General features: G+C 44.0%; 4 protein-coding genes across 18 annotated transcripts; 2 read left to right on the forward strand and 2 right to left on the reverse strand.

The window, feature by feature from the left end:
• Nucleotides 1–2,519: 2,519 nt before the first annotated feature.
• SMARCD3 (SWI/SNF related BAF chromatin remodeling complex subunit D3) lies at nucleotides 2,520–96,007 on the reverse strand. Of its 15 annotated transcripts, none has more exons than XM_082752485.1 (16): nucleotides 95,221–96,007; nucleotides 93,736–93,929; nucleotides 54,446–54,663; nucleotides 51,293–51,335; nucleotides 36,734–36,856; nucleotides 36,185–36,226; nucleotides 25,388–25,510; nucleotides 23,955–24,050; nucleotides 23,410–23,511; nucleotides 21,373–21,534; nucleotides 20,961–21,058; nucleotides 18,666–18,770; nucleotides 13,714–13,849; nucleotides 9,042–9,164; nucleotides 6,929–7,030; nucleotides 2,520–6,830 (listed from the first exon to the last, which is right to left on the reverse strand). In XM_082752485.1, exons 3-16 carry the CDS (start codon nucleotides 54,652–54,654, stop codon nucleotides 6,777–6,779), a joined length of 1,518 nt encoding a protein of 505 aa, XP_082608611.1. In that variant the 5' UTR covers nucleotides 54,655–54,663; nucleotides 93,736–93,929; nucleotides 95,221–96,007; the 3' UTR covers nucleotides 2,520–6,776. The 15 variants fall into 15 exon arrangements, with proteins under 15 accessions (XP_082608611.1, XP_082608610.1, XP_082608618.1 ...); XM_082752484.1 differs by having other exon boundaries at nucleotides 95,215–96,007; XM_082752492.1 differs by lacking the exons at nucleotides 93,736–93,929; nucleotides 95,221–96,007 and adding exons at nucleotides 65,708–65,862; nucleotides 66,325–66,974.
• Nucleotides 96,008–102,642: 6,635 nt separating this feature from the next.
• Nucleotides 102,643–106,798, reverse strand: CHPF2 (chondroitin polymerizing factor 2). Its single transcript, XM_082755134.1, has 4 exons — nucleotides 106,169–106,798; nucleotides 105,048–105,612; nucleotides 104,453–104,635; nucleotides 102,643–104,179 (listed from the first exon to the last, which is right to left on the reverse strand). Exons 1-4 carry the CDS (start codon nucleotides 106,441–106,443, stop codon nucleotides 102,917–102,919), a joined length of 2,286 nt encoding a protein of 761 aa, XP_082611260.1. The 5' UTR covers nucleotides 106,444–106,798; the 3' UTR covers nucleotides 102,643–102,916.
• Nucleotides 106,799–106,920: 122 nt separating this feature from the next.
• LOC309875573 (ATP-binding cassette sub-family F member 2) lies at nucleotides 106,921–117,196 on the forward strand. Its single transcript, XM_082755135.1, has 15 exons — nucleotides 106,921–107,076; nucleotides 107,321–107,494; nucleotides 109,464–109,676; nucleotides 110,454–110,636; nucleotides 110,953–111,124; nucleotides 111,278–111,373; nucleotides 112,539–112,641; nucleotides 112,729–112,824; nucleotides 112,922–113,041; nucleotides 113,511–113,600; nucleotides 113,814–113,924; nucleotides 114,151–114,213; nucleotides 114,667–114,795; nucleotides 115,631–115,834; nucleotides 116,596–117,196. The coding sequence occupies exons 2-15, from the start codon at nucleotides 107,341–107,343 to the stop codon at nucleotides 116,731–116,733; spliced, it is 1,872 nt and encodes a 623-aa protein (XP_082611261.1). The 5' UTR covers nucleotides 106,921–107,076; nucleotides 107,321–107,340; the 3' UTR covers nucleotides 116,734–117,196.
• Nucleotides 117,197–122,720: 5,524 nt separating this feature from the next.
• H2BK1 (H2B.K variant histone 1) lies at nucleotides 122,721–123,733 on the forward strand (the record flags this gene model as incomplete). The annotated part of the gene is made up of 2 exons (XM_082755136.1): nucleotides 122,721–122,843; nucleotides 123,497–123,733. The coding sequence occupies 2 exons, from the start codon at nucleotides 122,721–122,723 to the stop codon at nucleotides 123,731–123,733; spliced, it is 360 nt and encodes a 119-aa protein (XP_082611262.1).
• Between the last annotated feature and the right edge of the window lie 14,149 nt (nucleotides 123,734–137,882).

Consider the following 137,882-nt stretch of genomic DNA (forward strand, 5'->3'; position numbering starts at 1 on the left):
TTATTGTTGTTATTGTTGTTGTTGTTGTTGTTGTTGTTATTATTATTATTATTATTATTATCCCTTTCTTTCCTGTCCTAATAAACTGTCTTTATCTCAACCCACAGGTTTTCATTTCTTTCTAATTCTCTCCCCTATCCCAGACAGGGAGGGGGTAGGGTAAGTGAACAGCTGTGTGGTGCTTAGCAGCCGGTCAGGTTAAACCATAACATGTCTAAAGTCTAAGCACACTCTAAAGGGGAAAAGGAAAAAGGGGGAAAAAAGAGGGGGGGGGGGAAGTAATTGGGCAAGAAAAAAAAAAAGTAATTGGGCAAGAACAACTGAAGCATGAACACAGGGCAGGAGCAGCACAGTGTTTCACAGTCCATTTAAGTGATTGAAATGAAAGGTGATAAAGACAGTGTTCAGGTAGAATAGGTACAACATTTGGAAAGGGAACATACTACTTAAAACCTATAGAGCTATATGAAATGCACAGAAGATTGCCTGCAAATGGCACAGTACACATAAGACAGGAGGATAAAGACACAGCGGCTGTCAGGGAGCAGTAAGAGGTGGGTGACTGCTCCCTAGGACACACAGCCAGCAGCAGAGCATGGTAGCATGCCTGATAAGGCAGAGGCCTCCCTGACCGGGCCAGCCAAGCAGTACTAGAACAAGGCAAGCAAAACAAACCTGGAGCAGGTAGCCATCTTCAGCCAGGAGTCCAACTCATCAGACAAGCTCATGGCTGTAAGGCACATCTAAAGGCAAGCCTTGAAGTCAGTCTACCTGACAGGAGTAACATGCCCCTCAGCAAGGTGTTGTTACAGCCAAGCAGGAAACAGGCACAACTGCAATATAACCTGTACAGGAGCCAAATGACCAGGCCTACCTGAGCTTACACTGAGACCCTGGAAAAATGGGCAAAGTGTGTAAGTTTGACAGTGACTAGCATGCACCCAGCTGTGTTGGGAGAAGGAAGACTAAAATAAAGGGTAACAATCAGCCTCAAGTTTTAGAAGGCATGTAGTATGAATCACTGCTCATGAGGACAAAAATTTTGTGGATGTACATGAACCAGGTGTTAAAGCTTGCAAGCTGGTCAAGTGAATTTTGACAGCAAAGTACCTCAGCCTTAAGTAGTTATATTCAAGCTACCCAGCTTTTTCATGCCCTAAAATTTGGATACTTTGATTAGCTCTGCATTGACTATGTCTTATTTTTGAGTTGAACCCAATTTTTGTAACAGAATTACTCTAAGTTTATCTAACTTCTGCCTTCCAACTCCGCTTGCAAAGACCAACTATCATATGATCAGTCTAATCTCTTTTTGCATTTATCCACATTCTTCGCATTGTACTCAGTAGTGCTCAGTTTACTCTGAGAAAACTAAAAAAGTGTCAGGATACTAAACTGTAAATCTTCATTCCTTCTCTGAATCCTGGAAAAACAGCCTGCCTGTTGCTGCTCTAAAATGAAGGGGATAAAAATGCATAGGACTGTTGTTACTGTAAGATATGATTGCTGTTATTGCTACTTGCTTTTCCACAGAATCACAGAATCATCTAGGTTGGAAGACACCTCCAAGGTCACCAAGTCCAACTTCTGATCTAACACTAACAAGTCCTCCACTAAACTCCCTTTCCAGGAATTGCGTAAACACTTTTTTTCAAGTGCAAAATTAAATTTTGTCTCAGATACTGAAATTTCCTACATAAACTTCCAAACAGAACTTTCCCCACTCTAGTTGGAGTCTCTAGATAGACATTTATGAGTTTTTAACATCTGTTTGCTTTCTTCTCAAAAAAAGGTTACTACTTCTGCTTCCCATTTCACTCAGTTGCTAAAATAATTCTAGGCCTTCCTTTCCTTTTTTACATTCTCTCTTCTTTTTAGTCTTCACCCACCCCACTTCTTGATATTGTTCTCTCTTGACAGTCTATTGACCTAAGAAATTTTGACCCTTAAAACAAACAAATAAAAACTCTTCATTGAGCTGGTGAATTGCAGCTTGTTCATCCTGTCAAATCTTTCTAATATTACTGGTTGTTTGTATGGAACCTCTGTTGGAAGTCTGCTAGCTGTTTGCATAGCTTTCTCCAGCCTCCTCTCAGCATCCAAGCTCTAGCCCCAGCTGCAACTTCTTTATTGATTAAAACTAATAATAATGGTGCTAATTGTACACCGAATGACCAAGCAAGAAACCGGACCTCTCCAATGTTAAGGATTTCCCATCTTCATCACTTATTCATTATGGAAACAGCACCAGAAGATTAAACTTGGTGAGACAGCTCTCATTGTTGTCAAATCTACTTAAAACCTGTATGTGTATGCCCCTCCTTATGCATGTGCACATACATGTGGACAGAAATCCAGAAACTTGAGACCATTAGAGTCTTCATCAGGAGTAAGAAGAAACCAACTGTACCAAATTATCCCTCATATCAGTAGCAGAGCCCAGAGAGTAACATCTCATGTATCACTTCCACGCCATGGACTGGTGTAAATGTGTGTCATTAATTGGCCTTGGATTGATCTGTAGTTCCCAGGTCTCTAAGCAGTTTCACATAGAAAGTGAGATCTTCCTAATCCTTAGGTAAAATTTTCTGTAAAAGAAATGTGTGAAAAAAATCTTCCAGCATTACTTTTACACAAAAGAAATTAAGTTTTCTTTTTTAAGAGGCATAAGGTAAGGGCAAGAGGTACAAATAAACAAAGTATTTATTGTTAAAAGCTTTTCTACGACTCACTCAGCATCCAACAGTGAAGATAAGGTGACTACAGAGCAGAGGGAGTCTCTCCCCCACCTCTCCTTATGCATGTATTTGCTCACTCCCAAACCCACAGTTTTATCTTTTTAATGGAGTACTTTTCTTCAGTGAGATCAGAAAAGGTGTTTATCATACAGGATCTGGCAGAACAGATACAGCCTATTAAACAACAGAGCAGTTACAGAAAGGAGACCTCCTTATTCAGAAAGAAAGGAGCCTTTTTTTTTCCCCACTCATCTCTTTGCACTGCCATTAAAAGGGCTCTCAACACAAAGAGGTTAAAAAAGAAAAAAGGAAAAAAAAAAAAAGAAAGAAAAGAAATAAAAAGAAAGAAACCACCACCTGACTACATTTTAAGCAAAATTCGAAGCCCTAGGATATACACCAATAATTTCACTCAGCTTCATTAGAATAAATTCTAAACAGTGTGGTGTAAAAAAGCTGTCAGCTGAAACCATGCGTGCACTAGAACTGCCAGTGCTGATAAGTGAAATAGCTGAATCCCTACTGATAACAGTAGAAGAAGTTTTGGCAATGTGTCTCAGAACTTAAATGCAGAACATTTGGCTGTACCCTGAATGCCCATTTCCCAAGCTCTATACCAGTTGAGACTGACTCTTGCTCCTGCCCTCTATATGTATACATATACACATGCACACAAAATATACAAAATCACATAGACTGTGCTAGTTCCAACATTAATCTGCATGTTATCCTGTGCTTTGACTTAATGGCACTTCAGTGGCTCCCACCTTTCTCTTTCCTTTTACCACTGCTGTATTCTTCTCTCTATTCTGGCACTTTGGTTCCACAAACACTTGTTTTTCCTTTAACTGCCATGCCAATGCTTCAGCTCCAAGATATATTTCCCTTCTACTGGTACTCCAGGAATTGTTTTAACCTTGTCCTAGTTTTATGCTATATTTTCTAACAATCATCTATATTATCATCTATAAGTTTAACTACATCTATGCACATATATATTTTTTTTTTATTGCAGTATGCACAGATTTGTATCGTACCGTGGCAGAAACCAAAGACCACAAATAACAGTCTTGTCATCTTTAACACCCAAAAAAAGCCCACCATCCTGAAATTAAAATAAATTTATCATTCAAAATCTGCTGGAATTACATGCCTATTCAGTACTACCGACTTTCATTTCCACATGCCCAAGCTGCATTTGGTCCAGTTCCTCCCAGAATTGTCCAATTGTTTCTCCTCGAATATAATGTCTGTTTTTGCTAAAAGCAAGCTCCTGGCTACACTCCTGGAATGGAAGATAACATTTCTCTCTATGTCTCTTCAGTAAAAGGCTCAAACTGCTTCCGAGCATGGAATAAAAGAATCAAAATCTCAAACACCATTTTAATCAAAAGGAAGACACCTGACAGCTATTCCTAAGACTCTTCTTTGGTGACAAGTCTTTTTATGGGCAGGAAGAACATGTACAGTGAGATATATGAATTTTGGATTTGTATTTTCGAATTTTGGATTGCTATGTACAGTGGCCAAATCATGCACGAGCATGCGTGTGCACAAACATGCATGTGTGTATACACTTCAGCATAGCATTGGTGCTTAACATTGCTTCACCTTCCAGTGGTGCTACTTGGAATCCACTGGTCAGCAACACATTGTTTCATTACTTTGTTCTGAAAGAGGCTTGGAAACAGACCCATACAATTATTTTTAAAGAGAGATTCTAAAAGCAGATTGGGCTCCATTATTTTGCCAGCTGTGGCATATGACTGGATTTTTTCTGTACAAATATTTGCCATTCATATGGCAAAGTTCTCAAAAATAAAATTCGCTGGCAGACATCCTGCAGGCATCTATCCCACCCCATTCCTTTCTCATATCCTCGTTTATTTTTCTCAGCATTTATTACTCCTGGAGATCTGAATACATCCCCTGAATGTAGCTGCTCTGTTTACCACATACAGAAAAAGTTTTATACACTGGACAGCATGCACACAACTGACACAGCAGCATAACAAATACGGAAGCACAGTAGCAGATGATCCCCACTGTTTTCCCTCAGTGTTTGCTGGTAGTCCAATTAGCAGAGTCCTACAGCACATAAGATTTTAAGTTGTTAACTGTTTGGCAACCTCTCAGTCTCTACCAGTTTAAGACTGCAGGATTTCAGGTTTTAGTGTAAAAAGAGGTTATAACACACAAAAAAAAATCCAAGCCAAGCCATTCCCAGGAAAAGGCCTTGGGCAAAGAGGTACAGCTGTGCTTTTCCTTACACCAGTGGTTTTGCATGGTTGTACTGCCATCATATGACCAATCATATGTAAATTTTTCAAGACACCTCTGAACGCAGTGGACAGAGTAAAAGCTATGGCACTGGTAATGTGAAAGCAGAGGTATTAAATAAAGGGGTGGGAGGGAAGACTCTCTCTTCTGTGAATAGACAGAAGAAATTTTTCTTTCAAATATGAAAGAAATCAGCAAAGACAGCAGAAGAGAAAAGGACAATACCATAGCAAAATTAATTACTTAGAAGAGCTGCCTCCCTTCCTTAACACATGTGAACTTGACTCTCTTTCCAGGAAAGTGAAAGAAAGGAGATGAAGAGGAGAAGCCTAGAAAAGGATTTCGAGTGCTACATTATCAGGACACAGTTATACTTTGGCAGCTGCTTTTTAGACTAGAAATCATGCTGGGTCATTAATTACAAACCAATCTATGCACTACAAAAGGTGGAATGGGGGGAAGGATTTAATGAAGATGTCCCTGGTTCCAGCTAAATATGTTGTAATTCTGATAGTCTGAATTTGTCATATATTTGAAAACAAGGTGATTTCTAAGGGATAGTTCCTCTATGCTATTTAAGGCTTCAAAACTCAACAGCATCTTATACAACTAGCACATATCATGCACGGGGGAACTGAATAGGAAGAGGCAGTTTACCTATGATCAAAATGTGAGACTAATCCAGGAACTCTGTTGACATCTTGAAGTAAAGAGAAAACTGCCATGTTACATGAAGTTAAGCCTCTTGGATTCTAGATCAACTTAACAGTTACGGAAGTTTTTTTTTTTCAGTCCTGATCCCTAATGGCACACAAGGAGAGAAATGTTTAAGAAATCTCATATTTTACCTATAGACTTATTGTTAATATCCACTGTGTTCAAGGCAGGTATCAGCAAAGCACCATTAGGTTATTTGCATTTTCTAAGAATGCCTTTTTTCTTGCTTCAACTTCAGCTTTTCTAACCCCACTGATACTAAGAATGCCTAAGAGGCTCTCATGCTGGAGATAGTTTTCTTCCTCTTCGTACTGCACGTTGATCGTACCCATGAGACTGTCTAGTGATACATAATTCAGTCTACCTTTCACTGCAGGGGCAAGGGAAAGAGGGAGTATTAAAGTTTGCAGAAGAAATGTTCTGACTATATTTTTTCCTTCCAGAGAGGCTCTTCATTCTAGGATTGAAAATCATCCTAGTTTGTTATTTCACACGGTGCGATGGCTTCTTACACTGGTCCAGCTGAAGTGAAAACTCTGTTCAGGAATGCAAAGCATTCCACAGCTATCAGGACTATCTTGTCTTATTCCAGAGAAGTTACTATTTGAGAATCTTAGGTAACAGAATGAGAATTACCTTTATTTCTCTTAATCTGTAGTCTCCTACAACACCCAACTCAACCTCCCCCATCAATACCACCCATGATTCTATGCATAGCCCATAAGGATTTGCTGTGTAGTGTCTGAACTTTCCACTGGAACTCAATGATGCAAGTTGATGAATGAATCTTTAATCTTCTTTAACATTGACACCTGTATGGAGCACAGGAATCTTCTGCTGTCTATGGCCTGGAATGGTTTGAGACACCTCCCATGGGCAGTTTTTTCAAAGGTCACTCTAAAGCTGGTGTTCTGACTGGTTTGTTGATGGTACATTCCCATCCAGTCAGGAAGCAGGTCCATGTGTAACAGTGAGCTAAGTAACACTGAGAAGTCCACTCGTTCTGTGGTCATGATGCCAATGGGATCTTTTGAGCAATACTTATGTGTTGCGCACTCCCAGAGACTGTTCCAGTTCCTGCCGGCGCTGCTGAATCTGAAAGAAAAAGAGAAACTGTGCAGTTCAGCAGATTCTATTGTTCAGTGGTAGGATGACTCATTTATGAACTATCCACGTGGCTAATTCCTTCACACCTTGCAGTAGAAATATCTGCTCACAGCCTCTTGAGACCATGGCTCATGATAAAATTCAGCTCTGCGTTCTTCCTCTGGGTTTCCAACTACATCAGTCATCACCTGTGACAAAAATAAAAATACTTTTCACTATAGCTATTCTACCACATGGAGAAACATTTACATTTACGTGGAGTCAAAAATTAATGACACTACTGCATTAAAATTCTCAGGACTGATCTCTATGCCCAAGGCAAATGGGCAATGGCATGCATTGGACATAGCCTTGAAGAGGAAAGGGACCTGGGAGTGTTGATCAATGCTCAGCTGAACACGAGCTATCAGTGTGCTCAGGTGGCCAAGAAGGCCAATGACATCCTGGCCTGTATTAGAAATAGTGTAGCCAGCAGGAGCAGGGAAGTGATTGTCCTCCTGTACTCAGCTTTGGTGAGGCCGCACCTCAAGTACTGGGTTCAGTTTTGGGCCCCTCACTACAAGAAGGACATTGAGGCCCTGGAGTGTGTCCAGGGCAACAAAACTGGTGAGGGTTCTGGAGAATAAGTCTTATGAGGACCAGCTGAGGGAGCTGGGATTGTTTAGCCTGGGGAAGAGGAGGCTCAGGGGAGACCTCATTGCACTCTACAACTTCCTGAAGGGAGGTTGTGATGGGGAGGGGATTGGCCTCTTCTCTCAGATAACTAATGATAGGACTGGAGGAAATGGCCACAAGTTGTGCCTGGGGAGATTTAGATTAGGTATCAGGAAAAACTTTTTCTCTCAAAGAGTGGTCAGGTACTGGAACGGCCTGCCCAGGGAAGTGGTGGAGTCACCATCCCTCACAGTGTTCAAGAAGCGCCTGGACAAGGTGCTACAAGATATGATGTAGTAGCTTAGTGGGAAGTACTGGTGATAGGAGGACGGTTGGACTAGATGATTTTGTAGGTCCTTTCCAACCTTGTGTTTCTATGATTCTATGATTCTCTGATTCATGGTTACTGCCAAAACAAGGTGTCCACATCCAAACTGAACAGCTCCTAACATTTGCTTCTAGGCTGTGCTAAGGAGTCATTCAGGACTGGCCAGGCTAAATGCCACAGATCTCTAACATTTTAACAGCATTGACAGTTTAGTTCCAGGGTCCCAGGAAAAGTACCCTAGCACTGTATATTTTACTTGCAGATATATCCAAAGAACCTTGGCACAACTGTAAACAACAGGAAATTGTGAAGGTATTCATGTCAGACTGAAATGTAAAATTATTGGCATATTCTGCAGGGTAGTGTTTTACAATGTCAGTTCTGATGCCAGCAGGGCAGAGTATTACCAAAAAGGCCCTTTTGGAACTGGATGTCAGTCAGGGAGAGCATTGAACAGCTGTTCCATATATGCAACTAGAGAAGCACCACCACCACACTTCAGTTTGTAAGCTCTTCAAGCTACAGGTATATTTAAACATTCTTTTAGATGTCCATTCCCTTTCTGAATATAAATAATAACAACAATCATAATCTTAACAGTAAATCTTTGCAAGATTATTGATTAACAAACAAGACATTTATATTTGAAATATAATTATTACATAAAAATAGTTTACTGACTTCATTAACATAACGGGTTTTGATGCGTCTGATTTAAAGATACAAAGTGTGAAACTTTATGAGAAAAATATTCTTTTTGGCTGGCAAACAAATGAAATTCCTTACATTACATACCTTGGGTTTCTCAAAACTAAACTCAAAGGCATCTGATACTTATTCTGCTATTTCTTAAATAAGATTACATTTTGAAAACCAATAAAATACCCAAATAGTGTTATTTTGCTATAGGATCCTCCTGATTAGTTTTATATAGCTTTAATTTTACAGAGTACACCAACACATCTCTGCACTTTGGTCTTACTGTCTAACCACAAATTCACCTACAATCCCCATTATGCACTGCTAATCCACTAGAAGAGAAATACAGCCTAACCGGTCTTTCCCGCATACTTTCTGCTCTGGGACAGTAGTATTACACTCATCGTTTTTTCCACCAATTTTCCATCCTGGATATTTTAGTTATACATCTGTACACATTTAACTAATGTTCTTACATTCTGGTTTCACTTCTACATTCTTCTTCAACCTTAGCTCACCTTAAGATCCCTACTTTGGGATCGAAGAAGGTCTTGGATGTATCCTTTAGGATCTTTGGAGAAACTCAGCATGAAATCACGTTGTATTTTTAACTGATTTATGGATTCGATTGTCTCATGAATCTGAAGAAAATAATAAAGCAGATGTTCTTTAATTCCTCTCATGTTTCTGCAACCCTGAGGTCAGTCCTGTTAATGTCTTTGTAGTTCTCTGTAATATACAAAGGTGACAATTCTACACCAAAGACTCATCCCATGGAATTTTCTCTTCAGAGTGGGAGTTAACCCTAGTGTTGCAATTACATTTTGGTTTCACATGTATTTTTGCAACATAAGCACATACAGGATTCTTCTTCACTTCCTGCACTGAACTACTGGATGGCACGCTACATGCAATACTGAAGAGCTAAGTCATGTCACTGTATAATGCAATGATTTCCTGTATATAAGCAGTCTTTTTGGGAAGTCAGGGATTTTTCTGGAAAGGTGCTATATAATGTCTTTACGTATTGCCCAATGCAAGAAAGCAGTTACTCCCTTGGTTAGTCAACATTATACCTTCAATATCCTGTGGTGATGCCTAAACTTTGTTCTAGTGATCGCCCAATCAAATCCATGTTAAATAAACTTACATAACAGCCATGACTTCTAGAATTTTTCTTGTAAGAAAGACTATTAACGTCACCATGGCTACAAAAGGAGTGTGAATAATGAGAAACTGTGAGTATGGAAGGTTTATAGAAAATGAGTCATATCAAAAATATTATGAAAGAAATGGTCATTAACTAGCAGGGAAGAATATACACTACAAAGAGGAGTCAAGGTATGTTAATAAACCTGGAAAACAAAATCAATTGTGATCAATGGGAGGACAACTAATGAATCATTTGCACATACCCAAACAGAAAAGCAACCTCTTACTATCCTGTTTCTCTAAAATTCTGTTTTGAGATTGCAGACCCATCTTGTTAAATCTCCTGTCCACATCTATTTTGCCAAAACATCTACTGTGGCCAGACACAGAGGGAGGAAAATAATCCTCCCATGATCTGGCTATGCCACTAAGGGCATTGTAGGCAGAACTGTATGGTATGTTAACAGAAGAGAAGGCTCTCAACTTAAAACGTTCCTCATGTGGGAAAATGATGTAGCCAATGCTAGAGAGAAATCTCCTATTGGTGTGCACCAGTTTTCCACTAGATGACTTACCCAGAAGTGACTTCAGTAACTTCACTAATCACAGCTTGCACTCTGCTGCAGAAAATGCTCAATAAAAAGGTGATAAAGACATGGTAAATGGGGAGCTGGACTGGAAACATAATAATCCTTAGCATGCTGCATGAAAGCACATATAGGCTGGAAACTAACTGGCTGAGCAGCTGCTCTGCTGAAACCTTTTCCTTTGACCTTTTCCAAGAACCACAGAACAACAGATCTTGCAACGGTTACCAAAAATCTGCAGGACTGCTGGTATCCAAACTCTCTTTAAAACAGTATGAGGACAACAGTTTAACAAATTCGTGTTAGATGTAAACAAACAGAAACTTAGCATGACTCTGTATCACATGAATAATCTCTGGTCCATGATATCACACTTCCCTTGGTTTGTGGAACCACTTTTATTTATCCCTTGCCAGGGCAAATCAGCCATTTACACTTGTGCAAAAAACTGGCTAATGGTCCTCTTGCCTTGACATGAATCCCTAATGCAGCCTGCAGAGCTCACCACTGCTATAAGAGAGGTATGGTTATTTTAAGTGCACATAATCTTTGTTCAATAAACCAGGAAACAATTCTGCAAAACCGTTCCAAGTGATTTTTCTACTATTAATTTTCTACAGTTGCAGCTAGTCTAGTGAGCTGCTCTGCAGCAGTGCAATGCCCAGCACACTAAAAGAATATGAGATTCTCTTAGCTTTCCCTCATATCAATATAGCAAGACACTATGACCTCTCAATAAAATGTTATAGTCTAGGGACCTTCTAGGGACCTATAGTCTTGAAGGTACCTTCAAGATCATCTACTTCCAACCCCCCTTGCCATGGCAGGGGCACCTTCCACCAGACCAGGTTGCTCAAAGCCCCATCCAACCTGGCATTCATCACTTCCAGGGATGGGGCACCTAGGATGGATACAGACTTACCAATTTGCACTTCTGCAAAAAAAATTGCTCCTGTTATTCTTCCACAGCTAATCCTTCTTCATAACCCCAAGTCTTTTGAGTATCAAAACTTTCCCTCTACTTCTCTAACTCAGCATAGGCAACTTTGTTCTCATCTTCAATTTTTTAGCATCTCTGGTTCCCATATCCAAATAATGTCTGACTTTAATTTTTTCTTCTCATATTTTTTCTAAGATAGAGGTTTTCATATCATAAGATGCAGAAGTTAAAATTCCTGTAATACATTTTAATTACAATTACATTTTTCTCTTTGGTCTTGCTAACTGTAATCCCACCTTATTTATATCCAGAAGAAGGCTGCTGCTGCTTGCTATGCTTACCAAACACCTTCTTTACTTTCCTTAGTTGCTTCTGATTCTCAGCATAACAAAAAGAAAAAAAAAATCTGTGATGCCAGTCTTAATTGTCTACTTCTTATATTTTCAAAGCTGCATCTTTTTTTTTTTTTTTTTTTTTTTTTTTTTGTGCCAGATTAGAAGAAAGTAAGATCTGGATGTAAAATACTAGGTGGTGATTTGACTGTGTTAACTAAGGAACCTCATTAAAAAAAAAAAAAAAAAAGAGAGTAATGGGTCTCTTGTGCACTGAGGACAAACTTGACAAACTTGTGTGCTGAGGAAAAGGCTAGGTAGTCAAACTCTGCCCATTTATACAAATTTGAAGAGCAGGAATGATTATATAAAGGCATCTTGAACATAAAATGCGCTGCTAAACTGAAGTTAAAAAAGTTAAAAGCTGACGCTCCATCTTAAAATATATAGAATATCCACCTACGTGAGATAAATGATTCCTATTGTAATATTGAACTTCATGGAGCAATCCAACAACATCATCCACAAAGTCTGAACACCTGAGCATTTTTGGAGGGTTGCTGCCTATGTGTTATGGGACACATTATAGGATCTAGGGTAAGAGCATCTTGGGATTGCACTTGACATGGCACTTTTAGGGAATTAATCAAATGCGGGAAAAGGGATGGATCTACGTGATTCAGGGAGGCACAACTGTGGGAAAATAGATATATAAAGGGCTAAAAATCACTGGTTGTGTGCAAACGATTTGCTCATTGATATGCTTGTCCAGCCATCTCTATGCCTGACCAGAGCTATCTGTCCTACTGTGTTACCAGATTCCATTTTTAACTCTTTTCCTGAGTGAGGAACTCTATTTTTATGCATGGGGGGAGCTCTATGTGCCAGCAACTGCAGCAAGACCATGGTTTGGAGGCCCATGTGCCTCAGTGCTGGCACCTGCAGCAGTGCAGATGCGTGAATGTGTGAGCACTGGCAAAGAACAAGCTGAACTAGTCAGCAAGTAGGTAAGGTGGTCTGGGAGCCATGGTGGGGTATATGTCTGTAAGGATGAGACCACAGGAGAAGCTGGCAGTCAGACAGACCAAAGGAATCTCAGCCAGCCACTGCAGGGACCGTGGGGTCTGAGGGTTGCTAGGGACAAGACCCAGTGGTGTTTGTATGTGTGCACACATCGAAGGGTAAGACCACAGGGAAGTGGCAACTGGGGGACCAAGAGACTCCCAGCCAGCTGCGAATGTATGTGTGCGTATATGGGTATGTTTGTGCCTCTGTGTGGATGCGTATGCCTGTGTGGATGTGCCTGTGTCTGTATGAACACTGGGAGTGGGGCTGCAGCCTCTGGGGCTTGTATGGCCAAGTGCCAGCAACTGGGAGACTGGGATCCAGAGGCAGCTAGTGGGTAGACAAAGTGTCCGAGACCAGCTGCCAGAGGGACATACCCCCACTAGCGGCCCTCCACGGAGTTCAGCCAGAGAGAGGACCAGAATGAGATTATTGGTTATCTTTGTGTTCATGTGAGGTCTCTCTGTATCCTGACCGTGTTGATCTGTGTGGCTGGCCATGTATATATATATATACATATATATATATATATATACATATATATATATATGTGGCATATACACACGCATGGGTGCATGTGTGTGTGTGCATGCCTACTGGGAATACATGCTCAGCCTCGTTGCTGGTTGGATCTGGGATAATGGAGCTTTGGCAGCCTTGCCTCTCTCAGGCTGTAAGATCCAGCCTAATTCTCCTAACACATACCTTGGAAGACCATGCTTGATCCACATTGCCTGCTCTAACATGTTTTTAGTTGCAAACAAGACATGTTAGTTTTCCACAGAGCACACTAGATTTACTAACTAGTTCAGAAAGATCTGAAATCCTACAGCACCTAGAGTGGCACATAATTTATGTTGCCTGCCAGGGTACTCATTATGCTGCCTGCGAAACACTTGTAACATTTTTACAACTATATCAGGCCCTGGATTAAATCCTAAGAGCAAACCCCACCCACCCCACTGTATTTCCATTGCATGTGACTTATTCAACCCTTGAAAGCACATCTAAATGAGCAATCCCTTTCTCACATTAGTCCCTTTGATATACGGCACCAAACCCTCAGGAAGTTATAAAACGTGTATACATATGCCACGTGATACTGGGGCAGTACCTTGTTGTCCAATGCTGTAATCTCCTGTTGATTAGCTGTTGAGAGAAGAAAACTACTCATCTGTCCCTTCAATGGGTCTTCAACTTCTACATCTATGTCATAACAAGCCGTCTTCTTCTGATCATTAGGGTCAACACTATGGAGAGGATAATAGAAGATTGTGAAAACTGGCATAATGAGTCAGAGTAAATAGCCATCCAGACCAGAAAATACTCTTTCAAAAAAACTGTTGCAGATGCTGTGAGAAGACTTTAAGAACAGGGTACCTTTACACATATTATGTATACATGCGTCATATATATATCGGTGGTGGTGAACTGGCTGGTAGCTGGTGATGAACTGGTTAAACACTAGAGTTCAAAGTGTTGTAGTGATGTGTGGCTACATCTCTCTGGCAGACAGTCACTAGCAGTGTTTCCCAGGGCTCAGTTCTACAGCCAGTTCTGTTCAACATTTTTATCAATGATCTGGATGCAGGAGCTGAAGGCATCTTCAGCAAGTTTGGTGATGATACTAAACTGGGAGGTGCTGTTGACTCTCTAGGAACAAGAGGCCTTGCAGAGGGATCTAAACAGACTGAAACATTGGGCAATCAGCAATGAAATTGAGCAAGGGTAAAGGGTTCTGCACCTAGGACTGAGGAATCATAGAATCATAGAATCATCTAGGTTGGCAAGGACCTCCAAGATCATCTGGCCCAACCATCCCCCTACCACCTGTATCACCCACTAAACCATGTCCCTAAGCACCAGGTCCAACCTTTCCTTAAACACCCCCAGGGACGGTGACTCTGCCACCTCCCTGGTCAACCCGTTCCAATGCCTAACTGATCTTTCTGAGAAGAAATATCTCCTAATTTCCAACCGAAACCTCCCCAGTGCAACTTCAGCCCCTTCCCCCTTGTCCTATCACCAGGCACGTGGGAGAATAGACCAATACCCACCTCGCTACAGCCTGCTTTAAGGTACTGTCCTGGTTTCAGTTAGAACAGAGTTAATTTTTTTCCTAGTAGCTGGTAGAATGCTATGTTTTGGCTTAAGATGAGAAGAGTGCTGATAACACCCCGATGTTTTAATTGTTGCAGAGCAGTGCTTATACTAAGGACATCTCAGCTTCTTGCTCTGTCCTGCCAATGGGCAGGCTGGGGGTGCAGCAAGAGCTGGGAGGGGACAGACCCAGGACAGGTCACCCAAACTAGCCAAAGGGGTATTCCATACCATCTGACATCATGCTAAACAATATATAGGGGTGGCTAGCCGGGGGAGGGGGGCTGGACTGCTCGGGGTTAGGCTGGGCATCGGTCAGTGGGTGGTGAGCAATTGCATTGTGCATCACTTGTTTGTACACATTATTACTAGTAGTACTATTATCATTGTATTATTATTATTATTATTATTATTATTATTATTATCCTGTCTTATTAAACTGTCTTTATCTCAACTCATGGGCTTCACTTTCCATTTCTCTCCCCCGTCCCAGAGAGGGAGGGGGGAGGGTGATCGAACGGCTGTGTGGTGTTTAGCTGCCGGCTGGGTTAAACCAGGTACCTGTAGAGAGCAATAAGGTCGCCCCTGAGCTTCGTCTTCTCCAGGCTGAACAAGCCCAGCTCCCTCAGCCGCTCCTCGTAGGACTTGCTCTCCAGACCCCTCACCAGCTTCACTGCCCTTCTCTGGACATCCTTGAGCACCTCGATGTCCTTCTTGTAGCGAGGGGCCCAAAACTGAACACAGTACTCGAGGTGTGTCCTCACCAGAGCCGAGTACAGGGGAACAATCGCTTTCCTAGCCCTGCTGGCCACACTGCTTCTGATACAAGCCAGGATGCTGTTGGCCTTCTTGGCCATCTGAGCACACTGCTGGCTCATATTCAGCTGACTATCAACCAATACTCCCATGTCCTTCTCCTCTGCACAGCTTTCCAGCCACTCTGCCCCAAGCCTGTAGTGCTGGATGGGGTTCTTATGGCCGAAGTGCAGGACCTGGCACTTAGCCATGTTGAACCTCATCCTATTGGCCCTTACCCATCGATTCAACCTTTCCAGGTCCCTCTGCAGGGCATTCCTACCCTCTGGCAGATCAGTACTTCCCCCTAACTTGGCATTGTCTGCAACCTTACTGAGGGTGCACTCAATTCCCTCATCCAAATAATTAATTAAATATTAATATTAAAGAGAATGGGCCCCAACATTGACCCCTGGGGAACACCACTTGTGACTGGTCGCCAGCTGGATTTCACTCCATTCACCACCACTCTCTGGGCTTGGCCATCCAGCCAGTTTTTAACCCAGCAAAGCGTATACCTGCCTGAGCCATGGGCTGCCCGCTTCTCCAGGAGAATACTTTGGCAGACTGTGTCAAAGGCCTTGCTGAAGTCTAGGTAGACCACGTCAACAGCCTTTCCCTCATCCAGACAGGTCACCCGGTCATAGAAGGAGATGAGGCTGGTCAGGCAGGACTTGCCTCTCATGAGCCCATGTTGACTGGGCCTGAGCCCCAGGTTGTCTTGCACATGCTGTGTGATTACACTCAAGATGACCTGTTCCATCACCTTCCCTGGCACCAACATCAAGCTGACAGGCCTGCAGTCGCCCAGGTCTTCCTTACAACTCTTCTTATAGATGGACGTCATGTTAGCAGGTCTCCAATCATCATCCGGGACCTCTCCGGATGACCACGACTGCTGATAGATGATGGAAAGCAGCCCAGCAATCACACCCACAAACTCCCTCAGCACCCTTAGGTGGATCCCATCTGGCCCAATGGACTTGTGACAGTCCAGGTGGAGCTGCAGGTCTCTAACTATTTCCACCTGAACTTTGAGGGAGTTCTGCTCCTTGTCTCAAACTTCCAGGTTGGGAGGTGGAGTATCCTGTGGACTGGGGTTTAGGCTTTAACCCTGAGGACTGTGTTAGGCTTTAACTTGTTGGGTTTTAGGCTTAATTGCCATTTTCTCTTTAGCTTTAAGTTGAAATTTCTTAGCAAGAAAACTTTGTCAACCCAGTAGCTGATAAATCATACTTCAGTCATGGTCACTTGTAATATAAAAATGCTCCTTCAGAACATTATTTTTGAAATATCTCGGTTGTGTGCACCTGCTGCAGGTAGTAATAAAATAAAAAAAAAAAAGGACTCAGGATCTAATTGAACTTGTTAGATCTTGGGGAGAAGGAGGTCTTGCACGGATGGATTTACATTACAAGTGTTTCCAGCAGGTTGAGAGGAATAATCCTCTCCCTCTGTATTCAGCACTGGTGAGTCCACACCTGGAATCCTGTGCCCAGTTCTAGGCTCCTTAACACAAGAGAGACATGGACATACTGGACAGAGTGTAGAAAAGAGCCATGAGGATGATGAAGGGACTGGAGCAGCTCTGCTAAAAGAAAAGGCTGAGAGTGCTGGAACTGTTCGGTCTGGAGAAGAGAAAGCTCGGGGGGGGGGGGTTACCCTTGTAGATATAAATACCTGAAGACAGTATGCAAGGAGGACAGAACCAGGCTCTTTTCAATGGTCTGAAGTGGACAGAGATGAGTGGCAATATGCACAAACTTGAGTACAGAAGGTTCCCCCTGAACATCGGGAAGCACATCTTTACTGTGAGAAGTGACCAAGCACTGGCACAGACATTGTGGAATCTCCCTCTTTGGAGATCCTCAAAAGCTGCCTGGACATAGTCCTGGGCAACTTGCTCTAAGGAGCCCTGCATGAGCCAGGGAGGCGGTTGGACAAGATAACCTTCAGGTGTTAGAAGACATGGAAAAGGGCAAGGTGCTCAATGCTGTTTTTGCCTCCATTTGTCCTGGTAAGTTGTGTTCTCAGGCCTCCCTCGCCCCTGAGCCTAGGACGGAGTTGGGGGAGCAGGGCTATTGTGAAAAACCTTGACAAGTTGAATAAAGAGGACAGCAATTCAACATCATAAGGTTCAACACAGGCAAATACAAAGTTTTGCTCTGAACAATCCCATGCACTGGTACAGGTGGGCATCAACTGAGCAGAAATCAGCTCTGGAAAGAAAAGAACCTATTCCCTGCTATGCCACACTTGTGCATCTTGACTTCTGAGTGCAGGACCAGGAAGACACGACATATTGTAGTGAGCCCCTCACCAGGCCATGAGAATGGCTAGGGACTGGAGCACATGGAATCACAGAATAGTTTGGGCTTGAAAGGACCTTACAGATCATCTAATTCCAACCCCCCTGCCATGTGAAAGGACACATCCCGCTAGATCAGGTTGCTCAAGGCCCCATCCAACCTGACCTTGAACACTTCCAGGGATGGAGCATCCACAACTTCCCTGGGAAACTGTTCAACTCTTTGTCAGGGAGTGTAGTGATAGGACAAGGAATAACAGCTTTAAACTAAAAAGAGTTGGTTTTGATTAGCTCTAAGAAGGAAATTCTTTACTCAGATGATGGTGAGGCACTGGAACAGGTTGCCCAGGGAACTAGATGATCTTTAAGATCTTTTCTAACCCAAATTATTCTGTGATTCTATGACTTCTTAACCACTTCTTCCTCCAGGCCTTTGTCCCATGGTACTCTACCAAGCAGATCCCTGAAGAGGACAAAGTCTGCTCTCCCAAATTCCAGGGTAGCAAGTTTGCTGTGCTCCCTCCTTGCTTCATTCAGAATCCAAAACTGCACAATTTCATGATTGCTTCGGCTAAGGTGGCCTTTGAGTTTCACATTCCCCTCTAGACCCTCCTTGTTTGTGAGAATGAGATCCAGCATAGCACCTCTCCTTGTTGGCTTCTCTGTCACTTGGAGAAGGATGTCATCAGTGCATTCCAGGAACTTCCTGGATTGCCTAGGCCCTACTGTGCTGTCCCTCCAACAGATGTCAGGGGGGCTGAAGTCCTCCATGAGAACCAGGGCTTACGAACATGAGGCTTCTATCTGTTTATGTGCATTAGCATACAGACATTTAAGTTGGGCCCGTGATGAAGCTGACTTACTGGCTGGAGTGGTGGACTTCTTTTGTGCTGGTCTTCAGGTTCTCTTCTGCTGATTTGTGACCCTCCTCCAGACTCTGGGCATCTGTCACTGACACTGGCATCAAACTGGGAGGAGAGGGATGGATTGAGATTCCCCTCCCCTGGCAACTATAGTTTAAAGCCCTCTTCACCAGCTTGGCAAGCCTATGATCAAAGATGCTTTTTCCACTTCTCTGACAGGTGGATCCCCATCAGCCCCCAGCAGACCAGGTTTCTCAAATAGAGTCCCATGGTCTAGCTAGCTGAACCCCTGCCTGCGGCACCAGTCACGCAACTATCTGTTGATTTGCCAGATTCAACTGGCCTTTTTAATCCCCTCCCCTTTGACTGGCAGGACTGATGAAAAATCTACCTGTGCTCCTGAGTCCTTTACTACTGCTTCCAGGGCTTTGTAATACCTAATGCCTACACCAAGAGAAGCTGCAAGAGTTGCATTTGTCCAGCCTTGAGAAGAGACAGAGAAGAGGAGATCCTATTGCTGAGTGCAACTGCCCTATGTACAGTGAAGACAGAGCAAGGCTCTTCTTGGAGGTGCACAGCAACAGGCAACAGATACCCCTTGTAACATGGGATACTGACTCAATGTAAGATATATTTTTTTTTAATTTTTATATAAATCATGATGGTAATCAAAAGGGAGGAATCAAATACTAACTTGTTTGCAATATAAGAATATTGGAGACCTACGCTTTGCAGTATTCTTGTGCAATGTTAAGAGTGTGGGAGATGACTTGTTTCTTTGCAGAAATGGGAAATGTCATGTGTTTCTCTTTCTACCTCTGATTTCAAGTCTGTCAGCAACAATGAGGAGTAAAATTCAAGAAAAGCTCCAGCTCTAGATTGAGCTCAGGTAAGAATATTTTACTTCTATGAGTTTTAAATCTGGTGCACTCAGTATTGCAGAGATAAAAACACTACTATTTTCTACTGCATCCTCTTTCAGTCTATCTGCCATTTAAAGTATTTACCCATACTAACAGCTTTCTGTTTAACTCTATTTAATTTCCATTGCATTTTTGTTATTTTCTTTAACAAAAAGCATGGATGGTGTCTGAAGAGCAGGACTAAAATGCTGTTGGAAGGGGAGGAGCCTCAGATGACCACAAATGATACCTTCTACTCTACACTATTCTGTTCCTTTAGCAGTCTGAAAATTTACTTACTCCCATTACATTCAGTGCCAGATTTCTATTTGCTTTGCCTGAGACTGTAAAGACTCTATTGCAAAAGTATCACCTACTCTCAGCACATTAATACTTCCCCCTGTCCACAGCTTTATGTCACTATGTCACTGCAGAGTAATATTGCCAGGTGCTGCATGATGCACACAGTGTATCAGAGAAGCTACTACACACAAGGTCCTCTTCTTTAGCTTCTATCTAACAGACATGATCTTGCCCCCAGGACTTCTTTGCATTTTAAGCATGTTCAGGAATATTTGTTGTCAATATTCTGTATGAAATCAAATCCCTAAGCTCAGTTAATGATACTGTTTAAATACTCACAATCGGAGTTTTGACCAAGACCCCAAGGAAATTAGGAAAGACTGAAATATCCAAAAGCAAATTTGTGATCTCCAAGAGTCTCTTCCATCCTTCCAAGCTGTCAGTTAAAAATGGAATGTGCTGGAAGTGTCCTAAGATACCTGAAAATTGTGTATTAGCTACACCAGAAATATACCTTTTTTGACGAGGATGACAGGAAGCTCAGTATCTTGGTCATGATGACCTTCTCTGAATCTAGGCATTTTTTTAGCTTAACTCTCTTGAGGATCTCTGTCTAGCTGTCATTCTTAGAGTAGGACTAGCACCCAAAGAGCCGATCCAATCCCAACGAAGCATGCATGGAGTGGCCACTGTATTTGAAATGTTATACTGTTGTACTTTTTACATAATAACTCAGCAGTTAGAATGATTGCCCATGATGTACAATACCGTAATTCAATTCCTCTTTTTTTCCTCTGAGTGGATTTGAACTCTTTTTTAATCCCTTTAAGAAAGAAACCTGGCCCACTTTCCCAATGCCATTTTAGTATGGATAAAAGATGTAGGAAATACTGCATTTTCCTAGAGAATTGGTGCCACTCTACTGAAAATAATTCATAACTTTACAGACATAAAGAATTAACACACAGTCCAAAGCACTCACTTGGATGTTAGAAAACCTGGATTCTGGTCCCGGCAACCATAGCAGTTTCTCTGTTTTAGACAGTGTATGATTTGCATGTGACAGTGCTGAGCTGACTGATCAGCTTACCTGATGATATGGTTTATCACTATAGGGTCTGGTGGCAGCAGTAGGTTAGTGAGTCTCTGAGGAATTTCAGAAAACTTTAGCCGGGGACAGTCAAAGATCTGGAATATAATAAAAGCGTATTATCCTTGTCCAAAACCTAATTTGCAATTAAACAAGTAAATCAATTAGACCCTTTCTTATTGGAAAGGCTATGACTTTTTTAGGAGTGAGGAACCACCTTGATGTGTTTTTTGACAACACTGCACATGGAGGCATTTACTATATTTGTTACAGTGTCTGTTGAAAGCCATTCAGCACTGAAGAAACTGCAAATTATTAAGGGAAAACAAAATTCAGTAATTTCTGTCCATCCAAAATTTGCAGATGGATATTATTGATTGCCTCTGAATAGCTGTGTCCAAATAGGAGTTACCTGCTGGAAGTACTTGTCACAATTAATGTATTCCTTGTCATGGGAGTCTTGCAGCTTATTTGTTTTGATGTACTGCCAGAGAGCCTGGATGATGGCAGATCGGGTCTGTGTGTGTATCCCCAGCAAACGTGCTAATCGTGGGTCCAGTTTAAACTGTGGAGGCTGCAACAGGAAGAGAAGAAGAGACAGATGGCAATGGAGAAAAAAGTAGATGCATGCACTGATAGAGATTTTCAGCTTCAGTTCTTTAGGGACTTTGTTCCTCTGGTGAAATACCCCATTCAGTGGTAGGTTATAGAAATGTAAACTACCCGGATGTGTACCACGGTCATGCTCTGGAACAGCTATGTCTAGCATTTGAAAAAGAAAGACAAACATTGTTCATGTGCTATGCACAAAGACTACCTGAATCACATGCTTTAGATAACGAGGTGCTTGCAGAGTCAGAAAATAATTTTCCTGTTTACTGTTCATGCATAATCTGACTTTAGGAAGCAGGAGATGAAGAAGAATGGTCCTTCCTCTGAAATACTGGAGATTAACCAGATAGGGAGCATGAAGTCAGGATGATGCTTCTGCTGTTCCTAACAATTGATCAGCTGCCTCCTACCAACAAATTCCCTTGGTACTCTGTTTTCCCAGCATGTTCCCAACATTCTGCTGCAAAACAGAAAATTTACCTGACCACAACTACTCAACGGAATATATTTCTTCTCCTGACCTCTGTGTTACAATTCTTCAATTACTCTCTTTTACATCTCTAATTCCTTAGATACCTTAGAGTCTGGTGCTTCTTCAGGTGTACCCATGCTCATGTTTAATATTTGTCACATTCTTCAGCAAGGATTACCTTGTTGGGTGCCTGGACACCCAAAGCCAGATTTATAACAAGACAAGACTTCAGGATAAGAGAACATCTATTTAAAAGAATAAATTTATAGTAATGGTGAACATAACAAACTCTAATGATATTTTCCTAGCCATAAGGATTCTTACTGGCTCTATTGGTATCCCAGTTAGCTCACACACTCCCTAAGATAAGTAAAATTTCCTATAAACATTATATGTAGTGTCTTTATTCTGGATAGATGCCATTTGCATTGGGGAGGCGGAAGCGAATGGCGCACAATGAATTCTTAAAGTTATACAATAAAAAAGTATCTAAGACTGAACTGCCATTGAAAAGGGAGATCCTATCTCTTCGCAGCAGTGCATTTTTATCCTTTTCCTTAAGACAGTGACCTCTCCCTTCCCTTCCCTTCCCTTCCCACTCCCCTTTCCCTTTCCTTTTCTGTTTCCATTTCCTTTATTTCCCTTTTTGCAGAATATCCTTATTTATCCTCCTTTGCTTTTTGTTGTTTTTTGTTTGTTTCCCGTGACTGCAATCAGAAAACTGATTTGGAACTAAGCTTTGCTAACTCTGAAATGAATCAATTCCCTAACTTTTTTTGTTGTGTGTTCAGCCCACAAATATTACTAATACAATCAAACTAGTACTGACAAAAGAGGAAGAAGAAATGCCTGGACTTGAGTCTATCCCTTACAGGGCAATGTTTTCATACCAGATTATAGTGACAATGTAACCAAAGTTTAATAACCCCAGAAATCTGTGTGGTCTGCTCTGAAAAAAATGCTGCCACAGCTACACAGCTGGTTCAGGCATCGCTAGCAATAGCCACTCTTTTGAACCGCAATGTGTAGGACACCCCCCACACACACACACCTCATGTGCATCTTATCTGACTATGTTGTAAGAAGCCTGAGGAGGAAATGCATATACTTTCTGCAGGTGTTACTAATCACCATCATGCCAAGAATAATATTTTGCTAGACTACAGCAAAAACTTACTTTGTGTCCCCTTAATATTTTAAATCATCTGGCAGTTTGGTATCATTCTAACCTCTTTCAACCACGTGAAGTTTTGTTTCCAAATATATTATCTTTTGAGGTATGTAAGGGGATGAATTTGCTTTGTTTTGATGAATTTGTTCTATGCCCAATGGATGTATTCTCCATAGCAAAAGCAACACACTGACCTGGTAATCCAACATGAGGAGTAATGTGCACCGCACACTGACATCACCAGGTCTTTTCACCTGGAAGCCATCAGTCTCCTGAGTTGTGGGAGTTCTGTGCCACTGCCAAAGGAAATAAAATTAACATGGTCAGTTTTTTTTCACTGATATGGGAAACTGTATGTGAATCTTGCACAGCACTCCAAGCAAGAATAAGACAAGTAACAAGACTCCTTAAGATCTTGCAATTAAACAAACAAACAAAAAAACAAAACAAACAAACGAGCAAAATCTCCACCATTTCTTGCTCTGCTCTTACAGTACAGCCTGTTGTGATGCTAGTATGCTTTACTTGTCAGGACAAATGCGCACAAATGTTTTAATTACATATATTCTTCTTTTAAGAGATACCCTACATCACTACTACATCTGTAATTCTGAAACCTTTGAAAACACCTTAAATAAGTCAGTGAATGCAAGGTAACTTAAACAAGGCAGATAACAGGCACGTAGCTGTTCATCTGTTATATTACTGGGTTTGTTGCAAAGGTGCATTAACTTCTTACCTCCACAAGGTGGTTGTCAGGTCCATAAAGATCTTTGTCCAGTTCAATGACTAGACTCTTAAAAAATGATGAGAACTTCCGTTTCTGCTTGCTTAGCTGTATAATCAAAACAAAAGGAAATGTTTAAGACTGCATATATTACCCCATGTTCTGTGCTTCCTTTTCGAGCTTTCTCTTTCTCTTGAACTTTAAAACTCCCATATAGATCACAAGAGTGAACAATCTAATTGAGATTTCCCTCTGATAAATGCAGGGAAATATGCAAAAATCTAGAAGTGGTAGAACAGTATACACTGAAGGAAAGATTTCCCTGACCCTGACTGTCTTAATGTTATCATGAAGAACTGTCTTTTGATGTGAACAAGATCACTGTATGCCTTTTATTTTAACAGTTCGTATTTTTTTTTAATAAACGCTAAATTATTGTTCTGACTTATCAGATAGCAGTAAGTTTTTACAGATTAGTCATACCCTAAGTAAAAGTACTTCCTTTACATTTTGCCTTTTCATTTAATTAGCAGTATTCACCATTTACTATGCAGTTTATATTGTCTAAATTAAAAGCTGGGAGGTCTATGTCATATATTCTGACTTTCTGGAGAATACAGTCCACAGCATTTAAATGGATTTCGTACATAATGCAGAAGATATTTTGGAAGTACATACTTCTTTGATTTAAAATTTGCTGGTAACTGAAGATCCACAATAAAAATTGGCAAGTTTATCCAATAAAGTTTTTTTTTTTGTTGTTAAAATCTATGCTCTAATTACTAATCTGAATTTGTCTAACTTCAGTTTCCAGATGCTGCAGTTTGTTTACCCTCCATTTTCTAGCAAGATTCTGATCCTGATTCATGTATTGTTATCTCCAGAAAGATAGGCATGTCTTAAACATTTTTCTGTCTCCACACAAGTACAATCTCCATCTGTTTATCTTATCAAATACTTTTCTGTTAAAGTGAATAGGTGACACCTTTATTAGGAAAGTTCAGCCCTCCCAGAGGAAAGTGAAATCCATCACAGGGGTTTCTGATCACTTAGTTAATAAAACCTTTTTTCCATCCTTGCTCTGACCATCCATACATCCTCTTGCACTCACCATATGCAATGGCCTGCTCTAGACCTGACTTACCACTCCTATCGTGGCCTGAATCCTGCCATATCTTTCAAGCAGTATTCTCTCCAACTCATCGTACCTGTTCTGTCCTTAAGTCTGCTCTATTTCCTGCTGCCCTCCCCAACTCTCTCCAACATTCCCACTATGTTTTTGTATCCTTCACTCCTTCTGTTGGACATGGTGTCTTCCCAGCAAAAACAAGCCAATGCTGCCATTCGGAGATGTCTGAGTTAATGACCCCAGTAAAGTCCATCACAACCCTACAGGACAATCTCTAGATCCTTGCCAGCCCCACTGAAGCACAGGTAAGTCTTACATCATCCAGGAGCTTCCCCTCCACTCGAAGCTCCCATGATGCGATGCTGCCATCAGAGTCATCAGCGTCAGATTTTGCAGGATTAAATGTGTTGGAGATATAAAGTCTCAGTTTCCGCTTTTGCTGTTACACAAATAGAAAAAAGAAAAGTACATATCCAGATCAAGTCCAGGACTTGAGGCAGCCACGTGAAATATCACACTTTTAGTACAAAATCTGCATGTTGGACCAGGTTACATGAGAATTTAAGATTTGGTTATGCATAAGAAAATTCACTGAAGAGCTGAATCTGGTACTTCTTTTCAAAACCAATTGGTAATATAAACACACTAAGAATTTGCTGTAAGTGGAGAAAGGCAGGAGTTTGCAGGGCCAAGCCCTTGAGGGCTATATAACCTGTACTTCTGGTTTATATATTTGAGAAATCATTTTAAGAAAAGCACCACACAATGCCCTTTCTTTCTGGATACTAGCTAGATAAAATTCAGCTGCACACCTTTTGCTACATGAATGTCTTTCACAGCTGTATCAGTTCAGATTTGTAAATGGCATTCACAAATCCAGCTAATGCTTCGTATTACATGCTCCACACATCTCCGTCCATCTTCATTCCACCATCATGTAGAGCTTGGTATAGTCTTCCACACCCTCTTGCCCCCACATCGACACTGACACGTCCCTGCTTCCTAACCTTCCCTTTTAACTCTCTTTCACTCTAATCAAACAGATCGCAGCTCCAACATGCTGTGAGACCTGTGTGGAGGAAGGCACTGTGCTTCATCCCTAAGCTAGGTGCTCAAGTCTTTAAGAGAGAGAATCATGCCTACCTATTGTCATTTTTACAGGCTATCTAAGAGAGTTTCCCAGTCACTGTACTGTCTTATGGCTACCTTATTCTTCAGTGCCCTTCTCTCCCATGCACTATGTGGAAAACTTGGCCACGGATTGATGCATGGATTCCTGAAGAGATATCACCCAAATTCATTTGAGATTCTAATCTCAAATATCTGTCTATAATATAATAGCAAAAAGGCTGAAGTCATCAAATTAATGCAGTCAAAACAACCTTCACCTAACATAAAAAAGGAGCAGTCTTGTAAAGCTCTCATACATACACACACACACAGAGGTAGACACACACAAAGAGGTACGGGAGAGATGTAAGTCTATAGAACAGAAGATGCAAATTACATATACGAGGTCAGAGAACTGAAAACCTGATACAGCACAGCGGAATATGGGAGGAAGAGCTGTATGGCCCACGTGGAACAAGAAAATTACTACAAATCCAGAGACACAGTGACAGAAAGGTTTGATTAAAATGGAGGGTCAATAGTATGCAGCAAGATAGAATAGGATTTTCAGAAGTGCCAAGAATCTAGAAAATGACGGGTTGACACAGGTGAGAACAGGCAGGTAGGTTTAAAAAAATCCTGGAAATCCTTATTCTTTCTGCATCCCTTCCTACACGATTTCTGTTGCTGAAGTACTCTTTCACTATATATATATATATATATATATATATATATATATATATATTTTAACACCCCAGAATCTTTCTTTGCTGTGAAGGACTAGTGAAAGACTTCACATTTCTAAATTCACAATTCTTCATATTAACCTGCAAATTTTATGTTTGTCTTAAATTTTATCCCCACCTGGATTATTTGCAAAACTGTATCTATGTATATAAGCAGCTTTTTTTTTTTTTTTTTCTCCTTAATAGTTCCTTCTGGATGCTCTACAGATATTTCAGTTTTATATTACTGATTCTATTTCCTCTTCTTTTGATTTCCAATGCATTATGTCCACTACTGCTTTTACTCCGGCAACTCACCCACTCCTCATACCTCTCCATGTTCAGGTAGGAACTGTATCTGTTTCCTCAAAAGCCTGACGTCTCATCACTATGATCATTCTCTGCAATAACATTCTTGTTCACATCTGAGTATTTTAGATGTCTTCCTTTCTCCTGGCTTTCAGGTTCTAGGTTCCTTAGTTCACCAGAGTTAGCAACAATGCCTAATTCCACTATATAATACAAAAATCTCTCCTTCAATACTTTCCACTGTTACCATTTTTCTTTCAAGTCACGCACAAGTCAGGTGCAGCTTACATTTCAGGACTGGTCTCCTGCTGTGTTCCCTGCACTTTCCCTGCTCTGCCAAAGTCAGAGTCAGCTTATCATTAATTTCTCCTACATTTCTCTCTTCAATTTACGGTCTTTCTTTCTATGCAACAAGTTCTCTTTCTCAAGTTTAAAAACATAATCCTTTCCTCACTGTAACCCTGATAAGTCAGCCCACTTCTACACTGCCATCAGAAAGGAACTTAGAATAATTATGAATAAAAATCCTATGTAATGACTATCTTTAAAGTTGTAGTCACTACTGCCAACCAGTAAATCTGGTGGAAAGCCGAGCCTTTAGTCTCTACTAAGCAAAGATATTCCATCTGATAAGCGAAATGTGTAACCTGCACCCTGTGGGTTGTCTTCGAGTTTGATCAAAAAGATACTGCAAATTTGCAACACTATTAAGACAACGATTATCTCTTATATGCAACACAAAGAAATATCCTTGATCCTGACTCATAACAAACACCTAAGGAATCAAACAGCAACTGCACAGCTGCAATAGAACACCAACAGCAAAGGGGCTTTAAATTTAATTTAAAAATTTATTAGAACCTGAAATGGCATAAGGGATCATAAAGAAAGAAAACTCACATTTTTTGGTGTTTTTTTTTTTTCCTTCTTTTTTAATACTTTAAAAAATTAAAATAGTAATAGTAATAATATTTTTTTCATGGTTGCCCTTAGTCTAGCAACTCTCAGTAACTTGCTGGGTTGCAGAAAACTCTGCAGAGTCACTTCTGAGGAGACACAGAGAATTCTATCTTTTTATTCTCTAAGATCCAGCTGTGTTTCTGCTACTGCTTTCTGTCTCAAACATCTCCAAATTTCTGCTTGTGCTTCAGCCTTCTTCTATGTGGCAGTCCTTTACCCTGTTTGCCTCTCTGACTACCCAGCCCTGCAATCCATATGGAACAATCTCCCCCTCCCTGTGAGGGCTCTAGCAGGCCAAATTCACCTTAGGACATGGCAAACACCAGCCTTCCTCTATGCAGCTGTGCTACCACCCTTTAAAGAGAATTTACATAATGAACTGCAAACATGTGTCAGCGATGATAATTGTCACAATCAAAATCTCTAGACCTGACCTGCAGAATGCAGCCAGATCTGCCAAAGACATTCTGGTAAGCAGCCCCCCCAAAAAAAGTGAAAAAGGTATTTGGGCAATGAACATTGCTTGAACAGCCAAATACATTCTTCTCTGTGCAGCACTGTACTGACTTGGAAATGTGCCAGCCTCCACAACTACCTCTCTGAGGCTGCAGCCACCATGTTCACCTCCTGTTTGTTACTTTATAGGTTACTGCTCCATCTTTTCCTTCTTCTGGCATGTAAGGAAAATACATTAAGAAATCTCTAGCAAAACATCAGAATCATAGCCCTACAAAGATGTTATTTGGATCAGTAGGCTCCATTTCCTCTGTCACGACTTTCTCCTGACAATTCTGAGCCACTACTGTCTCACCTGATGAAGCAAGATCCTTTTATACTTTTATAAACACAGGTTTAGTATGAATCCTTCCTGAAGGGATCTACCCAATGAGCTAAGACTTCAGTGCTTACAGCAATAACGCTATCACAAGGATGTCCAGTCTTGGAAGAAAACTGAATTCAAGAAAGAAGAATATGAAGACAGCACAGGCTGGGGTTCTACAGATACTGTACAGATCATAATGTCTCCTACGTTGAAGACACACCCAGAATCACTGCGCTCAAATTCACTTCTTGACAGTACTCTGAGGTTCCACAATAATGTCAAGTGCAAATCCAGAAGGCTCTGAGAATGATATATTCTTCTATCTCCAGCTAAGCAACTCCATCTCATCCAGGCAAGAAATGATCCTATGTCAGTTAGGTACAATTGGTTATTTTGCAGTTTAAATACAGCAGTGCAATGTTCTTGGACGAGAAGCTACTTTCCTTCCTACAGAAGGAAATTCTGCAGAAATTCCAAGCAATGCATATTCTACCAAAGACTTAAAATCTATCCTTCCCTCTGTATGGAGGCTTCTCAGAGAACAGAAAAACAAAAAACAAACTGTGGCCTTGTTTTTTACACGTAGGACTCTCAGTACTTTGTAACAAAAACTAGAGGGAAAAGATACTGCTCTAGAGCAAGAAGGAAGCATCACATTTCATCTCTTCAAACACACTGAAGTTTTACCATCCACAAAGACAAAGCTAAATGAGAGGGGAACTTCATGTAGACTTGATTGATGTTATGAATCAAATCTTGACCAAAAATCAATAAATGCTTAATCTGCTTATTCTTTTAAGATACACATCTTTTAACATGCTTTTTTGACTTGTATTCAGCAAAATGACTTTAAATTGCAATCATATTAAAAAGAAAAAACAACTCCCCAAAGCATTGTATTTTACTTACAATTTCTCCTTGTGAATAAGAAAAGGAAAAAAGAGCCACCAGTGACAGAAGATTGGTCAGCCACGAACTGCTGCAAAGGTCTCACCTGTGACAGCAGCACAAATGGCAGGAGAGCTCATGTGGAATTAAACAGATCAAAACAAGAGGCTGACAGAAATGCTGGAGCAGGACTACAGCTTCTTCTCTGTCTTACCACAGTCATAAGCTGGCTATCTATTGTTGACTGAATTAAAGAAATCTGGCTGCCAAACCCCTGGGTAGTATTGTCTTGAGCTCTATGCACATCTTAAGGTTGAATTTCCATGTGCTTCAATACAGCATAAAAAAATCTGTATTTCTTTCTTTGCATATAGACTGGTGGTCTCACAAACTTTTTAGGAAGCAAAAAAACAAACAAACAAACAAAAAAAAACAGTGGAAGATAAAGTAGCATGGAGAGTTGAAGTCAGATGAGACAAAAAGAACAATGGCCACTAGTTACAAGTGTTCTTCAACAACAAAAACTCCAAAAGGGTAAAAAAATATTATTGAGGAATAAAATGGAGAATATTATGACCAGTAGCCTGCAAAAGCAATTATAGCGTCTTATTTTGCAGTTTTCTACTGTACTCGCTGAGGAAGAGATGCACAATGTGTATCCTGGCAGGTGATAAGAATGACCAGGTGTACAGAAAAACTCCTTCTGTACAGTGATTGGGAAGACTTAAATTTTTCACCTAAAAAAAGAATATTGAAGAACCTGAAAGATATATTCGAAATACAGGCTGATCTGAAGAAGAAGATTAGATGTTTGCATTTTCCTTATGCCACAACACAAAACAGCAGAACACAAATTATGCCAAAAGACAAATTCAAACCTGGCCGATGGAGGAATGTTTCATGATAGCTATACAAAGCCTAATGAACTGTAATTAAACTGTAGAACTAACTGTTACATGAACATAGATTTAAAACTTGCAGATTTTTAAGCCAGAAGACTTTGTCTAGTTCAATTTCTTGTGTAACAGACTCTCAACATCCATCGAACAGGACAGCTCTCTTTAAAGGACATCCAGTGTTGACTTAAAGACTTGATACAATGAAAAATCTATTATGTCTCTTATATCTTGCTCTAATGGTCATACATATACTCACTTCTCAGTCTCAACTGGTCTATTTTTGAACTAATGCATGTTGGACTGAAGACAAAGCTTTTTGGAAAAAGAAAAGGAAAAGGAAAAGAAAAAAAAAAAGAGAAGAAGGGGAAAAAGAGAAAAAAGGAAAAGAAAAAGAAAAAAGAGAAAAGGGGAAAAAAAGAGAAAATGAGAATGCGAGAGAGAGAGAAGGTGCTGGAGTGGCTATGTATGGACAGATCCCAGGAATATCCAGTCATACCAATATATACCAAATTTTTTAAAAGAGACATCAAACTTTTTTGTGTCTTAATATAAACTGATGTCTGATTACTGGAATTTAGGTGGAGCTGCTACCTACAGTTGCAGGGTTTCTGGCACCTTCCTTTGAAATATTTACCACTGGCACAGGTTGGCCAGAGAGGCTGTGGAGCCTCCTTCTTGGAGATATTCAAAAGCCATTTGTACATGGTTCTGGGCAACCTGCTCTAGGTGGTCCCATTTGAGCAGGGGAGGGAGCTGGACAAGATGACCTCCGGAGGGCCCTTCCAACCTCAACCACTCTGTGATTATGTGATTCTATAATTGGTCACTACTAGTAAGGAGCTTGGATCCACACCAGCCTTATAATTCCTGTTGTCACTGTAGCCGAGAGAAGAGGGGTGAGTAAGAAAGATTTAAGCATGTTCTCATCAAATACTTAAGTTAGCGTGTGATGGATTTAGAATGCACGCAGACTTTGCCTTTTTTTGAGAATGATAAGCTTTTTACCCTAGTGGCTTGATTCAGTCCTAATGAGTTGAAAGCAGGATAGTATGGTAAGGCTGTGGGCACAGTTTCTGAAAGCGTGTAACTACCCATCCAATAATTCAATCAGTAATTCAGTAACACATATTGGTGTGGTACCATTGGCAACACAGTCCTCTCAGTAACAACATGTAAGAATCACCAGATAAGACTAGGGAAGACAACTGTGAACTCTGAGGGCCAAATTTAGGAGTACCCAAAAGGAGGTGGGTTCACCCAAAACCCTCTGACTCCAAGGTGACCCTCAAAGATTGGGTGACTGAAGACCAACATACAAGTTAAGGCTAGGAATGGGAAGACAACCACAAGCCATAAGCCATCTCTTCCAATGTATGACCACCTACTAATCAAGAGTATAATCAAGAGGATCTGTTGCCAGACTTACCTTCTCACACTAGGGAAACTGTAAGCTCTTTGGCTTTTTTTTTAATTTGAAAATGTTATGGCTGATGAGTAAAGATGAAACTGCCATATATTCTGTTTCGCCTACAATGTATTTCTACTTTAAATGTCTTGTACAGATATTTCTCTTAAAGTGTTCTAACATACCTTATCAAAACCATTGTAGTACTTGATGGAGTACACCAACAGCCCTAGGGTCACTGAGCTGAGGGCAACAGTGAAGTGCAGGTGACGTGTCATAATCATGCAATGCCTTTCAGACAATCATGAAGATACAATTTAAAAAACAAGGTCTTTGTTACTCCTCCCTGACTTAGAGGAATTTTGCTCCTCTGAAAAGTACAAACTCTTTCTAAGTTCAAGCCTAACATTTATTCACAGTCACCTTTTCCCCATTTGTTCTTGTGTCAGCATTGTCCTTTAGCCTAAATGGCAATACTTTTCTCCCCCTCTACCAAAATCTTTCCCAGTCATTCCCCGTCCCTCACAACCTTCTTTGTGACACCCAGGTGACATTCAGGAAGTGTCTTCCTTTCCCTAAGTGATCCAGAAGCTTTCCTCCCCCCCCCCCCCCCCCCCCCAATCACTCTAGTGTGAACTGTTCTTTTTGAACGTTGATGTAATTTTGAACATTGATGATGATGTATTCCAGCTTCAGCAATCAGGTGGGATGTCATTAGGGTCTTCTGCAGTAACATCAGAACTTTTCTATTGATACTGGAAATTCTAACTAGTAACTTAAGATTTTTTTTTCCCAGTTAGTCACATCATATTATGTACAAGACTTTTATAATCAAAATAGGATTGGATGCTCTACATTTAGAACCCAACAGAAGGAAAACACGGGACTTTCTTAGAATGACTGAACTACAAAGCTCAGATATGAGATGCTGTGTACACAATGCATTCTGAGGAAAACAAAAACAAACAAGCAAACAAACAAAAACTCTCCTGAGAGGACAGAGGGATGTGCAGAAACCTTAGAATTTCAGAAAAAAATGCACATTCCCTTCTACCAGCAATCCGACAGCAATTCCTTAGTCATCTTAAAATCTGAAAATGAGGAAAGAATTTCAATCTACAAAACCAGGGAGATGTATTTAGACACTGTCTATATTCAGACACTTCTTTTTAGGTTCTTTTTGAACCTGAGAATGAAGAATCTCGGAGCACATCACTTAGTTTGAGGTACTGCAACTGCACACAGGTATGGTAAACTCAAACTCCCCCATCAGTTCACCATGAAAGAGTGATAGTCTCTGGTATGGGTCAGAAGTCAAACTATTGTCTGTGGCCTGTTTTGGAGTGGAAGCCTTGCTTTTGCAACTGACTAGTTATCCCTGGCTTAGACAATGGAGAGAAACAGGCACTTTTTAGGGCACAATTTTTCTATCTTATTTTAAATATCTACTTCAATATTTATAATTATATACTTCTATATCGATATATACTTCTACATGAGAGGAACTGTGCCTACACTGACTAAATCTGACTGTAAAGGAAGCCCAAAGTGATTAACTTGCATACAAATAAACGCAGTGTAGATGGCTGTACTTGACCCAGTAAATCCCACTCCTAATGTTCACCATGGCCCCAGCTGTCCATATTTTCACTAACTCATTCTTCTTTAATTATATCCACTCATTTTGAGTTAAACAATATGGCTTCTGCTTCCTTCAGGCCATGGAGCTTGCTGTATCTGTACAGCAATTCACACTGCAGTCCATAACTGAAGAAGTCCCATCTGCCTAACTCCCTCCTCCAACATCCTTTCTGGAATTCTGAACACATTAACAGGTAGCTCTTTCATAATGTCAGTGCAGGGACTCTTGCCACAAGTGGCATGAAGCAAATGCTGCTTTGTGGATGCGGAATTGGGAGTTGGACTCGATGATCCTCGTGGGTCCCTTCCAACTTGGGGTATTCTATGATTTAATGATTCTATTATTAGGAATTCTGAGACTCTTGTGATAGGTGTAGTCCGAGAACGTAATACAGACATAGGAAGAGTAGAGTACCTAAGAGGTAGAAAAAAGGTAAGACAGGAACTGGACTGGAAAATCGGGCAGCTAAGAGGGGCTGTTAGCAGTGGTAAAGTGAGCTAGCAGTGGCTTAAGGCCATCACCTCCCCTTAACCAACCTCAGAAAAAAAATAAGGTCTCCTCCTTACTTTGTGAGCAAACCCACAGCTGTCATCTATTTCAACAGTGCAGCTGTTCACACAAGATCAAAGAAAAACAGACAGGTACAGCATATTTTATGCACTGTCCTCAATCAAAAATGTTTGAATCATCTCCACCCCAAATTTCTACAGAATGAGTAATCTACCAACATAGAGGGGAAAAAAACAAAACAAAACAAAACAAAACAAAAAAATCCAGAGTGACACAGGCCATCTTTGGTTTCCAAAGACCCTTCCTAGCTACAACCCGATCACTGTGACCAATATAATTATTGCACTTACAACTGATAATTCTGAGTAGTCCTGCATATTTCCTATATATTATCACATATCTAACACAAGTTTAAATTTTTTCCATGGTTACAATCCCAGTTTGGGAACTTTTGTTCTAACAAAAATATTTCAAAATTGTGAGAGCTTTGATAAGGATGGAAGTGCAGATGTAAGTTTTATTGCTGTTACCAATGTTTGAACCATAATAAAATGAAAACACTCAACTTCAGAACACCTCAAATTTATCTAGGCTTAGCTCTATTTTGACAGATCTTGAATTTTTCAACTGCTACACTCAAAATCTAGACACAAATTTAAGAAACATCTGTTTGATTATTCTTTAGAAACAGATTCAGATGTAACCTAGATCAATAACTCATATTTAAAATGCATTTGCTGAGCTCTGGATAGAAACAGATTTTTTTGTATATGTTTTCTGTAGTGTTGTGCCTCCTATACTCTTCCCCATTATAGGCCCTGAAAATCTCCACTGTCTAGCTTACAGCTGGAGCCACATGCACTGTTCAATTCCATGGGTAAAGAGTTTGCCACTGAGTAAATATCTTCCTGCAAGTCTAAATTTTCTATTCCTTTTAAACATGGTCAGGTTCCATATTGTTTTAAAATAGTGGTGTTTTATGCACTTTAAGCTAACACAAGCTATTCCTGCTGAGAGTCCAATCTACTATACGGAACCATTTTGGACTACAAACTTGTGATTTAAACCATCCAAACTTCAGTTTCCTATTTGTAAAACATGCATGTTCATAGAACTTCATTTTTCTCTCTATATTTTTTTTGATTCATAAATTTCAATTGGAAAAACATTAGATGTAAAAGCCTTCCACATCTTATAAGATAACTGTACGTAGACGAACAGAATGGAATCTTAATTGGGCTAACAGCCACCACAGACAAGGATGACAGCTTTACTTCACAGGTATTCAACCATGAAATCCTTCATACTACAGGATTTACTATATGAATATGTGCATTCAACAGCAGTAAGAACTTAATTAAAACATATGAAAAGAAATTCTTCACCATGAGAGTGGCCAAACATTCAGGTTGCCTGAAGAAGCTGTTAGACCTCTGTCCTTAGATATAATCAAAACGCTGAACCCTGTTTGAGCAGGAGGTTGAACTAGATGACCAGAAGAAGGTAGGTTTAGATTAGATACAAGGAGAAAATTCTTCACTCGGAGGGTGGTGAGACATTGGAACAGGTTGCCCACAGAAGCTGTGGATGCTACATCCCCAGAAGTGTTTAAGGCCAGGCTGGATGGGGCTTTGAGCAACAAGGTCTAGTGGGAGGTGTCCCTGCCTAGGGCAGGGGGGTTGGAACTAGATGATCTTTAAGGTCCCTTCCAACCCAGACCATTATATCATTATGGGATTTCCACAGTTCCTTCTCCTAACCTTTTTTTTTTTTTTTTTTTTTTTTTTTTTTTTTTTTTTTTAACAATTCAGTGAAACAGCATGAGAATGCTGAGGAAAATACCTTTTCAGTAGGATACATGAACAGGGAAGTTCTGGACTCGATCTAAAAGAAATTGCAGAAAATTTAACCCATCCTTTTCTTATATGAATCATCCTTTTTTTTTTTATAGACTATGTAAATGTATACACTTTTGCAAGAACTTTAACAACTTTTCTGTAATTCTCCCCATTGTTTTGTTATTCCACAATTTTAGATTTTAACTGAATTCTAATAAGAAATTTAATATATCTCTTCAGCACACCCCTCTAAACCTTTATTTTCTCCTTTCTAAACATTCAAATACAAAATTCCTCCAGCAGTATTTACTTATCTAGAAGCTATTATTCCATTTATTAAAGGCTTTGAGAAGCTATAGCTGGTAATACCCACAGAATTTTCTCCATCATTTTTCCATACACTCTGCTCCCAGATGCTTATTCTTAGGAGCTTTGTGTGATCCATTTAAAAATGTCTCTGTTAACAGGACATTTACTGGAAAGATCATTCCACCATTTAAGACAAAGAGTAATTTTTTCCCCTAACTCAATCTAGAAATTTTTCATGACATACCTTCATTGGCCTCTTCAGCGCTTCCTGAATATCCACACGCTTCCGCATAATGGTCTGGTCTAGTTTGCGTTCAAAGGCCAACAGATCCATGTAGGCCTGGGACTCAGGAACCAGCTCCCGGATCTGAGAATGAAGCAAGGAATATCCAAGCACTGGAAGCAAGAATCTGCTACGTTCCTGAGCAGTAATACTGACACCTTCCCAGCTGTTAGACAGATGTGCTCAGAAGGCATTATCTCTAAGACGGTAGTACCCAACTAGTGGGACAGGTCTCAGTGGCATGGTAGAAGCATATGACTGAAAAGCTGGAGCATGGAATTAGAGCTAATGAACTTTGGAAGACCTCAAATGGATCCACAAGTCCTGAGCTACTGCTGATTTTTTTTCAAGTGAGGATTAGTTACAAAAAGCCTAGAAACCACTGCTGGAAATGTAAAGTACTTTAAATTTATCCTGTTTAAGCTAAAAAAGTGCTGTACCTCTCTAGATTAAAGATAAAGTTGTGGATGTTCATGTTCTTTGTGTTTCTTTAAACAAACAAAAAACCCCACAAGCGTTACCCATCATAAGCCCAAACTGCAATTTAGGAAGGCAACCTTTGTTACTGCATCATCTTGGCTGAGGTGGAGTTGACCTTCAAATTTAATTTTCAACATGACTAGCTATGCATTAACTTACAATCTTGCTAACGTTTATTAGTATTTAATATATTGGCTAAACCATACTACCTGTATTGATAAAACCCCATTTTACATTCCTTATTCCAGAAAAGTTAGCAGAGGAGGTGATAGGAAGTAGGTTAGGAGGAAGAAAGAGTCAGAAGTTTCTACTCAGTAGGAGACAGGCAGGGATGTACTGGAGAAAGCCCAGCAAAAAGTCACAAAGATGATGAAGGGACTGGAGTACCTCTCTTACAAGGAGAGGCTGAGAAAGCTGGGACTGTTCAGTCTGGAGAAGAGAAAGTTAAGGGAGATCACATCAGTGTCTGCAAATACCTGAAAAGAAGGTGCAAAGAGGACAGAACCATGCTTTTCTCAGTGGGGTGCCCATTGCCAGGACAAGAGGGAATGGGCACAAACTGGAATGCACAAAGTTCCCCCTGAACATCAGGAAGCACTTTTTTACAGTGAGATTGACCAAGCACTGGCCCAGGTTTCTCATAGAGTTTGTGGAGTCTTCCTCCTCAGCGATATTCAAAAGCTGTCTGGACATGGTCCTGGGGAACCTCCCCTAGGAGGCCTTGCTTGAAGCCAGGGAGGGGGCTGGATCAGATGACCTCCAGTGGTCCCTTCCTACTGCTACCATTCTGTGACTCTATGTAAATAGAAAGACCTAAAAAAGACCTGAGCTTAGAAATGGGCAAATATAACCGTACACAAAAAGGTTAGTTCTTAATTTGGAGTAACTCAGGAAAGCAAACCACAAAAAGGGAACTCTATGTTACGTATAAAAAACTCTACTTGACTGCCTTGTCTATTTTTATGATACTCCATCTTTCATTTGTATAATTAAAATATTTAACTGTTGCAATGGTATAAGAACAACTGCACCAAGTCATTCCAAGAATTCATCTGCCCTAATGTTGATGTTTTGAAAAGTTGAAAGTTGATGTTCTTTAGCACCTACAGTAGCCTCAGGCAGTGTTCCAGAACCTCTATACAGGCAGTGCATGAAATATTCTTTTTGCTCATTTTGAACCTGCCATTTGTTTGCCATCTTCTTGTAGAGCCGGAGCAGCACTGAGCAGGTATTCCCTGTGCACCTTCTCCATACTGCTCATACATTTTTCATGGGTTGACAGGTTCTGTCACCACTTCCTTTCCCAGGGTGAAGAGAAGCAATCACTGCCTAATATATTTAGACTGATCAAGACTACCAAATAAATGTCTCTTTCAACATTAATTATTTGTTTGTTTGATCTGAGATGCTAGAACACCTGTACTATTTGCAGCAAGACTGACACTTTGGAAAAACAAAAACTGTGAGCCAAATAAATGCTTTGTTTTTATTCCATGAAATTCTGTTCAGCTTTAGCTGAACCACTGTATTTTAACTGCTTGTATTCTTCCACAAACTCTTACTATCAACAGAATAATAAAAGAACACAAACATTTTTAGAAGAAAATCACAAAGAGCAAGCATTGCCATAGAAACATCAAGGAGTTGCCAGACAGCTTGCAGAATAGACAACTAGGAAATACTTCCTCTTCCTCCCCATAGTGAATACAAATCTCAGGATGCAAGAAAATACCCCCATGATTCTATCCCACAGAGAACAAAAGATTCCTCAGCTCCTTCAACACAGAGGAAATGAATCATGCTGTATGTACTGCTGTCACTTAAAAAGTCTGGACCCAGTTTCAGCCTTTTACTTCTGAGTCATGGCACAGTCAGTTCATGAACTCATATGCACACAATGAAGCAGGGAGCTGGCCCACACAGCCTTCAAGATCAAGCATATACTACTGCTGTGATACAACTTCTCCTATGATTCTTAAGGTACTGGACCCAGGACATGAAGAAATTTCTAGTAAGTTTGTAGAAACAGCAGTAATCATCAATAAATATTTCTATTCCACACTTTTACATCTCTTACCATGTGCAAGCAAAAGGGTATTTTTATACCCTTTAGAAATATATTCCTATTTCCTATTCTGTCTATAACCAAACTGGATGTTAAACATCATTTATGAAAGCATAAGCACTCTAAAATTAGCCAACAAAGTTAATATTGCTTATAATTCCCTGAACTGCAAATGGCTGTAGGTTGGGAAAGTATTTGGGAGAAGAATTATACATACTTGCCCATGTTTGTAGCCTCTTGTAGGTATGTGTTACAACCACAGTGAAGACAGGATACTGAACTAGAACAAAGTTCTAGTTCAGCTCAGTTTTGGCTGCTCTTACAGTCTTTTTGCTTTCTCAGCCTAGTATTCAAATAATTTTGGGGTAGCATGATAATGGTCCAATCCCATACTCTTTCCCAGTTTCCCATCAATAATTAGATGACTATTAAAGGCAAACTCCAACAGTAACACATCACAAATAATATTTTCTTTGTTTCTCCTAGATACTAGCTCAAAAAGTTGAAGATATTTTTGCACTCACTCCATCCAGTAGTATGTAATTCATTTTTCTGTTTTCTTGATAGGATCTGTGCAGCCTACGTGTTTCTTCTTGCATTGTTTCCCATAACTGAAAAGCTCATAGCTACATGCAAGTCTCCTCTTTTTTTTTTTTTTTTTTTTAAACAAAAGTTGTAAGTATAAATGTGTGAAGAGTATTTCAAGAGCTGAATTCTCCATTCTGGCCTTCATCTATTTTAAGAAGCAACAAAAATCACCTAGCAGCAGCATCTCATCATCTGAGGTCTTGAAGCATGTAAATTAAACCTTCTCTTAGAATTATATGGATAACTGAAGCAAATTCTTATTAACATTAGTAAGATAGGGTCTTTCTTGGGTTTGGAGTTCTTTTTTTCCTTCTGTGAAAATTCAGTGTAAAAATTTAAAAATTAGAAATAAGATAATGCTATTAATTTCCACACATTTATCCTTTATTACCATGGATTATTATTTATTACTATTTTTTTATTATTATTTTTTTACTGAAGGTGACAAAAGAATGCAAAAAGTTGAAGAATGGGGGCAGTGAGGTAGGGAGCAGTGAACATCATGATGGGGAAGGGCTTTCACACCTTCCTTGTAAAAGCAGCACAGTGTAGAGCCCCACCACGTTTACCTGCAAACAAAAGCACACAGCTTGTGAAACAAACAAACAAATGGAATTGGAAGTCAATAAACAACTGCAATGCTACAGTCTCTTGGATATGAGAAACATCATGGGATAGCTTTTACGACTGGCAGAGTATGACGTCTTGGAAGGTAAAGACAACAAGCACGCTAAGCAAAGACTTTATCTGAATGCTAAGAGTTGCATTGGAACAGCTGATACTGTGGAATGCATCTCCTACAGACCACCTGATCAAAGAGGAGACAAAGCCTTTTAGACATCTGGAGGAAGTCGCATTGTTATAGGCCTTCATGCTCATGTGGGACTAACCACCTTGAGATCCAGTTAGTTATCACTGGGCATGAACACTATAGGAGATTCCTGAGTTGGATTGATAACAATTTATTGACAGAGGTTATAAGCAAGCTGACTGCTGAACCTGTTACAAACAAGGAAGGAAGAACTGTTTGTGGATTTGAAGATTAAGCACAGCCCTGTCTACAGTAAAAATGAGATAGTGGAGTTTGGGATCCTTTGAGAAGGAAGCAAGATTAGGACTTCAGGAGAGCAGGTTTTAACATGTTCACGTATCTGTCTGGAAAGATTCCATAACATGATATCCTATGATCCCCAAAGGACATAGGGACTTAGGGAAGTCAACTGAACTTCAGTGACAATATTTTCAAAGCAAAGGGGAATGATCCAGACCAATGCACAGAGAGTTGAGCAAGCCTGGCAGGAGGCCAGTAAAATTAAGCACTGGATTCCTGACGGGCCTCAAGTGCAAAAAAGGACTGTATGGAGGTGGGAGTAGGGATGCCCTACCCAGCAGAAACAGAATGGTAGCACCCAAGCATAAAAGCAGGAAATTAGGAAAGCCAAAACTCAGCTGGAACTGAACCTAGCAAGGCATGTTTCAGGCAGCAAGAAAGCCTTCTGCAAGCGAGTCATCAGGAGAAGGAAGACTAAGGACGACCTGGGTCTGCTGCTCAAGTCAAAAGCTATGGAAAAGGGCGAGTGCTGTTTTTGTCTCCATTTCTCCTGGCAGGTTGTGCCCTCAGGCCTCCCTGGCCCCTGAGCCTGGGACAGAGCTGGGAGAGCAGGGCTATTGGGAGAGACCTTGACAAGTTGCAGAAAGAGGATGGCACTTCAACATCATGAAGTTCAACATAGGCAAATACAAAGTTCTGCTCCTGGGCTAGAATAACCCCCTGCACTGGTACAGGTGGGCGTCAATTGAGTAGAAAACAACTTTGCAGGAGAGGACCTGGGGGTCCTCATGGACGGTAAGCGGAGAATGAGTCTGAGGTAACCCGGCTTTGATAAAGGCTGACCACAAAATGGGCAGTATTAGCCTAAGAGATGCCATCAAGCCAAGGAAAGAGGCTTTGCCAAACTTGGAAAACTGCATCTGGACTTCTGCACACAGGACCAGAAAGACTTGTGATGTACTGGAGTGAGCCCCACAGCAGGCCACAAGGATGACTGGGGGCTGGAGCACATGCCTGCCAAGAGAAGCTGCAAGAGTTGCATTTGTCCAGCCTTGAGAAAAGGCAGGGAAGAGGACAGCCTATTGCTGAGTGCAACTGCCCTATGGGAAGGTGCAGAGAAGACAGAGCAAGGCTCTTCTTGGAGGTGCACAGCAACAGGATGAAAGGCAACAGATACACCTTGCAACATGGGAAACTGACTCAATAGAAGGAACCATGATGATACTAAAACACTGGAACAGGTTGCCAAAAGATTCCGTGGCATGTTCAGCCTTGGAGGTATTCAGAACTGACCAGACGTGTTCCTGAACAACGTCACTTGAACCTTTCTTTTCTGAGAAACAGTTGCTCTGCATGACCTCCAGAAGTTCGGCTGTTCCAAATTATTTTGTGATTACTAAGGTTTAAACAATTATCAATCCAAATCATGTTTTTGCTTGCTATTCAGTGAATCTTTTTTGTCTTTAAGGACTAGTCTGCATGACCTCCACTGGTCACTTCCAGCTTACATTTTTCTATATGTAACAGAGACTAAATCACAGTTAATTTTTACTTCATACTGCACAACTGTGAATGCATGTTTTATATAAAACATTTAATTTCAAGTAAAATGCACAGGTAATACGTATAGCACATATGCAGACAAGGCTTGCAGTTCCTCAGGAGAGTTCTGAAGGAATCACTAGAAAAAGATAAACTACCATTAATGTATTTAAGGATATCACTGAATCAAAAAACATGGAGGACATCAACAATGACAGAAAGTAAATGAGAATAGAGGATCCATACAGCAATAGGGACTCTCAATAAAGTTTGTTTACTGAAGCAATTTATCTTTTTATACAGCTAGATGTAGCAGCTATGAATCTGTACAAATCTGTACTATCTGTATAAATCTGAAAATTTATGTGATCCAATCTGCTCATTTTTTCTTGTATCAAGAGATTTGTCAATAACCCCATGCTGGAATTCTGAGGAAGGTTTTGACCAGAAACATGATTTTCTTGAATAGCCCTCCAGCAGGTTCTTGCCCACCGTACCTTGAATTCATGTTTAAGACAGAGCCTTGCTGGTTATGACAAAGTTTATAGAATGTGATTCATTGTAGGAGAGGTACTCTGTTCATCACCAAGAGATCCTTCTAGTCCTATGTTTTATTTATGAGCAGATATATCAGAATCCTGATATAGACAAACAGCTCTTGAAAGTAAAAGTTCAGAAATAATTAAGAAGTCTTTGTGGGCAGGCAAAGCAAACACTTAAGTTCATGAGTGTACTGGAAAGGGCAGTTACACCTCTGGTTGAATAAAGTGGGACTTAATTAAAAACTATGTTTTGGTGGCCTTAAAATCTTTCAAAATCAAGATAGGAATAATATGGACTGGAGTGCCAATTTTAATAAAGCTTTAGAAAAACTGTGAGAATACAGTAACAAGCCAAGATAATTCATCATAGAGGGGTGAAAATGACTTTCAATAACTTAATAAGGAATTGAGTAAGGCACCTTATGAAGCACTGTGCATGGAACTGTGGATGAAGAGGATAGGGTGTTTAGTGCAAGAGTTACACAGTACATAGCACCTAGCCAAAGAGGTCAGGATGAGGAACTGAGCTGAGAAGTATCAGCCTACAGCTGTTACCGGAGTTCATTAAAGACTGATCACAGGGCCAACTGTCTTAGTACCAACCTTGCAAAGAAAAAGAAGAAAAATCCCCAAAAGTGAGCTAATGGAATATGCTAATAACAGACTTTGGATGTGCTGCCAGTTTAGGTAACTAACTGTAATGTAACATACATAAGGAATGTAATAGAGAGAAAGAATTGAGTAGTGTGAACTGTGAGAGCATGTTCTTCAAAACCAAACCAGAACCACTGTGACAAACTGAGGAATGAAATCTAAAAAGTCATAGCTTCAAGTACATCTTTTAGGGTACACGTACACTTCCTCCCACCAGTGCTATGGCAGACTTCCCCTCTTCCATCCCTATGGGTAGATGGACACGAACACTGACACACAGACTCACAGACACAAAATTTTCTGTCCATCCATCCCCACCCCTTCCCAAGAATCATATTCCCTTCTGACTAGGATGCAGATCACCAGAGTGAAATCTCACCACTGATCCTCGGCACAAAGTCCCCATTGCACTGTAAAACACATTAGTGTCATAAAAACTTCCCCAGAAAGTTATGACTTTCATTGGCTGCCTTTCCTACTAAATAAATAATGTCAAAAATTATTTTCTCAGGGCTTCCAAGGCTTGGAGAAGAAGTGTTGAGTTGCATGGTTATGTGTTTTATACTGCAGATGCAGGCTGTATATATATATATATATATACTTTCTAGCCATGCTCTAAGATATTATTTGGTAAGCCAGGAGAATGCGAGTCATGTGACAATTCTGATTTTCAAGTTTCAAAAGAATTGAAAGTTTTCTTTCATCTCAGAAACAAAAATGATTTTAAGCTAAAGATGTGCTATTCCAAAAAATGAATTTAAGCTGAACATTGATTAATTAAGATTTTAAATCTGAAAAGTTTCTAAGCATCAAAGTGTTGAGATTCTGGATTAGACTACTGGGAAGCAGGGATAACACATAGAATCATTTTTCAAGACAGTGTAGTCAGACAAAGCAGAGGTGAAGCTGCCCAGTAATGAAAGTGCAGCAGAGTGTAATCTAATCCAGCATTCCTTAGCACAGAGGTGGAATCCCCAGTCTACACTTCCCAACTCCCAAAAAATAGTGTTCTAATTCATAAAACTTTTTTTCCTCTGCTTTTGCTTTGCCATTTCCTTAACTCTTACTTCTTTTCCTTACTTACCCCCAGCTCCATCATAATCATCATCATCCTAATATGCAATCATGTTGGGGCATGATGCATTTGTAAATTCATTTAGAATATTACCTTTAGTCTGGCTATCTCATTATCAAAAATACAAAACAAAACATTAGCTAAAGAAAAAGAATTTGACAAGATAAAATATTTAGTTGTTTATAATCACAGAATTACAGGAATAAAACCAAAAAGATGAATAGTATTTTGATTTAAAGTAAAGAAGAACCATGGAATCAGGACAGATATGCCTGTTATGAGCAGCTAAAACATACATGTAAGCTTTAAAGAGATTTACTCTGATTCCCCTACAACATTTTGAGCAGAATATCATGAACATTTCCCAGTTATGAAATAAAGAGTCATGGGCATCTAAATCCAGGCTAAACTTTCTCAAGCACACCAAAGAAACAACTCTGCTCTAGTCTGCCAGGCTAAAGAGAAAGATACACATTATGTCAAGACTGATCTACTGTGTCCATTCCAAGCTCATTACTGCTGTGGCTGGAGGAGTACTTGAAAGCACCATATGAATTTCAAATTTAGCCTTCTAAGTATCAACAGATTGAGCTGTGTCACTTTGCAATAAAATTTTGTCCCACCCATTCTTTGAAGATGTCAAAATGGATAAAGGAAAAAAAAAGATATTTTAGGCTTAAAAGTGTTGCTTAGAGGGACCATCACAACAACATTTTAAGGAATTCAGTGAGACAAAGATAAAAAACAATTAATGGCCATGGGTACCCTGAAGAAATAGGAAGAAAAAAAAAAAAGGCAGTAAGACAGTGATTCAGTTTTCATCGTGGCCAAATGATATATGAAACCTTACATCTTTCAACATCTTTGACTTGGTATTTTTCTTTAAATGATTCAGGAAAGCATAAAAGAGAGATGTAAATGCACTAACATTTTACGTTAATAATGACCTGAAAAGACTGCAACACACTTGCAGAAAAAGCTGTTTCTGAGTTTGCTGACTGGGCTGCAGAAATGTTACAGTACTGAACAAATACAATGAAGTGCACAATAAAGCAAGCAGTTATTTATCTATACCGGGGGATGCTAATGAGACCACAGCTTCTGATGGAAGTGACCAAAACTCACTGTGGGTAAATTAATCAAGTCATGATCAAGGCATGATGAGCAGCAATAAGCAGACAAATAAAATGACAGATATAAAGAAGAGGAATGGTTCTGGAGCTTTTATAACTTAATGTAATGAACAGAATCTACAAGTGAAATTCAACGGCAACACTGGAAACAGAGAACAGAGCACTATGGATCTATACCATGGTGATCTGGGAGAAGACAACACAAATTATTAAATGTATTTGAACAGTCAAAATATTAGAAGCAAAATAAGTCAAAATATTAGAAACAAAGAATGTAAGACATGGGGACACAACAGCCCAGATCACCATTGTAGCCACTATTCATGATGTTCCTGTCAGCCCATTTCTCCAGCCTGTCCAGCTTCCTGTGCATGGCAGCCTGCCTTCAAGTGTACCAACTGCTGCCCCCGCCCCATCATCTGCAAATACTGTGAGCAAGCATATCAACTGCTTCCTCCAGGTCACTGATAAAGATGCTAAACAGAACAGCTGCCAGGACATATCGCTGCAGTACTCAGCTTGTCACTGCCTTCCTTGTAGTGTGACCCATTAGCCACTACCCTCTAAGTCCAATCATCCAACCATATGTTTACCTGTCTGGTTGTCCACCCATCTAGATCAAAATGTAACAACTTGGATATATGAATATTGTGGCAGCCAATGTTGAAAACTTTTCAAAAGCCAAGGTAAATGATATGCATTACTATCTCTTGCTCAAAGATTCAGTCATTTTAATAGAAGATGCAATCAGGTTTGTCAAGCATGATTTACCCTTGGTAAATCGATGTTCACTGCTCCCAGTTAGCACCTTCTCCTTCACATGCCCCAAAACGTGTTTCAAATAGGACTTGCTCAACAATTTTCCCAGGGACCAAGGTGAGACTGATTAGCCAGCAGTTCCCTGGGTTGTTCTTTCAGTCTTCTATGAAGATGGGTGCAAAAACTGCCCTTCTCTAGTCATGAAGGACCTATCCTGATTTCCACAACACTTCAAAGGTGATAGACAATAACCTTGCAAGGACATTGGACAGTTCCTTTAGCACTGTGGATGCAGCCTGTTGATGGGCTTGTACGGGTTGAGTTATCTCATATAATCCCTGGCTCAATCCCTGTCTATTACTGGTCATTACTTTTGAACATGTTAACTGATCACAGAGGTATGGGAGACATTTTAAGTGCGGGCTGAGACAAAGAAGGATCTGAGTAACTCAGCCTTATCTGTGTCATTCATCTCTATATCACCTACCCCATACAGCACCAGGCCCACATTTTCCTTGGTCAGCTTTTTATTACTAATGTGCCAGTGAAAGCTCTTGTTGTCCTTGATGTTGCCTGCAAGTCTCAACTACAGCTGAGCTTTGACTTTTCTGATACCAATCCCTACTTGCCCAGGCAATGTTTCCAAATTCCTCCTTTAGCCTGTCCCTGCTTCCACTTCCTGTATACTGCCTTTTGATACTGGGTGCTGCACTCCAAGTTCCCTGCTTATCAATCTGGGCTCCTCATAAATCTACACATTTTCTTGCATATCTGGATGCTCTTGGGCATGAAGGAGGCTGCCCTTAAAGACCTTCCAGATTCCCTGAGCTACTTTGCTCTTCAGAGTTGCCTCCCATGGGATCACACCTACCGGTTCCCTGAATAATGCAAGCTCTGCTTGTCTGAAATACAGGGTCTACACTTTACTTGTTCTCTTTCTCATTCCCTTCAGGATTTTGAACTTCATTATTTCACAGTTGCTAAAGCTAAGGCTGCCACTGATTATCACATTCCTCACCATTTTTTCCTTATGAATGAATAGCAGCAGATTCACAGTAACACTTCTGGTTGACACAGATAGAGAAAAAGGTGGACAACAGACATGCAGTGAATAAACAACAACAGGACAGCTATTATGGTATGAGAGTTCAGCAGAGGACTCCTATATGGTGGTCAGTGAACAGCAGCAGGAGTTGACTGATTATCTTTATAAAGGTGAAGAAGAGAGGATGAAAATTGAAGGATGAGTGTACGAAAACCCATCAACACAAACAGACAAGAAGTCCTCAGAGGGAAGCACTGAGAAAGTGTAGCCAATAGTACGACGCAAGCATCCCACCAAAGGAGACATAGCTTGCTGTCTGAAAGTTGTGCTCCACTCAGCAAGCTTAATGGGTGAAAGCAAAGACATGAATAGCTGTGGAGTCAGAAGAATTTTTAGTAGAGCTTCTTGCATTATAAAGTAGGCATGGAAGCTGAAGAAACAGAACAGTCAATCACAGTCACAGAGCCTGGAAAACACGCAATGACTCAGAACTAAGAGAAAGACATACATTGGCCAGCAGTAATGAGGAAGAATGCCCTGGAGAAAGAAAAGGGGCAATCTGGTATGCGGTCATGTTTCTCTAAAGGCAGATGTGGCTTGAGGTAGAAACCGAGACACAAGATTAGAAGTATGTTAACAAAACTTAATAATGACAAACTTGGTGGTATTGTCAATACAAGGCAGAGGATAGTACAAAGAGTATAAGGAAGCTGAGAACTGTATAATAGAAATGGGATGAACAATAACATTACAAAGCACAAGATTATGTTCCTTAGAGTCTATTATTTAAGAAGAGATTGGACTGTGAACTTAGGCACATGGTCTGAACTTTTGGGTAGACCTGTGCGGTGTCAAGAGTTGGACTTGATGATCCTTAAGGGTCCCTTCCAACTCAGGATATTCTATGATTCTATACCAACAATTCCTACTCTAATATGGGAAATTGCCAGTTACAAAGAAAAGAAGTAGAAATATTTCTGAGTACTAGTCAGTCATAGAATGACTGCATGCTATATCAATGCAGGAAGGCCGTAATAAAGAAAATCTGATCGTAATGGGGTATCACTACCTCTTTCCAGTAGACACAAAAATGCATTAATTTTATTCAAGTATCGGTGATACTGGTAATCTAGAATACTATATATAGTTGTGGTCTCCTGAGAGGTAAAATTAAAGAAGTTCAAAAGGTGTGAAATTAGCGTGGAATAGATACAACGAAGGACTGTGATGATTAGAATCATAGGGAGGCACTCTTACTTGGAAAACTAAAACCACTTGCTTTGCTGAGCCTAACCAAAAAAAAGTGTGGGAGCTGCCAAATCTAAAATATTTCAGAGGTAAGGAAGCTAGCTAGTCTTGAGACAGCAACTGTGTGACATGGCTTCTATGGCAGGTGAATCAAACTGGATGTGCCAGGAGGTCCCCTGGGGTTCGATAATCCTATCTTCCTATACACAATAGTTTGCTAGACTGAACTGTTCTTGTACAATTATATCTATGCAAAACAAAGTCCTTGTCAAATAGCTAAACTGTAGAATATGTGCAACCCTTCCCAGCTAGAAACATGCTGCAAAATGAAGCACAAGCTTGATCAGAGTCTGGAAGTCCAGTAGCAGTGCATCTGTGCAATTTCCTGACTAGCATAGTAGCCAACACTGAGAACTCACCTCATTTTCCATCTTCTATTACGTAAGCTGGTTCTCAAGAGTAAAATGTGTTTAATATCAACACCTCTTTCCATCACAGTTACCAGAAGGCAAGAGACTGCAAAAAGCTGGAAACAGATGCCCAATGGCTGGAAAATACTCTAGAACTAGCTTTGGAAAGCTAGAAGTTTTACCCTGTGTTTTGCTTGCTTTCAATACCCACCAGTGCAAATCTTCCACTTGACAGGACACTAATGTACACAGCATCTTCCCATCTCATGACTGGTGGGAGTTAGGAGGTTCTGATACACAGACAGCAGCCTAATGGAGTACCTTAATTCAGACACAAAATCATATCATTGATACCACCACTTCAACTGCACTCATAAAACTCTATTGCAGACAGGACTCTAGCAATTTGTGTTGTCTAATCATTGCATCAGTTAAAATTATTGGCTGACAGCAACAAAGATACTGAAAGGCAGGAAGACTTGGTAACAGCGTGGTTCTGAAAGGTGCTAGTATCTGTGTATAGCTTTTTGACATATCAGAATGCATGCTCTACCTATTAAAAATTATCATGGATTTGCTAAAGAGGCATAAGTCTTCTGTTGCCAAATAATTTTGGTTACCTCTGTTCTATCTGAGACCTTTTCATCTTATAAAGGCACCAGGACAGAAAAAAAAAAAAAAGCCTTCAAATGGACACACATTTAAAATGATAGTTTCACCATACAGGATATATAATTGTCTCTGAAAACAATTTGTGAGACAGAATGGCAGCTACATGTCTTGTTTAAGAAAGTACAGACTACAAGCAAAGCAGGAATGAAACTTTCAACACAAACAGCATGGAGACTGCAAGTAGTTCAAAGGTCTGAATTTCATGGTAGCTTAGTTCTTTCAAGACAGCAGCATGAAAAAACAAATGGGTAACCTACTAAAGACTGTGCTTTCAGGGGGTGGCAGGAGTTACAACACGAGAAGTGATAATTTGGTATCACGAGTATCAAAGTGGGTTCACCTTCAGTTGGTTGTAACTAGGTACCTTTGGAATGTCACAGAAGAGAATCTGAAGGTTGCCATCAAGTTCGGGTTTACACTAGTAGCTGAAAGGTAGATTTGAAGAGGAAGTGGAGATCCACATAACTGTGAAAGGAATTCTGAGCCCAGAAAGAGCACCAGAAGCCAAAGAAACTGGGACTACAGTGTGATGAGTGTGTGTGTTTAGAAGACTAAAGAACCTTGCTTTTTGGGAGCATGTATGTTTTAGGGGAACTGTACTACAGAGAGTACAGGAACAGAAAAGTCTGGGAATAATGAAAGAGAAGGAGAGTAGAGAGAAATGCTGATGTTTGAGAAGGAAGTAGAACATTTAAACATTGAGGATCAAGCATAGACACCCACTAAAACCTAGACATACCTGCAAGGATAAGAGTTATTATCTGTCTGAACAGTACAGGCCCCTTGAACTCTGTTGTTTATGTGGATTCACTCGTACTAAGACACAACTGCAAAAATTAGAACCTGGCAGGTCTACTGGGCCAGAGAGACCTAAGAACAAGCTCGTCTCCTGCAGGAACATCTGCACTCCGAACCAATTTTTGGCCAGCCTCAAAAATTGATCAAAAACATCTTTAAGATCCAGAGGGCCCCAGCATCATCAAGTCATGTACCTCACAGACCAGAACCACTGTCCATCCAGCAAGTGGCAGTGCTGGCACAGCTAACCCAATGCAAGAGGATGACAGGCCGGGTTGTACTCCACACTCCCAGCCCCCAGCCCTAGCCCCAGCCTTGCTCTCTAGACTTTCACCCACTGCCTACTTACTTTTTAATTAGATTTTTAAACAAAAAGTGAAAGTATTTTCTAAAATCCCTCTAATTACACTAAGATGCTGAACTGATTGTGAAGGGAATAGGAAATGAAAGCGACTCACCCTCTGAGGGAGAATTTTGTCAGCCATCTTCCTCCTCTTGGCACTGTACATTTTTTAAAGAAAAAAACACGTTACCATGGTGACAGATCTAGGAGTAACGAGGCCACCTGCTAAATTATCCTGACATCTCCACATGCTGGTGCACAGCTGTGCATGCATCAGCAAAAGGGTCTCACCCATGCCCAGGACCTAGGACCCCTTCTCTCAGCAGCCTGGGGAGGTAGTTAGCTAAGAACAAATCAGAGCTGTCTGTTATGCATCTTGGAAAGAAGTGCACAAGTTCTTTGATCACAGCATCTTCTATGGTGCAGGGCGGCAATGTATGCAAGTGCATGTGCATGTCGTCTATAGATACAGAAAGAGCATGGAGACAGACACTGCACATGTGTGGAAGTGTGCATAGACATACCTATGCACACACACAAGTAAGAGGTGAGTGCCTGTAAACTGAAAACATGAACTTGTTCAAACTGATCTGAGTATGTATTCATTCATGCCCAAAATTGAGTGCTGATGTTCATTTGCATATGAAAACACAAATATATGCACCCTTCCCTATGTATACACAATTGTTTTATTGAAGTGAGCGATCTACAAAGGTAAGTGAGTTTATGTCTCCATGCTTGTTCATCTTTATGAACATGTATGTGGGAAGATATCTGCGTTCCTCTAGGGCATATGCATAATGTGTCCATACCCAGACACAAGCACATTTACATATGTATGCTTTTAAAAACACTCCTTTTGTTCATATGCATACAGCCAAATTTATATAAGCCTAAGAAATGGTACTGTTAGGAAGACTGCCAAATATATCGTCTTTTGAATTCCTCAGATTCTAAAAAGCATTTGTTCCCATCAAACTGTCACCTAGCTTTCTCTAGCAAGGCCAAGAGAGAATTCAGGCCTTACTCTTCACCTCTGTAATTTGCAAGGCCTTTATCTTAAACAGGAGATGAATCACTCCATCTGTGACAGAAAAATGGGAGAAAGACAACCGCCTGCTGCCAGTCTGCCATGTCACAAGGATGCCCTTCCTTACTGTTTCCATCCTGGAAGTCTGTCATCAGCCATGTCCACATAAAGGCTGTTTCCACACACATCAGTGCAGCATACTCCCTTCCTGCATTTGCTAATAGTAAGCCTGGCCTGAAATAACAGATTCTTCTTCATCTCCACATAAGCCAACCCTGAGAAACTCTGCTTGGAGGTGCAAACTACATCCTCTCTTGGGGTAGAAAATTCATTTACACAGTTGTATCCACTTTCACAGGTGAACTATGTCTCTTTTTAAAGCACAGAAATAATGGGACTAGAACGTTACATGGTTTAAATCTCCAAGACCTTCCACAACTGACAAAAATCAAATCTGCACTGAACTCTTCAGATTCTGGAAGCAATGCCTGAGCAAACCGCATCCTCCCAAAAGAAGTGGAATATGCACCCACAGCAACCCCTATGCTTTCAGTTATAAAGAAAATAACAAACAAGGCAACCCCACAAAAAACATGGTTCTCAAAAGTTCTCCAGGAGTCTGTTACAGAAAGATTTACCTGCTTTTAGTCTTCTAAACCTGCCAAGAAAGGAAGATTACACCATCTTGGCCCTTTTGTGCCATACAACATTGGGCTCAATTAATCCAAGAATTGGGACCCAAGGTGCCAGAAAAGTTTGCCTGAAAAACTAGGAAAGTTTCAATGGGAAACGACAGGGAGGTAGAAATGAACAAGGGGAAAACACTGAAAACATTATCTGGAGGAAAGGCATGGCAGAAGAAACAGAGAAACTTTTCAGAGTACCTAACAAGCACTGGTGTAAGCTGCCCTCACCACAGTTGTGATTACTGCTGTAAATGTTAAAATTCAGAACTGGGAGGGGGAACTGCTTTATTCTGTGGCTTTTGACATCAACTTTTAGGTAACAAACTATTCTTCTTTAATGATCCCTGGAAACTGGTGAGTGAAGTTTAATTCAATTATCCAGTTGTGGCAATTTTTCAGGTTGTATATTTAAAGGCTGGGCATTATTTTCTGCAGTTTCCTGAAGAATCTCCTGGGAAGTACTGTGGAATGTGCATTTTGGCTAGTGCTGGGCAAGGCCTCCATGACGCACATGTATCTCTTGTGCTCACATGCTGCACCCACACACATTCCTTCTGTATTTAAACTTATTCAATCTTAATATATTAATACTCTCGGTATTGGAGTCCTTTCCAGATGCATCCCAGATACAAACATTCCCAAGTCTGGCTTGCTGACCCAAGGCATACACCCTGGACAGAGCAGGGCTCCTGAAGCACTGAGCATAGGAAGTCACATTTACCTACAAGTAGATATGATGACACCACCAGAACAATGTCTGAATCTATATATACCTATAATGACTTTGCAAAAGGCAGACAGCCCCCTATCTGCAGACTGCAAAGGCAGACTGCACCCTATCTGTTTATTGGGAACTGGCTCACACTTGGTAACTCCTTTCTGATAAGGTCTAATAAGTTGCAAAAAGAAATTGGAGAACTGTTATTTAAGAGAGAGTGCACTCAGCACTGCACGAAGTGGACATAAATTAAAAACAAAGCTCATTTTAGAAGTCCCTCTAATTCTGGGAAATTATTTCCCATGATTATCTCTCTACTTTACATGTAGCAATGCCTAGGAAAACTGCAAGTGTTATCAACAGTCTGCTTAGTGACCATAGTACAAGAGTTCATATTACCAACCAACAATCTTTTCCACTTGTCCCTTGCTTATAAACCATTTTCTTAGCCAGTCAGAAATCAGAGAAACTATACAAAGCAGACAACAAATTATAAAATCGATGTAGTATATTAGAAAAGAATTGTTCATTAACTTTACAAGCTAAATGTAGTGGCCAGATTTATAGCCCAATACACTTGCAAGGTAAAAAAAAGCATTTTAACTGCAAAACAAGAAATTAGTAATGGTCAACTTGTTCAGAGACCATTCACAAAATACAGAGTAAAATTTACCTTTTTTTTTTTTTTTTTTTTGCCAGTTTTAAGAAACTGACATTATATAAATCTTCTGGTCTGTCTCATTCAATCTTAATGGTCTTACCTATTGCTAAACAGAGATCAATAATTTTTCCTCCTCAAATTGTTTTCCATTGCTTCCTTCCTGGAATACTCACCTCCTAGTTCGATTCTGGGTAGCTTGCTGCTGCTGTTGCACTTGCTGCTGCACCTGTTGTTGCTGGACCTGCTGTGGCGCAGTGCGTTTTCTTGTTGTTTCCATCACAGTCTGGGGCATCCCAGGTCTCACTGAGGGGCTTCCAACATATGGGGGACCTGGGGGACCCATGGGAGCCCCCTGATGGGGCATTCGAGCTCCTGATGGCATCCCAGGTCGCTAGGGAAGAAGCAAAACAGAAAGAAGAGCCAGTTTGGTCCCTGCTTCCTCAGCTGCAACATTTGTACATAACCAGACACTAGCTCCAGCAAGTTCCCAATTTTTACCATCCTTCTAAACACTATGCAGCAACGCAAAGTGCAAGAGATCTGAATAGGAATTTCATGGACACTGTAAAGAGGAACTCTGTGATAAAGTAGACAGGAAACAGAGATGAGAAATTCTAGGCTAGGCAAAACACTCAGTGGTCAGTAGCACCCAGGCCAGATTACAGTAGATAGCTCTACCTTCAGACTAAAGCTGACATGGCATGCTATACACAGTTCAAATTGGAGCAGTCCACACACTAAACAAAGCCACAAGCAAGCTCACATCCACAGCACTTCAGATTTTGCAGTGACTAGCAGGTTGCTTTGCTCATAAGGGATGTTGTAACAAGCAAAGCTGAACTACGGAAATGCTATGCTAAAACATTTTCCATTAAGAGCCCTTGCCTCCACCTACACTGGAGAGCACCATAAGCTCATGAAGTGACAAGAATTCTTTAAGAAAAGGTCATCTTTCCAATCAAGGCTCTATAATTAAAAAAAAAAAAAAAAAGAGAGAGAGAGAGAGACAGCGACAGTTTGCCAGCAGCTCCTTTAGGCATTTGAAAGTCCTGACATTTATGTTGACTTCAGCATGCTCTGGAGCAGACGCTTTAGGTGAGACCACAAGCTTAATGATGTACTAGACATATAGCAAAGTCAATGGTAAATCCTAGTTTATATTCCTCAAGGTAAAAGACCATTAAAATAATTGCCACTCATAAAACTTAATTTAAAACAGAGAGAACTTAGTTTCATTCTAAGAATTACCAAAACATTTATTATAAATATTTACATATTTGTGAAAATACAGACATGCACACACACTATATGCATCTAAACCAACACATGAAAAAGAATGATCATACATAAAAGTCTTTTGAAATTCTAAACTCCCTCTAGAAAGTCTTCCAAGGAAACCAAAAAGCCATGGCATCCGTTATAGGCAAGTAATTGGTTAAAGTATAGAAACGGGGAAAAAGTAAATGTTTCTGACAATAAAAGGAGTTTTTCTGGGACCCATGCTTTTCAGCATATTCAGAAGCAACCTTAAAAAAAAAAAAAAAAAAAAGAGAGAAAGTAAGGAAGCAAAAAAATTGTAGATGATGTTAAGTTATTCAGGCTGGCAAGGATGAAGACCAGCTTCAAAGAACTGCAGGAGGACTTAAGGAGACTGACTGCACAAGTAAAAGGAGGATGAAAATGGATTTCAATACATATTACAAGTGATTTACATGGAAGAAATCAATCCAATCAACACATACAGAACAACGTACTCTAAGCTGACTGTTGCCCAACAAAAGTAAGATTTTTACATAGACACCTCTATAAAAATCATCAGCCATTAAATAATAGAAATGACAAGGAAAGGAACGGAGAACATCACTGCACCATTGTTCATGGTTTGCCAGTACGGTGAATACTGTGTTCAGTTCTGTTTTCTGCTGAGTGTAGATTAGACATGAAAAAAATACAAAGAATGGTATGGAAAAATTAAGATATGCAATAGTACTCACGTAAGTAAAATCAAATATACTATGACTCTTCCACCTGGAAACAGATGACCGAAGGTAATCTAAGGTGGCATTTGCAAGAACTCTGCAAAATCACAAGTGGCCTGGAGAGGGCAGATGGGGATTGACTGTTCACTGCCCCTACTAGTACATAAACCTTGGCCATCAGAGAAACACATGAGGAGTCAGGCTCACAGACAAACAAAACGGTGTTTTGCCACACAGTGGGTAGTGAACCCATGGAACTGCTTTTCAAAGGGATGCTGAAGACATGGGAAACAGGTTTGGCTCAGAAATTTCTCTGAGTTATCAACAGTCAAAGACCAAGAAAGTATACAGAAGAAGTGTTCTAGTGGTCTCTAAAGTGGAATGTATGCACCCCAGAGGGTGCACAAGACAATCCACCAAGGTGCAAGAAGTAAATATTTTTTTGTACCATTAACATTTTTTTAAATGGAGTTTTCATCTTTATCCTTTAAAAAAAAAAAAAAAAAATCTGTTTGTTTTATAACGTACGTAGTGGTACGGGAGTTCATATATAGAATTTATAAATAAATACATACATATGGAGGGTGCATGCTCAAGAATTTTTAATGATAAGGGTGCACAATCAAAAATTTTTGAAGACTGATGTTCTACACACCTGCCCTTCTCTCTGTCTATTGTAGCCATCTGTTATGGTTGTTGTTAGGGATAGCACTGCAGGCCTGGAGGGACCTTTCCTCTGAGCCAGAAAAGCAGCTCTTACATTATGCTCTGACTGTTACATTTTACAGTAACAAAGCACCTACTCTGGCTGAAAGCTCGAAACAACAGTGCTTAGCTGCCTCTCCAGATTACCCACCCAAACTCTCTGTAGTCCCCAAAACCCCAATTCAGTGCCCTCCCTGATCATCACAAGTCTTAAATATTCTTTGTGTTTGGATGCACGAAGAAAAAGGAAGAAAGAAAGAAGGGAAACAATCAGTAAGGAAGCAATGGCTATCACTGGTTTGGGCAGAGAGGGAATGTTGAAATAGGAGAGAGACCAGCAACATCAGCCAAGCAGGTGGATTCAGGAAGTATTCATGTAGGAGACTGATGGTGGTTATGACCATTGAGCAGAGCAGTAGCAAGAGACAGCAAAGAGGCAAAACTGAGGCTCTGTGCAGAGCTGAAAACATTGTCTCCCATCAACACTGAGCTATGAAGACTGCTGGAACAGAGCAACTCTCTTCTTTCCCACTCCCTGACCCAAGCAGAGTCTGCAGAAACAAATGGCCTGGAATGGGCTTCACACTTGAGACTGTATTTAAGATCTTTCTGTTGTCTGTCAATCTACAAATTGTGGCCTTCTTCCAGCAAAGAACAGAGTATTAGGCCGGCTGTTGCCTGTCAATCATCCTGGGACATTTGACAGGCATTCAGAAGAGTCAAGATCCTGGACATAGTCATCGCATGTTCATCTCCTCTGGAGACTGTCTGGCCACAAGGACCAGACTGCAAACCCACTCCTCTGATTCTCATAAAGAACACCTTAAAGCCTGGAGAACAAGATCAGCAAGCCAGATCTAGTCTTGATCTAAATTTGAGATCTTTGAACTTTCTTCAGTTCCCTTTGTTAAGCAGTAAAACAGAGAAAGGTAGAGAAAGCATGAAACAGAAAAATGAGACAGCTCTAGCAAGAGCAGCAACACTGTGGACAGCATATGCAATCTCACTCATTTATGTGCCTCACTCTTTCCCTTAACTTCTCATACTCCTATCTCCAGTATCATATGCAGATAAAATCTTACTCACTATGCAGCTGCCATCTCACTGACATAAGCCCACCAGACTCCCAACAGATATAGAAATGCTTTCCCTAGCTAAACTTTTGTAAAAGGAGAACACACAAGCAATTACCTTACCTAACAGTTTATTTTGCTCTCAAACACGTGAGAAGGAACACAGTGGCAGAAAAAAAACACAGGTTTTCACAATCATGACAAAATGAAAAAACAAAAAAAAAAAAAACAAAACAAAAAAAAAGAAATTGCCACAACACTAAAGAGTATTACAGTACAATTACATCTTTTGAAAGAGATCTGTGAAGTGCCACTGGCTACAGCTTAGGATCTCTCTCTCCCCTCTTCCTCATGTTATCAGAGGAATGGAAGCTGTCCTGAACAAATATCATCCATGGTGAAGGCTGCAGAGCAGAACAGTACTAACACATTCTTTTTCCTAGGAGATCATCTATCTCAGATGCTCCTACTCAACCTCCATCCACACACACAGACCTACCCCCTTTTTTCCTCTATTGATTCCATACACATATGTGTTACTCTGCACTACTTCAAACATTACTGGAAAGAGGGCAAAAGCACTGTGGGGCATAACAAATGAGGAGGACCACAGTATGTCCCCAGCTGAAGGAACCACGCTTACAGCTCTCAGCAGATGAAGCAATGAGTTGAGTTCGTCTGCTCGCAAAGCAGCTAGACAAGGCCAAACAGTACAGCACACAGAGAAAGGTACACAACCAATATTTAACACATGCATGCTGGTCCCTAAGAATTCTGTTGATTGCCTGCATTCCTCACTGCTTCTGCATCTGTAAACAGTCCATCATTGGCCTAGCATACATCGTTCCAAAACTGAGCACACTGACAGTGCAAAAAGACCACCTCCCCAACAACTGCTGCTAAATCTCTTTCACTACCTTCTACTGCACAGCTTCTTAAGCCACACATTTGGCTTTTCTACTTTCTTTCCCTCCTAAACATCCTGTTACATTAGAGAATTGCCTTTTCCATCCTTTTCTTCGTCATTCTTCAAGTAAACTTGTAATTTCTGATGGAAGAATTGAAACAGCAGTGGAGAGGTGTTCTATATATTTCCACTGCAGACGTTTTTCTCAAGAGACATCAACATATAATATTGCCTGGTGGCAACAGGTTCCTGACTGCACAAATGGTTCCCCAACAGTGAAACAGATTCTTTTAAGTATAAGAAACGAACTTGTAGACATCTTCTCTCCTCTCCTCTAATAACTACAGGTATGACCTCATATGGCTTCCTGTTTTTTAAATGTCTCTAAGTCTTTTAAAGACTTAGTAAGCAGAAATATCAGTATTTCCATTCTTACTGCTCATCTACTATATTTACATTCCTCCATTTCCCCAAAGCACTCATATCCTAGAATCAGGGTCCAAGTGCTCCACAGCTGTGACTTCCAAGTTCCACCCATTTTGAAAAATGTTCATAACAATCCAAAAATCTTTAACTTGGTAAACACTACATTTACAAAACTGTGAATTGTAACTTGAGACACAAGGTCAGTGACCACCTTTCTATTTCACGCACGTCCATCCAGAACTCTGAACAACTAGATACCAAACCCCAAAGCACTCAAATGTACACAGTTAAAACAAAAACAAAACAACTATAACAAAAAAATAAAACAAAACCAGCCTTTGGAACTGAAACAGACAAAGCCAATATACTAGCTTTGAGTTCCATCAGCTTGCTGGTTTTAGTAGATCTGATCACACCCACTATAGTGATCTAATGTGATACGGAGTGGATTTTGTGAGAAGAACAACTAGGAGAATATGCCTCTTCACTCTGTAAACGAGTTTGGGAGGGTCTTGGGAAGGGAGAGAGAACAGAGCTCTGCAACATCATGGCTAGAACCAAGAAAAGACTAATCAAGTCATCATAGAATCAGAGAATGGTTTGAACTGAAAGGACTGAATGCTGCACAATGTTTTTACTCCACCAGACTTCTTTAAGTACCATCTCCCAATCACGTTTTTTCACTGTGGTAACATCACTTGAATTCCTCAGGCTGCCCTGCACACACCCCAAGCATCTCCTTGCTGAACAAAACAGAAAATACGTATGCAGTAAACCAGTGACTTCGTTCCAGAAACTGTTCTCTGAAAATGTCCTAGCACAGACAGATGTACAGACCACTCTGTATTAGGAAAGTGGAACAAACTGCCCAATGACGACGGTTCATGAGGCTTTCTTCTACCCTTTCTAGTGTTCATGCTCTGACAAGATAGTATTTATATCCACGATAATATAAAAATTAGTAAGATATTTCTCATTAATGAAGTTCAATTTTTTCAAACCTAGTAATCTCTTCACCTTACTACTTCTGGTAGTGATCTCTGCAGACTGATGACCAGCTGAAAGAAAATAGACCACTCTTCAATTTGGGGAAAGTATCTCTAGTTCTTCCTGTTATAATAAAAACAAATACCATAACATGCTGAAATATGAGTCCTTGAGGTCATCCAGTCCTTCTTAGTCTGAATAAAGTGTCACCAGTATCTCCATCATCTTAGACAGATGTTTACTCCTTTAACCAGTTCCTAAGAGCCTCCAGTGTCAGAGATTTCACAACTTTCCTAATCAATCTCTATCCTTAGATATTATGACCAAAAAAAAAATAAAAAACAAAAAATAATCATTTCCTACAAGGCCTAACCACCCCAAATTTCCCATTCTCTTACTGATGAAGTCTTCACAGGCCTCCCACTATCACTGCTCTCTGAGTTACCCCTCCTTTTGCTTATTTATCACACAAATGAGCATGGCTCCACACGACCAAAATGAAAAAAAGTAAATCTGATAAGTATGCGCCAACAGATTGGCAATACCTTCTGTATTATTCTCTGCCCCATTTCTTAATGAAGCTAACATTTTACTTGCTTTTTTAGTACCAGTGGCTGCTGCTACATACTAGGCAGCCCACAATAACATCTGAGACTTCCTACTCCATGGTTATAGTTCATTTATGTATGAGAAGATGCAAAATTTGTTTATGAAATTCACTGCTCATCCCCTTTTCCATAACACTGGTGAATCTATTAAACACCCCATACACATCACTGGAAAGCCAGACCCATCCTTTAATCTATTTTTTAATGCATAACTGGTATTAAACCGTAAAGATTAGCAGAACCTATGTAAAAGCACATATTAGCAGAAACTAAATACGTGTAAGGACTTATTTTAAGAGCTTCCCAAGCACAGCACAGGGGGCAAAGAATAAGAATAACTAAGGGAAGAAAGTGATTTGAATTGACAACAAGTATATTGTAAATACAGATACGACTTGATAGTTTAAAAAAGGGACATAGACCTTTATAGGTATATCTTGTGTATGAAAGGAAAGAAGATTGGTTTTGGAAGGAAGATAAAGTGGTAATAGAAAAAAGAAAGCAAACTAAAAAGGTCAGAACAACCGGACAAGAAAACGAACTTCTCAGCAGCTTCTTGTGGGAAGATGACACCGGCAAGGTCAACAGTACACGGTACCAAAGAGAAGATTGCTGCAATTGAGTCACAAAAGGACAGACATCTGGACAAAAGCTTTGACAAGATCTGCACTATGGATCTTCTCAAGGCTATATGTGAAGATACTTATTTGAGAAAGAAAGGAAAAAAAAAAAAAAAAGGAGACAAGGAAAACATCCAGTGAAGGGATCCAGCCAACAGGGCGGCCTATGATAGGATCTGGAGGATGGAAGAAACTGAGAAGAGGAATGGCCTGCAGAGATTAATATCTTGGTTTTGGTCAACAGAATTTAAAGTAAAAGCTGGACACCCAGAGGGAAATGTCAAAGAAAGCCTGAAACGTACTACTGGACAGTAGAAAACACATCAAGAATAAGATAAATCAGCATAAATGTAGTCATTAAAGCTGTATATATCCATAAAAGTGCTAGAAATAGAGCAGAGAGGGGAAAAAATGACAAAGTGAGGGATGAAACCTTTGAAAAAAATTCCTTTCTCTCTTCCCACAGAAACAATGTGCAGGACCCTGATGCCACAGACCAGGAGTTAGAAAATTGTTAAAATAAATAACTGAAAGAAAACTACTCTTTCTAGAAGAACTGCTGAGCAGAGGTGTAACGAACTATCAAGAATTTAAGCAGGATAGAGTATCGCACTTAAGATTTTTAACCATTAAGAGATCTTACATTACAGAGGCATCCTATCTGAATGACACAAACAGGGAAGAAGACATCTTCTAAGCTAGCAATACGGAAAAGAACAAAGGCAAGATGAAATGCACAAGAGCAAAGGGCAAAGTGACCTCAGCAAAAGAACATATGTTTCCAGAAAGATCAAATGAATCCAAAATCTAACTGTCCTTAGTAAATACCACAAAATTCTCCTTTCCATGTAAGTGTTCACATAACAGAATTTTTCTCACAACTTTCCACCCCTATTTACATACCCCCATTTTTGAAAAATAATAATAATGCCTTTAATAACCAAATAAATAATTTTATTGAAGATAAAATATAAATAATTTGAGAGGGAGTTTTTCCCTGAAATGGGGGCATAATCTGATTCCAAGGAATTCTGTAAAAGTTTGCTATTCATTTTGAATTTTCAATTAATTCATTCAGATGCAGACATAGTGTATGTGGTAACCAGACTCTGCAATGTGTGAACTCAGGGTAATGGTTGTGATGGCTCATTCCCTTTGGTAGGATACTGGACTTGAAGAGATAAAATTAAGTTATAACTTTTTTTTTTATTATTATTTTATCTTTTGTAAGTAATGGAAGACTGACTACCTCAATCTGTTTTGATCAAACTGATTCTGAGATCGGGAAGAAACTAAAGGTGAAGAACAAACACAGAAGCAAAAGCAGAACTACAGGAGAAGAGGGTCCTAGAAGAGGTGTTCCAGCAAGAGAACACCAGACAAGAATCCCTAGCCTCACTAAGGTAATAAAAAGATGATGAACAAAAGCAGGTATGCAGGGTAATACACATATACAAGTAAGATGCCACTAGTAGCTAAACACCCAGTGCTGACAAGTCTGACTCTTCTAGCATCCAGATAAATAATGGAAATAAGTTCTACTACATTTATTCTGGTCCAAATTAAAAATTCCCATGCTTAAGAGGCTAACATGCTTCTTTTACACCTACATGGGAAAGAAGCAAATTCACCCAACTAACTCAGCAACTCTCCCTGTTACTGAAGGAAGACCACTGGTGTGCAAATACCAGCAGAAGCCCTGGAAAAGGAAAAATACACACACCCCTTCCACCTTGCCTATGGTTCTGCCCAACTATGGTCATCTTAATAAACTCACATGTCCACAATGAAACCACCATTACAGACCCGCACACCTGCTATTCAATCATTCCTGCCCATCTGCCCATCTAGCAATGCAGACTAGACTGCTCCTGTACACTGGTACCACATCACCTGTTCGCTGTTCTCACAAAACCAGAATGCCACTGAGAAGTCCTCAGCCTCGCAAGCCTCACCGTACTCAGGATCTGAAGGACACAAGCTGGATTCAACACATCTGGGGTAAGCCTGAATTATGGAGATAACTTAGAGGCCTGCAGTGAGCTCCCCCAGATTTCTATGACCTTTGCACAAGACTGTCCAGCTGATGTCTTCAAAAAGGTCTCACAGAAGGTGCTAGAATCCTCAAGAGAAAACAGACTATCTCTGTCCAAACAATATCTGCACCCATTGGGTCTTATTTTTGTTAAATGTATATCAATACAAGAAATCCAAATGCTGTAAATGGCGATTGCTTTCAACCATTAGAGAGACATTTAAAGAACATCATTTCCAATGGCAGAAAAACAGGATTAGCATTTCCCCTTAAATGGAGATCGAAGCCTTAATTCTTTAAACAAAAGCAGGACATCTTTCTAAAGACATTAAGTATTCATTTAATAAGCATGGCACCCTGAAATTCTCTCATGGGTGAGTGCCCATAGACTGTTACAGATCTGCCAGCTAATCTCTTCAAGCCCCTGAAAGTCACCTGTTAAGTAGCCAGAGGATACATTAGAGCCCAGACTGAAGACAAGAACCAGAGCGCAGTACCACAAGACTTCATCAGGCTTGCATCAGAATTGTTTTTCAAAACACAAGTTTGATTACAGAACAAAGTGTCCTACAAGCCCATTTGGGTCAGATCCAGTGCAGATTCTGCACCATGGTCAGGCTCAATAGCATGCCATTCACCAGTCATGGAGAATCAAAGCAAAAATCACAGCACACAACCCCCCAGACACAAGCCGATATTATCAATGAATCGGTGCATATTCTGGGGGTTTCACAGACCCCGGTGCTCTGCTGGCAAGGCAGTTACCACCGCCCCAAGAGCACACTGCAGGAGCCGATCCAGCCCAGCACAGAGCCTCCAGTTTCCACTCATCCCTCTATTCAGAGCCAGCCAGCTCACTAACTTTCCCGACTCACCACCCCATGGACCAGAAACTCAAAAAGTTTGCTTTTCGTAGCTTTGCGAGCCCCTCCTGTAACTTCGTCTGTAGCCATCAGGGTCTGCTCAGCCTCTCTCACTCTCTCTCTTCCTCTTTCTTTCCCTTTTCTGCCTTTTTCTCCAACTCTCCCCTCTGAGTCCTGCTGGGCTCTCACACTTCTAATAGCGCGGAGTGGGGAGGGGGCCCCTTCAGGGCCTTGCTGACGGCCCACTCGCGCTAAGCCTCAGCTGCTGCATTCCTCCACTGATAAGCCAGAAATAGTTTGTGCTGCTGGGTTCTGTGTGTTTACTCTGCAGGGACAGAAAATCCAGCTTTTTAAACCTCTCTGTCCAAACACCAGAGATAAGCAGGAGGCAAATTGAAAACACGCCTCAGCTTTTTCGCAGTGGCTCTGCAGCCTCTCCTCCTCAGCGCGAGGGGATGGTAAATTCTGGGGCAAGGGGGAGGGGGCAGCCTCACAGCGACATAAACTCGGTACCTCGCGGAGGGAGTTTTCCCATTAGAAAATGCAGCAGGCGAGCAGTGAGAAACAATGGCTTTCCCTTGCTCCCACTGCTCCTCCCGCGCTGCATTTCCAGGCCTTTTCCCCAGGGACCTGGCAGGCAGCACACAGAAACATTCGCTGGCAGCGTTTCCAGCATGCAAGGCTGAGAACTATCCCCTTCGGACAAGGCAGAAACAGCAGGAGGCAGAGAGCTGGGAACAGGGAAGGACAGCGTGTGAGAGCAAGGGGAAAGAAAGAGTGTGAGAAGAGCGGGAGGCAGGGGGCGGGGGGGCAGCATGGCGACGGCACAGCGCCTGCCTCGCTTCCTCGCTCCCAGCCTCACTGGCGGGGTGGCCGCCCTCGGGATGCTTTGATACAGCTGTGACGGATCCATTAGAGACCCCCAGGTGACTGACAGATGCAGACAAATTATTAACACCACAGCTGCCATGAGACATCAGCAGCTCGCTGCTTATCACACAAAGCCCTGCACAGCAACGCATGTCATCCTGGAACACTGCTGGGAATGTGGAGCCCACCTGCCACCCACAGGAAGGGGCTGCCTCCATGACCGCTTGCTGCTCCAGTGGCCCTGGACGTGAGCTAGTATGGCACCAGGTGCCGGCAGCACAGCGGCCATTCTGCAAGCAGCAGCGCTGGCTCCTTCAACATGGCAGAGCAGGCAGCAGTGGCCTGGGGCACGATCTGCTTACCGACAGCTCCATGTGTGTCTGCAGCTTGCGAGGGGCTGATGTTTCCCAGTCTGCCTGACACAGCAATAGAGGAGATGTTGCCAGGTTACGAGAGGGGTTTATTCTATTCCTCTGCTTGAAATTCTTGTCTAGGGGCTGTGAATTTTCTGGCAAGACTGCAAACAGAGGAGAATCAGATCTGAAACAAATAAATAAATTGCTGCCTTCCACCAGTAATAAAAACAAGCTCAGGAAAGGCACCATATTTGCTAGCAGCGAAGAGCAGATCATGAAGATCATACGGCCTTTTGAACACGGGGATGAAGACAACAATCTCCACTGATTCTCAGGGTGACCCCAACCCAGGCACTGCTGTGTTGCGATACCCACAGGAATTACAGAAATTTCGGGAGAGTGGGTGTTACATCTCCCCTCCCCCCTCTCAGTCCTTCAGAAGCAGTATGCCTCGCAAAGCAGCACAACCTTATTCAGGACATGAACTAAATGGTTCCTGAGGTTCTGGTTGACTGGCACTGATGGTACTTGTGATCTGGAACCAAACTGTTACGTGTCAGCATGCTTGGCAAGGTGGCACTGGGACTGTGTACTCAAGTTTTTTTTAGATCACGAGAACTCACAGTTAACACTGGCTCCCATCTTGTGAGCCCCTTCTCAACCTCCCTGCAAGACGACAGGCTTTTTCTTTAAAGTCCACACCAACATTCGGCTGCCGCACTTGGTGGGGAAGCGGCAGCTTTCCCCGCGGTGGGGCTGCCGACCCGAGCCCGTGCAGAGCCTGCTACTCCCGTCCCTGACGAGGAACCCCGTTACCACGCTACTTCACGAAATGGCCCCGCGCAGCTCGAGGCACGCTCAAGTAGCGGTTTGCTCCAGAAGGCTTCAGGCAAACAACCGCCAGCAGCCCCGAGCGCCTGCGAGCCGCAGCGCCGCCCGGCCGCGCCGCACCCCGCGGCTCGGGCCCCGCGCACCACGAGGCCCTGCCCGCCCCCCGCGGGGCTCCGCGCCGCAGGACGAGGCCGGCGGGCGAGGCCGCCGCCGCCCCCCCCGCCCCCGGCCGCGGCAGTGGCGGGGCGCGGCTGCCGGCTGCGGCGCGGCGCGCAGTCCCCCCTCGCGTCCCCCCGCGCTCCTCCGCCAGCACCATCGGCACCGAATGGCAACGGCGCGCCCGGCACGGGCAGGGCGTGCGCCAGCCGCGGTCCCGAGCGCGCCGCGGTCGGGCGCCGAGCCGAGCCGGGCCGGGCCGGGCTGGGCCGTGCCGCCCGCCCGCCCGGGGCCGCGCCGGACCCAAGCGGGCCCCGGCCGGGCCGCCCGCAGGCCCCGAGCGCGGCGGCGCGCATGCCCGGCGCGGCTGCCGTGAAGGTCAGCCGTGGCCTAGCGGGGGACGCGCGGGCGGAGGCGGCCGGGCAGGCGGGAGGGAGCGGCCTTAACCCCTGCCGCGCCGAGCCGGCGCCCCGGGGGCTGCGACCGGCAGCGAGAGCCCGCACGCCCCGGGGCGGCCGGGGTGCGGAGCGAGGAGCGGGGCCGCGTGGCCCGGCGGGGGGCGGGGAGGGCGACGCTGCGCGGGCCGGGGACGGCTCCGCCGGTCCGCTGGGGACGGAGCTCGGGGCCGCGGGCAGCGCCGGGCCGGAGCCGCCCCCGAGAAGGCGCCGCCGAAGCCGGGCTGCGGGGAGCGGGCAGAGCGGACACGCTGCGAGCCCCGGCCCCGCGCCCGCCTTCCGAGGCCGGCCCCGGGCGCGGCCGGCAGCGCTGCCCCCAGCGCCCGCTGCACGGGCTCCGGCCCCGGCCCGGTCCTGCGTGGCCAGCGCTGCGGAACCAAGACGGTTTGCGTTAGGAATGCAGGTTTTAGGACTTCTTGTTTAACATATTATATATAATACCTAATCAGTTAGGGTAATGAGGTACAGCTGCTCCCCTCCCCATGAAGAACCGGCGTCTTCATTGCATGATGAAGCACGAGGATCTGTTAGGAAGCGTTAATGAATTTCGGTGGAATACAATAGCGTATGTAGTGTATTCTACCTGGACGTTCTTGTAAGAAAAAGAGATTTCTTGAATGTCAGATTACAAGGTCAGCCATTTGACAGTTACGGAATGGCATCCACTGCAGCCACAGAATGCATGAGTAAAAGTCCTGAAGGAAAAACCAATTATGTAGGAGTAAGACTCAGCTCTTTCTTAGTACTATTGCAGCTCTCAAAGTACTTCAGAAAACATATATATATTTATACTGTTTTTTTTAAAGTGGAAACTAAGATACATATGGATGGAATTGCCTTGACCAACATTACCCAGCTAAGAATTAATTATTTCCTGTGTTCTTCCACACACCGCAATGCTGTGAAGGACAATGAGAGTGTAATACCTCGACACAAAAGGATGAAGCTTACAGCGCAAGAATGTCTTCTCCCAAATTTTCATACAATTTTATTTTAAATCATTTCTTTTTCTCTTTTTCCCACATTTTCTCATAAAAGCATAGAAAACTTTATCTTCAGATCTTTATCTTTTATCTTTAGTCTTTATTGGACTCTTTATCAGGGAGTGTAGTAATAGGACAAGGAGCAGTGGCTTTAAACTAAAAGAGGGTAGGTTTAGACTAGATATTTGGAAGAAATAGAGGGTGGTGAGACTGGAACAAATTGCCCAGAGAAGTTGTGGATGTCCCATCCCTAGTAGTGTTCAAGGTCACATTGGATGGAGCTTTGAGCAACCTGGTCTAATGGAAGGTATGGCCCATGGGACCATGCCCAGGGGGGTTGGAACTAGGTGATCTTTAAGGTTGCTCCCAGCCCAAACCATACTGTGATTCTATGAAAACAACTGTGTTCTAAAAAAAGTGCATGGTTCAACCCCAGTATCGTTCTCTTCCCCAGCTGCTATGACTATCTTGGCAGCTCCCAGCCATTTGTGGTCTACATGACAGTGGCATAGGACTGACTCTGCAGTGCTTGTATAGTGCCTTTACTAGTTCCTGGAGGCCGAGCACACTGTGGGGACCTCCTTTCATCCCTCCATTGCTCTCTCCAGCCTCACTTTGTACTATATTCCTAACACATTTCATTTCAAGGAAAGCCTGACATTCTTCCTCCTTACTTGAGCTTTAGGAGGCCACCTTTTCTCCCACAAATTTGCCTTTTTTTTTTTTTTTTTTTTTTTTTTTACTTCTGGTATTCAAGCTTTTAAAATTGTTAAACTACACTGGTCAGGCTACAAAAGATAAGGTACAAGTTGTTTTGGGATATGCTTGCAGCTTTCATTTTTTTGATCTACATACACATAATTAAAGAAGTACATGAAAATAATGTTAGCTACAAAGGGGCACGGTTTGCTACATGGTTTGCTACAAAGGGGAATACAGTTTTCACTTAAGTCAACAAGGCTCAGAAAGTTATTCTCAACAGTTTTGAAATTTATGCAATATGGTGTAGAAAATGTACTGAGAAACAGACAGAAAACGTCCCTAGATTGAGGCTCTGCTTATTCTAAAGAAATGACAATATGTACTTGAGTTCAAAATTATTTAGTATTCTCGTTAACAATACAGATAATGAACTAGAGAACATGCTTATTAAATTTCCTAGCAACATACAGTTTGGAGGGGTTTGAGGTATGCTGTGAAAGAGGATCAAAATTAAAATCCTGAGAAGCTGGCGACATGGTTTGAAAGAATGGGATAAATTCAATCAGAAACAGCACAAGCTTCCACATCAAGACAGGAATCAACAAATACATAAACAGAGGAAGGAGAACAACTGACTATTTTTTTCAGAAAAAAATGTTTGGTGGTACAACATCGTAAGTTGAATGTGAATTAACAGTACTACACTGACACAAAGTAAAAGAGACAAAAAAAAAAAAAAAAAGCCATAAGAGCAGTAACAGTGAGAGCTGCCCCACTTCTCTCATCCCCTTGGTGGCAACATAAGCAGTGACAATGGGTTCTAGATTCATATTCTTCTTCTCCACATTTTGTCTGTATTCTTCCCCACCCCTCCTCCTCCTCTGCAGGGCACAAATGGCCGCAGCTCAAGATTTCCCTAAAGCTGCAAAATTAAATTTTTCAAATATTGCTGAGAAACCCTTCCCTTCCGAAGTAATTCTTCTGCTATCTGAATTGTTGTCTCGACCAGACTATTCTTTGCAATTTGGGACTCCGTGTGTCAAGGAAAATCTGTGTGGGAGAAAGATGGTTCAGGGGAGAACAGTAAGTGTGACAAGAACTGTAAAGTCTAAGGAGGGAAAGAGAAAATTACAGCCAAAATGCTGCTGCAAATCGAAAAAGAGCTACTCTCCGTATCCATAGTACAAGAACTAATGGATTGAAATTTTCCCCAGGAAGATTTAGATTAGATATTAAGGAAGAGTACAGCAGGAAAGGTACAGATGTTTCATAGAATCACAGAATAGTTTGGGTTGGAAGCAACCTTAAAGATCATCTAGTTCCAACCCCCTGGCCATGGTCCCATGGGTACAGACACCTTCCACTAGACCTGGTTGCTCAAAGCTCCATCCAGCCTGGCCTTGAACACTTAAAGGATGGGAATCTCCATCACTGAAGGTCTTTAGGAACAGGTTAGACAAGCATCTGCTCAGAGTGATGTAGTTGGTGTTGATTCTAACTTGGGTCAGGACAAATAACTAACTCCCAAAGGTCCCTTTTGCTCTGTTTGCCTCCATGAACTGTATGGAATTTCACATGACAAAGATACGGCTTTTCTCTAGCTGGAATGTTTTTTCTTGGCAGACTGTGCAGATCTGCTGCAAACAAGCTTAAGCTGATCAAAAACGGTCTCTTAATTTTTTTTCTATTTTGGAAAAAGAATACATATCTGATTGCTACAACAATATAGGAATAAAGAATTTGCATATGCAAATTGATGCCAGTTCTCCTTTGAAACTTACCAAGTATCATACGGCTTTTATACTCTAGCCTTTTACATTCTTCTTGACTCATGGATCTTCAACTACTATTTTACGTAACTGTGTCATAGACATACCCTTTTAAATTAGATCTTTCCACTAACTGTTTTTTCAAATCTATCTGGAATGAAGCAATTTGTAGAATGCATAAAGAAAGAAGACTTGAAATAAAGGCAATAAAAAATAAATAAAGGCAAAGAAAAGTGTTGTCTCTAGAGGTTCCAAATAATATTCTGCAGAGACAGACATAATTAAAAACTTATGTCCTGACTACTTTAAAAGCAATCACAGGCAAGACCAGGGACACCAAAAGATGGAGGAAAATATATGTAACAATATAGGATGCAAATATCAACTATACTTGCATTTTACTCAACCCTGCACAGTCCTGTGACCTCACAGTAAGCTACTAGGCCCCACTGTGCCTCTGCCTTCACTTTTCCATCCTCCCAAAATATATTTTCCACAGCATGTCCAGTGACATCTGTGCATGGTTTTTCACGTCCTCTTAGCAGAGAAGCTAAGTGGTACACGCAGTCCACGCTAATCCTTTCATTTCCAAGCCAAGGGCCAAGGAAAATAGAGAGGAGACTGTTGGGGGTATGGATTTCTGTTTTTCAAAGGTGGACAAAACAAAGGAATCCTTGGTAGGGAATCCTTGGGAACCAAAAAAAAAGACCAGCCAACAGCCCCCCTACACACATACATTTATTGCCCCCTAGACCAAAAAGGGGTAGTTGATAGTTGGTATTTGAACAGCTTCATGATTGTTGATCAGAATGATCAGTTTGGAGTATGTTTGGTAGCAGCATCATGAAGAACTCACCTGCCATGACTAATGGACAGAACACAGATGGGGGAACCACTGGGTCAAAGTCTAGCGCTGTATAATCAAAAGCAGCTATGTAGTATATAATTTTTTCAGACATAAAGTTATTGCATTAAACTTTAAGGCTTGGTATTCCTATAGGACATCTGCTAAAAAAAATTCTTTGAATTACTTTTAAGTACATCTAGCTATTCTCATTTGTTCTACCAGCTTTGTCCCTAGCGTTTCTTCTTTATGTTTATTGTTTATGTCTTGAAGCATTTACAGACAGCAGTCATAACCACACTCTGCCATCCTTTTGCTACGTTAAACAAGTGAAACTTGTATTTGGTCTCTTCAAATAAAAACGCCAATTTCTCATCATTCCATTGGGTTTTCCTCTGTCAGCCCCAGTTAACCTGTCAGGAACGTGGATAAACAGGATTGTAATCTCAAAGGCCAGGTACTGGTATGGTATTAATACTTCTCTCATCAGCAGAACACTCAGTCAAACTTTCCTAGCTTCCCAGCTACTTTCCACTATATTCTTGATGGTAATAACCCCAAATTCTCCTGCAAGTGGGCTCATACACTAGGTTTTTTCTCCTTCTTAATTCACTGTCATTAGGTAAGCCTCCAGCTTACAGTGCTGATTCCTGTTACAAGTCCATGACAGCATGACTGTGCACTGTATTGTCATCAGAGGTTGGAACTAGATGATCGTTAAGGTCCCTTCAAACCCAAACCATTTTATGATTCTGTGATTCAGAGTTCATCTGATTTCATCCAGAAATATGATTTCATCATATTGAACATCTAGTTCAATATGATAACTTACTCTCTTCTGATTCAATGACACCTGCCTAATTTGCATCATCAACAAATTTCATTATTACACTTCCTATTTTTTTGTGCCATAGGCATCAGCAAAAATATCAAACAGCATCAATCCCGAGATAAATCCTAAAGAAACTACAATCTGTCTTCTTTGTCATCTTTCCTCACCTGCCTTGCAATTCTTCCGTTATTATCTGTTTTCTGAATCCGAACAAAATTTTCAGATAGCACTGCAAAGGCTTCGCTGAAGTCTAGATAAATAAGAGATATACTGTTTCCTTTGCTTAGAAAATTAGCTGAGAAAACTATTAGATTAGTAAACATTAGCTTTTTTTTTTTTTTTTTTTTTAATTCCTATCTAGCATTATATCTTCCTCATTCTCAGTTATTTTCCCTTTCAAAATTTATCCTTGAGCTTCGTATGAACTTAGGATCAGACTAATGCAACTGTCTAGAGTACACTTGCCCTTCTGTAATATAGGAAAACCAGCAGGATTTCCTATTTCTTTATCAGGAAAAAAGATTTTTTGAAAGCCCATTTTGATTAATATTAATAATGATACAATTACATCTTGGTCTCAGTGAAAATCATTTGAGAAGTATCTATAGTTTGAGCAAATTGATAATAAGTAAATACTGACTGAAGAATGTATTAATAAACAAAGCTATATAAGACGTGAGAAAGAGTCTCAGAAAAAGCACTAGGAGAGTGGAGAAAGCACATAACCAAAGAAGGAAAACAGAGCTGTCTTGGCGTAGACCAGCTAATAAATTCACCTCTCATTTCAACTAAACTAGTAGAACAATTATTAAGTGAATAAAACCACAACAGACTTAGAGCACAATGGAACTGAAAGTGGTAAGTAATATTGTTGATTATAAAAAAAAAAAAAAAAAAAAAAAAAAAAAAAAAGCATTGCCAGACAAGGCCCAAGTGTCTTTTTAAATGATTTTATTTGGCAGAATAATTACAACAATTACAAACAGATTACCCCCAAGAAAAGTCAATGTTAATCTCAAACGGTACATAATTACAGCAAACATCAATGACTTTGGAAAATGGCAGCCAGTGGTAAAATGGCAAATGTAACTTGAATGTAATGTAGTAAAACATATGTCTGAAATTCTTAACATGAACATAATTTGTATGTTACTTCTAAGCAAAATAAAAATTGGCTGAGAGGTTATAAACAAAATGTTGTAAACATGATAAAAACAAGTGGAAGAAAAATTAGCTACTAAAGACTCTGACAATGGTTGTTATACACAAGAGGGTATTTTGTGTCTTTTTGTTTGTTTTTACCGTCTTCAGAGATCTAAACAAGGGAATAAAAGACATGATTAAATTCTCAAAAGATTTTGGGGAAGTTTCACAGCCAGTAAGGACAGAGGATTAAAAAAAAAAAAGCAAGTGGGTCTAAAATGTTGGAAGATTTAGGCTGGAAAAACACAAGCAGGCAGTGGAAGATAAATCCTGAGGTGAAAGAATTATATGTCTACAGTAGAAGGTAAGACAGTTTTCTAACCTTTTCAGCTTTCCATTCTCCTAGTACATAAATACATACATGAAATCACAAGAATATGGAAACGCTAGGCACAGCAACTGATGGCACAGGGACATAATTACAGTGCTCAGGCTTCAGCTGGCCAATTAAGTTTTCAAACAGGCTCTTTTTCAGCAACTGAGTGTTGCAAAACTGGAAAACATCCATCTCCAGCACAATACAGTGCTTCCCCTCCTCATCTCTCACCATACTATAGACACAGCAAGTTGACAGAGAACAGCTCAGAGCAACAAACTGCATTTGGCAATAAGGTCATGGAACTGTACAATATGCACAGTAATATACTGCCTGTACTCCCAGAGGAAGAAAAATAAATAGATCTAAACGACAAGGGACTTGTTAACTGCACCTTAAAATTGCAGAGGGTAGAAGAAACATAAGTTGAATCATTACAGTGTTCAAAAAAAAATAATTTGCAGGAATATGCTGGTAAGACTCAAATAGCAGAGAGGTGTGTTCGTGTGTGGATGTGAACTGTGACAGGGAAAAGAGTTACTCAGTGCATGTTATATCATATTACCTGTCACATTCCACAGTTCTTCCCATTCTTGGTGCTTGGTTGTGTCTAGGGTTCGAGAGTACTAGGCGGAACAGGTAAAACTATATGGTCTTTGGCCTTTATAGTTTAGAAGTGAAGTTAACAGATGGAAATAGAAAGGGAGCACAGGAACAGAGAGAGCACTAATCATCATGATAGGCAGTGGACTTGGCGCACCAGCTGTCTAGCCATGCTTATTTTGAATAGCCACCAAATTCCTACTCTCTGCACCCCATCAGCAGCACCTGTTTCCTGACCAATTTATACTCAGCCTGCAACTTGAAACCATAGAAACAATGTTCTTGTAGGAAATTTTACTCTATTCTCTTTTAGGAAGCAAATGTGCTTCATTCTTCAAAGAGATTCCCTAGCACTCAGATGCTACAGACAAACAAGTACGTGCACATATGATACAGCAATGCAGAATGTTACTTATAAAAGTGATGGCAAATAGGCACAACTCTCTGCTAAGGTTATACAGAGAAAGAATTTCTAAATTTTCGTTATAAAACCAAAGATATATATATTTATAAAGATTATTTCTTTAAATTTACGTAGTTAAGATCTCAGATATTAACCTGGAGTATGATATTTACCTACTCTAAACAAGTATAAAACAAAGTTAAAAATATAGTGTAAAGTATATGTAATGGAAAGTCAACCACTAACATTTCACCCATAAGAAATAAGGCAAGCAGAATATAGGAAGAAAAAAGTTACAAAGAAAACGCTTGTCATAGTTCTGTTCTTTAGAAAAGCTTCTTTTGTCTATAACATAACTGATTCCTTTGCTACTTCATCTGACTTGTAACAATTCTTCCACTTACCAGATTGTTTTAATGCCTTTTTTTTTTTTTTTTTCCCCAGTTTCTCCACCTCCTTCTGCCATTTGGGTTAATCCTTTCTCTTCCTAATCAAATTCCTGCCACTACAATTCTGTCTGTTCTGAACTTGGCAAGTACTTTTTACTCTGATAAAATCCACTTTTTCTGCATCCCTCTGTCTTATCCATTTGCTGATTTTACCCCACCTACAACAGCTTTCCCATTTATTTATCATCTCTCTTAACTCTGGGATGCTTTGCCTCTACCAAGCTGTTGCAAAAAGTCAACAATCACAATTCATCTTTAGAAATAAGTTAGAGAACAATCAGTTGCAGGCCTACACCCTTCTCCTTGTTATGGCCTTTTTTGAAGGCTTTTAATTGTTCTTTCCTATGTCCTCCTTTATACGTTAACCCCATTTATCTATCAAAGTACCAATTCAGTGGACCCTCTTGCATGCTTACAGGACACAGCTCTCTGATATTTCAAACCAAAGTCTAGACTACCTTCAGAAAATGACTCCATTCTGTCTGGCAGCTGTTGAAGAATAGACTACATACATCTAAAATAGTTAACAGTCTTTCAGCTTCTAATCCTTTTGCAGTCTCACAAAATAAAAATGCTTAGGAACCTGACTGCAGCAGGAACCCAAAGACAAAGCATGAAAGAGACTTAAGACTCTTCTTAAGACTTACAAAGATTTAACAAATTCTCTTGATTCCTGTCGCAACAGTGCAGTTACCAGCTCCTAAACCTCTTCCCCCTCACAGAAAGCTGCAATATCACCTACACAGTAACTGTTAGTGCTGCGCTATATCCTTTCTGATCCTGAACATTCACTGAATTCTAAAGAAGTGATAGCTCAGGAGTGGAGGCTGTGATTGGATGGATGGATGGATGGATGGATGGATGGACGGATGGATGGATGGATGGATGAAGAAACTTAAAAACTGAAGAACAAACACTGCTTATTAATGTCTATACATAATATATACAAACACATACAGAATGCTGCTTCTAAAATTTTTGCAGTCACTTTGAATTCACCACTGTTCCACTACTGCTTCTGCATTCCACATATTAAAACAAACAAACAAACAATGTTTGGATCCCGCTTATCATCCCTTCATCCCTGCTAGATCTAAGTCTGCTCCTTTAGAAGAGCATTACAATGGGTTTAGAAGAAGTGGTGCCTGTTACATATAATTTGTATTAACAGTTTCTTGTTTGGTAGATCTAGTGCGAGTAGACCTGTCACTATTACACAGCTCTCCTTTTCTCCCTTCAGGCATAAGAAAGGAGTGCCCAGATATAGACTCTCTGTGTACACTTTGTTTCCTGTTTTTTTCATATTTGTCTGTCTACTCTTTTGAAAGAATTAGTACTAGGAAATTCTGATGCCTCTTCAGCTACTTTTCTTATGAAAAGTTGCAAACAAGTCTTAAGTAGTGGCAATTTGTGACTGAGGAAGAAACTCCTTGGATGGGAACAACAGCGCACAATTGCCTTGTTTTACACAGGGAGCCAGATACAGTGCCACACTATTCATAGCTCACTCTGTCAGCTGCAGGATCAGAGCACCTAGTGCAGACAGCCTCCGTTTCAGGTACAGTCAACAAGAAGCCTGGAGCCTGCGCTGTTGAGCTCTGAACAGAATCTTCCCTGTAAAGCCTTCGCAGAGTATTTCCATGGGAACAGATGCATGCCTTTCCTGTTGCCGAGGAGACACAGTCTCTGCTTTTTCAGACTGGTGAACATTGTCCCCAAAGCATTTCAGCATCTTAAGATCATAAGGAGTTTTGCATAGGCACAAGCACCTCCCTCCCAGTTAAACACGTCCATCATTCTCCCTGCTCCTATTTTTCAGAACCTGCTTTAAGCACTTTGATATAACGCAACAGATTATTTCCAATAACTGGCTTTGATACCAACATTTCAAAGTGGCATTGCCAAATTAAACACCTCCATATGCCTGGAAGTCTTTCCTGCTATTGTTCTGGCAATTTTTTGGATTCACTTTCACTGACCTAACATGCAGTAGAAACAATTCCTTTCTCTCCAGGGGTTTCCTTTGGTATGGATCTGTACTTAAAGAAAAGCTGTGTGGAAATTCCAGCGTTCATCTCTCCTCCATATTCCACCACTTCTGCTATTTTTACATGGAAAACATGTTTGTAAAAATCAAAGGGCTCTCTGTACACTTGAGGCCTCAGGAGGGCAGTAGCGCTGGATGGTAGTGCACAGACAAAGAGACTGATTACTAAAACGCTTCAGAGCTTGCAGTCAGTCAAGTGAAGCCATGGTCAGCACAGACGGAGTGCCCCATGCAGTTTCCTACTGCCCCTGTGTGGCAGCCTTTAGCAGTTAACTGATGCAAAATTCTGCAGTGCAGGATTTGAGCGGAGGGAGGATCTGCACTGCAACAAGGCAGGAGCAGCACCGCAAGCTTAGCGGAACATTTCTCAAGCTTCTGTGGAGGAGCAAAAGGGGCTGCAGGCAAGAAGTGTCCACCTGACTGCCACAGATTCTCTTTTGAGACTCTTTCCTCCCTCATACAAATTTTCCCCCGTCCATTTAGGAAGAAAAACAAACAAAAAGCCAATCAAGCAAAATATGGTAGCCTGGCAGTTGAGAATTAGCAGTCTGGGGAGGGAGTGGCAACTGATATGGAAATAGTGAGCCCTTGCTCATCTGATGCAGGGAAAGAGGAACAGCTGGAGACTATTGTTCAAAGAAGCAATGGATGGAGTCTCCCATACTGGGGGAGCCTTGAAACTTGGGATTTCTGTCAGCAGAAGGGCGCCTTCTCCACCTGTATATCCGAATTTACAGAACCAGTGTATTGCCCTAACAGTCAAGGGGAACAAGTTCCACGTTCTAAGTAAGATTTCAGAGCCACCTGTGCTGGACCATGCATTAACACCCAGAGAAAAAGGCGCATGACAATTGTTGGACACATTTCTGCAATCATCTGCCAATCGTGCTGTCACACGAGGTTTGTTAACTACAGACCTTGATCCAGGATGTTGCAGGGACACCACTGAGGCTTGTCCAGGCCTTGAACCATCACCCCTTGCTGCTCATCCACATGGCAAATAACAACACTGCCTAAGGAGTCATGGAACAAATCAAGAGGGACGAGGGTACTGGGGGCAAGGGTGAATGACATAGGACCCCAAGTAATCTTCCTGATCTTTCAGGTGCAGGGGAAGGTTTAGGTAGGAGCAGATTTATCCTGCAAGTTAATTACTATGTGCTACATATATCAGACTAGGAATCCATGCCCTCGGATAAAATGACATTGCTATCTTCCTCATTTAGATTCTTCAAGATCAGGACAAAATCCCTCTATCAAACTCTGACGGGTAAACTAAATACAGTGAGTGACCACAAGGACGCAATCTAAAACAGTTTTAACTACACCTTTAATCTCTTTATATGTCTCTTCTGAACACATTTCCATATTCCAACAGTCTTTTTGAAGTACAACTACTTGAAGCTGAACCTTTATTACAGTAAAATGTAATAAAGTCTCTAGAATGGAATCCTTCTTGGACTATTTAATTCCTTCACTACCACAATCCCAAAGGCCATTTGCAACGATACAAACTCATCTTTGTTTCTGACTACATGATCCTTGTATATTACCACACTAAAAACTACAGGTGTTAAAAGGAACCTAATGTATACATCAACTGTAAAGAGTCCGCATTCATAGAATGGCTCAGGTTGGAAGGGACCTTAAAGACCACCTAGTTCTAACCCCCGTGCCATGGGCAGGGATGCCACCCACTAGATCAGGTTGGCCAAGGCCCCAACCAACATAGCCTTGAACACCTCCAGGGATGGGGTATCCACAGCTTCTCAGGGCAGTCTGTGCTTCAGCCTTACAGTGAAGAATTTCTTCCTAACATCTAATCTAAATCTATCCTCTTTCAGTTTAAAACCATTCCCCCTCCTCCCCAGTATTCATCACTGCATTAATTATGTCATCTTACATCTCCTTCCATATATTTACACCTGCATCCAAAGACTCTACTCTGTAACCTCAGTGCCTGCACAGCTCCAACACCAGTTCACATAGTCTGTCACAAGTGCTTAAACCAGTCAAGAAATACATCCACCCCTGCACTGCACAGCCCCTGAGGATTTTGTTGAGTAAACAAAGCAGTAGAATTCTTCAAAGGGAGTTTTGAGCCTCAGAAGGAGAATTACCTGAGCCTGTGATATCTAAGAAATCTTACCACTGCCACTGGCTTTACAAAGAAAGATAAAAAACCAAAGTAATGCAGAATAGAAGGTAAAATAAGTGAAAGCTCCAACAAAATGCAAATCTGCAGAGTGTTGTCATGAGGTGGTACTTATACATAACACTGGAATGTCACTCCATCCGAGGTGCAGAACCTAGCATTTACCCTTGCTGAATTTCATGCTGCTGCTGACTGCCCAATGCTCCAGTCTATCTAGATCCCTCTGAAAGGCCTCTTGTTCTTGAGAGAGTCAACAGCACCTCCCAGTTTAGTATCATCACCAAACTTGCTGAAGATGCCTTCAGCTCCTGCATCCATCTAGTTGATCAAGGGAAGCCAGTTGTTGTTATAATCTTTTTGAATTTCAGTAAAGCTTTCAATACTGTCTCTCACAGTATTCTTCTGGACAAAATGACAAGAATACAGTTAGATAAAAGTATAATAAGGTGGATGAGCAATTAGCTGGCAGTTTGGGCCCTGAGCGTTCTTCTAAATGGGGTTACATCAGGCTGGTGACCTGTCACTAGTGGGGTTCCCCAGGGCTCCATTTTAGGACCAGTCCTCCTCAATGTTTTCATAAATGATTTGGATGAAGGACTTGAAGGTTTTTTAAGCAAATTCATGGACGATACCAAATTGGATGGAGCTGTTGACTCCATCGAGGGTGGTGAGGCCTTGCAGAGAGATCTGGACAAATTAGAGAGCCGTGCAATCGCCAACAACATAAAGTTTAACAACAGCAAGTGTCAGATTCTGCACCTGGAAAGGGGCAACCCTGGTCATACAGACTGGGGGATGAGATGCTGGAGAGCAGCCAGAAGATAGGGATCTGGGGATTTTGATCGACAGCAAGCTGAGCACGAGCCAGCAGTGTGCCTTGGTGGCCGGAAGGGCCAACCGTATCCTGGGGTGCATCAAGGACAGCATTGCTAGCTGGTCAAAGGAAGCGATTGTTCTGCTCTGCTCTGCGCTGGTGCAGCCTCACCTCAAGTACTGTGTGCAGTTCTGAGTACCACAGTATAACAATGATATAAAACTGTTAGAGAGTGTCCGAAGGAGGGCAATAAAAGTGGTAAAGGGTCTAGAGGGGAAGACATATGAGGAGCGGCTGAAATTGCTTGGATTGTTCAGCGTGGAGAAGAGATGAGGGGAGACCCCATCACAGTCTACAACTTCCTCCCAAGGGGGAGAAGAGAGGCAGGTGCTGAGCTCTGCTCTCTGGGGACCAGCAACAGGACCCAAGAGATCGGCTTGAAGCTGTGACAGGAAGGTTCAGACCGGCTATCAGGAAATGTTCTTCACTGAGAAGGTGGTCAGGCACTGGAACAGGCTCCCTAGGGAAGTGGTCATGGCACCGAGCCTGCCTGAGTTCAAGAAGTGTTTGGACAACGCTCTCAGACACAGTCTGATTTTTTGGGTGGTCCTTTTGAGACCCAGAAGTTGGACTTGATGATCATTGTCAGTCTCTTCCAACTCAGATATTCTGTGATTCAATATATAATTATACAAACACGGATTGTAGTACTTCTGCATATGCTCTTTCACTGACCTGAAGTAACATGCCTTTCATGCACACATAAATCCTAAAAATATGAGCAATCATCATGAAAATGTTATAATTCTCTACTCACTGTAAATGAAACTTATGAGGACTAGTTCAGATATAGACATAGACAGTTAATCAAATAAACCATGTCTTCTTTATGTACTAGTAATGCAGGGTGACAGAATTTAAACCGAGAAATCACAGAATAAAATAAAAAGCGTTTTGAGTAACAGCTATTTAACAAGTACTGAAATGTACAGTACTGAAATGTACAATTACTGGTGTTTGTAAGCTGCTACTCTTCAATTAGTTGCTGTGATAAAAAAACTGCTGAGCAGACTCCATGAACAATGATTAGGTCAAAAGCAGCACTAGCTGAAGAACACTGCCTCACTTATTTTAGCTGGGCTACACATCCCTTGTTCTCCTCATGTTTCAATATTTTTTTCACAAGTTAGAGGTAACAGAGAAGTACAGTGATGGGAGAATACTGCTCAGGTTGAGAACCAGTCTTAATCTCATTTACAGGTCCCACAAGTTGCTACAGCAAAACAGTGAGGGGAGAAAAACTACTACAAGAAACAGGAATAAGCAGCCAGGACAGATTGGGAGCTTATTAAATGGAATTTAGCAATAAAGCTGAATTATGTGAGACTATAACTTAAACGTTTTCAAAGAAGAAAGCAGAGCAGTTGAAAACAATTTTACAAAGAAGGAAGCAGGAAAGGTGAAGAAAATTCACAATAAGATTCACTTGTAACTAGCTGTGTTTGTAGGCATTTGAAATAAACTTATTTGTGTTAACGTAGCATAATCAGGAAAAGAACAACAGCAAGATTGCTACATGTTGCTAGCTCAGTGCCAGCCCTTCAGTAAGAGTGAGTTTTCTCAGTATTACACGGAGCGGGCACTGTGACCTCACAGCCCACAAAACCAACCATGCCCTGGGCTGCACCAGCAGCAGCGCAACCAGCAGGCTCTCGTGAGACACTCCCTGGGCACTGCCTTCCTTCTGGGGCCCCAGCACTGGGACGTGGAGCTGCTGGGGCAAGTCCAGAGGAGGACACGAGGATGCTCGAGGATGCTTGAAGGCTGGAGCAGCTCTGCTGTGAGGAGAGGCCGAGGGGGTTGGGGTTGCTCAGCCTGGAGAGGAGAAGGCTGTGGGGAGACCTCACAGCAGCCTTCAGGGCCTGCAGGAGGGCTGGGGAGGGACTCTTAGGCAGGGGGTGTAGGGATAGGACACGGGGTGACGGCTTTAAGGTAAAAGAGGGTATATTTAGATTAGATGTTTGGAAGATATTCATCATATTGAGGGCAGTGAGGCACTGCAGGAGGCTGCCCCCAGGAGCTGTGGATGCCCCATTGCTGGCAGTGCCCAAGGGGCTGGGGGCAGCCTGGGCTGGTGGGAGGTGCCTGTGCATGGCAGGGGAGGTGGAACTAGAAGGGCTTCGAGTTCCTTTTCAACCCAAACCATTCTGTGATTCTATGATCCAGGCCTAATAGATGATATAATCTGAGACATCTCTGTTCTGCTTCCCTCCAAAGCACCTTCATACTTGTAAGAAACTCAAAGAAAACCCTAATCTTACCAACCGCTTCCAGGCACCCCAACTATCCACATCAGACAGAACACCCACAGCACAACTTGCTAAGAAAAACACAATCAGGCTTTTGAAGTTTTGCCTTATTTTGGTGAAAATTGATTTCCCAAAAAAAGTTCTAACTTCATTCCTTTTCCCATCTAAAGTACACTCCATAAACAGAACCAAAGTATTTTTATAATCAGTTTTAAATCAGTCCAGACGACTTGCACAGGTATGGGAAAACTATGTAAGTTCTGAGAGCTAATACACTAAAGAAACCACACACTCAAAGATGGGGGGAGTTACAGCTATACTGCTTAAACGCTTTGTTTTCTTCAAAGCTGCTTAACAAGGACTGACATTTGGAATAAAAAAAGTATTTATCACTTACTGTCCTTGTATTTTTAATGAAGACTGTGGAAAAATACACATTTCTGGCATCAGATCTCACACCAAACGTCCACGTAGCCAATAATTAGTACCAGATGCTCAAGAAAGACTATAATAAATAAAATAATAATAAATTTATTTTCATAGAATCGTAGAATGGCCTGGGTTGAAAAGAACCTTAAAGATCATCCGGTTTCAACCCCCCTGGCTCTGGGCAGGGCTGTCAACCACTAACTAGAGCAGGCTGCCCAGACCCGCATCCAGCCTGGCCTTGAACACCTCCAGTGATGGGGCATCCACAACCTCTCTGGGCAACCTGTTTCAGCGCCTCACCACCTTCCAAGTGAAAAACTTTCTCCTGATTTCTAACCTAAATCTCCCGTCTTAATTTGAAACCATTCCCCCTTGTCCTACCACTACCAACACATGTAAACAGGCGTTCCCCCTCCTGTTTATATGCTCCCTTCAAGTACTGGAAGGCCACAATGAGGTCTCCCTGGAGCCTTCTCTTCTCCAAGCTAAACAAGCCCAGTTCCCTCAACCTTTCTTCATAGGAGAGGTGCTCCAGCCCTCTGATCATCTGTGTGGCCCTCCTCTGGACCTGTTCCGAGAGCTCCACATCCTTCTTGTGCTGGGGGCCCCAGGCTTGCACGCAGTGCTCCAGGTGGGGTCTCACAAGAGCAGAGTGGAGGGGGACAATCCCCTCGCTCTCCCTGCTGGCCTCCCCTTTTTTGATGCAGCCCAGGACGCAGTTGGCCTTGAGGCTGCAAGTGCACACTGCCAGCTCATGTCCAGCTTCTCGTCCATCAGGACCCCCAAGTCCTACTCTGTAGAGCTGCTCTCAAGTTCTTCTTTGCCCAGTCTGTAAAAATACCTGGGAGTGCCCCAGCACAATTGCAACACCTTGCACTTGGCCTTGTTGAACCTCATCAGGTTCTCATGGGCCCAATTCTCCAGCCTGTCCAGGCCCCCCTGGATGGCGTCGCTTCCCTCTGTTTTATCAACTGCACCACTCAGCTTGGTGTCATCTGCAAACTTGCTGAGGGTGCGCTTGATTCTGTCATCTATATCATTGATAAAGATGTTGAAGAGTACAGGTCCCAAGACTGACCCCTGAGGGACACCGCTTGTGACTGGCCTTTTCTGCAACTACATCAGAGATTCAAATAAATATTCATCAGATATTCAAATAACCATACTCCACTGCATTAAAACCTTTGTCTTTTGAATATACGGATAGAGCATCATAGCCACAATACTACTACTATTGCAAGAAACAAGACATACCTATTCCTCTTGTATAACCTTCCTTTTTTTAACTGTTATAGTTTATTAACTTCCTGAGCTTGGACTACCATGTTTAACAGCCAGCAATGGACTTGTCTAACACCTTTGTTTAAATTCATCTATAGTATAGAGTTAAAACACCTTTTAGTAATAAATGCCATGATCTAATTGGGCACGACATGAAAAATATCCCTTTGTGTTTGTTTTAAGCCTCTTGCCTGATAATTTCATGACATGTCCATATATTCTATAAATAGTAACTTGCTTTCCCCACCCCCGATGGCTTTATAGATCTCTAGCATACTTGTCTTTGTCTTTTTTTCTAAAGAATTCTCACATACCTCCTCTGATGGAATCTCCCAACTTCTCACTATCCTCATCACCTTTTCTAGAATTCTACGATTTCTACTACTTAATAAATCTTAAGGGATATAGAACTGCATTCACCATATAGGTAAGCCATGGAGTTTCATAGCTTTATAATAAAAAAATCAGTTTTGTTGATTCTTTTCCTATAATATCTAACATTGGATTTTCCATTTTAATGGCTAACATTAAATTGATATTTGTGGAGATCTATAAAGATGCTAAGATCTCTTTCCCGAGACAAAGCAGATAGTTTGGACAACAACATGGCTACATTAGCAGACTTATTTTCTCTACACACTTTACATATAAACTCATCAACATTCGGTTCACAGAATCACAGAATTGTAGGGGTTGGAAGGGACCTCGAGAGATCATCGAGTCCAACCCCCTGCCAAAGCAGTTTCCCTAGAGCAGGTTGCCCAGGTGGGAGTCCAGACAGACCTTGAATATCTCCAGAGAAGGAGACCCCACGACCTCCCTGGGCAGCCTGTTCCAGTGCTCCATCACCCTCACTGTGAAGAAGTTCTTTCACATGTTGGTGCGGAACTTCCTGTGCTCCATTTTGTGGCCATTGCCCCTTGTCCTGTTCCCACAAACCACTGAAAAGAGGTTGGCCAAATCCCTCTGTCTCCCACACTTAAGATACATGTAAACATCGATAAGATCAACGTTTGTTCTGACATATTATCATCAAGGTTTTTTCAAACTTGTCCAAAGTTCTTAAGAAACAGGTTTAGGTTCTACTACACTGAATAATGCCACATCATCAGCTAATTTTATTGCTATGTTATTTATCTCTTTAGAAATCATTTATATAATACACTGGCCACCAACAGGGGACCAAAATGGTAGTCCTTCTGTCACGAAAACTGAACAGTTATCCGTACTCCTGTTTCCTGCTAAGGGATGCAGCCAACGAGCAACCACCCCTCAAGCAGTGCCAGAGCCCAGAGATTCCAGCCCAGTGTGCCTGAAGACTCCGCAGTCTCTGCTCCAGGCCAGTGGACACAGCTGCTGTTTTCCCATTTGCAGGTTCAGTCACTAATGAGTCCGAGTTTGCATGCACACACTCAGACATGTGGAGAACGCTGACACAGCAGTTACACTGAGAAGGTGTCTGAAGACTGTTGTGCCTTCAGCAGTACCCACATGCCAGTTCTCACACAAAACATAAGTACCAGGCAGCCAAGTCCTCCTCTCCGGCTTACCAGGATTGACGTTAACTACTGAAAGCATACCTGCTGCCACTCTTTAGATTCAAAAGCCCATAAACATTCATGGATCCCTTGAGTATCACACACCCCTTCTGCCCACCTGATACCCCAGCCTGGATACCTGGATATCAACCTCATACCCACTCCATGGGTCTCCAGCTTGCCAGCCAGTCCTGCTTTTACTTTGCTAGCAAAAAGATGCAGGTAGTCATACACCCATCTCATAGACACCCATGGCAAGTGTTCTGATTTTGGCTGGGATAGTTAATTTTCTTCATAGAGGCTCATTTGATGCTGCATTTTGGACTTCTGGTGACACTAGTAGTGATGACACACTGACATTTTGGTTGCTGCTGAGCAGTGCTCTCACAGAGCCAAGGACATTTCTGCTTCTCATGCTGCCTTGTTGTTGAGCTGGCTAGGGGTGTACCGAGACCTGGGGGGGACACAGCTGGGAGACCTAACCCAAAGCTGCCCATACGCATCATGCAATAAGATCTGGAACAAAGAAGGATGAATGGGGGACTTTCGGAGTGATGGCGTTTGTCTTCCCAAGAAACCGTAACACACGACGAGCCCTGCTTTCCTGGACGTGGCTGAACACCTGCCTGCTGATGGGAGGCAGGGAAGGAATTCCTTGGTTTGCTTTGCTTGCAAGCAGCTTTTGCTTTACCAGTTAAACTGCCTTTATCTCAACCCACAAGATTTTGCACTTCTACCTTTCTGATTCTTTTCCTATCCCACTATGGGGCAGTGAGTGAGCAGCTGTGTGGTATTCAGCTGCCTGCCTGGGTTAAACCGCAACAAGAGGCAAAAAAAGCCTCCAGTCATGGAATTTTGCTTAATTTAATTTAGTGGCAACTAACAAACCTTTAATTACTGATTCTAGTACTGAGGAATAAAGATAACACATAGGGAAAACACTTTAGTCTCACTCTGGATGTTTCCCCTTCCCACTTTTCAGTTTCCAATCCCCCTGCCAGATGTCACATTCAGTCCCTTTGGTGAGGCAGCAGGAAGTGCAGGAGATGGGGGTCAATGCATAGGGGTTCCTTTTCTTTTTTCAGCTCTTTTGCTTCTTATTCATCATTGGTTCTTCAATGGGCCATAGTGCCTTACAGGTACACCTTCTCCTTTTGTGTCCTCACTCCTAATCAAGCAACTCCTCTTGTACACCTTCCGTTTCCTCAGGTGTCTCTCCCATTCTGCTCTGGTGTTTCCTCACCCTTCTTGGATATCTTTTCTGCTCTTGCACTTCTCTTGCTCTGCTCCAGCAACACTGCTTGTCCCTGCTTGGGCATCTTTCTTCCAGCATCTCTCCTGCCTCTGCTTGGGTATCTCCCCTTGTGCCTGGCAACTACTGCCCTTTCTTAAATATTTTCAGAGAGGTGTCCTGTGCTCCTCTGATTGGTTCTAGTTTTGGTGTGTGGTGGATCCATTTTGTACATTGCTCAGCTGGCTGGAAGCAGCTATGACCAGCACAGGGCAATCTGTGACTTTCTCCTATACAGTCACTCCTACAAAGCCTGCCGATTTTGCCCAATATAGCGCCCCACACTTGCGGACCCCGAGTACAGTACAAGCCCTCTGTTCATCTCATAGGCCTGCCCAGACACTGGACCACCTATCTACTGACAAGTCCTCAGTTTGCTTGAGATCTGCCAGCAGATTACACATACCACCCCTGCCACACACACCAGGTCTAGGAAAGACACACGCTCCTCTTCTGTAGCTGGTACATGGGCTGTGACCTGCAGCTGCTGAGACACTCACTCATTTCACTCACCTCAGTCCCCCACAGTAGCTGGTGCTTGGGACACATGCCAGACCCAGTGGTGGAACTTGAGATCCTTACCTGCTCTGGCTAGCCCTGAGACTCCCCCTCACTCCAGCTGCTAGAAACAAAGCCCAGGGGTGCCTACACTCCCAGTTTGACTCACTTGTTGGCCCCAAATTCACTCATGCTGGTCCCCACAGTAGCTGCCATTCCAGACACAAAGTCTTTGAGATCTGTGAAGATGCTCCCAAGAGATGGGCCCTCTAGCTACTCACACTGAGACAACCACTTTCTCCCGTGGCCGACACCACAGTCCAGGGATGGCTGCACCCCCGGGTCTGACTCCAGTTGCTGGTATACACTCACGTCAGTCTTGCCAGTTTGTGGCACCTATTCTTTAGAGAACTCACACATAGGGTAGAGAGATTACACAGAAAGTTAAGAACAGATTTAATAGAAAGATAGAATAGACTGTGACAATCAGGCACAGGTCTCAGCCAGAAAAACGTACTGACCAGCTACTGTGTGCATGCAAGTGACCTTTTTCATACCCTCTTCTGTCTACCCTCTCACTTTGCTTCTCTCCCCCCCCCCCCAAACATTTCCTAGTAAGTTTTGCATAATTCCACAAGCCTCCTCAAATATTCCAAACCCTGATGTTCCTCTTATTTCCACCTTATTATCAATTACCAAGTCCAGGGAAATCCTCTCCAAAGTTATGCCCGTAGTTTCTTAATGGCTCATCATTGAGTGACTGCAGACATTTGGTCTTTGTCTCCATTATCCCCTGAACTAGCAGTTTGTGTCTTTGTGGTTTTGTTTAGCACATTGCCTATTTCGTTGTTATCCCCTTTGCACCGAAAATATCCTTGACAGGATAATCTTAATCAAGGAGATGTGTGCTCTCACCTTTTGTGTACACTTATATTTCCTACTTTTCCTAACTATTTATGTGGAATTTTCCTTATTGACTATATACGTCCCTTATTAGCCTTTACGTTCTTCAGAAACCTCACTGAGAGTATTTTCAAAAGACTTAAGGACAATGCACTGACAGGCCTGCTCTTATTCACATGATTCTTCGAAGAATTCTAACCCTAATAGAACAAGGGCACAACAGACAATAGAATAAGAACATAATAGACCTGTGGGGCACTGTTTGCCTCTGCAGAAGACATTCTGACTCCTTCTCTGCAATGGCATACTTATGACACAAACAGGACACTAATTCTTTGAACAAAAGACAGGATGCAACTAATTACAACTTTGTGTACGATTTATGATGTTAAATACACCAGCACAGAAAGATGGCTGCAGTACTTGATAGAAGCATTCACTGAGAATTAAATGTGAAGGATTTATAGACAGCCTGACAGAAGGTATTACAGACAGCAATTCTCTCTTCCTCTTATCGTATTGCAGGCAATGTTGGTCACATCTCAAGAAAGTATACGGCATAATTAATAAAGATACAAATATAAGAAAACCAGCTATGAAATAATTATCTTATGAAGAGGAACTGAAAAAAGATTTTTTTTTTTTTCAGGAAAAAAAAAGGGCTGTACACTTTTTGAGGAGAAAAGTGTACAGATTTAAGACTACTACTGAGACAAAACTAGGAGTACATTACCTTGTTACAGAAGATCTAGGTGACCACCAAAAAAACAGGGGGCAATAAAATCAAAATCAACATAAGCTTTTTCATGCAGCATATAGTTAGCCTATGGCACTTGCCAAGAGACATTAAAGATGTATAAATGCGTCAGTTACATATGGAGCATCCAGTTTTCTTGACCCTAAGACCACACAGCAAAAGCTTTACATGCTATACAGCCAGAAGACACACACCACCACATACTTTAGAGGATGACTGAGAGAGGAAGTAGCCAGTAGTCCACAGAAAAGCTGTAACAGCAGATGTCTCATATGTTCCACCACACTCAGTTGGGACCCAACATGTAATACTGGAGACCTAGTGTTGGCATTCCTGGCAGTCCCTGCTTGTTTGTTTCCAAAAAGCAAAGCCCACAGAACAAAAGCCAAACTCTACTGAGAACTAACACAAACCTTCTGTGAGGGGCAGCTTATTGCTTAGCACTAATCATGAGATATTTGAAAGACTGTTCTAGGGAGGTGGCAGCGTATTGGACTATTTTTTTTAATAAGCACTATGAAATATCAATAACGTCCCCAATCTACTGTCACAAAGCAAAGAGCAAGTGTCAGTTGGGAAATGTAGTTAAAAGCAAAGGTACCTCCACAGGGAAGAATTAGTCAGACAATATTCATCAGTGTCATTCAGCATATGGGAAATTAATACAAAATCACCTCTAGTAAACTGGAGTGTAGGACAGATCTATTGTATCAAGACCTAAAAAACATCTTATTAAGACAGATTCATTCAAATAATGTGTGTACTGAAATGCAAGGAACAATCTAAGAACAAAGGATAAAGAACATCCCCCTAAAGCAAGAGATTTTATCTTGAAAAGCAGAAACTCTGAACTGGAAGTAGGGACCACAGTGGGAAAACAACTCAAACCGAATTACCTATCCTACTGTGGCAAAGAGAGTCAGAGAAACTCTTGGATTTATGGAGAGAAGAAACTAAGGAGAGAGGGATGATTTTCTCCACATGCCTTTGCCACTAGAGAAGTCCATATGGGAACACTGGGTAAAGTAGTGTCAAGTACAATTCACAGAAAAGTTGAAACAATCCAGAGGTCTGAAACATGTTGACCATGAAAGTCTTAAATAATGCAACATGTTTAATGAACTAAACACAATGTTTTGAGTTGACACCATTGTGCTGTTTAAGTACATTCAGTGTAAGTACAAACAAACTCACGAAATTTCAGGTACTGAAGACTTTTAATTTATATAGGGAAGGTAAAAAAAAAAAAAAAAAAAAGAATAAGAACAAGAACAAGAACCGGCGGCCAAAAGCTGTCACCATACAAACTATGCTACTGTCCTGGTTTCAGTTAGGACAGAGTTAATTTTCCTCCTAGTAGCTAGTAGGGTGCTGTGTTTTGGCTTAGGATGAGAAGAGTGCTGATAGCATGCTGATGTTTTAATTGTTGCAGAGCAGTGCTTACACCAAGCCAAGGACTTTTCAGCTCCTCACTCTGTCCTGCCAGCAGGCAGGCTGGGGGTGCAGCAAGAGCTGGGAGGGGACAGCCCCAGAGCAGCTGACCCAAACTGGCCACAGGGGTATTCCATCCCATCTGGGGTCATTCTAAACAATATATAGGGGTGGCTAGCCAGCGTGGGGGGCCGGACTGCTCAGGGATAGGCTGGGCATCGGTCAGCGGGTAGTGAGCAATTGCATTGTGCATCACTTGTTTGTACACATTATTAGTAGTAGTACTATTATTATTATTGTCATTATTATTTTCCTGACTTAATAAACTGTCTTTATCTCAACTCACAGGCTTCACTTACCCGTTTCTCTCCCCTATCCCAGAGAGGGAGGGGGGAGAGTGAGCGAACAGCTGTGTGGTGTTTAGCTGCCAGCCAGGTTAAACCACAACACCTACAAAGCATTGCCACATAGTACATTCCAGCTAGGAGCACAGCAAAATAAAATAAAATAAAATTGACATTCCTCTCAGACAATTACAATGGCACTCTCTTCTACATAAGCACAACTGGCACTGCTGGAACCTGCACCCCTTGCCTGTAGGACAGACAGAATATAACAGACATCACTAACAGAATACTTACAGAATCAAAGAAAAGTGCTTAGTGTAGTGTGTTTACATGGCAAGGTTTTGGTAGTGGGGGGCTGCAGGCTGACCTCTGAGTAACACCTCCTGAACAAGACCTACTAGCCACTATCTATGTTACAAACATGTTATGGATAACACAACAATAATTCTGTAAGCCAGAAGAAAAAGTAAGAAAGTTGCAGTTATTTGCCTGTTTCTATGCACTTACGACATTTCTGTATAAATTAAAAACCTGAATAATTCCTGTGGTATAGTGCCAGAACTCTCAATGCTTTATATTTTTAAGTCAGAACCATTCAATTCCTCCAATCCCACCCTAGAAAAGCTAGGTTGCTTGAATGCTATTCAATTTAAGGGGAGATCAGCAAATTCCAGGCGTTAACTCAAGTACTCTGGAAACCACTGTGGCAATATCACACTGGAAGAGAAGTGAGCTCCAAGTGATTAAGAGTACTGAAGTTTAAAGTTAACACCTTATCTTTAATTGAGATTAAGATCAATTAAAAGAGTTTTAATACATAAACTCTTCTGATTTCAGACAGGGTTGTGGAGCAAGCTGTCTGCAGAAAGTCAGACTGAATTAGCAGGTATACTCTGCATTAACTTTAATATCAATGGCTTCTAACAAGTTACTCATCATAGAGGACACAGCATTTGACAGTTACTAGAAGGGAAACAAATGGAATGGTGAATCAGAGCTGAAAAGGAAATAAACTTTCCTAGGCATTAGTTAGAAAAAGCATTTTGCCATATTTGTTGTCTTGCATTCAATAGGTACCCTGAACCAACACCATCCACAAGTACAAACACAAGTAAGAAAATCAAAAATGAGCTTCCTCTGATTAACAGATTATTATTCTCATTGCCTTTACTTACAATTTATTTTGTCAAGGCCCTGCAGTCACACACCTTTTTGTCTGGTCCCCCCTCCACCAAGTATCCTCATCCTTCTGTAATTTGGAGCCTGAATGACAGGAATTATCAAACTGCCTTCCTAAAAGGCATACCGTTAACCAGCAACAGCTGTAAACTGGATTCGAGTGCCCACTGCCTTTAAGAATAGGCCAAAGTGAATGGTCTTATAGTCATCCTTGGATTCAGAATCCAAGAAAACATTCAGTTGAACAGAAAAGGACAGAATAGTAACAGAAAACATAATCACAGAAAAGTAAATGCACTGAAAATAAAGCTAGACAACTCTAGACCAGGAAAATGGAACAATTCCTTCCAGTGAAGATAACTTAACATTGAAAAAGCAGACATAATAATTTGTATGATTTTCTAAGACTATTTAGCCCAAACTACTGATTCCAATTGACTGGAAAAACATTCAGTATTTGCCTTGTTTTCCTGTTCTTTTTTTTTTTTTTTTTTTTTTTCACGTATCTAGTACTATTCAGAGACAGGACGCTTTGGTGTGACTTAGTGCAACACAGTTCTTAGGTTCATGTAAGTCATGATCAGTAAACTACTAATAGTAACTCTCTGTACCAGACTTTCCTTAGCTCAGCCAACAGATAAAAAGCCATGTCCAAAGTTCATAACTATGCTGCGGCAGACTGAGCAATATGGTTGTCAACAGGCCAAACAAGATGGCATAAACAAACATAATTTATCTTAAAATCAGAAAGTTATACGTTAGTCTACTTGTTTCCAATGCAAAATAGGTTTTGTTTTACTAGTAGGCACTCTACCAATGAAATGACCTGTCCAGGCTATAAAAGGCAAAAAGGCACCGATCCAGCTGTAGGAAAGCGAAAGTCCCTTACAGATGTATTGTGCATTGGCTGAGGAAAAGATAGGTGAATGAAGCTGGTTATTTACTAGTGGAAGCAACAAGAGGATTGGAACTAATGGTAGAAAGTAGACTGGAGAGTCAGATCTGAGTACCTTATCACAGAGATGACCAGTGCATATCCAGCAACAGCAGGCACTAGAGAAGCCTAACAGCTGGTAAGAGCTAACCAAGCTAATTTAAATCTCTGTAAAACACAGGGCAACCCTATAAATCAATAACCATCTGACATGAACTAATCACATTTACTTGTAGCTACTTGGGTAATAAGCCACCTGAGAGAATATCTGCTACTTCATCTTCTTCATTCTTTCCTCTATTAGGCCTGCTCTTAGCAACTGCATTCTCTAATATTACTTGATCTGAACCAGTCTACTTTGCCTCATCATCTGCGTCCCTGACAGCAGTAGTAGAAACTATCAGAAGCGAAGCTGACTAATAAAAAGACCAGATGAGATCAATAGCAGCTAGAAGGCAATTCAGAACTTATTTCACAAAATAACATTTTCCAGATGTCCAAATATTTTCCAGTATCAATATAAGTCACATTCTTCCCACCTAGAACAGGTCACTTTTCAAAGGGCTAAAACCTACCTGTACCCAACTAGGTAGATGATGAACACCTGGAGTCACCTCTGTATAGACCAAGAGTGAACAGCAAACTTATCCAACAGGATGGGGCACGAAACCAGATATTATGTCATGATGAATTAGCAGAAGATATTCTAAACGACCTGAAGCAGGAACAGCTTTAAGACAGCAGGCCGAAGATGCATTTGGATCCAGCTCTGAAAAAAGAAAATACATACGGAGTGAGAGAGAAGCAATATATAATAAAAATAGAACTTCCTAGAACAGACCAACCCATGAGACACTTCAAAGACAGCACAAGTCAAAGGAAGAGAAAGAGAGAGAGAAAGATCAAGAAAGGAAAGATGCAACAGACAGCGATTAAAGACTTCCCGGCAGACAACTGCAGACAGGTGCACATCCATGTTGCCAGTAAGGTACTTTTGCCCAGGCACTAGGCCACATTTACAAGCTATTCAACTTTCAGACTGAAGCCAGCTTATATTTGGGAAGGTGGGAGAAAATATGGAAGTACAACACTTGCCTATAATCTGTCAACATGTTGAGGCTTACTTTAGTAAGAACCACAGAACGGTTAAGACTGGAAGAGATCCCTGCAATTTGTCTAGTCTAAACGAGAAGCAAGGGTACTTTCTCACATGGATGTTCTCAATTACATTTCTGCCCTATGACATCCCTGGCAACCTTGGGAAAGAAGGCCAGCTCAGGAACTTTAACCAAGTCAGCTTGCTTTCACTCTTAAAAAATTGTATCTTTAATGGCTGTCAGACTACCATAGCATCTCAGCAGGCACTATCAGCTGCCTTGGTAGGCTGGCGAGAGTGTTGTAGAGTAGGATAACTAATGATCCCACAGATCCAGGGTACAGTCAGGCAGCTTCAGTGGCTACATATTCATGACAGGTCCCTGAGCAGGTGAGCCGAGGTAAGAAGGAAAAGACAGCTGCTCCTTGGGAAGAGCTGAGCCAGCTGTACCTGTCCATACAGAACAGTGCTCTTTTTGACATCTCTTCACTGTAGGTGATGAAGGACAGAAGCATTACAGCAGAACAGATGTGAACACCAGCACTCACAGCATTCATGGGCGTAAGCCCACACCTAGTGATACAGTTAGGAGCAGCTGTTCAAAGAAGAGATAGGCAAGAAAGGGAAATACAAGCATCACAATGCCAGGCTAGGCAGTGCTGGTCAGCATAAGAGCAAACAACTCCATCAGGGACTGTAACAAGGCTCTCAGTTCAGCAAGGCCAAAACAGGGGCAGAAAGATTATGGTGAATTCTACTTAGAATAGAGACAAAGATAAGGAAGGATAGAGTCTCAGAAAGCAGCGGCTGAGTTAGAACACAGCAATGGAAGCAGTGCAAGGAAGAAGGGCTGGGCCAGGAGAGCAAAGTGAGACAGTACATGAGGTACAGAAAGGAAAATCACTGCAGCACTGCAGAAAAGGAGGAAACCAAAGGCTGACAATGCCACGAATCTCACCCTCACCCCGCCTGAGGAGCAGGGCCAGGCTGGGAGTTTCTTCCCCACAGCCAGAAAGCAGGAGATTCTGCCAGGGAAGAAGGGCTGGTTTCTCATGGTGGTGTCCCTATGGTGAACAATAGGTTGTTGATTGTTCCTGAGGCAGCACCAGGGAACTGGTTATTTTCTGAAGCAGCAGGACTCCTCTGGATGTGCAGTGCTATTAAGTTGGTGTCTCCAAGAAGCGCAGTGCTGACAATACCAGGTCACAGCCTGGACGAGGGCTAGTGCTTGGAAATGACCTAATCTCCTAGCAAAGTAAGCAGCACAGAGCAGCAGCTTCCAAAAAAACAAAAGTCTCTCCAGCAGGAATTGGCACAGAGGATCTCTCTCCTTAGGTGGGTGTCTGTGCTTCTCAAAGGGGAGGTAAGGAGAATCAAAGAAGCTCTTGCTCCCCACCATCCTGAGGAAAGCCAGCAAAGTAGATGTTGCATCGCAGTTTGGCTGTTGATCTCTTCTGGAAGGAAGTTCAGGGAGCATGGGCCTTCCTGGAGTGTCAATCTGCATAAGGTAGGAGATTATGAAAATCACCAGTCACCCCAGGATATGTGCCAGAAGTCTCCACTTCCAATGAGTGTTTTCCATTCAAGGGCAGAGGTTAGTTTCACTCAAAAAATGATTTAAAAGTGTTAGTGGGAGACCAGTTCCAGGGGTAGATGCACACAGGGTCCTCCTCCACAGGTCACGCTGAGAGGGGAAATGGAAGAGAGTTCAGGACCCAGGGGACAGGAGGGAGGGAGAAAGCGGCAACCTCCAGCAGCAGGTGGTGCCAAAGTGGGAGTCAAGGAGATGCGAGCCATACAGAGCAGCGGTCAGATTTGGGTCAGCTTGTTTTCAGTAAGTACCTGGGACTACGTGTTACCCTCTGAAAGAAAACTGGGGCCAGCTCAAAGGCAGCATGACAAATAACTCCTTTTTTATTTGAGCGTGTCTCCCGCACGCAGAAGGCTGGATGCTCGCGGAGCGCTGCAGACACCCGTCAGCTGGCTGCGAGGCAGCGCTGGGGCACAGCGTGTCCCCGGGGCCAGGGTCTGGGGAAGGGGACCCTCTGCTCCACAGGACCCCCCCACGGCGGCCTGGGCGGGCGCTCGCCTCTCCGATGGGAGAACCCGACCGCGCGCAGGAAAAAGCTCCCGAGGGGGCTCGCAGCCCCCGTTTGGGGGCGGCAGACGAGCGCGGGGCTCCCCCTCTCCACCTGCCTTCCCCGCCGCGATCTGACCGGCTCCCTCCGACACGGCGAAGCCGCCGCAGCCCGTTCCGGGGGTGTGGGGGGCGCGCGACAAGAAAACCGCTGGGGGCCAGGCCGGCGGCGGCGCCGAGCCCGAGCCCGAGCCCAAGCGCGACGAGCAGGGGCAGCGCGGCGGAGCCGAGCGGGGGCGGCGGAGCGGCGCGGAGGGGGCACGGGCAGGCGGCGCGGTCCGCTCTCTCGGGGGCGGCGAGGGCTCCGCCGGTCCCCCCCCGCCGGCAGCGTCCCGCGGGCAGCGGCGGAGCGCGGGGTCCGCGCCCGGCGCCGGGGTGCCGCCGGCGGGGGGCAGCGGCCGGGCGGAGGCGTCCCGCGGCCGGAGCTCCCGCGGGCGCCCGGGGCGGGGTGGAGGCGGGCGGATGGCCGGGGCGAGGGGCGGCGGGGCCGGGGGCGAGGCGCTCACCGTCCCGTCCACGCTCCTCCTCCCCGCCGCGCCGCTCTCCCGCTCGCGCCGGGGCCGCCGCTCCAGCACCGGGCGCGGGGCGCCTGCGCGGCGCTGCGGAGAGCGGCGCAGGGACCGTCTGCAAAGTGCGCGGCAAGCGCCCCCCGCGCAGGGCCGGCAGCGCGGCACCGGGGCCGCCTGCACGGGGCTGGGACCGGGCCGGGGCGGGAGCACCCGCTCCCCCTGCCCGGCCGCGCTCCGGCCTTTCGCGTGTTAGCGCCGCTTCGGCTGCAGGGTCCGGCGGCTCCGCGGTCCCCGCGACCGCTTCGAACCCTCCGGGGGGGGGCCGCGGAGCTCCTCCTGCAGACGGGCGGGGACAGCGGCCGCGCTGCTCCCGGCCCCGGGGCGCCGCCGGCCCCGCAGCCGCCGGACAGCGCTCCGGCGAGGGGCAGCCTCGGGAAACGGCCGGGCAGCTGCGGGCCCGCGACCACGGCCCCCGCCGCCCGTCGCTCCCCAGCACGCCCGTCGCTCCCCGCCCCAGCCCCGCCGCCACCGCCCCCCTCCCGCAGCCCCCGTCCCGCAGCCCCCCTCTCACCGCCGCCGCAGCGCCCCTCGCTCACCGCCTGGGCGCCCCTCGCTCCCACAGCGCCACCCGCTCGCCGCCACCCGCTCGCCGCCGCAGCGCCCCTCGCCCCGCCGCAGCCCCCTCGCCGCCGCAGCCGGCCCCGCCGCCGCGGCTCTCGCGCGCACCACAGCGCCTCCGCCCGCCGCCACCCGGCCCGGCAGCGGCGGCAGCGGCCCCGCCGCCGGCCGCGCTCCCTCCGCTCCCGGCCGTCGGGCGGCTCGGGCTCCGCCGCACAGCCGGCCCCGGGCCGCCCGCCCTGCTCCGGCCACCCGGCGGCCGCGCCGCTCGCCGCCCGCTCCGCCCACCCGCACCCACCCGGCGGCGGGGCCGGGGCCGGGGCGGGCAGCGCCGGGAGGGGAGCGAGGGCCGCGGGGCAGGGCCGGGGGCCGCCGGCTCCGGAGAGGTCCCCGGGGGTGCGCTCAGCGCTTCTGCCCCGTGCCGAGCGAGGGTGGCCGCGGGCACCGCCAGGGCACCGAGCGACCGGCGCGCGGCGAGAGATTCGGGACTGATGTTGCCCAAAGTAGCCGTGCTTTAAAAGTGAGCGCGGGAAGAGAAAGGCTTCGAAGCATGTGTAACATGTCAAATCCAAAACTCGTCTCTGCCAAGAATTATCACCCTAAATTTGCTTTCTTTTTAATATATATATATTTTTTGGTACTAGCCCTTAAGTGAGGACGCTGGGTCTGGTGGGCTGTGGATCTGATACAGTATGCCAGTAATAATGAGAAAATACAAGGAACGTTAGTGAATATCCAGTGGAAAATATGTATGAAACACACTTTCAAGGAATAATTTGAAGAGGCACTGAAGAGAGTCTGACTTAAGTTGGAGAAGCACTGGAAACAATGAGGGGTGAGCAGGGGAGTTAGTATCGGATGGGCACAGAGTGAGTGATTCTGAGTGATGCTCCAAAGAGCTATGAGAAAGGGGTAGAGGGAAACAACTTAGTTTAAAAGGAGTGTCAGATGAGCAGAAGCCAAGCAATATTTCCAACTCCAGGTGTTCAGAAATGGTGTAAGCCTAAAAACGAAAATAAAATCTTGGAAAGATTATGAGGTGGATTCATATCTTACTGGGTATTTTCAAATTGGGGATATATATTGATGTGCCTTCAGAATGTGTTTTTCCTGCATGTCATACATGTATTCTCAAGCTTTTCACAGACTCACAGAACTGTTGAGGCTGTCAGGGCCCTCCAGGGTCCCCTCTGGAGCTGGTGCCCAGCCCCAGGGGCAGGCGCTGCTGGAGCTGTGCAGGGAGCAGCCCCCAGCCCCTCTGGGGGCAGCCTGGGCCAGGGCTCTGGCACCCGCCCAGCACGGCCCTGCTGCTTAGGGCAGGGGGAGCCTCCCGGGTTCCAGGCTGGACCTCTCAGCATGTCCCTGCAGGTGCTGCTGGCCATGGCTGGGATCCCCGGAGCCTCCTCTGCTCCAGGCTGAGCAGTTCCAGCTCACCTGGCTTTTCCTCACAGCAGAGGGGCTCCAGGCCTTGCAGCATCTCTGTGGCCCTACACTGGACTCCAGTGTGTCCAGGTCTCTTTTGTACTGGGGTGGCCCAGAACTGGACCCAGCCCTCCAGGTGTGGCCTCACCACTTCCAAGAAGGATCACCTCTCTTGACCTGGTAGCGATACTTTGCCTAACGCAGCCAATAACACTGTTAGCTGCCTTCTCGCCACAGCTGTTTGCACTGGAAATACAGTAGTAAATATAAAGTTTTTTGTATTACCTGTAGTCCAGAAACTGCCATCTTTGAGCATCCTGGAAGAAAAGGCTTAGAATGCATATTGAGAAGATATGTAAGGGCCGTGTATATCCAGGAAAGATAATCTGATACAGGAATGCAAGAGAGAGTGACTACCTTTGCCTAAGGGACATGACTCATGAGGGCCCCGAGATGGTGTTGCAAGAAACATTTGGTGGTTCAGGCCAGGACCACTAGCAGGAAACTAAGCAAGCAAGCACAGCTGTGTTTTGAAGTACTGGAAAGTATGTTTCATGAACTATGTGACTAGGTAATTCTCGAAGCTCAATAATAGAGAGCAAGTTCCTCAGAAAATAAGTCTTCATTCTGGAGTAAAGAATAGAGGACTGTGCTGAGAAAGAATACTTTGATTTTGATAGGGAAATATGTACCTGTTGATGAGATTATATTGTTCTCAGTATCTGGTCATCTGATTTTGACCTACAGTAACTCCAAACCTTGCCTATGGAACAGCCTAGACCACCTGCAGGTTATTTTTACACATTCCAGAGTGCCAGCAACAAGCTGTGAACCACTTTGCAGTGGGAAAATTCAGAATGCTGTTGGCTGTGACTGAGATGTCTGCAGCCATTCTAGGGATTATATGTACACAACTGAGCTGCTTAGGACAGGCAGGGGAGTAGAGTGGCAAACCATGCAGGTTGCCCAGATGAGGGGGGCTGCACATCCTCCTTACCTGGAAAGGTCACATTATTTATATTCCAGAGTCTTGGAGAAGATTGATGTACACGGTAAGGGTTAAGCAAGCCTGTCTTGCACATCCAGAGGAGCAAGTTACCCCTACTGCAACTGAAGACAAGAAAGAATATTCAAGTACATGGAGCGTGAAGAAAGTGAAGTATACACAACAGTACATGTACCTGGAGCACAACAGAATAAGCACAGTTGCAGACACAACAGACAGCTAATGAGGGCATGCATTTTCTGAGTTTTACAAAGTTGAATTTTACACTCACAGTGATTTGTCTTCTTGACCAGTCCATGACCCCAATACAGTCCAAGAATTCTATGTCATGATCTTCATACAGTTCATCATCTCTGGGTGAACTAAAGAGCGTCCTTGAAAAAGACTGTTGCTTCTTTTCAGATAATGACATAAAACGTTGGTGCAGGGTCAAATCATAAGTACCTCTGACTCATTTATTCTGTTTCTGACAGTAGCTAATAATGAATGCCTAGAGAAGACCATAAAACAGGGCAGACCTATAGCAGTAGCTCCTGCCATGCTGTCCTAGCTCACAGTATTTTTTGATTCAGAGACCTACTGTGACAGAGGTGTTGGCTTTGTACTTAATAGCCTTTGATCAATTTCTCTTTTGCAATTTTCATCCACTATTTAGTCATGAAATTTAAGCCCATGAAGGACAAATAATTCTGCCTGTACGTATGACAGGTCACTTCATATGGGACCCCAATGATCTCTGTAACAAACCAGACAAATTCTAACTTACTAGAAAAACTACTGCTTTGTAATTTCACTAGTTAATCACATCACTATAAGCATATGCCTATTTTCAGCTGAAATTATTTGTTTCAGTTCAAAGCTGTTGGTTCTGGTGCTTATCCCTTAACCCCACCCAATTAAAAATCTCTTTAGCATCCAGCATTTTTAGTCAGTTTATGTACTTGTACACTCTAATCAGATCACCTCACAACTTTTATGCAATGAAAGTTCCGCATCTCTCAGATTTCAGAAAGCTCTGCATCTCTCAGGGGCGTTATTGCTGTCTCAAATCAACAACACTTGTTTCCTCAAGATTGTCTACCTGTATAAATCCATTATTTCATATCTTAAACAGTAAACTTTTCAGGGCTGAGAGAGGCCGTATTTTAGAGCCTAAAAAAGTGTGTCCTGGTTAAATTAATGCCAATTGGCAACCTAATTGCCATCAGTACAAATTCTTTTCAGACTTACTTTTCTTTTTGTTACATCCTTTCTGGGGAAGTGGTATGCCTTTATTTACACCAAGCATGCAACTGTATTTGAATGTTTTAAGACAAAATCTGTTTGAATAACCTTACTCTGCTACGCACTACTTTCTGGTGTTACCCTTTCTTAATACCTGTTTCCACAGTACACATTTTTTATACCACATGCAGGTTTTGTCAATAGAGATCTTACATTTGCTTGCAAAACATCAATTAAAAGGTCAAACAACAATGGGTGACGAGCTGCCCCCCCTTTGACCTAACAAGAAGCGCCCAAATCCAACAACTGGCTCTTATTTGATATGCCAAACAATTCTGAACTCACTTGATTCATTTGTTCTGTAACTTCACAGATTGGTTGAGGTTGGTAGAATGGTCCAACCCCTGCTCCAGCAGGGCCACTCAGAGCAGGCTGCACTGGGCATCTAGGTGGCTTTTGAAGATTGGCAAGAAGTGAGACTTCACAACCTCTCTGAGCATCTTGTGCTAGGGCTCTGTCATCTGTACAGCGCTGAAGTGCTTCCTGGTCTCTGAGGGAACCTGTAATCTGTTTAATAATTAAATAATTGCATTCAAATGATTTTCCTTTCCTTTCCAGGTAAGTTACCTGGAGTAGGTGCAGACCTGTGCTGTGCTTGCAAGTCCAGCATAGCCTTCAGGCCTGTGTTGTGCTGCACAAAATCCTCAGCCACAGAAAAAACTTAATGGCTCACTGTGACAGGAGAGCCTGGAAATACCTTCTCATATTGAGAATTACACCACCTGTGTGCCTTGACTTCATGTAAAATAAATTCTCATACAAATATCCTTCCTGACAGAGTTGTTTTCTTATATGAAAATCCTCTAATAGCTCTAATGGACAAAATGGGAGAATCTGTTCCACAGCTAGGATCTGATTGGAGTGCTGCATGCAGATCAGAGCTAATGCTACACTACTCATGGTTCCCAGTATCTAAGTATATGTAAGAGAATATCTACACTATTCTTCAACACATAACATTTTAAATATTTCCTCATGCAATCCAAATGCCTCTCCTGCTAGGATCACAATGGACCAGCAAAACAGTGGTTGGAAGAACGCAACCACTCCTAACAAGGAAGTTTTACAGCTGCTTGTTTTCACAGTCTTTGATGGTTCCTTTACCTTCCCAGATCACAAAGCAAAATCAATGTTCTGCAGTTGCAGGAGGCAAACATAACAAAATAGACATGCACTGAACAGTTTTGTCCAGTAGCAAACTAGACAAACTGTGTTTGTCTCCTTGAAAATGAATGCACGAAGGCAAACATGATAGGGTGGAACAACAGCACCAAGGGTAGCATAGCCAAGGTAACCTTGCTTCAGTACACATCTCATATTCACCATCTGCACTGCTTGTCAGAATTGCATAGCTTAAATTAAAATCAACTCCACAGCATTTTTTCCCATCCCTCATCCCAGAGCCTATAAAGTTTAAAGCTATATCACTCTGCTTGGAAAGAAATCTTTATTGATTAAAAAAAGCAGTAAAACAACAAAAACAAAACAAAGGAGTCCACACAAAAAAAATAAAACCCCACAAGAACTGCCTCTCCCCACAGCCCATGCCTGTGCTGCAGAGCAAGGCTAGGAAAGCCTCCCTCCTCCCTTGACCTCACATGCCCTTCACCCACGGCTAGGCCAGGAAGGGGATGGAAAGTGACAAGTGTTAAGGTGCTGAGTAACTCTTGATGTTCCCAGTCTCTCAAGTACTGTTGGCCTGTTCCTGCTCAAAGAGGGCCATGGCTAAATGTGAGCGTGATGCAAGCCCTTCCAAGTTACTGAGGACACAGCGGTGGTATAACTCCTCACTGAGCCGGGGATTGCAGCTCCTCAGTGCATATTTCTGCACTAGCCCTGGCTCCACAGCCCGAAATAAGTGCAAACCAGAATAGTGGAGGAAGACATCAAATACCTCCATGCCCTCCAGCACCTCATCTCGGTCCAGGATATCAGCTGCTAGCTTGGTACGGGCTGTCATGTAGTCAGAGTTGTAAAAGCAGGCCTCAGCAAAGGAATGTCTGTCAAAGTGCCCGTCCCTCAGGAAGTCGGTGCTGGAGGAAGCAGTCTGCTCACCACGGTATACCAGTGCAGGGTTGAACTCCTGAAAATGCACTGGGAAAAAGACCTGCCAATTGCTGATAGTATTCATTCGGCACCGGTTCAGGAACTCCATGTTGATTTCCGTCCAGACACTGGCCAAGAAGAACAGAGTGTCCACAGGGTGCTTCTTTGAGACTATATCCATGAGTTTCACTTGCGATGGTACCTCAGTTTTGACACTAATCCAGGGGATTTTAACTTCTGCATAGCGTTTCTCCAGTTCTGCTACCATGGTCTTGACTCCAGCAAATACATCCACTTGGCTGACTCGCTGAGCATCGTACGGATGGTAGATGAAAAGCAAAGTCAGCAAGGCGTTATCATGTGTGTCCAGTGTGTTCATAGCATACATATCCAGGAAGTTCGCCACAAAATCCAAGTCCTGTACTGTCAATGGAAGCACCAGTTGCACCCGCGTGGCCTCTGTTACATATGGCATGGGAATAATTTCTACCTTACTTAAGGGCCGCACCAAGCTCACTCGTTTGACCAGAATGTGACTGTGGCCCTTTTGGGTCACCGCCTCCAGCAGTAGGTCCAGGGTATACTCCATGCCCCGTGTGGGGTCAAAACGCCGGTAGCCATTCAGCAACTGCCGCTTGCTGAAGCGAAGTGAGGGCTGGTAGCGACTGTTAAGTTGCTCAAGTGCTGACTCAATAATGTCACTGACGTCTGCTTTGCTGGCTCCAGAGAGCTCGCACTTGGGAGAGCCATCAGGACAGGAGAAGAGGTACTGCTCAGTGAAGTAGTCCCAGCTGATTACCTCAAAACGTGTCTTTGGAAGAAATGGGGCATTAATCCCCACAGGCCACGTCAAGCCTGCCTCACCTGCAGGAGTCAGTGATGTCAGATTCCTGATCTGCATCTGTGCAAAAAAGAACACATAATGACACTTTCTCAAGGAAGGTCCTGTCCACTTCCCACCCAGACCTGCATCACCACCTAGAAGCATATCCTGATAGCATCACACCAGCTTTTGGACAGCATGGTATCTGAAGTGCTACTTCTAAGATGCAGGACTATCTCCTGTGTCTGGCTGACAGCCACCTACAAACAGAAACAATCTTCTATGACAGAGTTGGAAGAAAAGGAAACCTGCTTGGATGAGCACTATTTACAGATATCCCTCACCACATACCTGGAGTTCCTGGATCTCCTGGTAGGCTCTCTCCAGCTGGATCCTGCTGAAGTGCTTGTGCAGCCGGTACATCAATGTCACGTCAGAAACAGGGTGCACAGCAAGAGCTGCTTGGAACTCCTCTTCTTCCTCCTTTTCTGGCTCAGCATTTTTGGCCAATTCATAAGTGTGATAATGCTGACCCTGAAGTGAACAAAAGCCAGGAAGATTGGCATGGAACTCTAATGTTCACAGCAAAGCCTTCCGTCACCTGAGACATGCATCCGCCTCTCTCTCTGTGCCGAGTGCAATACCCAGAGACAAGAACACAACAGCTACCCTCCATACCCGACCTCCATAAATTACATGCCTGTTTACTTCTTAGTACCAATGCACCCTTTATCCACCCTCCAAAAAGCAAAGCATGTGCTCTCTCCCCCAACTTCTCAGCTTTCATTATGGGTGTCTCCCTTGTGCCACCACACCAGACAGCCCTTTCCTCCCCTAACCCAGTGGGGGCTCACAGAGGAGTTCCTTTGCTGAGCAGCAGGGACTAGCAAGAGCATGGGTTCTGTCAGACTTAGCTAACACAAAAAGCTGGGGAGGGAGGTAGTACCTGAAGCTGGGAAATACAAGAGATACCCAGGAAATCAATGATGCAACGCCCCAGCCACTCGTCTGGGCGCACACTAAGGATCTCATTGCGGCAGCTGTCCAGGTGCGGGTGGAGCTTCAGAAGCAGGCTGCGGGACAGCAGGTAGCCAAAGCCACCGTGGCAATAGCGGGCCTGCTCATCTCCCCCGATGAACTCCTCTGCTCGTCCCAGGTAGACATCTTGGTTAATGCTTAGGTGTGTCACCAGAGCCTTGACCTGTTCAGCCTGTGCATAGGTGTCATCCTGCATGATGTAGAACCAGTCATAGTCAGAACCAAAGTGCTGATGGATATAGTACATGGTCTCGTACATCAGCCAGATAGGACGCTCGTCTCCATGGGCCACAAGCACCATGCCATGAGGCACCTTGGCACTGCGCAACCCTGTGAAATACAGCAGGCGTGGGAAGTGATGGGCTACAGTCTTGTTCACTGCCACTGCCAACGTATTGAGGGTAGCCTTGGAAGTCAGCACTGCCACAAACAGTCTCTCATGGAATCCCAATTCTGTCTGGATGTAGCGAGTTCTGTAAGGGAAGGATAAAAATTGAAGTACACTAGTGTCAGAACATCCTCATTAGTTAAGTTACCTTTGTAACTGCTCCATCACTTGGCATAAGTCTTTATCTGTTAGAATCTATTGATAGCGAGAACAGTTAAGCCTGAAAGGAGAGCTTTAAAAGCAGACTCACTAGTAAAAGTCACGTTTTTTAAAAAACACTTCCTTCCTTCAAGGAACCTACAGCCTTGCATTACTTCTGCAATCCTGGAAACTGTGCAAGTCAAAAAAAAAATAGAGGTAACTACTAACAAGTGATACAAGTTATTACTAATGGCTTAGAATTCTAATGGGTAGATTGATTAATGTGTTTTTAAGTGTAATTTAACACATTATATTAGACACATGTATCTCAGTCTAAGATTTTTTAAACTCATTTCTGCACTCCTTCAAGATAGTAAACTAGGCCACTACCCCATGCTGTTACAATATTTTTGTTTTTTAACCAACTGATTTGAAGCTGTAGAGCTCCAAACGCCATTCATACGAAGTTATTTTCCTCTGAAGAAAAGCGCTGATTTTACCTGAGCACTTTCTTGTAAGGCTTGTTGGGGTCCCTGTAGTACGGCACAATCCTAGGCCTGAAGTCCTCGTGACCCTGGCCCGGCCGCCCATCCTCCGCCTCCGGTTGCGCTCCGCCGGCGGGGGGCCCGGCCCGGCCCGCCGCCCCCAGGCACGGGTCCTCGCCGCCGCCGTGGCTCCAGGAGGCGCGCAGCAGGCTCAGGCTGCAGCCCAGGGACAGGCCCAGCACGAGCGGCAGCACGGGCCGCAGCGCGGCCAGCAGCGCGGCCAGGCGCATGGCGGTGCCCGGCCGCGGGGGGTCCGCTCCGCTCCGGTCCGCTCCCGGCGAGCGGCCCCCGGCCCGCTACCGGCAGGACGGGCTCACGGAGCCGCTCCGGCGGCCCTGGGACATCGCCGGCGCGGGGCCGCGGGGCGGGCGGCGGGGCCTGCGGGCAGCGGCCTCAGTGCGCGCGGGTCAGCGGCCGCGGGGCGCTCCCAGCGGCGGGCAGGGCGAGCCCGCGGCAGGGCCGGGCCCGTCCCGGAGCTCCGTGCCAGCGGCTGCCACCCGGCCGCGCTCCCGCCGCTGCCACCTCAGCCGCCTCATCGCCACCTTCGCGCTTCCGCTTCCGCTTTCCTCTATGGTGCCGCGGCGGCCGCTCTACCCGCCGTCCGCGCCGGCTCTATGGTAGCGCGCCTGGGGCGGGGCCCGGGCGGGCGGCGCGGTGCACGCCGGGACGCGCAGTGCCCGGGAGCCGCCCGCGCGCGCGGGGCCGGCCGGGGGCGGGAGCGCGGCCCCCCCCTCCGCAGCGCGGCGCGGCCGCCCGGCGCGGGTGACGTCTCGCGCTCCGATTGGCCGCTGCGCCGGGGGGCGGGGCGTGCGCACGCGGTGGCAGCTGTCCTGTTGCGACAGAAGGAAAGCGCCGAGCGGCCGGTACGGGCGGCGGGGCCGGGCCTGGCTGGGGGCGGGGGGGAGCGGAACGGAACGGAACGGGGCAGGGCGGGGCGGGCCGGGCCGGGCCGGGCGGGGGGGTGCGGAGGCGCGGGGCGGGCGGCCCAGAGCGCAGCGGGCGGCCCTCGGCCGGGCCCGGCGGCGCCGCGTGCTCCGGGCCGGGGCGGAGAAGTGGGGCGGGGCGGCCCGGATCGGCGCGGCCTAACGGGCCCGTGTCCCCCCGCAGCCGCTCCCCTGCGCCTCGCCATGCCCTCGGACCTGGCCAAGAAGAAGGCGGCCAAGAAGAAGGAGGCGGCCAAGGCCCGGCAGCGGCCCCGCCGCGCCCCGGAGGAGAACGGCGATGCCGGGACGGAGCCGCAGGAGGCCCGGCCCCCGGAGGCCAACGGAACGGCGCTGCCAGGTGAGGGGCGGCCGCGGCGCGGTGCTGCCCGGCCCCGCCGGGACTCGCGAGCGCAGCCGCCGGGGGGTGCCCGGCCCGTGGCGCTGCGCCCCGTGGGGTCGGCCCGGTCGGTCTGTGTGCCCCGTGCAGCCGGGGCCTGCTGGCGGGCAGCAGCCGTACGCGGCTGTCCGTGCCCGTGAATTGGTGAATCGCGGCGCTTGTTCTTCCTCAGGGAGTGCCCTGCGGGCTTGCTCCTGTGCTGGGCCGGGCCCGCTGCGGGGTCTGCTGTCAGGGCTGCTCCCTCCCTTTAGAGCCAGCAGGACACCTGTGAGCTGTGCGGTGGCTTTGTGCAGTGTGTGGCTGAAGTGTTCCCTAGGTTCTGTCTTGAGGTTGCTGATTGAAGGCAGAGGGTGCTGGTGGCATCATTTCCTTCCCAAGCTGATACTGTCCTGATCTGGTATTTGATGTCCAGAGCCGCTTTTTTTTTTTTCTTTTTTTTTTTTTTTTTTTTTGTTCTGCAGACACTACTGTAGGGTCTGGTTTCTTAACTAAAAATAATGCTGTTGTTATGAACTTCAGCTCAGCTGTTTTTCTGGGGTGCACCTGGTTTGCAGAGCCTAACCCCCCTGAGGGAAGTAGGCAAGGTAAAGCTCGTTGGTAGAGTTTATTCGTGTCCTTGGTTCAGCTGCCCGGTGACCCATGGACTGTCGGGCACGCCAGTTTTTCTCCAGACAGCGAAGACTTCAGGGTGTGTCAGCAGCGCGGTGCTTCAGGAGGCACCGAGTGCCGGATCCGGGGCAGCCCGAGGCCGGGGGTCACACCGGAGGATGCTTCCCCGGGATCCAGGTTGTGCCGGCACCCCCGTGAACCTCGCCAGCCTGCTGCCTGCTGGTGCCGCCGGCACGGGCGCTGCGCGGCCGCGCTCCGACCGCGGGACCCCGGCGGTGCCCGCGGGCAGCGCCCGCCCCGCGCCCGCCCCGTGCCCGCCCGGTGCCGCCGGCCGCGGGCGGGGTCTCTGCGCCCGCCCGGCCCGCTGCCGGCCCGAGCCGGCCAATCGCCGCCCGCTCCCCCGGCTCATTTGCATGTCGCCCTCCGATTGGCGGAGCCCGGGCCGCGCGGCGGCGGCGCGGGACCCGCACTTGCAGCGCTCCGGGAGCGGGGGGGGCCCGGCGGGGGCGGCGCGCCCCGTGCCGGCTGCTCCCCTCCCGCTGCAGCGGCTGCGGCCCTGCCGTCTGTAGGGGCTGTGTGCGATGGAGGCAGCCGGGCGGTGTCCCCTGCTGACCTGAACACCGGGTCTCTGCTCCGAGCCTTGCTACGATCCCTAACGCTGTTTGCTTCTTCGGCTGGCAGGCAGGGCCTCGCGGAGCAGTAGAAATCGGGCTGTAACTCAGGGCTGCAAGAGGGACGTTAGCAAGGCAGCAAATGTTTGCTTTTGCTGTAGGAGGAGAGGAAGAGGGAGTCTACAAATGGACGTGTTACCTTAGGAGCTGGTAGGGCCTCTTCTAACGTTGCTGCTTCTTTTCTCACATCTTACCTGCTGCTTGTTTCCTGCCCAAGTTCTATTTAGGCCATCCCTGCCTTTAAACTTGCAACCAAAAGTGTTTAAGCCCTTCCCCTGCCCCAGCCCTTTCTGCATTGAGGGTTAGTCCTACTGTGCATGGACAACAGGTTGGCTGTTCTGGCTACTCACCGGGTTTTAATGGTCAGCTATTATTTTTAGAGCGGGTGAAACTTCCTCTTAGACCATTTGATGTCCATTTGCTGAGCTGAAAATTGAGTGCCATCATCTCTAGGCTTCCTTGATATTTTTGTAGAAAGAGACACTGGTTGTTTTTGTCATCCTGCTTATATTGGTTTAGGGGCTTATGGAATCAGAACGGCCTGGGTTGGAAGGGACCTCAAAGATCATCTGGTCCCAACCCTCCCCCCCGCCATAGGCTTCTCGTGTGTTTGTAATTCAGTAATCCTTCTGGTCTGTCTCTACATATAGAGGTGGATGCTCTTACGAAGGAGATGGAGGACTTTGAATTAAAGAAAGCTGCTGCCCGTGCTGTGACAGGAGTGCTGGCTTCCCATCCCAACAGCACTGATGTGCACATCATTAACCTCTCGCTGACCTTCCATGGCCAGGAGCTGCTGAGCGATACAAAACTTGAGCTGAATTCTGGGAGGCGCTACGGCCTGATTGGACTCAATGGAATTGGTAAGCTGTAGGGCACAGAGTGACGGGTTTCTTGGAGCTCGGTGAAGGTTCTGTGCTGCTGAGAAGCTGGACACATTCGGGTGGTAAATGCTGGAAGCCAGAAAAAAGACTGTTAGACATGATGGTTTCACCTCCCACATCTCCCCACCCAGCAAGACCAGTTGCTACTAGGACTATGGGGTTGCATCCTGCCTTTGGACTAAGCATTTAGACTTTCTGTGGAGACTAGAGTGGGATGCCTGGGCTCTGTGAACCTCTGATTCCTGTATGGAGGCTTTGTTTAACAGTGTCAATAAAATCAGTGATGATGCTACCAGCCAGAGAACATGCATAGTATGGAAGAGTAGGGAGATCTAGTCTGAATGGGAAAACAGCTGTCTAACTGCTGGAGAAGCTGGTAATGTACATAGAGAGATGCAGAATATGGGTGTAATTGATAAGCTAGTAAGAGTGATGAGATCATATCAGGCTCTTTAGTGATAAGTTCATTACGTTCCCATGTGTTAGAAGTCTGTAGAGTCTGGTGTCCTGGTAACAGATGTTAGACCTGGTTAGACAGCAGGAAGTACACAGCAGAAGTACACCTCCCTAAGTCTGGGTAAGGGCTGAACTACAATGGCTCTGCTAGGTCTCTAATTCCTCATAGGCAAGAAATTCCTAAGGATTTTCTTGGGTTGGAAAACGAGGGAATCAGTGGGATCTGACTGCATTTTGTCTGTTTCTTTGTGACATATCTTACTGAATAAAAATAATTGTGGAGTGTCTGTCTGCACACAGGGAAATCCATGCTTTTGTCAGCTATTGGGAAACGAGAAGTGCCCATTCCAGAGCACATTGACATCTATCACCTGACCCGAGAGATGCCTCCCAGTGACAAGACCCCTCTACAATGTGTGATGGAGGTGGATACAGAGAGAGCCATGTTAGAACGAGAGGCAGAGCGTCTGGCTCATGAGGATGGTAAAGCTTTTCAGAGTCCCTGTGGACAAGGGACATTTCTTCCACTTTCCCTTCCCACTGAAGGAAGGGTCTTACCTGGGTTCCTTGGCAGAGTTTTTACATATTACTTTTTCTCCCAGCTGCCCGGTACTAGTTGAAAAGTCCACTTCTTTAGATGAAATTACCCAATGCGACTTCTTAAGAAGCGTCTAAGTCATAGGAGTGGATGGGGCTGACTAGTGATGAAGCAGATGGACTATGAGCTATCTCAGCTGTACAGATGTGCAGCTGAGAGCCAATTACTGTTAGAAGTGCTGACAGACAGGCTCTTTTTCAGCGGAGTGTGAGAAACTCATGGAGTTGTATGAACGTCTGGAGGAGCTGGACGCTGACAAGGCAGAAGCACGGGCCTCACGTATCCTGCACGGCCTGGGGTTTACACCAGCCATGCAGAGGAAGAAGCTGAAGGACTTTAGTGGTGGCTGGCGAATGAGGGTGGCTCTTGCTAGGTGAGTGGTATGCTGCCTGCTGCCTCCTGGGAAAATGCCTGTCTGATCCTGATGCTGCAAAGCCACACACACAGTTCTAAGAACTCAGAGGAGAGCTGAGAGGCTTTGGGTACCTGCATTTACCCTGTGCTGTCATCTCCCCTCTCCTTTTAGAGCCCTCTTCATTCGTCCATTCATGCTGCTGCTAGATGAGCCCACAAACCACCTTGACTTGGATGCCTGTGTGTGGTTGGAAGAAGAGCTGAAAACGTAAGCATGAAGGAGTTTGAAGCTTCCGTAGGTTGTAGTTTTCTGCTGGAACATCTTGTCAGCACGTGAGCAAGTGCTACAGGAGTAACTGTCTGTAGTTCTTGTGGCTATGTAACTATACTGCATTACTAATTGTACTTACATATTTTTAGTAGCTTAGTGGGTAGTATTGGTGATAGGAGGGCGGTTAGACTAGATGATCATGTAGGTCCTTTCCAATCTCATATTTCTATGATTCTATGATACCTTGTGCTTGCTGCTAAATGTTACGGTTCTTGATGCAAGGGTAAAGAATTCAAGATAAGTCTGTCTCTTCCTTAGTGAAAAAAGTGAGAAATACTGGTACAGGTTAAACTTACTTCCTGAAAGCCAGGAGCAGACCTGGGAGGCATGTACCAGAACCATGTGCTGTACCACTAGTGTAAACTTTCTAGACCTGGCCTCCAGCACAGCTTTTTGCATATTGTTTTTCTCTTCAACTGTAGTGTCTGTGTCTGTTGGTTTCATCTTGTTCTAGTATGTGGATGCAACTGTTTTTTGTTAAACAAAGTTAAAATGTTAATGCTTAAGGCAAAAGATTTAGGAATAGCTGTGAAGTCTAGGTTATTTGGGTTGTGTGTTAAAAGGACTGTGTATAAGCACGAGAAGGGCTTTTCATTTGCAGAGATTATTCTTTCAGCTGTCAGTTGAACCTTTTGTCTGTTTTATATATCAGGTGATTTAGGAAAGTAATTTGAACCTCTCTTTTTGGGAAGAGGCTTTAGCCAGTCATTTTACCAACTTGGAAAGGAACCTGTGATAGAGAACCTAAGAGATGGCAGGCTGTAAAAAGGTGAAAATGAGAAGCAAAAGTTGAAACTTCTTAGAAGTGTGACACCAATGGAGTTCTGCATCAGTAGCAGTAGTAATCCACCACAAAGGTAGCCAGCTCTCGACTCTTCATGAATATGGATGAAGAGTGCCTTATGATGAAGGATGTCTTAGAAAGCTGGTCATTGCTGCTTTACTGCAAATTTCCTGAAGCATCTCTAAGGCTTCTATCTTTTTGTTCTTAATCTGGCTGTAAACAAGAGAGATCTGTTGCATGTAAATCCTTTGTCACCATCAGGGCCAACAAGCAATTCTTTTCCTAGCTTGGTCTCTATTAAGTTTTGTGGTGCTACAGGTTCAAGCGGATCCTTGTGCTGATATCCCACTCCCAGGACTTCTTGAATGGTGTCTGCACCAACATAATCCACATGCACAACCGCAAACTGAAGTACTACACAGTGAGTGAATGGTGTCTTGTGCAACTAACAGAAACGGAGGAACTCTCCTCTGGGGCATGTCTGATGTTTTGTGGTCTCTCTCTCTAGGGAAATTATGATCAATATGTAAAGACTCGTTTGGAACTAGAAGAAAACCAAATGAAGCGTTTCCACTGGGAACAAGATCAGATTGCACACATGAAGGTATCTGCCTAGTTGCATGAACATCTTCCTGCCTATGCAGCCATGCACCTCTAGCCTTTGTATCATGGCTTTTGGCTAACTCTGTATTTCGTTGCAGAATTACATTGCGCGATTTGGTCATGGTAGCGCAAAACTGGCCAGGCAAGCTCAGAGCAAGGAGAAGACCCTTCAAAAAATGATGGCTTCTGGATTGACAGAGAGAGTGGTGAACGATAAGGTGAGATCAAACGTGGGATTGCATCTAGAGATCAGTGTAGGAAAGTTGGGCCAGATAAGCAAAATGAACTTTAGCCGATGGCAGTAATGGCTGACACAGCTGAGAGCAAAAGTAGGATTCCCTTCCAGACTCCTGTACTGAATATAGGATATTGCTGAAGAGTGGAAGGAGGAGACTTTTTTTTTTTTCTTCCAATGGAGAGAAGGGGATTTGTCATACCAGTAAGGCCATTTTGTAGACACAGAAATAAATGTCTGAAAGTTGGAGAAGATCAGGGAGGATGCTCAGAGCAGCTCCTGATAATTTGAAAAGTATAAGCACCCATTTGCTTCAAAGGAAAAGAAATAGGGAATCATTAGCCAGCAGATAAACCTGTGAGTGAGTTGCCAGAGGGAACAGGGCGTGAAATAAAGGGATTGATCTGTATGTGCTCCAGGGTGTCTAACAAGTGGATATTCTATGTTGACAGACTTTGTCATTCTATTTCCCTCCCTGTGGAAAAATCCCCCCTCCTGTCATCATGGTGCAGAATGTAAGCTTCAAATACACCAAGGACGGGGTGAGTATAGCGAGTGTGCATGGGTTGTATGGAGTTTACTTGTATCCTCTGCCTTGTAATGGGGGCTTTTGGGTAAGTTTTCTAATCAGGTGGATCAGATTTCTTGGCAGTGTTAATGCTGAGTCTGCTGAAGACAGAGCTTTACAGGTGCAGCATGTGGAGTCTAAGTAGTAATGGAAAGGCATAATATGTCATAATTTATGTGGTTTGCAGCCATGGATCTATAATAACTTGGAGTTTGGGATTGACCTGGATACCCGTGTAGCTCTTGTTGGACCCAATGGAGCTGGAAAGTCAACACTGCTGAAACTGCTCACAGGAGAGGTATGCTCCCAGCATTGTCTAACCTGTTCTGTCCCTTTATTCTTCGAGTAGTCTTCAATGAAGCTGCATTTATTTGTGAGAGCACCCCTATCAGACTTTGGAAATCCTGAAGTTTTGCTGCAGTATAGGGCTTTTGCTGTCATGCTATATGTTCAGACATGCAGAGGGCTGGCATACAGTGAAAGAAGGGATTTTATGGTGAAATACTTCTGTCTTTTCTTTGTAGCTGCTGCCCACAGACGGGATGATCCGCAAGCACTCACATGTAAAGATTGGTAGATACCACCAGGTACTCCCTACAGCAACTACCATGGACATGAAATGCTGAGGAAAAAAACTGACAGGAACGGGGAATCTTGTCCCTCTATTTCTGCTTCTAAAGGCCCATCCTGCTGCTGGTTTTCCATGCCTTGAGCTTGGGGAGGGAGCTGTTCTTTTGGCAGAATGGACTCTAGCCAATGTTTTTGCCCTGAAAAGTGGCTTGCTGTGGTCCTTTTTTTTAGCCTCTCACCTTTTACTGGAGAGATGGTTGTCCCATGCTTGATATTGGACAAGCACGCTATTCTGAAGCAGCACTCCTGCTCCTGAAATGGAGTCTGCTTCCATAACGTTTCAGCACAGTGAACATGCCAGGGGTGGGGTTATCATCTCATGGATTCTGCTGCTTTGCTGGCACCAGAGAGGTATAAGGGGGGAGATGGGTGGCATGCGCAGCCTGAAGCTGGCTTTTGTTCTCTGTTAGCACTTGCAAGAGCAATTGGACTTAGACCTCTCACCCTTGGAATACATGATGAAATGCTACCCAGAGATCAAGGAGAAGGAGGAGATGAGAAAAATCATTGGCAGATATGGTCTGACAGGGAAGCAGCAGGTCAGTATGAGCTGTTGAAGTTTTCTTTTTATGCATTAAGGAAGTAGAGCTGTTGCATTTTCTGTTGTTCTACAGATACCTGGCAGTGTGATGCAGAATGCAGCATGGTGCACCACAGCATCTAAATGATTTTTCCATCTCTGTCTTTAAAATTGGAGAAAAAATAACTCATGGCTCACAGTAACTTATTTTGCGTTGCAGCAATTTATGGGTTGAAATGTGTGACCTCCTCGGAACCCAGGTGAAGGAAGAAGGGTTATGGCATAGTGCTAGCCTCAATTATATTTCAATTATAACTTGAACCAGGTTGCTTATCTCTATTTCTGAGATGAATGCCAGTCAGAAATGCCAGAACATATTCTCAGCTGGGTGTGGGGAACACATGGTTCAAGCAAATGAGCGTTGAATCTCTAGTGGTGCTCTAACTAAACACTCCACCCTCCTGTATTTACATTTTGGTGGGAGTTGTCATCATCACTGCAGTTAGCCTTGATTTTTACACTGTTCTCCATTTGTCACTCAAGAAGTTGAGAGTAGGTTTAGGCTTTTGTCAGGATGCAATGAACATTAGGCAGATCTCAATTAACTTTCCTTTGGAACCTCTAACACAAGCTGAATCTTGCTATGGACACCCCTTTTTCAGAAGCCTTTGGAATTCACTTGTTTTGCTGGTAAAGGAAGCCTAGTCTAGTTGTAAGCCTACATTTGTCCTCTTGTGTCATGTAGCTGCAGCAAACACAGTTTGAACTGTGAATATTTTGTGGTCAGTGTGGCATCTAGGAGCTGGTGCTATAAGGTACCCTGCAGAGCTGCAAATAGTGTCTGTGTTTGTCAGGTGAGCCCCATTCGGAACCTCTCTGATGGGCAGAAGTGCCGCGTGTGCTTTGCATGGCTGGCCTGGCAGAATCCTCACATGCTTTTCCTCGATGAACCCACCAACCATTTGGACATAGAAACAATAGATGCTCTGGCAGATGCTATCAATGAATTTGAAGGAGGAATGATGCTTGTCAGCCATGACTTCAGACTCATCCAGCAGGTAAGAAGAGTGGTGAATTTTGGCAAACCAACTTTCCAACACTGAGTAATTAAAGCAAGATGTTTTCAACTGTTTTCAGCTGTTCCTTATCCTGAAAAGATATGTGAGTGAGAAATATCACTGCATATGATTCCCTTGCCATGTTCATGTGGAATAATTACCTAACCTTGGAAAACATTGTAGGCATGTGAAAGAAAAAAAAGTGCTAAAAATGAAGAGTAAGTTAAATGGAAATCATGACACATGTGGATGCTTTAACTAGATTGTTTTACATGATACTGGAGTAGTTCTAGCAGTTTTCTTTATCACTCCATCTCTACATGTTAAGGAGGTCACTCCATATACACAGAAATATCAGGTGTTGATTTATCAACTATAGCTTTGTCTGCAAGTTCAGATACAATTTTATTTTTGTGCGATATGCAGTGCAGCATATCTGCGTAGTTCATGTCAAGAACTACCTTTTCCGATTCCCAGCTTAGCAGGAAGTGAATTTCTTATTCCATGAACGAAAAAAATAAATGTAGAGGGTTCAAGGACTGTTAGTTCTAAAATCCTGTATAAATTATTCAGAAAACACCAGGTGGGATATTTCACTGTAGATATCTTTGGTAGTCAAATATGTAAAACTCAATAGACTCTCTCCTTGCTTAATAGACTCTCTCTCCTTCAGAGAGTAGATTTTGGTTAATTTTATATTTTTGGTAAGATTATAAAATGCTGCACTACAAACCTTCCTTTCCTTGTGTATTTGCTTCTAGGTTGCACAGGAGATCTGGGTCTGTGAGAAGCAGACAATCACAAAGTGGCAAGGTGACATCCTCGCCTATAAGGAACATCTCAAGTCAAAGTTGGTGGATGAAGATCCACAGCTCACCAAGAAGACCCACAATGTGTGAGCTCTAGAGCAGTCGGTCAGGTGCTCTCTGTGGAGACTGACAGTGGCCAACATGACTCACTCACCTGCCGACTGGAATGGGACTGCTGCTATCTCTGTGGCTGTGTTCTAGGATTGCTGCAATACTGCTTTCCCTTGACTTGCCTTGCACCTCTGTATCTGGACAGATCTCTTCTCTCCTGATCTGGCTGCATTTGGGCAACCATTTCCATATTTAGATGATGTCCCATCTGAGCCAGGCCTTGGAATCTAACGGTCTGGGGTCGTGGCAGTTAGGGTGTCTGAGTTGCAGTGATACAGAAGTGAAGACCCCAGCCCAGCTTACCCTGCCTCCTCCTTCCCAATTTCTGCTTCGGTTTAGATACTTCACTTCAAACTCCTCTGGCCTTGGTTTGTTTTTAACTATTATTTAACAGTGTAATTAACAGATCTGCCTGATCAGTCAATAAAGAGGGAAGAACAGTCTTGTTTTGTGAGCTGTAGTAGTTATTGGGGCATGCTGGGGCAAATCAGCCAGTACTGAGCTTTACGAGTAAGGATGCAGGGCTCTCATATGAAGTGAGGGTTTGTTTCTTTACTATTACCAAAGTCCTCTTGTTATGACCAGAATTTGTGGTATAAATGAAGGTGTGAATACTGGGCTCTGGAATTGTACAGAGCAGAGTACGACGATTCTTGCAGCTGGGAAAACTGCTAATTCACACATTGAACACTGGGTTTTCCAGATAATGACAGAAGGGGGAGCAAGCCACACATGCTTTTTTTTTTTTTTTTTTTTTTTTTTCCCTCTTGTTAACAAATACAACTTTAAAGGGTTCTGAAGATTTGAAATTAGAGAGTCAACATAGATCTATAGAATACCAGCACTTGTTCTCTACAACAGAGCAACTTAGATGCATCTTTTTTCCTTCATCTTGAATTCTGTGGATCTAATATGAGGCTCTTATTAAATCTGGATTTTTGGACTATGAACTAATTATTTCTTCCTTCCGGGTTTAACTAAACAAGACTAATCAGCTATAGTTAGTTTAACTTTTCTTTGTTGTTGTTCCTGACAATTTTTTTAAAAGCTGTTGTTTAAACTGCATTTTGCCACAGCAGCTTGAATAATTTATTGAATAAAATACTTCTTCATGTATTTTTAAAACAATGAGAAGGCACTAAAAAAGTAGCAAATCAAACTAAATACCTTCTTATGATCACGAGCTATCATTTTCATTACTTATGACACGTGTGTGGCAGCACTGGTCATGCAAAAGGTTCATGTAATCCAATAACCTATTCCAACAGGACACATTGACAGAGAATTTGAAGAACAAGACAAAAATGCAGTTATACTTTTTCAGATGCTGTCCGTGGCTCTGGCCTTTTGAGCAAAGTAATTTTGCTCAAAAAAATCTCTGCCCATAAACAGGGGGTTTGGAACCAGATGATCTTTAAGGTGTCCCTTCCGACCTGAGCTATTCTATTAAAGTATTCCCTTGCTTTTTCCAAAGGGACCATCCAAGTTGTAGACTGCTGCTGTGGAAGCATCGTGTATCATCCACAGGACAAATGTCACAGGAGGAGCTGTTTCCAGTCGATACTGCAGAACATTTATTTTTTTCAGTGTTTTTAGCAATGATTGGAGATTGAGGGGGAAAAAAGTGTTTTCTACGAAAATAATGCAGATTAATATAAATGTTGTTTAAGTTAGCTTTGCAGAGAAGTCTAGAATGCACTGAAAGGTCACTTGAATGAGTATGTCATAGTGTGGTACCTGGAAGCTAACAGAGGTAGTAAAGGAGAAAAAGCAAGCCGCACACAAGTAAGTAGGGTAAGACTGACTGGTAGGACAGAATTTAAAATGAGAATCGATGAATGCAAGTCTTCGTTAGTTCTGCTCTCTAGGTTTTAAAAAGATGTTGGTGAGTTGAAAAGGGTTGCAAAGTAGCTATGAGAATGATGAGGTCTGGAAGTCTTGCCTGAGGCTACAGCTGTTCCTTTTGCTGTTGCTTATTCTTAGTAAAGGCTTGGCAGTGACTCTATCAGCACATTTCATATCTGTGTACTCAAGGACCATGGTGGCAATAATAAATGCAGGTTATAATCTTAGACTGAATTCTCTGGGAGTGGTAAATTCTGAGGAGGGCATAGGAATACTGGAATGAGAGAGCAGGCGTGATTGGAGAATTCTTATTAGGCAATGGAGCAATGTATTGGGTTTACATGGCAAGGTTTTGGTAGTGGGGGGCTGCAGGGGTGGCCTCTGTGAGGAGAAAGCAGAAGCTGCCCCATGTTAGGTAAGGAACAGTTCCAGACAGCTCCAAAGGGACCCGCTGCTGCCCAGAGCTGGGCCAATGAGCAATGTTGTTTGCCCCTGGGAAAGCAGAGAAAGGGAAAAAACTGCTGCACAACAGCAGCTGGGAGAGCGAGGAGTGAGAAACAGCCTTGCAGCCCCCAAGGTGAGTGCAGCAGGAGGCAGGAGGTGCTCCAGGCACACGGCAGCAGTTCCCCTGCAGCCTGTGCAGGGAGAGGTCCCTGGTGGAGCAGGCTGTCCCCCTGCACCCATGGGTCCCACCCGGAGCAGATCTCCACGCTGCAGCCCCCCCATGGGTGGAGGAGCCCCCGGTGGAGCAGGTGGATGTGGCCTGGAGGAGGCTGCAGCCCATGGAGAGGAGCCCACATGGAGCAGGGGGCTGGGGGGAGCTGCCACCCGTGGGGACACGTGCTGGAGCAGTTTGCTCCTGGGGACGGAGCCGTGTGGGAGCAGTGCTTGAGGAGCTGCTGCCTGTGGGCAGCCCCCACAGGCTCAGTTTGGGAAGGATGGCATCCCGTGGGAGGGACCCCACAGGGAGCAGGGGCAGGTGAAGGAGTGGCAGAGACAAAGCATCAGGGACTGACCACAGCTCCCACTCCCTGTTCCTCTGCGCCACTCAGGGGGAGGTCACAGAAGAGGTTGGGTGGAGGGGAGATTTATTTATTTAGTTAGTTAGTTAGTTTCTCACTGCTCTAGCTTGTTAGTAATAGGTAATAGATTTTATTAATCTCCTTATGCTGCATCTGTTTTGCCTGTGATGATAATTGTTGAGTGATCTCCCTGTCCTTATCTCAACGCTTGAGCCCTTTTCATCATATTTTCTCCTCCTCTCTTTTCTCCTCCCTTGGAGGAGGAGGCGTGAGAGAGTGGTGGTGGTGCAGCTCAGATGCCTGCCTGAGTAAAAGCACCACAAGCAAATAGGAGAGTTATGTTAGCTGTCTGCTGCTACAAAGCAAGAGAAGAAATTGAGTTGCAGACAGATTCCTGATTTAGCAAACAAGTCCATAGCTACATGTTCAAAGCAGAAGTAGCTCTAAATGCACTAGAGGTCACAGTATGCCAGGATTTGTAAAATTGAATATCTATGCATGTTTTAGCAATCTAGTTTTTCAGCCTTGATTTAAACCTGTTCAGTGGTGACAGTTTGTTAGACTGCACTGAAGCAGCTCTGGCAGACGTATGTCCTGGAGTACTGATTGCTGTGTGAGAGGCAGACACTAGCCAGGGCAATGGCATTTTGCAGTGTTTCAGCTAGGGCTTGTCTAATCATGCACAAAAGCAAAACTGTATCTAGACAAATTAAGAAAATTGCTCCTTATCTGCTTGAATGGTAAAAGAACTGTCCTAGAGCCTCTGAACAATTACTCTTGCCTGTAGTCTGACAAAGAAGTTGCCTATAACACAGCTACAACTAGAAGTGGCAGATATAACTTCAAGTGCAGTTGTGTGATTCCCTCATCACTGTGGTCAATACATACATCACAAAAGTAGTACAATGATAAGTCAAGCCAAACACAGCTTCCAGAACGGACAGCCATTAGCACATGTAAGATAGGGAAACAGATTTGTGCAAAAGTAGTAAGAATGTGTTAATTCCATAAATACGGAAACACAAATTTGATTATACTGCTGAGTGGATGAGCTTCCATCCTTGCTATATGATGGATCCCAGTGTTCAATGCTGTCACTGATCCATGTCCATCAAAGGGTTTCCTTCTAACTTAACATTTTCTCAGAAAAAAACAAAACAAAACAAAACAAAACAAAAACAATAAAAACAATACAGAAAAAATACGTGTGTATAACTGCCAATGCCAGACACAGCTGTAGCTGGGGACAGGTATCACTTATAACACATAAAAACTTCATTAGCATTGGAGATCTTTTGTGTGCTCTAACTTACGGAAAAGGTAAATAGTTCCAGTCACAGAGAACACTCCACACCCAGCTAAAGCATCTCTACCATTTACAGCTATTTATATTTATATTTATACCCATTTGGTGGGTAGAGCATACATCAGAGAGGGAAGCCCTGTGCTGTACTTAACCAGTGCATGGCCTCTTTCAAAAGAAAAGTGGTGATGTTGCCAGCTCCTTCCTCCCAGTATGAATCATCCACTATCTCTTGATGTTGACAGACATCAATGTATATGCTACTTCTATTCCCAGAAGGATCTTGCTACCTCTTACCTTCTGTGCCCAAGCCTCCACATTCCCATTTCTTCCCTCTTATTCCCCTCCACAGATGTGCTGGCATGCATGTCCCACACGTTCATTCACGTTTCAGTTGATGGGTACAAGAAATCCCTCTGTCACTGTGACTTCTATTTGCACTAGGGAGGGGCCATCAGATGCCTCCCCACGAGGACAGACCTAGAACAAAACTGAATTCAGTGAAATGCTATTGGCCCTACTGACAGTGACTGATGCAGGATGTCTCCCAGGCTCAGCCCTTGGAAGATGAGACTTGCTAAGGATTTGCCATGTGAGCAATATAATGTAAGCCCCTGCATAGGAGACAGTGTGCAGGGCACTGCAGAGATATGGACGTCCCCTCAGCTGGAGGTATATATTAGTATTGCAATTTTGCAAAATATGTGTTTTGGTGCCTGCTGAGAGAAAGGCTTCATTTTCTCTTCTGTTCAGACTAAAGTAACACAGCTCTACTATGTTGCTGGATTTTTTTTTCTTTCCTTTTTTCCCTGGCACAGCCTAATTTCTGTGTCATAATTATCACCACTAGTGTGATCATTGGTTTCCAAGACAGATCAAACACACACTCAGGATGTTGGCCCTCTCCTCCCGCTGCTTCCCTTCCGTCCTTCCCTTGAAGATTCTCTGTTGTGTGAAGCAGGCAGGATGACCCAGCCCAGACTGGGTGAGATGTTATCTGCAGGTTCGTGCCCAGTGCGTGCCACCAATAAGAACAGAGTCAGAATCTACTGTGGGAGGAACACTGGCTGTTAGGAGGTTGTTTAATGCTATCATTCAGTCACTAGACCAATGTTACAATCATTTACCGAGTCTCAACTGACTGTACCACCTGTGCCACAGCACAGAGGTGGCTGTCCTGGGTCTGTCCCCTCCCAGCTCTTGCTGCAACCCCAGCCTGCCCGTTGGCAGGACAGAGCAAGAAGCTGAGACGTCCTTGGCTTAGTATAAGCACTGCTCTGCAGCAATTAAAACATCGGGGTGTTATCAGCACTCTTCTCATCCTAAGCCAAAACATAGCATTCTACCAGCTACTAGGAGGAAAACTAACTCTGTTCTAACTGAAACCAGGACAGTGGCCCAACACATTTGATTCTGGATCCAATACCTTGAGTACTTCACTTTACACCCTTCCACCAAAGCAGGAACCATCCTTTCATCAGACCCAGAATTAGCTCTTCTCTGGTGCTTCTGCCCCATGTGAATGGGACACTACTGTTCTTATGCATGTCTTTGCCAGTATTACCCTCAAGCTTCTCAGGTCTGAAAGTTTAATTGAATCAGTTAATTCCAAGTGCCTTTAAGGCCAGCTGCCCTGTGGTTAATGCCAAGTGGAATCGTCAGCCACAGATGTGCATCCCTCACACTCCCTGGGGACTGCACCTGAGGCATGTGAAGGGCTGCTGCCTTTGCTATATAACTAACCCATGGTAGCTCATGGTTGCTCTGTTAGAGCTTGCTCAGGGGAAGGGGCTAAGATGAGTGCAGAGGCTGGGAAGAAGCGTGGTGGTCATGCTTCCACTTCTGGAGATAGGAAGTCTAAGAGGAAGCCCAAGAGAAAGGAAACCTATTCAGTTTATATCTACAAAGTACTGAAGCAAGTGAGTAAACGTTTCTCTAGTGGTAAGAACTGTTTCACATGTAAAACTACTTCTGCTCACTGTGTGTTAGCTCTGTAAAAAGGAAAAGAGGAAAACGTGCTTTTTAGTGAGATTAAAAAAAAAAAAAAAGAGTGAGACAGTATAGAACTCCAGCTGAGTATAAAATGGGGTGTGGCAACAAATCTCTCAGTAGGAGATGAGACGGATCTGGATCAGAAAGGGTTTCATAGGCAGAATGAACTCTACTGTATGGCTCTGTATAAGGAAGTAACTGAGTAGAAATCAGTTATACCTGTCATCCTCCCTATGAGTAAGTATTAAAAACTTCATAATTTCTGGAGATTTTGAGACTTGTCAGCCTATGTTGGGGAGAGGAGAAAGTCTTTGGAGAGGTGGCCATAGCGTGGGGCAGTGGGGCACCTCCGCTCCTTGTAGGATTGTTTTCCCTGTGGGACTGTTCAGAGGCTCCTGGCAGTGCAATGTCATAGCCAATGCAGTACCACAGGGACCTCTTCAGTCCAATGGAACTGGAATGCAACATGAGAATCCAGGGGGTGGGAGAGGAAGAGGAAGGAGGGCCCTTTTCCTGGGAGTGTGGGGTCTCGCTGCCTGGTGATGGTGATATGACACAGCATTTCGTTACTGTTTCACAGGTGCACCCTGACACCGGCATCTCCTCCAAGGCCATGAGCATCATGAACTCCTTTGTCAATGATATCTTCGAGCGGCTGGCTTCAGAGGCCTCACACCTGGCCCAGTACAACCACCGCTCCACCATCACCAGCCGTGAGGTGCAGACGGCTGTGCGGCTCCTGCTGCCTGGCGAGCTGGCCAAGCATGCTGTCTCTGAGGGCACCAAGGCTGTCACCAAGTACACCAGCAGCAAGTGACCGCTGGGCCGCAATTAAACCTCTCTGCCTTGGCTGCACCCCATCTGTCATGGCTCTGTGGGGTTGTGTTGATGGGGGGTGTCACTGTTGGGTGTGGGCACTGGTGGGGCCTGTGCAGCCTAAACTTAAAGGTTTGGAACATAAGTAATTGAAGTGGTTTATATAGAGAAGATTGTATCAAATCATCAACTTAATAGATAATGTCACAGTCTTGTCATTTCTAATTTTTAGAAAGAATTGCTTTGGCTTTAATTAGTTCTATATGTTAACTAGAGCACCCAAGTAGCACGTAGTTGTTTCTGAGCTATCTAGCTCTCAGAAAATTGTTAACGTAGACCATGGATGGTGACTCTACTTCTTGTGGAGTCCTGTGGGATTTGGTATTTGGTCTGATGTAACAGTAAAAGCAAAATCTGCAAATACACTTTAAAAACACAGATAATGTCTTTGCCTCATAATTTATAATGCAAAGGTTAGTTTGACCTATGGACATCAGGATTGTTTGGTTGGACTGGATGGACAGCTGTTCTCTGAAAATGAATAAAACCAAGTAGAGGCTTGAGAGCTTTCTTGAAGAAAGGTAGGGTCATTCTGCAAAGAGGGTGGGTTCCACCACAGTTCTCCAAACTCCTTTTTTCATTTTTGGGGCTACTGATTGCAAAAGTCTTATGTTGCCTTTGAGGTTCCTATTGTGCTTCCCAACTGTGCTGGGTCTCTGTTGTGGTTTAACCTGGCTGGCAACTAAACACCACACAGCTGTTCGCTCACCCTATCCCCTCCCTCTCTGGGATGGGAAGAGAAATGGGAAAGTGAAGCCTGTGAGTTGAGATAAAGACAGCTTATTAAGACAGGAAAATAATAATAACAATAATAACAACAATGATGATAATAGTACTACTAACAATAATGTGTACAAACAAGTGATGCACAATGCAATTGCTCACTACCCCCTGACCAATGCCCAGCCTAACCCCGAGCAGTCCGGCCCCCTCCCCCGGCTAGCCACCACTATATGTTGTTTAGCATGATCCCAGATGGAATGGAACACCCCTTTGGCTAGTTTGGGTCACCTGTCCTGGGTCTGTCCCCTCCCAGCTCTTGCTGCACCCCCAGCCTGCCTGCTGGCAGGACAGAGCAAGAAGCTGAGACATCCTTGGCTTGGTGTAAGCACTGCTCTGCAACAATTAAAACATCGGGGTGTTATCAGCACTCTTCTCATCCTAAGCCAAAACATAGCATTCTACCAGCTACTAGGAAGAAAATTAACTCTGTCCTAACTGAAACCAGAACAGCCTCTTTGCACCAGTCCAAGTTATCAGCATTCTGTTTATCTACTTGTACCAGAGTAGAGACTGAAGTCTCACTGACACAGAGGGAAAGTTTACAATGGGTAGAGTTTTTCTTACAAGCAATTTTCAAAAGTCTATTTTGTCCTAGTGAAAAATTCTCCCTTTCAGGTATGGGGAAAAGAAATAGTGCAAAAAGCAGCTGGACTGGCAGGAGACACAAAGGGGATTTTCTTTACAGAACTTCTAGATGTCATCTCTCTTATTGCTTCCAATGGCTTTAGAGGGAGATTTGTTCAGCGGGGTTATAAACTGTGCTGGGATTGAGGGTCCTGTGCTCTGCCTCAGATCATTAAGGTAATGACTGGTTCTGGCCACTTCTCAAACTGACAAGGAAGTTTGTAATCCCAGGTACTTCTTACCCTAGTGAGGCCCTGAAGGGAACATTAGTGGATTGTTTGCTATAGTGGTCTACGTGGGGCTTGTGCAGCCCAAAGGGCTGAGAGTGAGTGCTGTGTCCAGACTAATGGTGGTGAGCTGATTTACAAAGCTGCCCCCAGGTTTCTACATGGAGCTGTTACCTCTGGGTCTATGGTAGAATAGAGGAAAGACATGGGCTATGCTCTGAGCTGAGACGTAGTGGAGCTTTGCCACCTTGATGGTGGGACTGGGTGTTCCCATTCCAAGGTCTCCCAGTGGCAGCAAAAACAGGGGTAGGAGTATCAAGAGGAGGAGGACCAGAGCTGTGGTGGAACTCAGGTTACTGTGTGTGGGGCAGTCTCAGATTTCACAGGGCTTGTGAGTTGGTGACGAGTCTCATGAGCTGTGGAGCCATGACAGGTGCTTGTCTGTGTGATCAGGGTCAGTGTGCCTCAGCAGCAGGGGCCACGGACAAGATGCTGCCGGAGTACAGGAGGTGGCAGAACTGGGACTGAACACATCACCTCTGGTCCCAGCCCTATTGCTCCAGTGTGGAGAAGGGGGATGATGAGGTTGTACTGGGTGCTCTGTTTCCTTCTGACTGTAGGACAGCATTGAATAGTGCTCTTTTCCTGTAGCGCCCTGCCACGTAAACTGGAACTGGTCTGGAGCACAAGTGTTAGAACAGTCTCTCACCTGACAGGGCTGTGGTCTCTTTATTCCCTCCAGCAGTTGCAGCCAGCCGTGCTGTGGGATGGCTGTGCAGCTGGTGCAGCTGGAAGAGCAGATGTACCTGGGGTGCCTGTGAGACAGGTTCATGGGGGAGATTCGACGGGATGTGGAGCGTTGGAAACAGGCCTGGGCGAGTCCAGCTGAAGAGCCGGGTTGTGGGCATGCTGCCATTTTGCATCTGAAAGGTCAGCAGTCCCTCTCCTCGCCTGGGCTGTGCTGTTGCTCCCTATGCCACCGCGTCTGCATCTCCCCAGCGGCACTTTGGTTTCCCCGGCCCCAGATGTGCAGTCACGCTTTTTGTGGGATGGAAGAGTGCCCGTACAGAGCTCGGAACTGCAGTTCTGCTTCTGCCCTGAAGGTGGTTCTCTCCGACTGCCTGATCTCAAACGTATTTCTTCATGAGCAGAAGCCTGGTGCTGCCTAGCTCCAAGCAGACTGCCTTTGGACCATGTAACTTACCCTCTGTGGTAGCCTGGTTTCCTTAGCAGATAGCTGGCACACTGTGTGGGCAGGGTGCTGTTATACTGGGAGACAAGAGTGGCTGTCTCCTGACAGGTCCAGTAGAGCATCTAGCACTGGGTGAGCCCCAAAGGGGTAAGGCTTTAGTGGTGCAGGTGCTTGGTTGTCCAATACTGCAATTGGTGTATCCCACTCCTGCTTCATGTCTCCAACACTGTTTTTTTTGTTGTTGTTGTTGTTGTTGTTTTTTTTTTTTTTTTTTTGCTAGGGACCAAAAAGGATGGAATTGGTGATTGGCCCCATGTCCCTTCTACATCACTGTTTTCTCAGATATGGAAGGGCCTACAGCACAGATGCATCAAGCTTGGGTGGCAGAAGGAGATGCTTGGTTCTGCACTGAACCTGTCCAGATTGTCTTTTCTGCATTTCCCCCATGGGGGCAGGTTCGACTGCCCCTGTGCAGGGGCCATGTCCACATGAAGCTGCTCTGATAAACCTGCACAAGATGTTGTACGTGGTCTATCTCTGGAGGGGCTACTCTTTATGCTTCTCTGATGCTTTTGTGAGGACAGCTTCACAGCTCAGCTTCTTCCAGACTGGACTTGTGGCTCCATGGCTGTTTGTGCCCTGGTGCTCTGTTGGATCATGAGAGGTCTGAATGAAGTTGTTTTGGGAGGAGGGAGTAGGCTGTGCCAAACAGCAGGGAAATTGGTTGCTGTAAGAGTGATCCAGAAGCCAGTAAGAAGCAAATGTTAGCTTGGAGCCCATGCAGGTACTCTTCCAAAGTGTCATGGGACTGCCTCAGTCTGTGCAAGTCTGTCTTTTTTCCAAGTGTCCCAGTGAGCTCTTATTACTGCAGTGCAGCACTGTCACATTGTACATTCCTGGCCCCATGTCCACCTGCTTTGATCTTACTAAACTGAACATGCCCATGGGCCAAAAGCAGCTTCTTTTTTGCTTTGGTGCACTTCTCAAATCCTCCAAAAGAACTCTATAGCTTGATAAACTGAATCGAGCAAAGTGTTCAGAAAAATATCAGTAATTCCTGTGTGGTCTGCTTTCTTTTTGCATAAGAACAATGACTTATTAGTCTGTGATCTTTTCTCTCATAGGGTGGAGGACCATGGGGCACATTTTACTGGTCTGTGATGAGTGGGGCAGGTCTGGAGGGAGGGAGCTTTTTGGGCAATGGAGGCTAGCACCAGTGTGCAGACCTGTGTGCATTTCTATTCCCATGTTGTTGTGTCCCTTGGCAGCAGTGCTGTCAGGTGGCTGCTCTGGTGCATCATTAGATGCTGTTCCAAATAGCATAGGCAGGAATGGTTCAGCACTCAGAGGAAAACAAGCTGGTGATGGATAGCTCTGGTGATGCCAAAGCTATTAAAGGATGAACCTCTGAAGTGCAGCCAGGGTACCAGCACAGCAAGGGACAGTGACTCTCTTCCTCTCTATTCTCAGCTGCCGGAGATGGAGAGTGGGGTCAGTGCTGGTCTATGTCCCTTCCCTATTCTGGTTTGGTCTGAGATGGTGTTTTCTCCGAATAATGTCAAGTCCCTAACTCATGGCAGCCCAGAATCCCTGCCTGGAGAATGGGAAATGAATGATGATCAAAGGCTAGACAGACAATCCCCCATGAACACACACATTGCTGTCTGAGGCTTTGTTATTCCTGATACTGCCAACACTGTAAAGGGACTAAGGATCCATGGCATTCTTAGAGCTGTTCTCCATGTATGCTCTCCCCAGCAAGGATTGTTGCAAATAGTTTGTTTCCTTGTTTGTTGTCTCTCTTCGTACTCTGTTCACTCTGGAGTCCTGGATGTAGCCAACAATAATGTTGCTTCCTTCATCTCCTCTGCCAAGGACTGTGGAGCGGGAATGGGAGAGTTATTCCCAAGTCAATTTTGTGAGAAAGTCAGTCTTCTTTGATATCTGTAATTTCTAGGGCCAGATAACAACGTGGGTCAGAAAGCATGCCTGTTCTAATGGCCTGTTCTTGCCCTGCATTGCCTCCTGCCAAACATGGAGGAAGACTGAAAGACCTGCTGCCTGCTAAGGCCCTGATACTTGCATATGGAGCTGCAGCCAGGGACTGTTCAGAGCCCCAGTAGCAGGCTCACCGTGCCCCTGGTGCTGAGAAACTTGGGGCAGAGCAGAGAGCTTCTCTGTGACCTGAGGACAGAAATGGAAGGAGAGTGAAAAATGTATTCCCATGTACTCAAAAGGCTTCAGAGAGTTACCTAGTGGTATCCTATATGGTCTCTGGGTGAGAGGAAGAGGAGGCTTCCATGTGGCCCCATGAAGGGTGTGGGGCTGGAGAAGGGGATGACATGGGCAGAGTGGCCCCATGAGGAATGGCTGCTGCAGGCCACACGCCGTTTTCCCATTAGCGAGTGTTTAGTTCAGCGTTTTAAATAATTGTGTCCTCGGAATGATATTTAAAATCCATTTGGGAGGCAATGAGGCGGGAAAGTGCCTATGCCATTGTGATGACGCTGCGCAGGCCGTGCCACACATGCATATTACAAACTCGTTACAGGCTCGTTTACACGCACGCTGCTCGCTCCCCACACAACCTCTTTCTGATGCTCCTAATGTTTCTTCCCCACCATGGCTGCTTCTGCTTGGCACAAGGGAGAAATTTACTTGATAAGGCAGGCCTGGTGTTATCTGCAGCAAGAGTAGCAAGGGACGTGGCCAGCACAGTGGAGTGCTGGCCTTTGGAATGGGGATATATGTGTGGCCTGCCTGGTGACGGGACTGTCTCCCAGGTGTCCTTCACCTGTGCTCCATGGTCAATACAGAGCTGTGCCTACTCTCCAGCAAGCTCTTGCACTTGTGTTTTTGCAGGACCCTGCAAACCCAAGGATTTCAGCTGCTCTGCTGTGGGTACAGCTGGGGAAAGAATTGCAGCACCCACACAGGGCTGACTACGAAGCTGAGTACCAGCACATGCTATTGCATGTCCATGGGAAGCTGCATGAGTTGGACACAGTAGGCATGAGGGAGCAGATGGAGCAGCAGCTCCAGCAGTGGTTCCCTAAGTGCTGGTGAGTGTCTGAATGGGAGGGTGTCATCACCGCTCTCCTTCTGCTGCCATTCCTCTCTGCTGGATGGGTGCCCTCCCGTTCTCCTCCCGGCCTGTGCAAAACAGAAATACTGCGTTGGACTACAAGGCTCCTGGTACCACTTTGTCCTCCTCCCGTACACAAAGTATCCAAGTAAGGGAGCTCAACTCAACTTTATTCTCCTTGCTTTGTCCTTAATTACTGCCTCTTGTGGGGAAGTTGTGACAGCTGGAGATGTACCAACAGCCAGCGAGTGGTCCCTGCTTCTGGCAGGGGTTGGGTTCTCGTGCACTCTCTAGGGAGTGCCTTCCCAGTGATGGTCGGCTGCTGTCCCCTGCAAACCTGCAGCCAGAACTTGATCCTCTGAACTACAGTGTCTGAGTACCCGATATTCCAAAATGTCTCACAGGCTCTGTTATACCATACAAGAAATATGCTGTTAAGTTTCTGATTTCAATCTGTTCATCTTGGCCCAAACACAAGGCGTGCTTAATGATGAAACAAATAAATGATTTAGTAAGAGCTAAAACAAATCTCTTGCGATAACAGCAACAGTGTTTAGAAGATAACTGAACACAACTGCAATATCACAGAATCACAGAATCACATAATTTTCTAGGTTGGAAGAGACCTCAAGGTCATCGAGTCCAACCTCCAACCTAACGCTAACAGCCCTCCACTAAACCATATCCCTAAGCTCTACATCTAAACGTCTTTTGAAGACTTCCAAGGATGGTGACTCCACCACTTCCCTGGGCAGCCTGTTCCAATGCCTCACAACCCTTTCAGTGAAGAAGTTCTTCCTAACATCTAGCCTAAAACTCCCCTGGCTCAACTTAAACCCATTCCCCCTCGTCCTGTCACCAGGCACGTGGGAGAACAGGCCAACCCCCACCTCGCTACAGCCTCCCTTGAGGTACCTAAAAAGAGCGATAAGGTCGCCCCTGAGCCTCCTCTTCTCCAGGCTGAACAAGCCCAGCTCCCTCAGCCGCTCCTCGTAGGACTTGTTCTCCAGGCCCCTCACCAGCTTCGTCGCCCTTCTCTGCACCCGCTCAAGCACCTCGATGTCCTTCTTGTAGCGAGGGGCCCAAAACTGAACACAGTACTCGAGGTGCGGCCTCACCAGAGCTGAGTACAGGGGGACGATCACCTCCCTAGCCCTGCTGGTCACGCTGTTCCTAATACAAGCCAGGATGCCGTTGGCCTTCTTGGCCACCTGAGCACACTGCTGGCTCATATTCAGCCGACTGTCCACCATCACTCCCAGGTCCTTCTCTGCCTGGCAGCTTTCCAACCATTCCTCTCCCAGCCTGTAGCTCTGCTTGGGGTTATTGCGCCCCAGGTGCAGGACCCGGCACTTGGCCTTGTTAAACTTCATGCAGTTGACCTCAGCCCATCGGTCCAGCCTATCCAGATCCTCCTGCAGAGCTTTCCTACCCTCAAGCAGATCGACACACGCACCTAGCTTGGTGTCATCTGCGAACTTACTGAGGGTGCACTCGATGCCCTCGTCCAGATCATCGATGAAGAATGTAGTTTTCAAGCATGTACATCTTCTTTCCTTGGATGTATGAGGAGACATCTTTGTACATGTCTGTGATCAGCCGTGGGTTGTCAGATTGCACATGATCCCATTTACTGTGATCCTTTGAGGACCCTTTTCTTCCTCACAGGCAGATACAAAGCATCTGAGGAAGGACTTGCTAAAGGCCCTGAATTAACTGGAGATGGAGGACTGGGTGCTGCTGATCTCTACATCAGACAGCTCCCGTGGAACTGATATACAAAGTAATATACAAAACCAGTGAGGAGGAGTCTACTTTTTTTCCCCAAGCAGGCTATGCAACCCGATATGATGCATGTGGTGGGTTCAGTGAACTGGATTTGAAGCTAAAGCCTGTGCCAGTAGCTGGACAACTCCTGCCAGATGACAGTGCTGAGGGAACATATATGGTCCTGACTTCCCTCCTGTCGCGTGTCAGGCAGACTGAGAAGGGGCCTCTTCTGCTGTGGGACCAGGGCAGGTGCCAGAGTCCTGCTAAATATGAAGAACATGCTCTGCTGGGAGGAAGTCAGTGGGTTTTTTGGGAAGGGGGAGGCTGTGTGTGGTTGTGTTTTGTGGAACTATTTTTTTGTTGTTGTTGTTAGTCATGGTGGCGAGAAGAAATTCTGTAGCAGTAACTATTGCAAAGAAACATGCACCTTCTCACCTCAAGGTCTGTGAAACTTCCTGAGTAGAAAAGCACTGCCTGCCTTCTCCCAGTGTGCTTGATGTGATGGTTAGGGATCTGGCCTCAGCCCAGCAGCCAGTGTTCCTCAGGACCCCTTTCCTGGAGGGCTGCAGACAGCACGAATGGGTGAAAGACTACGTTTGGATTTTGTGCCCAGGGCCATGGCTGGGGTAGGCATAACCCAACTGCTTCCAGTTACAGGAGCAGCAGGAGCTGGAAAGACAGGCTGGAAAGGAACTAAGACTTCTCCTTAGTTTGTCCTTTTCCTCATCTCTATAGGAATTCAGCTTTTCTGTACTCTAAGCGCCCTGAGGCTGGAATACACCTCCTCAGAGGCTCCTGTGAGTTAGGGCTGTTGTTCTGAGTCCCTCATCTTAACAGAGGAGCCTCTCTGTTCTCTGTCATGCTTTCTCCACCCATTCTTGCCACGCTGTCCTCTCACTTTGTTCAAAGACCTGGCAGTGGCTGATCCAAACGCAACAGATGGATTGGAAGGTCAAACCCATTCAGTGCACAAGGAATTGGCTTGAAGGTCGAACCCAGAGAGTGGTGGTCAGTGGTTCTATGTGCAGGTGGAAGCTGGTGGTGAGTGGTGTCCCTCAGCGGGCTCTCTTGAGAACAGTGCTGTTTAATATCTTTATCAACAACATGGACAGTGGGATGGAGTGCACCCTCAGCAAGTTTGCAGATGACACCAAGCTGAGTGGTGCAGTCAGCACAAGAGAGGGAAAGGATGCCATCCAAAGGGACCTGCACAAGCTTGAGAATGGGCCCATGTGAACCCAATGAGGTTCAACAAGTCCAAGTGCAGGGTGCTGCACCTGGTTTGGGGCAATCCCAGATATGAGTGCAGACTGGGAGAAAAACTCATTGAAAGCAGCCCTGCAGAGAAGGACTTGGGGATTCTGGTGGATGAAATGCTTGACATGAGCCAGCAGCGTGTGCTTGCAGCCCAGAAGGTCAACTGCATCCTGGGCTACATCAACAGAGGAGTGGCCACGAGTGGGGGAAGGTGACTGTCCCCCTCTGCTCTGCCTTTGTGAGCTCCCACTTGGAGTGCTGTGTTCACATCTGGGACCCCCAGATGAAGAACATGGATCTGTTAGAACGGGTCCAGAGGAGGGCCACGAAGATGATCAGAGGACTAGATCTCCTCTCCTATGAAGAAAAGCTGAGAGAGCTTGGGATGTTCAGCCTAAAGCAGAGAAGACTGCGGGGTGACCTCATTGTGGCTTTTCAGTACTTGAAGGAGTCTTATAAAAAAGATGGAGAGTAGTTTTTTTCTTGGGCAGATAATGAATGGACAAGAGGGAATGGTTTTAAACTAAAAAAGGGAAGATTTAGATTAGAGGTTAGAAGGGAATTCTTCACTCAGAAGGTGGTGAGGCACTGGAACAGGTTGCCCAGAGAGATTGTGGATGCCCCATCCCTGAAGGTGTTCAAAAACAGGTTGGATTTTGCCCTGGGCAGCCTGATCTAGTAAGAGGTGTCCTTGCCCTTGGCAGGTGTTTTGGAACTGTATGTCTGCTGTCTCTGACTTGTGCCTTGTCTGTGCTGGTGCCTGCATCCAGCAGCTGAAAATAAACTCCTGGACGGCAGGGAGGTGCTGTAGGGGAGCTGCCAAGCAGGACTATTTATACTGGGTGAGTCAGGCCTGTGCCTGAATCCAGCCATGTGCTGGGGATCTGGAACTTGGGAGCAACCCATAAAAGACACAGCCTTGGACAAGAAGCTCTTGGCTGCAGCTTATTTATTGTGAGGTTTGGGCTTGTCCTGTGCATTCTACATGACGGACTGCACCTTTCCCTTCACCTCTGCTGCACAACACTCAGTGCAAATGGATGAGGAGCAGCTGGATCAGTGGAAGTACTCTCGACAAGTAAGACCCCAATACCACCACCGTGAGTGCAGCCGGAGCCCAGCTGGCCAGGGTTATCTGAGAAGCCGCTCGGAGCCACTGGAGTGCCGGGACCTGCTCGTCCAGAACGCGCTCTTCACTGGGGACCTGGAGAGGGTGCAGAAGTACTTCAGCAGGAACGCAGCTGTTAATCTCATCATTGAGACCAAGGGTGATGAGCTGCGCTGGACTAGTAGGAAATTTGGTGGGTGTGTGGAACTGGGATGTGTCAGCAGTGGTGGGAAATGCTGTGAACAGGGGCCAGAGAAAGAGCACAGACAGCCGAGAAAACTGTTGAGGGGAATACACAGTGGTGGAGATGGAGTTGTGGAACAGGGACTTGGGGGAAAAAAAAAACAGCTTTTGGATGAGGAAGGGGGATTCTAGGACTATACAACAATATATAGCTAGCTTTCTAAAGGAGATCAGAGGTATGTCTGCTGGGAAGTGGTGAGAATATGGTCCTTGAAAAGGCTTCAGGAGCAGAAAAACATCAGGACTGTCCTGCTAGAGGTTGCTGGGATAGAAGTGAAGTATGTGTTATGTGATGAGTGTGCTTGGGTGAGAACACATCAGGTGGCATAAGGATTCTTTCTCTCTTGTATCTTAAGTTGGGTCTATTACTCTTGTTCATTAGGAACTGGAGCCTGTGACATGCTTTGGGACTGGGTTGTAGCAGTGTCCTTCATGCACAGCTCAGCCTATACCCTGAGTAATAGGTATAGCTGCGCTTTAGCCTTGTGAGCTTCTGCTTGGGCACCAAGTCACAATTCTGCTCTGGTGACTTTAAAGTGTGAAGCAGAGCCACTGCGATCCCTACTCCAAACACTGCCTTTAGGAAGCTGCAGGGGGATTGATGTAAGAGGGTTAACACCACCTTTGCTCCAGAACAGAAGCATTCACACCAAGCTTAGTTTTGCTTTCTTTCACATGTAGAGGTCGCACCCCTCAAGCTGTCAAGCTGTTCTGTTCTGTGAGATGGACTGGAGAAGATGAGCAGAAATCTCATCTATCTCAGAGATGGTAGAAGCAAGTCTGTCCTGAGTGACAGGAGGTAGAAGCTGGTCATCCTTGGTGTTTCCTCCTATCTGTGCACCTCATCATAACTTGCCCAAATACATCTTGCAGCTACCACACGTGCTTCTATGCTCTTCAATACCTTTTGCTTACATGCTCATCAGTGTCATCTACAAACTTTTCAATAAGCAACATAACTGTTGTAGGCTCTGTCAAAGTTAGCAGTTTGGAAGTGTGTATGTCCTTGCTGCTGCGTGATAGTAGTGTGGTGCAGGCAGACACACAGAATTTAAGACAGTGTCAAGTGTTGAGGGGACATAATTACATCACTGCTTTATGCAGAGGGCTGATGGTGAAAGCCCCAATGTGTCAGAATGGAAGAGCCAGTGATGAAGGTCACTTGCCAGAAGTGTGGGCTCTTTTCAAGTGTCCTGACACAAGGCTATAGAGCACAGTGATAAAGCTTGATCATTACTAAGTTCTGTGGGAATTCATCCTAGCAAGAGACAAAGAGATAGGGTAGGCTTGCAGATGCAAATGCTGATACTTCTTAGGTGGTGAAGATTATTTGCTGAGTTCCAATATTTTTACATGTGTGTTTTGAATTGTTACAGTCTACTTAGGAAGAAAATACAAAAGTTATTACCCTTGGTGTAATAACTTGGTGAGACCACTTGTCAGAAAACTATTAATTGCACATTTTTAACACACACCTGGTGTTGGGCTGAAAAACACTTTAACAGCAAGTCAATCTGCTTGTAAAAAATTGTGCCCCAAAGAAAACTGGACAGTTCATGTAAAACAACTTCACCCAGAAATTGCTTTTATCACCAAATATTCAAGGTGTGAAAAACCCAAGCAAGCAAGTTTGTTCATCAAGCACAGACCAAAAATATACTGCAAAATGTATCAGACAAGATACCTAAGGCTTTGGTTACACTTTACTCTGATGTGTAGGGACAATTTCCTAAAACATACCAAGACAGTGACCTTAAAAATGGATTCTAGTGACCTGGTATTTCTTGAGTCATCCCTAATGATATTTTAAGGAGCCCAGAGGAGCTGTAAATTGTACACTGTTACTGACATTAACTCATACAGTCTTTTGACTCCCTGGCTGTGCTTTTATGATTGGGAAACCCATTCCCTTGTTGTATACCTGTTTATATCTTTGGGGAAATTGAGGATCCCATGAGGTAAGGAAATCTGCCAAGGGCTTCCCTCTTTTTACCCTCTCATGCACTCCATTATACCTAGACTACTAGTACTGAAGTCTGCACATAAAAAGGATGCTGCAGAATGTCAGTACAGAGTGTGATCATTTATTTTTAAGGAAGTTTACAGCATGTGGAAAAAGGGTCAGGCCATTTGGGAGGAATCTAGGGACACTGTCAGAGTGTGAGGGGAAGTGACAAGGAAAGCAGAGACCCATTTGGAATTAGATCTGGCAAGGAATGTCAAGGACAACAAGAATGGTTTCTTCATATACATCAGTAGAAAAAGAAAGACTGGGAAAAATGTTGGCCCACTGCTGAATGGAATGGATGCCCTGGTGACAAAGGATATGGAGAAGGCAGAGTTGCTGAATGCCTTTTTTGCTTCAGTCCTTACTGCTAAGATCAGCCCGCAGGAATCTCAGACCCTGGATACAAGAGAGGAAGTCCAGAGAAAGGTGGACTTTCCCTTGGTCAAAGAGGATTGGGTCAGAGATCATCTAAGCAAACTTGACGTACACAGATCCATGGGCCCCAATGGAATGTACCCATGGGTGCTGAAGGAGCTGCCCAATGTTATTGCTAGGTCACTCTCCATCATCTTTGAAAGGTTGTGGAGAACAGGAGAGGTGCCCGAGGACTGGAAAAAAGCCAATGTCACGCCAGTCTTCAAAAAGGCAAGAAGGAGGACCCAGGCAACTACAGGCCAGGCCCTCTCTACTCAGCCCTGGTGAGGCCTTAACTGGAGTATCATGTCCAGTTCTGGGCTCGCCAGTACAAGAGGGACATGGAGCTACCTGGGTGGGTCCAGAGATTGGCTATGGAGATGATTAGAGGACTGGAGCACTTGTCGTATAAGGACAGGCAGAGAGAGCTGGGCCTGGTTAACCTGGAAAAGAGAAGGCTGAGGGGAGACCTCATCAATGCGTATAATTATCTGAGGGGGGTGTTGAGAGGATGGAACCGGTCTCTTTTCAGTTTTGCTCAGTGAAAGGATGAGAGGCAACGGCCACAAACTGAAGCACAGGAGGTTCCGGCTCAGTGTGAGGGGGCACTTCTGTACTGAGGGTGACAGAACACTGCAACAGGTTGCCCAGTGAGGTTGTGGAATCTCCTTCTCCGGAGATACTCAAAACCCACCTGGATGCCATCCTGTGCAAGATGCTCTAGGTGATCCTGCCCAGCAGGAGGGTTGGACTAGATGATCTTCAGAGATCCCTTCCAACCCCAGCTGTTCTGTGATTCCCATTACTGAGAAGGGTAAAGTTCCCAATTTTATACTCTTCTCTGGTCTCCAATGTAATTGTTGCTTGATGGTTTGCTGGGGTCAGTTAACGTGTTTTTAGCTCCAAGATCTGAATAATTCTATGACAAAAATTTAAATACGACTGGTCTTCTAAGCAGTTTAGTGTGTTTGTTAGAATATGTGGTCTGAAAAAAATATGGTGACAAGAACTGTGAGCAAAGTGTGCTGTTCTGTAACCAACGTAGGGGCAGGATGGGTTTCTGCCACTAAGTGGGGGCAGGAAAAATGCTGCTTAGGGTTAAAGGAAAACAGTGAGGGAACTGTCAGAGGATGGACAAAAAACAAAACAAAAAACAGTACTAGAACTGTGCAGGAGCTCTCTGCAAGGCTGAATTTCAAGGAAAAGTAGGTAGAAGTCTAAAGAGTAATTACCATCTATGTTTTCACTTCTCTTGTAATGACCTTCCCACCCTTGCATTATTTCTAACAGTCCTTTGGCTGTAAGCTTTGATCAAAACTCTCCTGTGACTTGTTTAAAAACCTGTCTAGTGCCATGGCCTTGGGTGGAACCAGCAAATG

Source organism: Aythya marila (genome assembly GCF_965140915.1).
Source record: "Aythya marila genome assembly, chromosome: 2".
NCBI classification, from domain to species: domain Eukaryota; kingdom Metazoa; phylum Chordata; class Aves; order Anseriformes; family Anatidae; genus Aythya; species Aythya marila.

Bases quoted from the DNA above. Each gene is read 5' to 3' on its own strand.
- SMARCD3 (XM_082752483.1), bottom strand. From the start codon at position 65,986: ATGATCTTCATGATCTGCTCTTCGCTGCTAGCAAATATGGTGCCTTTC. The intron at 23,512-23,954 runs GTAAGAAGTTAA...TTCCTTTGGCAG, and splicing joins CTGACAACCACCTTGTGGAG to TGGCACAGAACTCCCACAAC. The intron at 13,850-18,665 runs GTAAGTCAGCTT...TCCTCTCCATAG, and splicing joins GAAGTCCACCACTCCAGCCA to TGTTGACCCTAATGATCAGA.
- CHPF2 (XM_082755134.1), bottom strand. From the start codon at position 106,443: ATGCGCCTGGCCGCGCTGCTGGCCGCGCTGCGGCCCGTGCTGCCGCTC. The intron at 104,636-105,047 runs GTACTACCTCCC...TGTTCACTTCAG, and splicing joins CTTGTATTTCCCAGCTTCAG to GGTCAGCATTATCACACTTA. The intron at 104,180-104,452 runs GTATGTGGTGAG...TTTTTTGCACAG, and splicing joins AGGAGATCCAGGAACTCCAG to ATGCAGATCAGGAATCTGAC.
- LOC309875573 (XM_082755135.1), top strand. From the start codon at position 107,341: ATGCCCTCGGACCTGGCCAAGAAGAAGGCGGCCAAGAAGAAGGAGGCG. The intron at 112,825-112,921 runs GTATCTGCCTAG...ATTTCGTTGCAG, and splicing joins ATCAGATTGCACACATGAAG to AATTACATTGCGCGATTTGG. The intron at 115,835-116,595 runs GTAAGAAGAGTG...ATTTGCTTCTAG, and splicing joins ACTTCAGACTCATCCAGCAG to GTTGCACAGGAGATCTGGGT.